This window comes from Chiloscyllium plagiosum, unplaced genomic scaffold (genome assembly GCF_037043375.1).
Source record: "Chiloscyllium plagiosum isolate Xiang-an unplaced genomic scaffold, Cpla_swu_hap1 HiC_scaffold_8, whole genome shotgun sequence".
NCBI lineage: Eukaryota > Metazoa > Chordata > Chondrichthyes > Orectolobiformes > Hemiscylliidae > Chiloscyllium > Chiloscyllium plagiosum.
In genome coordinates, this window is record NW_028270146.1 from 52,175,428 (window position 1) to 52,289,403 (window position 113,976).

The following is a 113,976-nucleotide window of genomic DNA, read 5'->3' on the forward strand; positions in this document are numbered from 1 at the left end:
TCTGATTCTCTCTCTACAGATACTGCCAGAGTGGCTGAATTTCTCCAGCATACTCTGTGTTAGTTTCAGATTTCCAGCATCCACAGTATTTTGCCATTATTCAAATGCTTAGCATTGGTCTGGTAACATTGCCAACATTAATTTATAGACCCAAATATATTGGTCTAGGTAGAAATGCAAATACTTTCAAAGATTCTTTTCTCTTCAGAAGAAATGCACACATATGCATACATAAAATGTAAGTATTTGAAGCAATAATACACCTGACATAATGTCTACCTCTCCACCCTTCAGGCACTCTGCCTGTATTCCTGATGAAGGGCTTTTGCCCGAACCATCGATTTTACTGCTCCTCGGATGCTGCCTGAATTGCTGTGCTTTTCCAGCACCACTAATCCAGAATATGGTATGCTATGTCCTGGCATAAGTTGCAAAGACCATTGAGATAGCTAAAGACAAGTTAATGTCCAAGTTACTTGTTATTTTCACCTGCATATCTCAGCAGGAAAATCTTAGGGAAAGAAAAGCACACAGGAAGACGGACAAACATTAAAGAACAGAGAAGGAGAATGTAGAAATTCATGCTATATTTTCTTTTGACTCTCTTTAACAAACATGTTCCAAGTTCTCAGTAGAGTACAATACAATTGAGTAATGACACATCTCATTTGGTGTGATAAACAGAGGAGATTAGCAAATAGATTTTATTTTATTCTTGGTTCCATTATCTCACAGACAATGCCACAAATTATGTTGTGCTAAAGTTGTAATGCTAATGACGTGGTGGACAATTTTTAAATGTAAGTGAGGATTTTAAAAATTTAGCATCCTATTGTACAAGTACATCTTTGCTACTCTGACCTTGCCTGTCCTTTTCAAAGTATTATTTTGCATTTAGATTAGATTCTCTACAGTGTGGGAACAGGCCCTTTGGCCCAATCAGTCCACACCGACCCTCCAAAGAGTAACCCACCCAGACCCATTTCCCTCCGATTTATGCATCTAACGCTATGGACAATTTAGCACGGCCAATTCATCTGACCCGCACATCTTTGGACTGTGGGAGGAAACCCACGCAGACACAGGGAGAATGTACAAGCTCCACACAGGCAGTCACCTGAGGCAGGAATTAAACCTGGGATCCTCATGCTGTGAGGCAGCAGTGCTAACCACTGAGCCACCGTTCCTGAATCATTAAAGGTTAATGTTTTATAAGGTTTATTATCTCCCTGTTTCTTCTCCACAACAGGAAACCATATTTTGGGCATGAGAACATATGATCCATCACTTTGTTTTTTTGTTGCACTAGATTGCTTTATGGCTGAGCAATGGCTGTGTGGATGAGCAATTCCAAGAACTGTCCTAGCCAGTTTGAGAGAGCAACTGAGCACCCAGCAGGCTGGCAGCCAAAGAAGAAGGCAGCACGATCATTTAACTCACAGCCAATGTTTCCAGCAGCAGCAACGGTTCTGTAACCTTAACTCACCCTGTGTCACCTAATAGAAATAGCCTTCCTGTTATAATTGATCAAAAATTACCAGAAGCTAAATGTGAGTCACCTCCCTTCTCTTCCCTCTCACACACTGCCTTGGAGTGTCATCAAATTACAGTAAGTGGTGCCTGTAAGTCTGTACCTGACTCTGCTAGCCACTTATTCTTTCACACCAAGCAAGATAAAATCCCAAATAATTCAACATCTCAACATAATACACTGAAATAATAGCTTTCAACGGTGTGATGTATCCCTCAAATCACTACTAAGGAATGATATCCAGAATAAATACCTATTAATAAGAGTAGATTGTTAATGTTAGAAACGAAAATCGCTTCTCAATAATCGCTCTAGACAAATTCAGGAAAACAAAGTTTTATTAACAAGTCAAGTCTGCAGAGTCGGGCACCCTTAAAGAAAAGGCGCGCAGAGGCTTACAAAGTTCTCGTTTAAATACAGTATAAGCTCCTCCCCTCTATAGCTCCAAAGAGCCACGAGGTTCACATTTTAAAAGAAATCATTATTTTAAAGTCTGTAACAAATGTCTTCAGAGTCTCTAGAGTTGTTGTTTTTCTCACCCCGTAGTCTCATTAGTCAAAGACCTATTCTTCTTTGTCTGTCTAGGGTCTTATCAGCAGATGTTTTCTGCATTAATTTGTAACTGATGTCTTCTCGAGTCGTTTCGCTATCCTCAGTCTTATCAGCCAAGGTCTCATTCTTCCCTGTCTGTGTTCATCAATCAATTGCAGCTTGAATTGTTAGACACTATTCTACTTTTAAATATATAAAATGTTAAAATGTTCTAAAGGAAACACAAGCTTTGTCTTTTCTGTGGTTTCTAAAGGAAACACAAGCTTTGTCTTTTCTGTGGTTCAGGCACATCTTAAAGTTCAAACCAAAATCACTTCTCACAATTCCACCCTTTTCTTTCTTTAAGATGTGCCTGACCAAGATAAACCCCCCTTTTCAAGGGCCCGGGAAATCCTATGTCTTTCGCAGTAACATCACTTTAAGTTCCCGCGTCCCATGTTGTGGAACCACCACTGCCTGGAGTCGGGAAATATTTTTCTGAATTAAAAACTGAATACAGGGAGTTAGGCAGGGTAATACGAGAAGAAGAATCATGCCTCCCCCAACCACCAGCAACGCCGTGCGCCACCAGCTACCACCTAGGAGACCATCCCACCATCCGATGCCACTAAGAGGACGCCAAGATTGTACTGGCACATGGGCCAATCTCCTGATTTCATCGGAAATTTTCAGAACCGCTTTACCATTATCGTCAATTTCTAGACAGCAGTTTGTCAGGTTAAATTTCCCGCACACACCCCCCACATACAGGAGTAAACTGATCAATATCCCCACCAATACAGTCCAAGTAGAGTTCATTATTACTGTCTTTTCAGTTTTACCGACAACGGCTTGTCCCCTTGCTCGCATGTCCAGGTGCTTTCTTCTTCAGGCGGAACAGGCCCCTTTATCCTTGATGCGTGGACCCACCCTTTTTCTTTCGTCCGAACAGCTGCTTCAGTTGTTAACAGAACCAGGAACGGTCCTTCCCACCGCGGCTGGAGCTTTTCGGCCTTCCAGGTCTTAACAAGTATCCAATCTCCGGGCTCCACCTTATGCAGGAGGAAGTCGAGCGGCGGAGTCTGAGCCAGGAGACCTTTCCTTCGGAGTTCTGCAAAAGAACGGGATAAGGCCAGTAAATAGGTTCGGATAAATACATCCCCCCCTTGTAGAGTGGGACATCCATCAACCTTACTCCAATACGGTAATCCGAAGAGCATTTCATAGGGGGAAACCCCGACATCTCGGCGAGGTGCCGTACGTATCCTCATTAGGGCAATGGGCAGACACTTTGGCCAGGGTAACTTAGTTTCTAGCATCAGCTTAGTCAATTGGGTCTTGAGCGTGCCATTCATTCTCTCAACTCGACCCGAACTCTGAGGATGCCAGGGTGTGTGGAATTTCCATTGGATGCCCAGGGCATTACAGATCAAATGGTGTAGCTTAGAAATAAAATGTGTCCCGCAATCGGAGTCAATAGATTCCATTATGCCATATCTCGGGATTATGTTCTCTAACAACAGTCGGGCCACGGTTGGTGCATCGTCTTTGGCAGTTGGGAAAGCCTCTACCCAGTGAGTGAAATGGTCTACTATTACTAGCAGATATTTCCATCTCTGTACTGGGGGTAATTCCGTAAAGTCAACTTGGATCCTCTGAAATGGCCTAATCGCTAGGGGCTGACCACCAGCTGGCATAGAACGCATGGTTTTCTGATTAATACGCCGGCCTGATATTCGTTCTGGCGTGATACGGCGGTGCCCCTTACTGACTTGATGGCCCAGATATCTTACTTCTCGCTCCACAAACTGGAGTTTTGTCCTGGAGACGCGTAGACCCTGTTTCCCCAGGAAGTTCAACAGGGCAACGGTGTCTGCTCGTACCTCCTCTTCTCTTGGTCCTGAGAGTAAGAGATCATCGACATATTGGAGCAATTGATTCTCCGCGTTACACTGAAATCCTTCTAAGATCTGCTCCAGTATTTGTCCAAACAAATTGGGTGACTCCGTGAATCCCTGTGGCAAGACCGTCCATCTTAACTGTCGCTTTCGTCCTGTGAAGGGATTCTCCCATTCAAAGGCAAAAAGGTTCCGACTTTCTTCGTCAAGGGGGCAACTCCAAAAAGCATCCTTCAGATCTATTACGCTGAACCATTCATGTTCGGGGGAATTTTACTCATTAACGTGTAGGGATTAGGTACCACCGGGTATCTAGCCTGGACTACTTCATTCAACCCCCGCAGGTCTTGCACCAGCCTATACGTCCCATCCGGCTTTCTCACAGGGAGTATTGGAGTATTGAAAGGGGACATACATTCCTCCAGTAGTCCATCTGTGATTAATCTTTCTATCACAGGTTGTAACCCCTCCCGTCCTTCCATAGCAATCGGGTATTGTTTCCTTCTTACCGGGCCTCTTCCTGGTAACATGGTGATTTGGAGAGGTTTGATGTTTAGACCCCCTCTGTTCCCCTCTCGGTACCATACTTCCGGGTCTATTTGTTGATCATCATCTTCGGTGAGGGCGAACAACCTTACCACCATTTCCCCGTTACTTGGTACCGTTCCGATCCCTAGTTTGACCTGCAAGTCTCTTCCTAACAAATTAAATCCCGCCGATGGCAGTAGAAGGAGGTCTCGTTTAGTAGTTCTGTTTTCATATCCAATTTCCACGTCCTCTACCACTGGGACTTGTAATTTCTGTCCTCCAATTCCAGATACCCCCATAACTTTTCCTCCTGCTCGGGTGCCGGGGGGTATTTGGATTATACTTGATCTTTCGGCTCCCTAGTCCACCATAAATGTGATCTCCGATCCTTGGGGCCCTACTTTCAAGTTTACCAGGGGTTCCTGTCGATAGTCCTTTTGCCCCAAGGGTAGGAACCCCCGACCTCCCTAATCTTCCTCCATCAGGGCGTACGACCTCACCTCCCGCTTGTAGCGGGAGCACTCTCGTTTAAAATGTCCCTCTTCATTACAATAGTAACATCTGAGTGTCCTCTTCGTTTCCCTGTCGCGGTCTCGCGTTCCTCCACTCTTCCTTTGTTCCGGCCATGGTTCTCTTTTCCTCTGCTCTTGCCACGACTCTCCCCTTTCCTGTTTCTGCCACGGCTCTCCCATTTCCTTTCTTCCAGCTGTCATTTGTTGCACCGTTTGCATCATTATCTTTGTCGCCTTCCTTTGCTTCTCATCGTCCCTTCTCACAAACACCTTTTGCGCCTCTCGTAGTAATTCACTTAAAGATTGACTATCCCAATCATCCATTTTCTCTAACTTCTTTCGTATGTCCGGCCAGGCCTTTGATACAAACTCTACCCGTATGAGTTGTTGCCCCACGTCCGTCTCAGGGTCCACCCCAGCAAACTGCTGCACATTCTTCCTAATCCTGTCTAGGAAGTCCGTAGGGGTTTCCTCCGGATTTTGATGATTACCAAAGGCCTTGGTAAAATTGTGCCCCTTTGGGGCTGCGTGTCTTATTCCTTTTATCCAATATTCCCGCATGTCTCTCATGTTGCGCCGTCCTCCCTCCGTGTTCTTATCCCACTCGGGGTCGGTGAGGGGAAACTTCTGCTCCCCTCCTTCTCCCCCCTCTCTCTCCCAGACCAAGAGCGCAGCTTGTCGTATCATCTGACGCTCCTGGCTAGAGAACAATGTTTTCATGATGGAACACATCTCTTCCCACGTGTAAGTATTCGGACCCAGGAACTGATCCAATTGTTCAGCAAGTCCCATGGGGTCCTCTAGTAGACCCTTCATCTCCCTCCTGAAATTCCGTACTTCAGTACTCGTCAAGGGGACGTTCACATATCCCGTCCTTCCTTCCTCGCCCCCCATGGGCACTTCCCGGAGTGGATTCATTCTTGCAATCGAGACAGGGTTTTGTCTGTGACCCTTTTCAGCTTGAGATCTGGTCTGTACCCCTGAGGTAGTTTGTGATTCCTCCCCATCTTCTTCCCCTTCCCCTGAATCGTCGTCACCCGAAGGAACATTCTGTGGGGCAGACGGGGTCACGTAGGGCGGCGGTAAGTGATCTAAAGGGTCCCATTCTTTCTGCCCTTTCGAGTCTTTATTAGTTACCTGCATTTGACAAGATATCGTAACCGGCAGCCAACAAAGGGCATAATCACTTTCTTCCAGATTAACATCAGGTTTTGAATTGACATATAAAATGAGGGCTTGCCGGACCCAGTCTTTGTCAGTACCGAATCTAGGCCACCACACTGAGTCGCCCTGAATAGGTTTCTGGGACCACTTTTGACAGTATTTTACCATCTTCCTTTAAGATTTTCCCTTTCTTCCAGCCTGATCCCAATTATTTAGCATTCTCCCTAACGGACTATCGTCAGGTACCCCGGGGTATGTGTTATTGTCCCTGTTTAAGCCTACCTTTCCCTTAATCACCTTAGATCCCTTATTTCCCATTTCCGAGGACTTCGTATTTTTCCCGTGATAATCTATCACAATGTAGCCAATTCCCGGACCTTCAGTCCCGTGATCGCCCAGGTTCCTTTGCAGGCACCCCCGGTCTTTGGATTCCTGTGTCCTACGTCTCTGTGACACAAATCACAGGCACCCCGTAGGTACACGTTCCTCCTCAAACACGGTCTCTGCAAAATCCCTCACAGGCGAGCCCCGGCCTCCAGATTCCTGAGTCCCACGTCTCTGTAGAAAAAAAATCCACAGGCACCCCGTAGGTACCCAGTCCTCCGGAAACACGGTCCCCGCAAGTTTTGTCTTACCTGGGTTCGGTGCACCGAAATTACTCGATCGTTAACCGTCCCCACTGCCTCGGGTACACCCCTCCTTTGTTTTCCTGAGCCTCCCGGATATCACTCGCTCAAGCCGCGCGGGGCGACAAGCAAGGAATCAGGGACTGCTGAACTCAGCAGGGTGCACCTTCTCCGATATCCTTCCTCAACTCCCCTTGCGGCCGGAGTGTTGATCCCGGACGAGCCCCCAAGTTGTTAGAAACGAAAATCGCTTCTCAATAATCGCTCTAGACAAATTCAGGAAAACAAAGTTTTATTAACAAGTCAAGTCTGCAGAGTCGGGCACCCTTAAAGAAAAGGCGCGCAGAGGCTTACAAAGTTCTCGTTTAAATACAGTATAAGCTCCTCCCCTCTATAGCTCCAAAGAGCCACGAGGTTCACATTTTAAAAGAAATCATTATTTTAAAGTCTGTAACAAATGTCTTCAGAGTCTCTAGAGTTGTTGTTTTTCTCACCCCGTAGTCTCATTAGTCAAAGACCTATTCTTCTTTGTCTGTCTAGGGTCTTATCAGCAGATGTTTTCTGCATTAATTTGTAACTGATGTCTTCTCGAGTCGTTTCGCTATCCTCAGTCTTATCAGCCAAGGTCTCATTCTTCCCTGTCTGTGTTCATCAATCAATTGCAGCTTGAATTGTTAGACACTATTCTACTTTTAAATATATAAAATGTTAAAATGTTCTAAAGGAAACACAAGCTTTGTCTTTTCTGTGGTTTCTAAAGGAAACACAAGCTTTGTCTTTTCTGTGGTTCAGGCACATCTTAAAGTTCAAACCAAAATCACTTCTCACAGTTAATACAATTTTCAGGCTGGAATTTTAAACTAGCGGTCTCTGGCCAAAAAGCATGATCATAAGTAGGTATGGAACTCATTGCAATCTCCAGCAAGATTTTGTCATGGGTCTTTAAATCAACATAGACATGCTTTTTACATTGATTTAGAGTTGGCAGATTCTGTGCTGTAAATGATAGCTATCCTTGGTTGATATGTGTTTGACTGTTCAACCCAAATAACTCCAATGTATTTCTTTGCAGCTACATCTATGTTGTTGACCAATCCAATCAACAGTCATATAAGTAAATGGTCAGAGTTTGTACCTTTGGCTTTTCAGGTCCCAAACTTTGGCAACTTACTCTTCCAGCATTGAAGGGGCTTGTAAAGTAAGTTCTCTATAGTCCTGCTCTCTCATTAGAGAGAGATAGATGATTGGTGATGGTTTAACCTTAGAGTCACCACGCCTCAGATGAGGGGAGAAGTTGACCACTGGACCCGCAGCTGGTATAGGGATTGAACCCATACTGTTGGCATTTACTCTGCATTGCATCTAGCCAATGGAGCTAACCAACTCCTGCAGTGGATGATTTACTGTAGGTCACACATCTCAATGACACAACTTCCTCTTTTAGAAGGTGTGATTCAGATCACTACTTCAAGAGGATTTTTAAAGAAACTTTCTTACTGGTTGGAAATGCTTGGCTGAATGGTGCCTTTCTGAAGTGGGAAATGTACAGTTAACCAGCTACCCAGCTCAGACTGATCAGCGATACTATAGACTGATAGTTTTATGGCAGCAGCTGCCGCAGAGAGAAAGCAATCTCTTTTCTATTTCATAAGGCATTCTGTGCCATCAGATTTACCACACCAAGGAGAAAAGTCCAGATGTTTACTGAACAAAAATTCTATTCTAGAACAGATTATTGAGAATGACAAAAAGACGAAGCTTACACCTCTCCATCTCATTGAGTATTTTGAGGGTTTGACAGCTGATTGGAAGTCACTTCGCTTTTCCAACATGTTAATTACCTTCAGCTGCACTTGCCAGCTGCCAGTCGCCACCATGACTGGTTGCAGCTTACACACCTCTACCTCACTGGTCTTAGCAATAACACTAACAGCATCAGAGACTGCCTTCTCCACAGCAGCAGAGAGAGGTCTAGCTCTAGGAAGTGTGATTCCTAACAGCAGGTCTGCAGAACTATTCGTTTCCCCAACCCCCAACGCCTCATCTTCACCATGGATATCCAATCCCTTTACACCTCCATCCACCATGACAAGGGCCTCTAAGCCCTCCGTTTCTTCCTCTCCCGACGTCCCCAACGTACCCTTCCACAGACACTCTCATTTGTTTGGCTGAACTGGGCCTCACCCTTAACACTTTCTCCTTCGAATCCTCCCACTTCCTCCAGATGAAAGGGGAGCCATGGGCACCCGTATGGGGTAAAAACAATGACTGCAGATGCTGGAAACCAGATTCTGGATTAGTGGTGCTGGAAGAGCACAGCAGTTCAGGCAGCATCCAAGGAGCAGTGAAATCAACATTTCGGGCTAAAGCCCTTCATCAGGGATAAAGGCAGAGAGCCTGAAGCGTGGAGAGATAAGCTAGAGGAGGGTGGGGGTGAGGAGAAAGTAGCATGGAGTACAATAGGTGAGTGGGGGAGGGGATGAAGGTGATAGGTCAGGGAGGAGAAGGTGGAGTGGATAGGTGGAAAAGGAGATAGGCAGGTAGACAAGTCCGGATAAGTCATGGGGACAGTGCTGAGCTGGAAGTTTGGAACTAGGGTGAGGTGGGGGAAGGGAAATGAGGAAACTGTTGAAGTAAGCAAATGTGGCTGTGGTAGCGAGTTTGTTTCACGATATGGTTGAAGAGCTTCAGGGTAGAGGAAATGACCTGGGAGTTGCAGTGGGAGAGGGACTCCCTGAGATTCTTGTAGAGAGAGGAGGAAAACTTCTTCAAGGCAGGCATCCTTGCAAGAGGATTCGCAGTAGGGTTAAAATCAACGAGGTAAAAACAATGACTGCAGATGCTGGAAACCAGATTCTGGATTAGTGGTGCTGGAAGAGCACAGCAGTTCAGGCAGCATCCGAGGAGCTTCGAAATCGACGTTTCGGGCAAAAGCCCTTCATCAGGAATAAAGGCAGAGAGCCTGAAGCGTGGAGAGATAAGCTAGAGGAGGGTGGGGATGGGGAGAAAGTAGCATGGAATACAATAGGTGAGTGGGGGAGGGGATGAAGGTGATAGGTCAGGGAGGAGAAGGTGGAGTGGATAGGTGGAAAAGGAGATAGGTAAGTAGGACTATGCCTGTCTCTTTGTTGGCTACGTAGAACAGTCCATCTTCCGTAGTTACACCGGCACCACTCCCCACCTCTTCCTCCGCTACATTGATGACTGCATTGGCGCCACCTCGGGCTCCCGCGAGGAGGTTGAGCAATTCATCAACTTCACCAACACATTCCACCCTGACCTTAAATTCACCTGGACCATCTCTGACACGTCCCTCCCCTTCCTGGACCTCTCCATCTCCATTAATGACGACCAACTTGACACTGACATTTTTTACAAACCCACCGACTCCCACAGCTACCTGGATTACACCTCTTCCCACCCTACCTCCTGCAAAAATGCCATCCCATATTCCCAATTCCTCCGCCTCCGCTGTATCTGCTGCCAGGAGGACCAATTCCACCACAGAACACACCAGATGGCCTCCTTCTTTAGAGACAGCAATTTCCCTTCCCATGTGGTTAAAGATGCCCACTAATGCATCTCGTCCACATCCCGCACCTCTGCCCTCAGACCCCACCCCTCCAACCGTAACAAGGACAGAACGCCCCTGGTGCTCACCTTCCACCCTACCAACCTTCGCATAAACCAAATCATTCCGCCGACATTTCCGCCACCTCCAAAAAGACCCTACCACTAGGGATATACTTCCCTCTCCACCCCTTTCCGCCTTCCGCAAAGACCTTTCCCTCCGTGACTACCTGGTCAGGTCCACTCCCCCCAAGAACCCACCCTCCCGTCCTGGCATCTTCCCCTGCCACCGCAGAATTGCAAAACCTGCGTCCACACCTCCTCCCTCACCTCCATCCAAGGCCCCAAAGGAGCCTTCCACGTCCATCAAAGTTTTACCTGCACATCCACCAACATCATTTATTGTATCTGTTGCTCCCAATGTGGCCTCCTCTACATTGAGGGGACTGGACGCCTCCCAGTAGAGTGCTTTAGGGAACATCTCTGGGACACCCGCACCAATCAACCATACTGTCCTGTGGCCCAACGTTTCAACTTCCCCTCCCACTCAGCCGAGGACATGGAGGTCCTGGGCCTCCTTCACCACCGCTCCCTCACCACCCGACGCCTGGAGGAAGAATGCCTCATCTTCCACCTCGGAACACTTCAACCCCAGGGCATCAATGTGGACTTCACCAGTTTCCTCATTTCCCCTTCCCCCCACCTCACCCCAGTTCCAAACTTCCAGCTCAGCACCGTCCCCATGACTTGTCCTACATGCCTATCTTCCTTTCCACCTATCCACTCCACCCTCCTCTCTGACCTATCACCTCCATCCCCACCCCCATTCACCTATTGTACTCTATGCTACTTTCTCCCCACCCCCACCCTCCTCTCATTTATCTCTCCACCCTGCAGGCACTCTGCCTCTATTCCTGATGAAGGGCTTTTGTCCGAAATGTCGATTTTCCTGCTCCTCGGAAGCTGCCTGACTTGCTGTGCTTTTCCAGTACCACTCTAATATTGAATCTGGTTTCCAGCATGTGCAGTCCTTGTTTTTACCTATTCTGAAGAAGGGTCACTGGACTGGAAATGTTAACTTTGTTTAGTCTCCACAGATCCTACCAGACCTGCTAAGTTTCTCCAGCAATTTCTGTTCTTGTGTTTTCAGAACTCCAGCATCCACAGTTCTTTATTACAGTTTACGCTTTTTATTAGTTTGCACCATTGCAAACATTCAATGTGAATGTCAGGAATACATAGATGTAAATATGTATTGCAGCACAACAAAGGTCCTGAATGATTGCACCGGGAACCTGCAAAGTGGAATCTGCCCTGTAACATGATTGCCTTTGGTCACCTGCAGCATTTGGCTTCAGTAAAGAACCTGAATGCTGCTGCTGGCTTAAGAACCACAGTCTAATCTGGTACCTTCCTAATCACAACCAAGAGGTTGTAGATGGTTTACAGTGTCAGTCTGTGATCCACATAGTATCATCATCTCTGTATCTACAGAAGAGCCAAAATCCTGTCATGATACGTTTATTCTGTTTCAATGATCCTTCCTTAACACATTCAGGCAGACAGCTGTCACAGGTTTGCCTGCTCGGTCAGTGAATCAGACATGAGCTGGGTTATTTCCAAGTGGCTGCATTTGTAAACTCCAAAATTACTTTTTCTTGGCTTTTTACACAAGTGATCATATAACTTTTCAATAACTTTGTTGGTGAAACTCTAATGGCGGTGAATGTCTCAAATTCAAGTCTGCTGTATTCACATTCTTGTGTTGAGAGTCACTGAAAGGGGTGTGAGCACCTTATTTTATGAGAACTGACTCAGACTGTCTTATAGCTGGTTGCACAATACTGTAATCTGGCAATTTAACTATAATACCTCTTTGTTATCTGTTGACATCCTCTGCCTTCAATCTTTCTGAAGGAGTCTGAGCACCACTTGGTGACATGATGGTAAAGGGCCTCTTCTACATTGCATGATTCTATGATTCTATGAGGTCAGGTTCAAGTGACTGAATGACTTAGTTTCATAGTGTGGTATACAAAGAGAACAATTGTAATACTTTAACTCATTTAATTCAATTAATTCAACTTATCTTTACATAATGTTACAGAATAAAGAACAAACCATATCATTTCATCAATTCATTTACTTAGTGAGACAAGATGATCAGTTATTCTGATTGCCAGAGAGAAACTGAAACAGCGTAGGCTCTAACTGTAACCTGGATGATGTGGAATCCCAGGAAATGGAAACAATACTCCTGCAAGTGGAACCTTCTGAAAAATCCCCATAAGAGTTGGAAACTTCAGTTAGACTTAATAGTAACCGAGGAAACATTTGAGTATTAATAACCTACTCTGAGTGCTGGGCAATTATTAAACTGAGCTCCTGACTCCAGCAACTACAGCTCCCCCAAACCCCTTACCACCCACTGAGGCCTAACAACAAACCTATGACCAGGTTTTTAATTGCCCCTTGACCCAACCCAACTCCCACTCCATGCTAGACCCAACACATCATCCACTACTACCAGGAGGAACCCACCCTGCACTGGCCTGAACATTTTGGAGTCAAATGTCTTATCCAACTGTCAAACCTGATGCTCCTCACCTCTAATGGGATTCAGACTAACCCAGGTCAAGTGGCCTATCCTGACGTTCCCTGTGACAGCCCCTGAACAAACTCCCCTACCCTGATCAGATTGATACATCACTGAACCCAAGACTCCAAATTCATCTTGAGACTAACATGTATGCCTATTATTTCAGATTTGCAGCATCTACATTGCCTTAATTTTATATGTACATCCACGTCCCTTATTTGCATTTCACATCTAGCAGGTATCCCTAAAAACAACACAGATTTCTTACACATGCTTTGCAGCAGATCAAAACAGTCCAAGGGAACTGCTTTAAAGGGCCTGTGGTCAGACTCCCTTCTCATTTCGTTTTGCCAAACAGCTATCTCAAGCAAAAACAATAGTCAGGTATTCTTTCTCAATCTGAGTGAAGAGTTGTTCAGTTTCGCTAAACACTGTTGGTTGTCCTTGCTCTGCATAAGAGTTGTTCCAAGACCTGTCTTTCATCTACTTGAAGGTGATATTCCTCAGGATAACTGAGACCAGTAACTATATCTTTATAATCTTTTAGGATCTGTTTGGCAGTAAATGGTTTAGTGGCTTATAAAACACTGCAAGCTCTAGACTTGCTTCAACTGAGATGGATGGATTATGCTTAATGTCTACTATATGTAAATCTAATGTCGAAGACAGTCCTATCTCTGATGAGATCATCTTTCAGCTTTGCAAACTCACAGATTCAGCCAGTTATATCACATATCCATCAACGGTCTCCGTCTCTCTATAAGCTCTCATGTTAAACATATGCTATTCATATGTAATATTAATTTGGAATTCAAATCATGTGTTCAAGACTTTCAAAATTTCTGCAGTCTATTTTTCTGCTCCTCAATGAGATTTCCAATACAATATTTGTGGCACCCTTTCATGAACATTGATATCTGGAACCTATATGATCAGGTTTTTAAATTAATTCTGCTGCTATTTTGTAGTTATGCCATTGAGAGTGGAAAAATTCAATTGTGTCTCATAATCTTCTTTCATTTCCACAACAGCTGGGAATGGAAACATGCAGCCAATTTGACTCACCCAATAATTCAAAGTTGCGGATTGTTTTCTTTTTATTTCTTCATTACTGTTTCTTTTAGTTCTGTAAATTCTGAAAATCTGATAATTTTCAGCTGCAGCATTCCTAACACCATGTTTCAACTGATGTGTGTAATAGGCTGCCACAAACTGCATAGACAGGCATTTACAAAAGAGGTAGAGATCACAGGTTCTGAGGAAGGGTCACCAGACCTGAAACATTAACTCTGGATTTCTCTCCACAGTTGCTGCCAAACCTGCTGAGCTTTTCCAGCAACTTCAGTTTTTGTTAGTGATCACAGCACAGCTACAGTCAGCCAGTACTCTCAGCAGAATTACATTTTTCCAACAGTGTCTAACTCCTCAGTATCTAATAGAATAGTGTTACTTACATGAGTCTGCTGCAGTATTATGAATACTTAGTCCACATTTCTGCCAGTGTCCACTCTCTGTGTTGCTGACTGATAGCGTCCTTCCGGTATTTGCTTTCTTAACCTTTTCAGTGCTAGATATTGCAATACAGCAAGGTACTGTTGACATAAACAAGGTGTTCAACTGCAGTGCATATGGTAGGTTATGTGTAATGCAACCTCCAGTCCTGGTGATGGAGGCCTGGATATTGAGTCAAGATTAATGAGTACATATCAAGCAAATTATTCTGATCTGAATGATATGTAATGACCAATCAAGGAACAACATGTACCTCAGTTTGTAATATGGACTCAACATTTGATCTTGGTAATAATTCAAAAACTTACAAACATCACTATTAAAATAAAACAAAAATTTGTACAAATGTTTTGATCCTAGATTTTAAATTGTGATATAATTACCACAGTTTGTTTTCAATAAGTCAAAATCAATGAGCTCCAATGCAATATAAGCTCATTCTCTCCTCTTCTGCATTTACAGCTTCACAATTTAGATTGGTTGCTATAGCTACTAGGTGGGGAAGCTAAGAATAAAAGTCTTATGACTGCAAGAGCTTATGCAATAAACTAGAAAATATTGCCATGTTTTTATGAGTATATCAGGACAGACCATCTTAAGTGGGTAACTCAAATGATTTATCATCATCTGCCTTTCTGCATGATGCTATTTGTTATACGATCACTGATAAAATTAACTTCTGCAATTTCTCATGATCACATATGATATTTTTGCAAGATTGGATTATGACTATTTAATTTAGTTCTCAGTTAAATATTTGTTCTAGTTGCACAGTATTTTCATGTGATTGGATCACTGAAGTACATTTCTTCTTCACCCTCACCCCCCAGGCAGTGAAATGAAAAGTAAGGAGTCCACTTGCCAATTGTGCACTCTGATCAGGCGCTGTCCCATTCTAGCAACACAGAGTAAAACCTATTTCATTTTGAACCATTTGAATTATTGTAATTTATTCTAAAAGTTAAACAAATTAATAATAAAAATTGTGTAACAGTTGAGGGGAAATGATTGATTAGTGGTATTGTCTCTGGACAAGAAATCCAGAGACTCAGATAATATAAACAATTTTTGAAAAGATTTGTAGCTCAGGTTGATGATAAATATGTAAGTTAGCTCACTGAGCTGGAAGGTTTGTTTTCAGACATTTCTTCACCATGACTAGGTAACACCATCAGTGAGAGTCTCCGGTGAAGCACTGGTGGTATGTCCCACTTCTAAGGGATGGTAGATAGAATCTAAATTGACGTGTTTATTGATGGAGCTCTGGTTAGAATGCCATGCCTCTAAGAATTCTCGTGTATGTCTTTGTATGCCTGTCCTAGGGTGTGTGTTGTCCTAGTCAAAGTGGTGTCCTTTTTTGTCTGAATGTATAGAAATTAGTGATACTGGGTCATGTCTTTTGGCGGCCAGTTGGTGATCATGTATCCTGGTGGCAAGTTTTCTGCTAGTTTGTCCAATGTAATTTTTTTTACAATTCTTGTATGATATCTTGTAAATGACGTTAGTTTTGCTGGTAGTATCTAATGGATCCTTTAGGTTCATTGGTCACTGTTTAAGTGTGTTGGTAGGTTTGTGGGCTACCATAATGCCAAGGGGTCTGAGTAGTCTGGAAGTCATTCCTGATATGTCTTTGATGTACGGTAATGTAGCTATAGGTTTTGGTTGCATTGTGTCTGCTTGTTTGAGGTTTTTTTCTAAGGAATTGGCAGATTGTGTTTATTGAGTACCCATTTTTCTTGAAAACATTGAATAGATATTTTTCTTCTGCTTTTTGTAGTTCTTGGGTATTGCAGTGTGATGTAGCTCAATGAAATAATGTCTTGATGCAGCTCTATTTGTTGGTGTTGAGATGATTGTTTCTGAAGTTAAGTTTTTGATCTGTGTTTATTGTTTTTCTGTAGGCGCTGGTTTGAAGCTTTCTGTTAACTGTATGTTCAACTGTCGCGTCTAGAAATCGGAGTTTGTTCTCGTTCTCCTCCTCTTTTGTGAATTTTATGCCTTTCAGGATATTGTTGATGGTGTTGTATGTTTCTTCTAACTTGTTCCATTTTGTGATGACAAAGGTGTCATCTACGTAGCGGACCAAAGATTTGGGTTGGATCAATAATATCCTGAGGACCTGGGTTCAAAACACACCACAGCAGATAGTGAAATTTGAATTCAATAAAAGTCTAGAATTAAAGGTCTAATGATGAGCAACTATCAAAAAATACCATTTGAATCACTAATATCCTTTTGAAAAGGAACCTCGCACCTTTACCTGGTCTTGCCTACATGTGATCCAAGAACCACAGCAGTGTGATTGACTCTCAACTGCCCTCTGAAATTGCCCAGTATGCCATTTAATTTATCAACCACTGAAAAGGAAAAAGGAAAGTAATCATATGTCATTGATTAAGATGAAATTGGCAATTGTGGCCCTGTCAGACCTGCAAAGTTCTCCTGACTGATATCTGGAAGCTAGGTCCAGAATTGGGGAAGCTATCTCACAGACTAGTCAAACAACAGCCTAACAGAGTCAAGGAATCATACTTTGTACACAATGTCCCAGATAACTCCATCTCCCTCCCTGAGTATGTCCTGTCCCACCAGCAAGACAGACCAAGCAGAGATGGTGGTACGGAGATATATAGTCACAAGGGATGTGCTATAGGTGTCTCACAGCATCAGGTCAAACATAAGCAAGAAAACCTGCTGCTAAGTATCATGTACTGCCTTCCTTCTGCTGACAAATCAATGCTCCTCTGCCAAACAGAAGGTGCTGGAGAAACTCAGCAAGTCTGGCAGCATCTGAGAAGAGAGAGAGAATTAACATTTCAAGTCCAATATGATTTCTTCAGAACTGAGAGTTTACTTCCTTGCCTTTCTCATCTTTCAGTTTGCAATTATACTTCTATCCTCTGCCACACATTGGCACTCATCATCTTCACCACCAGCTTACAAGTTTACACTGATGCTCAGCACTTGACCCCCCCCACCCCGCTCCACACCCCTAATCATAATGGTCATTCTCCTAAGTTGCCTCCTTGACATAGAACAAAATTAGGCAATTCAGCCCATCGTGCCTGGGTCAGCCCTCATAAAGAACAATCCGCTTCATCCCACTCCCAGATCTTTCCCCATAGCTCCATCAGTGCTCACGTTATGAGTACTTAACAATTCCCTTCAATGGCTGCTACTACATCTACTTCCATCACTCCCTTCAGGCTGTGCATTATAGTCTGTAAGTCTGCTTAATTTTCCCTCAAATGATGCCAATTATAATTTTAACAATTACTTTAAACTTATGTATTTTGGTTATATACCTTTTGCCACTGAAAATAGTTTCTCTTTATTTATTCCTCACAGTATTTCATGATTTTGAACTCATATATTAAAATTCCCTTTAAGGTTTCTGCTGTAAAGAGAACAGTTCCAGCTCTTTAATCTCTAAATATAACTAAAGTCCCACAACCGCCATGCCATTCTAATAAATGTTCTCAGCACCCTTTCCTAGGTCATGCTGTCTCTCCTCAAACTTGCTATCTTTTGTTATTGCATGCATTGCTTCTTTGTGCTATGATACAATGATCATATTTCTTCATTAATTAAAACTTATTGCTTTATTCTTTTGTGCCCCCCACCACTGTCCAACATTTCGTTGATAAGTATTCTATCATCAGTGCATTTGATCAAAGGGCATTTTGTTTAAGAAACAGCAATTAGCCTGATCTATTATTTATGAAAGAAACAGCAGACTCCTGCAGCAGCAACAGAAACCACTAAGAGGCACATTGTCCCAACCCTATACCGGAATAGAATTACCTCTCTTTTTGAATCCTGGTAGTGTAGTCTCACTGTTATTTATTTCCTATTAGATATTTAATAATTATAATTGCATGTTATAACATACATTGAATTTTAAAAATCGACATGGCATCAAAAATATTGCTAACAATATCTAACTTTTAAGTTTATAGGTTCCACATTCTCTATGTTTAATACTGACTCTTGGCAGCACATCAAGTATATGGCAACAGAGGTTGTGAGTGACACCCTTGTTAGTGAAAAACTTGTATTTTTCCTACTGTGCATAAGAACCTTCATTTCAACAAATTCATGCTCAGACAATGTGGCACCATCTACCTGAGGCATCAAGTACTTGGATGCCTCCACGTGTTCGGTCATCTTTTCAAATAAAGTGAAGATTTGAACAGGGACACAGCTGGAGTTACACAAAGCATTACCTTCAATTTAAGTTGCCATTGGAAAAATCAAACAATCCTATAGGAATAATCACAGACAGTGTGCTTTCTTTCATTTTTTTTATTGCGAAGTGCATCTGCTGGAATGCAGCAGCACCAAGTACTGATCCAAAACGTACAGTTCATCAGGTAATTGTTCCCAAAGGACTGTGTTTCCCGTCATGTTTATTTCATCCAACTGTGTTTTATTGAAGGGGAATAAAATGCAAGACAGGCTAGTCGACTCAATAAATGGAGTACAAGCCAAGCAATGTTCAATGATTCATGTAATGTAATCGTGCCAGGCTGTGCCAATAAAGTCAGTTGGATGGCTTCACTCCTGTCGGCTTAGGTGGCATCATTAAAATCAAATAAGAAATCTGAGACTGTTTAGGAGGAAGGGAAGTGCTGATAATAGTTAGCCCTTGCAGAAGGACAGGAGACTATCAACAACAAAATATAAATAACAAAATTATAAATTCCTTCAGTTCTAGATGTCATTTCAATAACAGTGACAATCACAGTGGTTCTTTGCAACATGATGTATTTGGCACATTTCTGAAAAAAATAGGTTGAGTTGGAGTGTATGTGTAAATTCTTTTCCTTTCCACTCTATCAACACAGTGGGTAGAATCTCCCCAGCTCCTGAACGATGTGGGAAATGATGCGTCAGTTAGAAAATTATGCTGAGATGGGAAAAATTTGATTCACAATGTTAAAAATCAAAGATCAGATTCTGCAACTAAATTTTGAACAGCAAGATTAAAATCTCATTAGTGAGGGGCAAGAGGCCTATTTGCATGCATTTCCATGCTATTATTACCTAATCCTGCCTCATTGATATGTAGCTTCCTATTCTCCCACTGTCCAGCTAGGAACTAGACAGTGGTAATCCCTTTCACGAGAGTCAGTGCAAGTCTGGCGACTCAAGCTTACCGCTTGCTTCCATGCATTATCATCTGGGTCACCAGTCACCAATGTCTCAGAGTACATTCCATGATCAGTGACCACCTGCTCCTTTCATCCCTGCAGGTTGGCATCGGATACATACTAGCCTAAACACAACGTCATGACCTATCACCAACCCACTGCACTACAGTTCTGCTCTTCAATGTTGCACTTTAGAGCACACCAGCACATATCAATGTTGCTGTATGAACACATTGTGTGCAGGGACAAGAACCCAACTTATGGACTCAACCAGGATGAATCTCAGAGCTCCTCATTTATTCTCTTACTGCTGATTCACTTTGTGTTTACTACCTCTGCCTAGCCTAGCCTTGCCAGCCAGCGCTTTAAGGTTCACAATATGTCTGTCTTGCCGGAACAGGCCTGTTAGACACAAAGCCAGGCAGCTTGTCAAGTTTGTCAGCAGTGATCAATCAACCTCAAACTTACACTATGTGCCAGTAGCCTACACATTATATGTAATTCAGTCAAACGGCCATATCTCAAGTCTAAGGGAAGGAGTGTTCAGTCACAACAAGGGAGACAGCCTTTCGTCAGGAAAGCATAGCACAGTAAGTCAAGACTATTGTCCATGATCAGTCCAAATTTGGATATTGTCAGTTGGCTGCTTGGTCAGGTCAAGAGATCTGAATGACTACAGTCTCAGGAGTGGGCCACCATCAGTCCAGTACATTCAGTGCATCCAGTCCAGGGATTCATGGGAGGTCAGAAGTCAGATGCAGACCTGCACAGAGATGAGTCAGGGGTCCAGTCACTCATCAGTCACAGATGTCTGCCTAAGTCAGTCAGAGGATGTTGGCCATGGTCAGTCCTGGTGTCACTGCACTGAAAGTCAAGGGGCTTAGATAACAGGAGTCACTGCTGTGGTAGGGAAGTTGGGGAAGTCAATTCTGGGGATTAGAGGCAACATGCTGGATACAGAAGGGACATTACATGTGAAGGGAGGAAACTCAACCCTTATCGGGGCAGGCAATAGTGCATTGGAAGACATGGGTTACTGTGGGAAGGGGATCATTGATGGTCATAACCACTCTTGCCTCAATAGAGGTTGGTGCAGCATGTTGGAATGACTAAGGACCAGAGCCAACATGGAGGTAACATTGGGAGCTGAAGTCATGATGTGGGCATATGTGGAAGCTCAGTGCTGATAAGACTGATAGGGAAAGCAAGGATGAAAGGAACATAAAGATGCATGGAGGTTGGATAGGGAGAAGTTCCATTGATTACCAGTGTGTATGACTCACTGTGACCTACATTGCCCTCCAAATATCACTGAATGATAAATGCACAATGGAAATGGAAAATGGTTATGACCGTACTTGGAGTGGGAGGATTGTTTGTTTTTCTGTCTGACCACATGTACTTGGGAGCAATGCGAGGCCCTTCAAGCAGCAATTGCATTAATCACGCACTTACACATTACAGGCATCTGTAATCATAGTACTCCATGTGTGAAAGTCATGCAACTATCCAACTGTGTGGGATAATCCTGGTCAAAAGCAATCTTGATTACATCATTGTTCATTATAGATTGAAGGTAGTTATCTCTGTGAAGTAGAGGTAATCACAGGGGACTTTAAAATTGACAGCTGTGGGCCACAATTCACAAAGACAATCCAAGATCTCATTGGCTGTACAGGCTGATTTCCTCTTGCCTTGAATAGAAAGCATTCACTAATATGCCTTTCTCGGGTGATGAGGAAGAAACATAGAGGAATCTCTATGGAGGAATGCAAATCACTAATCATAGAGCAGAGTCATTTAAATGTAATAAGTAAAATTATAGAAAATGAAGTAAGCAATACAAATTACCAGCTCTACGTTTTTTTTTAGTGGTTGGGCCTTCCTTTTTTTCCTTTCTATTTTAGGACTTCTGGTCAGGTCTGTGATTCTAATTTTAATATCTGGAGAACTGGGACAGATATGTCAACTTGTGCAGCACAAAGAATCAATGCTCACCCACCTGGCATTTCTTCCAATACTTGATCACCTCACATTGCTGTTGGTACAATGCAGTACACATAAGTCAGTATGATTCACAGTCAGTATAGGAGATGAACCTTGAGTTATTATTACACTTTACAGGGCGTGTAACCATTTTAACATAAAACATGATTCGACAATGATTTAAATGTTTCCATTTTAACTATAAAGCCAAAACTGCACACTTACATTCAGGAAATTGCTAAGAATAATTTTGAGAAAAACGATAGGAATTCCACTTCAGGTTCTGAACACAGGATGAAACAAGTCTTTTGGCAAAACCTTCATGGTCAGGTGACTTTAAAACCTGAAAGCATAGGAATGTTCCCTTTCTTTCTCAGTAAGGTCTGACCTTGGCTATTCATTGACCTTCTTCTCATTCCAACTTGTCTATTATGAGATAACTCATAATCATCTGCCATGACTGAGGCATATTTTACACGGATTGTCACCTTTCAGGTGAGACTTTAATCCCAAAGTAACATCATATAGGGGTCTGTGTGACTGGCTGGGTCAACACCTAGTGTGGGCAGATTGTCAGTTTGATGGTTGAGAGTGTGGGATCCACGTTTATGAGACAGTGGGATATTGAAGGAGCAAATACATAACGCAGTTGTTTTCACACCTCAAATATACTTAATTTTCAAGCATTTCATGGCCTATCTGTGACGTATGCAGAAAGAAGATGCTCAGAGGTCAGAAACTGGTTATAGATTAATTGCACCATGCCAATAGTGCTTGCAATTTGAGACTTGGCATCTCAATGATGTTGAAATTAGCAGTAATGACTTTAAAAGAAGCCAATGCTCACTAAAGGTTAACCAATATTCATACAGCTTCCAAGCATACAGTGGGAGAAGCACACCATTGCTTGATCATGTGTCACATGTCATTGTCTGTGAATGCAGTGAGAAGTTGATTGGTTGATGGTGCTCTGGAACATGAAGGGTTTAGACAAAATGTGCTAGTTACACAGCTGGCATGGTTCATTCACATGGCGCTCACATAGGGTGCAGCATGTCTCGATGTATGATCAAGTGTGCCTCAGCTCTCAAAAACAATAATCACCACTGACTCTTTTGAGATCTAAGAACCTCTTTCACTCCTTATGCTCCCCATGTAGGTCATTTCCATTGAGAACTCTGGGCCCAGCCACTGTTGGGATGTTGATTGCTGCGGCTGCCTGTCCAGGAAGGCAAAAGCAAATCCAGAAGGTCCAGGTGCCATGGTAAGCATGAGAGCAGCAGTAGGCTGGTGCAGAGCATGAGGAGTATCTGGCCTAGGGAGAGGTCATAGCTGCAGGGCTCTGAGAATGTGTGGGGCCTACAGGAGGCCAAGTGCTTTTCAGCCCTGACTCTATTTCCTGGCAGGAGCATGATGCATTGTCAACACAGGCTCTGAATGAACCAAGGGTGAATGATTTAATTATTGTCATTTGTATTTTATCATGAATAATACAGTAAATGCAGTGAAAAGTTTCAACAGTCACCACAATCTGGTGCCATTTTGAATAGTTTAAGAATAAAAAGGATAAAAGATAGAACTGATAGAGAGTCCTGAGTCGGCTCATTAATGACACTTGTGCTGTCACTCCTCCCTACCATCTCGCAGCCGCCTTCACCAGACCCACCAATGTAGGAGTCACCACTCTTTAGGCGCCATCGCTTCACCATTGGGCCCACCTCACCGAGATTGATGCCAGGTCCTGTGCAGAACTCACCCCACAACTGGTCCACAGCACCACTGCCACCTCAATGATGCCAGGTGTCCCAGCCCTGGGCATACCATGCTGCCGTTGCCTCACCAATGCCAGGAGTTCCTGCTCTGGGCCTACCACAACCAGGAGTCTCAGGCTCTGCCAGAAGATGAGGCCACTGCACTACTACATCAAGAGCCCCGCTATCTTGAGATGTCACCTTGTTGTCACTCCATTCTTGAAATATCTGCCGTTCCCGAGCGCTGGAGGAGCTTAGCTGCTGCTGCCACCGCCAGCCCCAAATGCCAGGAGGACATAGGATATAGAACAGTACACACTGTACAGGTCCTTCAGCCCGCGATGTTATGCTGACCTTTTATCCTACTCTAAGATCAAACTAACCTACATACCCTACATTTTACTATCTTCCATGTGCCTATCCAAGAGTCGCTTAAATATCCCTAATGTATCTGACTCTACTTCCACTGCCGGCAGTGCATTCCATGCAACCACCACTCTTTGTGTAAAGAACCTATCCCTGACATCTCCCCTAAACCTTCCTCCAATCATCTTAAAATTATGCCTCCTCATGATTGCCATTTCTGTCTCTGATCACCCACTCTATCTGTGCCTCTCATCATCTTGTACACCTTTATCAAGTCATCTCTCATCCTTCTGCACTCCAATGAGAAAAGCCCTAGCTTCCTCAACCTTACTTCATATGACATGCCCTCCGGTCCAGGCAGCATCCTGGTAATTCTCCTTTGCACCCTCTCTAAAGTTTCCACATCCTTCCTGAATTGAGACAACCAGAACTGAACACAATATCCCAAGTGTGGTCAAACCAGGGTTCTATGGAGCTGCAGCAAAACCTCACGGCTCTTAAACTCAATCCCTCTGCTAATGAAAGCCAACATATCATATGCCTTCTTAACAACTCTATCAGTTTGGGTGGCAACTTTCAGGGATCTAGGACATGGACCATAAGATCCCTCTGTTCCTCCAGACTACTAAAGAATCCTGTCTTTAACCCTGTAATCTGCCACCACCTTAGTTGCCATAAGGAGCTGTGTCTACTGTCGACTCTGATCAGTGGGGAGAGCCGCCATTCCAAGCACGGCCTGCTCTAGCAGCCACACTGATTTCGCTGACTAACCCACCGCAAAAGGCTCCCAAGGAAAGAAAACAAAATAAAAACTGAAAGATAAAGAGCAGAACTAAAAAGAAAGAAAGAAAGAGCCCGCATGCAGCCAAGCTACTCCACCGCCATCTTGAATCTGTATGTCCCAGGAGACTCTGACAGGGCTTTACCAGAATCTGAGAGGGACCTGAGGGCTGCAGGAGTAAGAGGCCATCATCTCCCGGTGCAGGTGAAGCTCACAGCTGCTTTGAACTTCTGTGCAACTAGCTTCTTCCCTCTGCCCTCAGCTTTGTCAGAGGGAGGTCAAGCCTAACAAATTTGATAGAATATTTTGAGGAGGAGTAAATGAGGGTGATGTGTAAATGAGGGTGATGCACTTGATGTAGTTGATATGGATTTCATTTAACAAGGTGCCATGTGGCACATTGATAAAGAAGATAAAAGCACATGGGATCCAGGATAACTGGGTAAGTTGGATCCAAAATTAGCTTAGTGGTAAGAGTCAGAGCAATGGTACAAAGCTGGTTATATGACTGGAAGCCACTGGTCAGAGGGATCAGAGCTCGGTTCCTTATTGTTTGATATTCATAAACGACATAGATGAGAAATGTGGGAGAAGTTGATAAGTAAGTTTGCAGATGACATGAGGATTAGTTGAATGATCAACAGTAAGGAAGAAGGTCCTATGTGGATATGGACTGTCTGGGCAGATGGGCAGATCAGCGGCAGATGGCATTTAACCCAGAAAAATTAGGTGATGAACTTTGGAAGAAGTAACAAGCCAAGGGAGCAGTTAATGAATGGCAATACACTAGGAAGCTCAGAGGAACAGAAGGATATTGGAATGCTTATCCACAGATCCCTGAAGAGAGGAGGACAGGTTAATAGGGTAGAGAGCAATGAGACACGTGCCTTTTTCATTCATGACATAGATTATAAGAGTAGGGAAGTTATGTTGGAGACTTTAGTTGAGTCACATTTAGAGTAAGTCGGTTCTCCTGTAACGCAAATTGGCTATAACACAATTGAATAATTCAGACCATTATTTGTAGAATGCAAACTTTCCTTACCTGTATTGGTTATAATGTGATTCCGGCCCAATTATTTTAAATGGTGCTGCTATTACGCGATTTTCTTATAACGCAGGGTCACATGTGAATGGAACGATCATGTTATATCAGTTCTGACTATACTGTTGGAGTGCAGTTCAGGTCTCCACATTATAGGAAAGATGTGATTGCACTGGAGGGGGTGCAGAGGAGATTTGCAGGTTGTTGCCTGGGATGGAGCAGTTTAGCTCTGAAGAGAAGCTGATAGGCTTGGTTGTTTTGTCTAGGTAGCAAAGGCTGAAAGAGACCTCATTGAGATGTATAAGAATTTCAGGGACATGAACAAGATGATAGGAATTGGCTACTCCTCTTAGTTGAAGGGTCTATAACAAGGATGCATAATTTTACGACGAAGGACAGAAGGTTTAGAAGGGATTTGAGGAAACCTTTTTTCACCCAGAAGCCAGCGGGGGTCTGGAATGTCTTGCAGAGGAGGGTTGTTGAAGCAGGAAACCTTACAACATTTAAAAAGTATTGGATGAGTACTTGAAATCTCATAACATTTAAGCTATGGTCCAAGTGCTGGAAAGTGGGATAAATGTAGATAGGTTTATGCAGATTCAACAGGCTGAATGGGCTCTTCTTCACTGTATGTGGAAACGAGAGGACCATATACCAATGCTGCATAATTCATCATCAGGAAGAGGTTTCATTTGGCTAATGTTTCAGTAAGTCTGTGATCATTGTTACAACTTCCTGGAGATGTGTGTCCACTACTCTGGCAGCTGCCACAACACCTACATCCTTGTGCATTCTCCTGTACCTGGTGTGTTTGGGGGTCCAGATGCCTTACAAGGCTGTATACTGAAGGATAAGGGCAACCCACTGTAACCATAGCTCATGACATCTTTACATACCTCCCCTGATATATGCTGACAATGTGACTCCTCTACTTGGATTGGACTAATCAGGAGGCCCAGTAATTCTTAAGTTAAAAACCACACAACACCAGGTTATAATCCAACAGGTTTAATTGGAAGCACTAGCATTCAGAGCACTGCAAAGTTCTGTAAAGCGCTGCAAAGTTCTTACCTACTTCTGTTATGAAGTTGAAGGCATAGGTACTGTATCTTTAAGAGAGAGTGAATGCTGTTTTGCACTGACACCTTGCAAGCACCTATCATAAGACTAGCTAGTAGTCTCAGATTGTATTGGAAAATTGAAAATATGTAACATTTGGCTGTGAAATAGATACCTGAGTTGGTTGCTGTTTTGACAACAATTCGAATTTAACCAGTTTAAATTATGCCCCAGGATACTAAAACCCAATCGAGTTTGAATTTATTGTTTTTGCCGACATTGAACCAATGAGACGATCTGATGTTCGTGGTATAACAAAATAGGCATTTTGAAAGTCAGACAGAGCAACTGTCATTGACAGAGAGTAACTGCCATCAAGAAAGACTACCATTCAAAAACACTCTTGATCAAAAGTATCCTTTTTATATGAAGCACCTTTGTAGTAAAAGACAGAAGACAACCTAGGCAGATCTTCAGCCAAAAGGAGGAGGACACCGGAGATGACAATCACTGTGTGGGGGTTTTGAAATTAAGTTGATGTAACTTTAATACGGGTTTTTATTGGAAAAGTATATTGTTATAGAGTTGGAGGCAGATAACAAGCAGTTAAGAGAAAGGGAGGCTTAGAATTGTGAATAGTTGTTGTTTAATGTTCACTTTTAGAGTTAAGATTAGATTAGATTACTTACAGGAAACAGGCCCTTCGGCCCAACAAGTCCACACCGACCCGCCGAAGTGCAACCCACCCATACCCCTACATTTACCCCTTTAACCTAACACTACGGGCAATTTAGCATGGCCAATTCACCTGACCTGCACATCTTTGGACTGTGGGAGGAAACACAGAATAAGGAATATATTGATATTATGTTTCTTTAAATAGTGGAATTTGTGAGTTCTCTGTCACTCACACCTTTAAGATTATGAGGTGAGGCGAGCTTTTCTGGGTGTTTGGTTTAATTAACAGAAAGGTTCACTGCCATGTCGTAACACTTCCTTTACACCCTAACATGGAAATCATCTGGTCCTGTGGACTTTTTAAAATGAAATTCCTAGGTTCAAAAGATCATTTCAAGTAAACAAAATGGTTGACGAGACTCAAGTTGAATATAAGTGTTACAACAAAGGTCAATGACTCGCTTCCAAATTATTCAGATTGCTACAGAAGAACTGAGACTATAACAAAAAATAATGAATGCACATTGTTATTTAGCATATCTGAAGCACACACCAGATTTCTCAAGCGTGGTGGATACAAGTTCTTAATAATTAGACATAAACTTCTCTTTAATTCCTGTTTCCATCTTTCTGAATATACAATTGGTGAAGTGGAGTAAACCCTGTCTCAGTTATCTTGTTTATCTCAATCATAAGTCTAAATTTATGAAGCACAGTTTCAGGAGCATGGGTCAGTCATTTTTGACTGCGATACCTCTTCATTCAGACCAGCATATTTTGACATTTTCTACCACAAAGGATTGTTGATGCTCAGTTATTGACAACATTGAAGAGTGAACTCAATAAATGATTGGATACTATGGGAATGAACGGATAATGGGATTGGATTAGAGAGCAGAGCTGAGGCCAAAGATTAACTATTACCTTATCAATGGTCAAAAAGTCTCAGGGACACAGATCTACTATTTACATTTCTTATGTTATGCAAACAGTTTCTGGTAATACAGTAACATTTGAACCACACATTACCAGTCAATGACTGTCCCCAACAAGGATGAATTAACCACCACTCTTCACTCCCCCACAACTCTCCAGTCCTCTGCTTCACCTTTTCTGTTTTGAGACACACATTAAAACCTATTTCTATAGCCTCCAGTTCGCCAATCCCAGTTGTGCCACAAGCCACTTTTGAGATTGCAATTAGTCCATGAAAGCGAGGAACGGAAGTGAAAGGCAATTAGAAATGTTATTGCCTGAGGCATGGCAACCCTGGCAAAGGGGCTGCTTCTGCAGAACTAGGAAATGAAAACCTGTGGGTTGGACAGTGGTTTGGGCCTCTCCTGCCACTGGTTAAATATCAGCTGGCAGACTGAGACTCTTAAATGAGCATTAATTGGCCTCAGTTCACTCATTGGCAGGTAGGCCATTCAATAGCCTGCCATTGGTAAAATTGCAGTGGTGACAGGGCCAGATCAGTAGATGGTGGGCACAGCAACTATGACATTTTATGCACATCTCCATCTACAAACCCACCGCAAGTGGTTATGAACACGAGTTCTTTGTTTCAAACTTAAATGCTTTAATATCTAAAAATTGATTCTCTTAAAGTGAAAGAGTGCTACATACGAAGGCATTGCATATGGACCCCAGTGAGGAAAGAATAGTGGATGGGAGGAGATTGCAGAAAGGATTGAGCTGTGGAGACTGAAATAATACAAAGAACTTCTCTATATCCTGTGACTATGCAGAAGGTCTTAATGTTAATATGGTTCTTTAGTGCAAATTTGCTCAGCTCTCATACCATCTTCTCACTTCACTGATTAAGATGTTAGTCACCCACCAGGAGCACATAGGGTTGCCAAAGTGACCATCTCCAATAAGAAACAAGCAAATCGCAATTTATTTTTGATCAAATTGCCTTTTTTGGTTTCTTCATTATACATTTTCCATTTGATAATAATACCTGTACATCCAAAAAATGAAAATCACATGATTTTTTTAAAGTTTCATTTCATGATGTAGGGAGGTGATGGTGCAGTGGGGATAACACTGGATTAGTGATTCAGAAACCAAAGCTAATGTTCTGGACTCATGGGTTTGAATCACACCATGGTAGATGGTAAAATTTAAATGCCTAAAATCTCGAAATGGTGTCGGATGCACACTTTTTGTTTTATTTTAAATGGCTGGAAGATACAGTGTGTTAACATTGGAAACATAGGAACATAAGATCACCAGTATTCTGTGTAGTCTGCCCATCGTTCAATATGATCACAACTGATAAAGCACCATTTTTATTTGCCTTTTACTCACTCTATCTCCATAAGCATGTATACCACTGGTAATCAGAAATCTCCCCATCTCTGCCTTAAACATACTCAAAGGCTGAGCTTTCACAGTCCTCTCTGTGATAGACAATTCCAAAGGTTCACAACCCTTTGAGTAGAGAAATTTCTGGTCATCTCAAACCTAAGTAACTTTTTAAATTGTGCTCTCTGGTTTTAGATTCCCCAATCAGGGGAAACAACTTATCTGGATCAACCCTGATTATCCCTTTAAGTATTTTAAGTATGTCTCAATGAGACCATTGGAGGAGGACACTTGCCCAGTGCAGGTACTGGCTGAGAATATAACACACTGTCTTCATTCCCACACATGCATTATTTAAAACTCAACCCTTATTCTCCTGCTCTCTGAGTTGCCCAACAAAACTCCAGCCCAAAACCCCTGGACTTACCTGGATTTGGATCCATGGACCCCTTTCCGGGATTGACCTGAAATCCCAGCAGCTCCCACTACTCTCTCTGGCTAATATTAAACAACAGCACCTACAGGCAGCACTTCCTCCCAGTGAAGCATTACAAGCCATCCACATCCCTCTAATTTTCCACCAGAGCTTTTACCTAGAGGTATTCAAAGTGCATGTACCAACAATGTCTTTCTGCACTCCTGTCTTGACAGCTAAACTGTAGATTTAGATGATTCTCACTGTTCTGAGAGTTTGGTGAAGAAACTAACAAATTGAGATGTCTGCTGGAAATGAAAATTAATTATGTTTCTTGCAATTATGTATTTCCACAAAAATAATTTAAGGCTACCTAAAAAGAAACAACTGCATGAGAATTCACACTCTCAGCAACAAATGCTACTATGCTTCTAAGGTAGGGTGTATCACTTCATGTCATGATTCCTTAGTAGCCTCTGTGAACACTCAGCCTTTTCATATATAAGTGGGTTTTGAAAGCTTGGCAAGACATGTAAAGTCTGTAAACTCTGTGGAATTGATTTCTACAGATAGTGTGCAACTGTTGTCAATCCCCTATTTCAATCTCTTCCAGATCCTTATCCTTGTCATAATACAGGAAAGGGAACATTCTTTCTAGCGTGGTTTTGAATTATTGCTTGGACCAGGTATTGGATTTAGCCAGCCCCACTGATCTTCCCTCACATGTAACAGAAAAGACTCACTGCAGATGTTACCACTCCTTTGCTAGCCAGAACAAATTTGTGGTTATCTTTTAAAGGAAAGATTGTCCAGGAGTGTCACACTACCCTGCTTCCTTTCACTAACTACAGAAAAACAATTTGAAAACATTATTTTTGCAGGAAAAATTTGTAAGGATCAGCATAGGGGGTTAACAATGGGGCCAGGATAATAAATCTTAATGCACCTCCAGGAGGGATCACTGAATATCAATCAAAAGTGGAAAACCTTCTATAAACGGGGACTGTTAAAACAGAGTACTTCTTAAACTTATTTTTAAAAGCAAATATTTCAAATCTATAGCATTTCCCTATGCAACATACATTCCCCACTGTAGTGCATACCCTCCCTTCCTAACAGCAGTTTTATATGTTTGCAGCCAAAGAATAACATTTCAAATCAAGTGGCTGTTATGGTAACCTTCACTATTTATCATTAGTGTTGAGAACACGCCTATCAATTGGAGGAAAACCCAGACTTTCTGGTCCTCTGACATTCAACACAACCTATTTTGTCTTGTTTCTAGGCTGCAGTAACAATCACCTATCTGATTCACAGTTACTCATCGGCAGCCTTGGCTCTCTTTAACAAGACCCACTTTCATAACATACTGAATGTTCTTCTCTTTTTCCTGTTTAGCAATCCCTTAGGGTCAAAGATGACTTGCTTTCACTCTTAGGGGATGGATTCTGCAAATATACCAACCCTGTAGCCACAGACTCTCCATGATTGAGGTAGTTAGAGTTTTTTGGGGTGGGGGTAAGTAGGATATTCTGAATTGTGCACACACTCTTTCTGATGCTTATATGTAACTCCATATGCTCCAAAGAGGATGACACCTGTGCGGACTTTTCTTCCCCAGGTTATGTGTTCCAGGGCAAGCAGATCCCATGTATTGGTGGGGATGTTGCTTTTGTTTGGGGAGGCAGTGATTGCTTACCATTATGGAGCCCAGAGTAGAGCACCTGTCTCAAGAGTCTTGTGTCAGATGTGTGGGCAAGGTAGCCCACCCATTGCAGCTGGTCATGCTGAGTAGTGGTGCTGTGGAAAACACAGCATACTGCAACAAGCCAGTAAATCATTCCATGAATGTACTGAATTACAAGTCTTAATGTACTCAAAGTACATTTTCAAAACATCCATCTATGTCCCATCATGAATCTCAATGCATTCCATTATAGCTGCACACATGAGCATTTTCAAATCAAAAAGAAAGGGATTAATGACAATTGATTAGATTTTATTGATGTGGAGGTGCCGGTATTGGACTGGGGTGGACAAAGTTAAAAATCACACAACACCAGGTTACAGTCCAACAAGTTTATTTGAAAGTACTAGCTTTCAGAGTGCTAGTGGGGCAGGATCACAAGACACAGAATTTATCACGAAAGATCACGGTGTCATGCAACTTAAATGATATATTGAACCATCCTAGATAGCTGTGAAGTCTTTCATCTTTTAGAATGGGTTACAGGTTTCGGTTCATTAATATGTAAATCCTAGAACTTCTTTTAAGCCACATTTTTGAGATAACAAGGTTTTATAAAATAAGATGACATCTCAGCTCAGACAATGTATTAAAGGTGTGAGGATTGAGTGAGTCTGTATCCCAATCTTGAGTCAGACTGGTTCTATTTCCAAAGTAGGAATTCATAAAATGTAGTACAGGAATTGACTGCTTGCATTGACTGCCTGCAGGTTGTGTGCTTTTTGAGCAAAAATAGAACATACCTGCAAATACAATTCTGCAAATGCAAATTCACCCCATAGTTATACGCAACTCGCATACACACACACACACGTGTTTTTTCAACCCCTAAGTGTAGGTCCCCTGAATATTAACAGTCCAGCAATAATACCGCTAGACCATCACCTCCCCACAACTCAGTGTCTGCTCAAACTATGACCAAAGGGGGGCATGTTCATTGGCTGTTTGACAGCCACTAACATTTGATAAGGCCTGTGAGCTGATCACGGTGCAGCCTTCATGTTAGGGATAAGTACACATCTGATGAGGTGAGAATGATGTAAGAGACAGGAACATTTATCAATTTTTAAAAATTATTTTAAATATACTATTTTTAAATTATTTAGCATTATGAAATTATATATTTACATTGTTCAGCTGTAGTGCAAAATGATCCTCTCATTATTTCTGAAAGATTAACAAGGAAATCAAATGAAAAATATAGCTGATTTCTCATGAGCCAAGCATGTCGCTACAGAATAAAAGTGCAACAATGAAGGAACCGTTCCCACCACTGCCAACCTCCAAGGAAGGAACCATTCCCATTCCTGCCAACCACCCAGGAAGGAACCATTCCCACTGTTGCCAACCTCCCATGAAGGAATCGTTCCCACCGCTGCCAAACCCCAGGAAGGAATTGTTCCCACCGCTGCCAAACCCACAGGAAGGAACCGTTCCCACTGCTGCCAAACCCCAGGAAGGAACCGTTCCCACTGCTGCCAAACCCCCAGGAAGGAACAGTTCCCACTACTGCCAAATCTCTAGGAAGGAACCGTTCCCATTGCTACCGACCATCCAGTAAGGAACCGTTCCCATCACCTCCGACTACCCCAGGAAGGAACTGTTCCCACTGCTGCCAAACCCCCAGGAAGGAACTGTTCCCACTACTGCCAAACACCGAGGAAGGAACCATTCCCACCGCTGCCAAACCCCCAGGAAGGAACCATTCCCATTGCTGCCGACCATCCAGGGCGGAACCGTTCCCATTGCTGCCGACCATTCAGGAAGGAACAGTTACCACCGCTGCCAAACCCCAGGAAGGAAATGTTCCCACTGCTGCTGACCATCCAGGAAGGGACCATTCCTGCCCCTGCCAACACTCTGGCGAGGGGACAGCTCCCACCCATAAAGGCAAAAAAAGAGCAAGTAAAAGTAAAAGAAAAAGAGAAAAAAGAAAGGTAGCAGACAAGCCCCTGGACACAAATGCTGCTATTCTGCCACAAATTGTGGAAACTCTTGTCATGTAGTGATAGTGTCCCTACCTCAGAGTCAGGAGGTCAGGTTCAAGTTCTATCTCTGACCAGGCTGATGAGGAAAATACCTAGAAACAAGGTTGCAATCTTACATTTGAGGAAACTTTGCCACAGAGCCACCAAGTTGACAGATACTGTAAATACACCATGAAAGTTAACAGCAAAATCAAATGAGAAATACTGACTTTACAATTTATAATGGCAAATATTGGCATTAAAGTAAGATGAAAAGTATCCGGAAAGTAAGCCTTGCAAATTGTCGTTTCACCAAACACATTTCGAAGTTCAACGTTGTCATATATACTGCATTTCCTCTGTCCATTTAGTTAAATAATTTCTTCAAAAAATTCAATTGCATGTTATATGCAAATTCACGTTCACTTAAATCATGATATAGTAGATTCACAGACTGGCACATGGATTTCAAAAATGCTTTACAGCTTTTAAAGGGAACATCACTCGCAAGCTGAAAAGACTTTTTTCTAAAAGCACCTTGCACATGTCGACAGTAAACTTGGCCATACCTCCTAAGTATTAGCATGAATGGTGGAGTCAGAAACAGGGTCAACACTTCAATCCCCCTGTGAATCACATTTCAATTCCTGCATGGTTCCAATGAAGCTTCAAGCATGATCCATCGCATTTTCCTCAACAATTCTATCCAAACGACAGCAAATGATGGAAAACGCAGCCAGTGAGAGCTGCTTCATATGGACCTCAGTCTCATGAAGTGCACACAACTAAAATGCTTATTGTACATTTTCTTTGTAGATGCAGGATGGTCTTCTGTGTACTGCCAACAATTTTGTTTTTTTAAATTCTGACATTTGTACAATTACTTTAGCAACCTGCTGTTATTTTTATCATTGCTATCAAGAACACGGTGTGCTTTCTGAACATGCCACCTCCTGGTAAAGAGAAAAATATCAGCTCCCAATCCATGTAAAGAAAAAAAAATAAACTTGTGTTCCTGGTCAGCTGCAACTTCTAATGACCTCAGAACATCCCAAAGCAAGTTAGAAACAACAGCTGACTTCTGAAATGCATACACAATTATGTAAACTAACAACTTACATCGATAGAGCAGTTTCACTGTAGAAAATATGTTTCTAGGTACTTCAGAAACAAATTCAAAACGTGTTTCTGAGCCTTAGTAGGAACAATTGGAAAGGTGACCAAAAGCTATGCTATAGAGGCTTTTGAAAGGAGCTTAAATGAGAGAGAGAGAGATCTGGAGAAGCAAAAGTTTAAGAAAAGAACTCCTGAGTATGAAACTTAGTCAGCTGATGATCTATCAGTCAACGGATGGGAAGTGGGTGGGAGTGCCTTACAGGCCTGGGTCAAAGCAAAAGAGTTCAGGTGGATGGAAGAAAGTTTAGCACTTGTGAAGATTAAAGGAAAAGAAAACTAGAGACAACTTTTACATAAATCAACCCACAACCAGCAGGAGTGATCATTTGTTTCATTTTGACTGACCAAAATTTGTTGACTGGGGCATTGGTAATCTTCACTGATTAGCATCATTGGATCTTTGATGTCTACTTGAAAAGGGATTTGGTTTAATGTCACAGCCGAAATATTGTATCTGAAATATTAATCAGGCCCTAGGCCTGCATCGAAGTATTATCCGAAGATGTGTGCTGCAGCCCTGCAATTGGCCTAGAATTCACAATCCTCTGAATGAAATGAGTGACACCAAATAAGCACAGCAGAAGGATCCTGAAGCAGCAGGGCCAAATGTTGCAAATACAATTGCCTCATTGTCCCCCATACTAACCCAAACCGCCATATCAATAGCAAGGTTCTATTTCAATTTCTTGAGAAGCTGACTCCACATATCAGCACAGTGCCAGCCTCACGCAAACACGTCAAAAGCCGAAGTTCCCTGAGGCTGAACCTTACTTTTTTTTTGGCTAAGTCCAACTTGTACTGAGTTTCTTAGAGAGATTGTCATCATGAGGTCTAGTGTCTTCACTCACTGTATCTTACCAGTCTCACCTCATTAATTACATTCCATACCCCTACAGGCATGAATCAAATCCGATTATCTCATCTTACTACACACTATTCTTGGAACAACTTGCCAGCAGCCATCAGAACTGACTGGCATCCCTCCCACCTGTACCATCATAGAAAGCCTGTTGTGCATCCAGACCCTTGGGTGACCATCTATTTGCACATTCTCCCCATATCTGCATGGGTTTCTTCTGGGTGCTCCAGTTTCCTCCCACAGTCCAAAGACATGCAGGTTAGGTGGATTGGCCATGCTGAATTGTCCATAGCAGGTTAGGAGGACTAGCCATGGGAAATGCAGGGTTACAGCGGGGGTCTGGGTGGGATGCTCTTTGGAGGGCTGCTCTGGACTTGACGGGCCAAATGGCCTGCTTCCACATTTGTAGTGATTCTATGGCAAGAAAGGGAGCCTCATTAAATGTGAAAGCATGTAAATTGTGCTGTTGTTTATGCACATCCTTTGAGATTTAAGATAAGTTTTAAAGTAACCTGACACATTGCTGTTCACATTCAGTACATTGTCCTTCCCTTTTGCTCTGTAATTTCAACATCCAAGATGGCAGAGCCGACAGAATAATGAAGACAATAGAGTTGTCATTGTGTGATTTTAAACTGCTCGTATTTTAGGTTGCGTTTTCTGACACCCAGAAGCATGTGAAGTAGCAGAGAAGTCCGTGAAATAAATTGAAATAGTGTGAATAAAAACTGATCAAACCCTGCAAAATAGCAAAAATAAAAACATATAGGTGAAGAGAAAAAAAAAGCTTCAAAGGTTTTTAATTTTTTAATGAAACGTAAATAAAAATTTATTAAATAAAAATTAAATGAGTTTGCCAGTTTTTAAAAATCAGAGGAGAGCATAAACAGTCAGAATTTATCATTGGGTGCTTGCTGTAAGCAGACACTTATTGCTATACAAGAAAATGGATGTGAAAAGGTTTAATCTATGACCTAAGATGAAGCTCCGCCCACTCAAAATGTAACACTGCCACTGGGTGGAGCAGTGAGATTGGTCTGGTTCAAGACAGAGATGTCTTTGAATTGTTTGGATAGTCAAACCCCAACGTTTGTTTGTTTCCTTGATATACTATTATACAGAACCAAACTGCATTGTGACTATGTATGTACGCAAAGACTTTTTTTATGAATAAAGTATAGGTTTGAAAAACAAGAAAGAGTTTTGGAAGGGCTGATGAGACAGACACAGTTGGAATCTGGTACAATCTCCTGTTAGAGTTACAAATGTCCTTACTATCTCTAGTGAGTAATAGTTAATGTGGTCTCAGAATTATTATAAACTGTATATAGTTACTGTTATGTTGTAAACCTTACCTCATCACCTCAAACAATAACCTCTTTCACTGAGACTTTTTTTGTGGTCCATCCTCCATCAGACTATTAAACTGCCTCTTAAACAAGCACAAGATGGAGGATTGGTGGCAGTTCTCTAACCCAAACACAGGCCACAGTGGTTGGTACCCAAACATCACATGATAACTTCTTTAAAGATCAATTATCATCTGCCCAAAGTGGGGAATATAAGAAATAGGAGCCATCTGACATGTCAAGCCTGCTCTGCAAGATCATGGCTGACCTTTACGTGGACTCAGCTCCATTTACCTGCCTGCTCACGATAACCCTTAACTGCTTTACTGTTCAAAAATCTATCTTTGCCTTGAATATGGAGGAAGAATAGGTATTAATCCTTCTCTCTCATTTTATTCCTAATATGTACTGGAAATAAATTTGTGATTTTTCCACAATTTTGTATGACTCCATCAGATGCAAGGTTCGTGCAAATAAATGTCCAGAACACACTAATCAAATACCTTTAGCAGCACAACATGTAGATCAGCAGTAATCTGTTCTCAAAATGGCTGATCTGTACTGATTCTGGCAGGTATTGCCAAGGTTAAAGAATGAACTTTATTTTTGAACTTCTAAATTACAAAAGAAATATATTAGTGCTGCTGTACTTGTTGCAGATCATTATTATTATAATACACTTGGTGATGGATGCCATTCTCAGGACTTAATAGTTGCCATTATACTGATTAGGGGTAGAGACAGGAAATAACCAGAAAGCCTCACTCAGCCAACATCCAATAACTGTTTCACTTAAACAGTGTGGGAATTCTCTGTTCCTCACAAGCATCAAACATTAAATGAGTATTAAAATGGTCTCACAAGCAAATCAGCACTCTCCTCCTATAGAAGCAAAATACTGCAGAAGCTGGAAATCGGAAACAAACACTGAGAATATTGGAGAAACTCTTTTCGGCGGCATCAATGGAGAGAGAAACAAAGTTAACTTTTTGAGTTCGGTATGAACTTTTCTTCAGATAGGTGGGAAAGAAGATGGACAGATGGGACGGGTCATGAGGGCAGTGCTGAGCTAGGAGTTTGGAGCTGGGATGAGGTGGGGGGAGGGAAAATGAAGAAACTGGTGAAGTCCACATTGATGCCATGGGGTTGGAGGGTCCCGAGACGGAAGATGAGGCGTTCTTCCTCCAGGTGTCGGGTGGTAAGGGAGTGGCGATGGAGGAGGCCCAGGACCTGCCTGTCTTCAGCAGAGTGGGAGGGGAAGTTAAAGTGTTCGCCCACAGAGCAGTGGGCTTCACTGGTGTGGGTGTCCCAGAGATGTTCTCTGAAGCACTCTGTGAGTAGGTGTCCTGTCTCCCCAATGTGTGGAGACCGCATTGGGAGCAATGGATACAGTAAATGACATGTGAGGAAGTGCAGGTGAAACTTTGATGGATGTGGAAGGCCTTTGGGGCCTTGGATGGAGTGGGGGGAGGGTGGGGGAGAAGGAGGTGGTGTGGGTGCAGGTTTTGTAATTCCTGCAGTTGCTGGGGAAGGTGCCAGGAAGGGAGGGTGGGTTGTTAGGGGGCATGGACCTGAGCAGGTAGTGGCGGAGGGAATGGTCTTTATGGAAAACAGATAGGGGAGGGGAGGGAAATATATCTCTCGTGGTAGGGTCCGTTTGTAGGTGGTTGAAACGGTAGAGGATGATGTGATGTATATGGAGGTTGGTGAGGTGGAAGGTGAGGAATGGAGGGGGTGGGAGTGGTCTGTCCTTGTTGCGGTGGAGGGGTGGGGTTCGAGGGCAGAGGTGCAGGAGTGGATGAGATGTGCTGGAGGGCATCATCAACCACGTGGGAGGGGAAATTGTGGTCTTTAAAGGAGGAGGCCATCTGGTCTGTTCTGTGGTGGAACTGGTCCTCCAGGGAACAGATGTAGCGGAGGCGGAGGAATTGGGAATACCCTCCAGTTTCATCATTTCCCGTCCCCCCACCTTACCCCAGTTCCAACCTTCCAGCTCAGCATCGTCCTCATGACCCGTCCCATCTGTCCATCTTCCTTCCCACCTATCTGCTCCACCCTCCTCTCCGACCTATCACCTTTACCCCCACCTCTGTCCACCTATTGCACTCTCAGCTACCTTTCCCACAGCCCCACCCCCTCCCATTTATCTCTCCACCCCCGAGGCTCACAGCCTCATTTCTGATGAAGGGCTTTTGCCCAAAACGTCAATTTTCCTGCCCCTCAGAAGCTGCCTGACCTGCTGTGCTTTTCCAGCACCACACTCTTGACTCTAACCTCCAGCATCTGCAGTCCTCACTTTCGCCTACTTAAAAATAAAGAGTCAGTTCTAATCACAAGATCATGATAAAATCAGAACCATAAGGCTGATTCTGCAGCCATGACCTCGAGAACATTTTGGCTACAGTTGACTGAATTGAGCAAGCTTACAAGGTACAGAATTCAGTGATTAAAAATTTGTTTGGATGATTTGAAGATGTCAATGCGTGGTGCTCACTTGATAGCTTAACTTAATTGCTGCACCAACCTGCAATAATTTTCAACTGAACAGTTTTTAATAAACATTCAAATTGAGAACATATGGAATGTGAAATAAAGACCTGGGGAGCAATGTTATGAAATTGGGTGCGAGTGTTCACTTCCTCGGAGTTCTCCACATTGATGTTTCCACCCCATGAGATTTTTTTTAAAACTTGCTGATCAACATCTATGCCCCGTTTCAGATGAATCCGATGTTGAATACCACTTGGAAAACAGTCAAGGGAAAGAAGAACATAGACTGTACACTTGACAGATGGTTTTAACATGCATCATCAGTACAGGGTCAATAGTACCACTGGGCGAAAGTGAGGACTGCAGATGCTGGAGATCAGAGTCAAGATTAGAGTGGTGCTGTAAAAGCACAGCAAGTCCGGCAGCATCCGAGGAGCAGGAAACTTGATGTTTCGGGCAAGAGCCCTTCATCAGGAATGAGGCCATTCTTGATAAAGGGCTCTTGCCCGAAACATCGATTTTCCTGCTCCTCCGATGCTGCCTGACCTGCTGTGCTTTTTCAGCACCACTTTAATCTTGACAATAGTACCACTGCCCTGAACTGGCCAAACCATGAAGGATATATCTGCCAGATAAGACCTGTGACAGATTATGTGGGAACTAAAATGAGTGAGTAGTTTACTTGAACTGTTTCACACAAAGCTTTCTGACCATTATAAATTAATAGATGTGACCATGGTGCAGTTCTGGTGAAGACAAAAATATCTTAATGACACTATAATTTCTCAGGATTTTACATTTCAAAATAGGTCCTACAGAAAGTTCTAAAGCAAACATTTGTAAAATTGAAGTCTCAGCACTAGGTGGCAATGTATTGTCACAAATGTATGTCTATCAGCTGAACAGTTAGAAATTCTGTAATAACGTGGAATAAAACACTTCTTTAAACTGACAACCTTTTCAGTTATATGTGATAACATCACTGGGCATATATATGAAATAGGAGTGGCAGAAGGAGTTTAATTTAGACAAATGTGCGGTGTTGCATTTTGTTAAGTCAAATCAGAGGAGTGCTCATACACTTAATGGTGGGGTCCTGGGGAGTGTTATTGAAGAAAGAGACCTTGGGGTGAAGGTTCATAGCTTCTTGGAGATGGAATCACAGGTAGATAGGGCAGTGAAGAAGACGCTTGGTACACTTGCCTTTACTGGTCAGTGCATTGAGTATAGGAGTTGGGATGTCATGTTTCAGCTGTACAGGACGTTGTTTAGGTCACTTTTGGAATACTGCATTAAATTCTGGTTTCCCTTGCCATAGAAAAGATGCTGTTAAACTTGAAAGGTCATAGAAAAGATTTACAAGGATATTGCCAGGATTGGAGGGTTTGAGGTGGAGGGAAGAGCTAAATAGACTGGGGCTATTTTCCCCAAAGCATCAGAGGCTGAGAGGTGGCCAAACTTGTTATGATATAGTGGTACAACTATCATCTAATTTTATGACGTGGAACTTTTAATGGACTAAAATAGTTTTATAAAATGGAAAAACACTGACTTGAAGTGGCCACAGTTGACATCTGACCAGATTGAGCTAAATTCATGAAACTATTAATAAAAACACCCAGTCCAAACAGAAATTATCGTATCATCACAATGCCTGAAACCAATCTCTCAAATCCATATCTCCTATTTTATGTATATCTTTATGAAAGTTTCACACATGTGGATATGAGTCACCTTCAAATTATCCACTTTGCAAAAAACAATGAGGCCAGACAGAGAACACACGAGGATCTATATTTCAGATGACAACTTTTGAACAGAGGGAGAAAGAGAAGAAAATGGATTTGTAACAACAGAACTGGCTTGCTTTCCCTTGCTCTCTTTTTCTTTAATTCTCTCAGTCTCTAGAAAAACAGTCCCAGTGATAAAGTAAGTTGGAGAAATATCCATACTCTGAAAACTCAAAGGTGATCTACAAATTAATAAAAGTAATAAACAAAGTAATAAAATCACTTCCTTTCACTCAAAAAAGAGTTATATGTGTCTCCTTAATTTTGACTAATACTTCAATAAAAATGAATTGTGATGGAACTGCACACTGTAAGGAATTAAAAATCTTTGTTGTAGCTAATGAATGGATAAAAGTTAGCTGACTCACATTGACTCATTTGGTCAATCTGCACTAACTTGTACATGATTGAGGGATTAGACTGGCCATTGGGGGGCTAGGCTTCGGGCCCTGTTTCCAACCCACTGCTCCTTCTCCTAGTGACCTCTAACCCCAAAGACCAACCCTCTCTCTCCACCAAACAAGGCCCTTTCTTGGTCCTCATAATAATGTTGGTTGTTATTCCATAGCCTTCTCAGTGCTGCTAAGTGTGAGTGCTTCCAGCCTCTGACTGACAGCTCTCAAATGAGTGGGACTTGCACCCCTGGGTACGTGATTTCAGTTAAAGGCCCACTGTGGCCCTCTGAACTGCCCGGTTGGAGGAAGATATGGCGATTCTTCCTCTGAAGAGTCAACTCAATCATCTCACCAAAATGTCCTCAAAGGACTAAGACAACTAACAACAATGGAAGCTTCTGCCCACTAACTGTTTCTCTCTTCACGGGTACTGCCAACTGCTGATAACTGCCAACATTTTCTGTTTGTATTCCAGATTTGCAAGATAATCAGCATTCTGCTTTTTTGATTCAGTAATGAATTCCAGTGCTACAGTATTGACAACTACAGACCTGGCGACTAAATGGTCAGAGAAATTCAAGTTGCAGATGATCAAGAGGCCAGGGTGAGAAGTGCGCAGAGATTTTGGCGGATTGTAGCCTTCAGAAGAGATCACAAAGACAGGAGGATACATAAGGATTTGAAATTAAGGATTTTCAAGGTTTTTAAGCTTAAAGAAATAAATATTAAAAATGATTAAGGAGTGAAAGTTCATCAGGAGCCACTGTGGATTATGAGCAGTGAAATGATAGATAAATAAGACATGGTGCAATATGAGCAGTAGAGTTCTAGATGACTTCAAGTTTATAGAGAATGGAACATGAGACACCAGCTTGGAGAGCATAGGAGTAGTCAAGTGTAAAAGCATCAAAGGCAGACAAAGAATTTCCATAGTTGAGAGTGTGTTGCCGGAAAAGTATACCAGGTCAGGCAGCATCCAAGGAGCAGGAAAATCGGCGTTTCGGGCCGGAGCCCTTCAACAGGAGTGAGGCTGAGAGCTCTCCACCCCCGAGGCTCCCAACCTCATTCCTGATGAAGAGCTCCGGTCTGAAACATGATTTTCCTGCTCCTCGGATGCTGCCTGACCTGCTGTGCTTTTCCAGCAACACACTCTCAACTCTGAACTCCAGCATCTGCAGACCTCACAGCCTCCTAAAGAAATTCCACAGCAGATGAGCTGAAGCAACAGCAAATGTGTGATTGGACGTCTAACTCAATATCAAATCTGACACTAAGGGTTAAGATGATTGGGCACGTTCTCAGGCAGTTAACAGGAAAAGGGCTGAGTTCATGACTAGGCAACAGAGTCTGTGATGGGCAGTGAAGACATTGGCTTCAGTCTTCCCAAGGTCTTTGGAAGAAACTCCTTCTCTTGGATGTTGAACAGGCATTGTAACATATAGAAGCATCAAGAGAGCGGATGATAGGACCTGGACTCATAGGCTGGGCCCAGGCTCCAAGCCCAGAGCTAGGCCCAGGTGGCTGAAGGAGTGGAGGCATTGGTGAAAGGGATGGATGGCGGGTCGATTGCAGCATCAGAAAAAGTGTCACATGGGGAACAAGAGGCTTCTTTCACTAGCCAATGAGGTAGCTTCCAGTGGTCCAGTATGGCAGTCTTGGCTCAGCATGGTAGTCTTCATCAGCAGAAACCTGTGGACCAGTATTCTAGTGGCCTCTCATGGTCTCATCCCGGAATGGCGGTCTAGTACCAGCTACATCTACAGGGTATTCCATCATTTCTTAATTAACTTCTGTCACTAACATAGGTTTTTTAAAAACTTTTAAAACTTTCCACTGTATTTTTCACTTAGAAGTACGCATGACAATAAATTTTGATTCTATTCTATTCAATTCTGGGTATTGTCAGTACAAAACCAATGCATTTTCTGCTGGTCGCTGAGGAGCAGCAATAAATGAAAATCACCTGAGAACTCCAGAGGTCATGGCGCAAGAACAGGAAGAGAAACCATTGCAGCTGATTCCCTGACTTTGACCAGACAGATTGGAATGGAATCAGTTGAATTACAGGTTGCAGCTGGATGACAGAGGAGGATGGCTTTGTACCAATTCTAAATATAAAATGTGAAATGAATGTTAAGGTCTAAACCAAAGTACAGCATTTCCAAAGAGTTTCACTCTAACCCTTGTGACAGATAATTTCAGACCCAAACTCCATTTATCCAATCACTGTTGGAACAAAGTTTAATGGCTTCACAGTGGCACTGCCATATAAATAAACCCCTGACCTTGCTTTGTGAAATGTGTACCAACAAAACATATTGTTATCAATTACATGGCTGTCTGATTTTGTTTCTCATTACATTACTGTGCCCAATTCTAGGAACTGCACTTAGGAAGAGTGTATAGGAGATTTGCAAGAATTATTGCAGGGTTGAAGAATTATACATGCATGGATAAACTGGAGAAACTGGATTTCTCTTTAGAATAAAGGTGACTAAGACAAGATTTTTATAGCGTTTTAATACTATGAATGGCTTAATAGACTAAATAAAAACTGTTTCCACTAGTTAATAACAAATGGGCAGAGTTAAGATTACACATGAAGAAGTAGATTTGACAGGGGAAGGACCTCTAATACAATGAAGGGCTTCGGACTCAGGCTCCATCACCTGATGGTCACAAGTTCAATTGCAGCGTTCAAAAGGAATCAGATACATACTTACTGGAATAAGAATTGGAATAATAAATGCCAAGTGCTGTTGCATGGAGCTATCTGGGTTGTAGTTCGAAACATCTAATGCCACCAAATGAGTAGAATGGTCTTCTTCTCCACTGTATTTTTATGATCATCAGGTCAGAATTCATGGCCAGTGGAGTGACAATCACAATAGAGTAACACCATTGCATCTCGTCATATTCTCAGTAAACCATGCAAATTAAGAGGATGTAATTAAATACTTAAATAAATCAAAACAGGTCAGAGAGAAATCATTTATCAGAGAAGTTATTCATCTCATAAAACCTAATGTGAAATAATCTCCAAAAGCTAGATGGAAACATGATGAAGGAATCAAACCAGGAGTTAGGTTCATGGATAAGCATTTTGTGTTGTGTCAATCTTATTGCATCTTCGTTCACCAATTATTCATCGAGTGAGCTCCTTTTGTATTTCTGAAAATAATGACAAACTCTCTATTGTATGTTTAAAGGTTATGTGGCGGACAATCCTAAACTCAGATCAATTGGGAAATGCTGCAGTGAGAGATTTCCTGTTTGTTCTCAACATTGGTGTGGTGCTTACAGATAAACTAATCAGATCTAATGAAAAATAGAAACAGGAACTTGAGAAATAAATTTCAATACTGCCAACTATCAATTTGAAGAACCCTGGTGGTAAGAAAACTTCAGCAAACTTCTTGAAAGGACAGAAACCATAAACTGCATATTATGCTTAAATTCACTGCAAACCTATTAAAATAATTTATTTGTGAATCACTCAGAAGCACGCTGTAAGGTTTCCTGAGCCTGCAGCAATTTTCCAGTTAAAAGTGGAGTAAATGTAACAGACATGTATGTACATATTTTCTCACATCAACATACTTAATTAATATCACAATCAATTGTCTGTTCGCATCTATAAACTAGATTGCATTTCAAATTATATATATTGTAGACTTTTCTTAAGAAATAAATGTCATAGAAATAAACCCAGAAGCACAATGCAATAGGGTTACAATTGCTTTGCTTTGATAGTCCTCAGTTATTTCTTTTTGTTCTGCATTAGGGCTTTGCATTGAAAAAGACAATATATATACGAATGCAATTTCCTTTAATATAACATCTCTAAAGTAGATATACATTCCAAGGCACTTCACAGGAATGGTATCAAATTTATTTGGACACATAAGGAAATGCTAAGACATGTCTTAAAGCTCGATCAATGAGGTAAGTTTTGAGTTGCGTTGTAAAAGGAGGAAAGTGAGGTGGAGGGTTCGGGAAGTTTAGCAATAGAGCTCCAGCAATAGCAATAGTGCTGGAGGCCTAGCCAGTTGAAGACATTTGGCTGAATTTTACCAGAAATGGGCTAAGTCGCAATTTTGTCAAGTATCTTGAAGGGGTTCTTTTTGTGAAGCCTAGCGAGATTTCCCATGCTAATTTATGAAACCCATCTCAATAACTATGTACCACGCCCCATGGCTCCTGACTCATCCTATATTCCCTCTCACTACAACTGGAAATGCTGGAAATAACCACCAACGACAGGACCACAATTAAAATGCAGTTGTCCACCAGGTCAAGTACTGTCAGTCCGGAGCTGCCTGTATAGTTCATGTCAGTTTGCCAGGACCTGGCAGACAAAGTAAAGTTGGTACCCTGCTTTACCAACAGCAACCAGGAGATTCTGGTGGGGTAAGTAGAACCAGACAAGGGCCTCTTTTCCCTCAGGACCTGAAGAGGCCACAACACCAGATCCTGACACCTTGGTCCAATGTTGCCACTCAGTTCAATGTTCCTTCCACAGTCCAGAGGAATGGCCGGAAGTGTAGGAGAAAAGTCAATGATCTTCACTGCTCTCTCTCAGTCAGTCTATCTCTTCTGCACACATCTCACACCAAGGCACATTGTCAATCTTTCTCACTATTGCTTGCAACAGCTTTCTCACTCGCTCCTACACTTTACAATTCCCCCAGACTGCGTGCTCTCTGTGCTGCCTACTCACTCAGTTGGGACAGCCCACCATCTTTTGCCTACCTGCAACAGCACACTGACACTGCACCCACTGACAGCTGCTGTGCTAACTACTTCCATATCACTCAATCCTTTGCTTTGTCACACCCGGAGAGAAAACAACCCTCAATAGGGGAGAGAGAGCCAAGATGAATGGAGGATGCCCAACATTCAGCTCCTCACCCTCCATGGAGAGAAGCTGCTGGCCTGTCCTGTGACATCTAGGATCCTTTTTTTAATAGAATTGCTAGAGTGTGGAAACAGGCCCTTCGGCCCAACAAGTTCACACCAACCCTCCGAAGATTACCCCACCCAAACCCATTTCCCTACCTAATCACTCAACATTTACCCCAGACTAATGCACCTAACCTACACATCCTTGAATACTATGGGCAACTTAGCATGGCCAATTCACCTAACCTGCACATCTTTTGGATTGTGGGAGGAAACCAAAGCACCCAGAGGAAACCCATGCAGACATGGAGGGAGTGTGCAGACTCCACACAGACAGTCACCCAAGGCCAGAATTGAACCTGGGTCACCAGTACTGTGAGGCATCAGTGCTAACTACAGTGCTACTACATGCCGCCCCCTGTGACCATTTCTGTGGTAATGCCTCAATGGCTCATAAATCAATTACAAATCATTGCCACTGCTATGCTGCTCTCCCATTTCTGCTCCTGTGAATGTACTCTTAACATGTCCAAATCTTTGCCCCATTTCTATGATACATTCTCTCTTGAATCTCATCCAGATATCCATGGTCAAGAGGGCAGCCTCATTAGGCAGCCCCTCCAACATCTCGGAGGAAGAACAGCATGCATGCCTTAGAGGAAATACCAGAAAATCTGTCTCATGCAATCTCTACCAGCTCAGATACTGACACCATGGTGGCTTCTTTGCTAGATTAGGGTTAGGAACATACAATATGCTCCGTCCAGCCAGCTGCAGAGCCAGGAGTTGGGCTGAGGCATAATGGGAGGGAGAAGAAGAAGAAGATCTTCTGAAGATACATAGGTGTCATGAATGATACTTCGTTGTAAATATGTTCTCACATTTGGAACTTAATATTCACTTTTCATCATCAGCTGTGTGTATAATCATTCTTCTAGCTGTAATTACAAAAATGACGATACAGAGGCTAGCTGTCCTTAGCACCACACGATGTCTTAGGATCCAAGGTGTAAAGTGAGCAGCTTCTGCACCATGTGATGGCTATGCAATTTTAGAAGGTGTTTGCTACTCTGACAATTAAAGAGGATCTTTCCAGCCTGCAGTACAGTGCTTGTGAATCCCCTCTGCATCCAAGCATGCTACCTTCAATTCCAACAATTGGGTTCCCCAGCTTCCCTTCTGCAGCAGTGGTCTCTGATCACACCCTCCTTTGACTTCTAGTGGTTCCAAACAGCCAAAGCTCCTGGACTAATACTGAAAATTGCCATTGACTTATTGCACTGGGAGACAATGACTAAAAGGTGTGTCTCTGAATTGACTGAGCACTTTAACCCTTAGAGTTTGAGATGTGGCCATTTGATGGATACACATACAATGTGTTTCCCTCATTTGCTGCTAGTACAGGATGTAGGTGTGAAATTGATGTAGCGCAGTGATGTACAGCAACATGTTTACCTTCCTGACTGGTCACTGTTGACAATCTCAACAAGTTGCCTGGATATGCGCCTGAACTAAAAGGCAAGTGAAGAAAGGAAACTGTGAATCATCAAGCTCTGACTGAGGGAGCAAAGTGTAAATGGCAAATAGGCAAGGTAAGATAAGGCAAGGGAGACAGGATATTGGCAGAGATGGTGTGAGAATTGAAGTAGGTGATACTAGTGAGCACTAACAAGTATCCCAAAGACACATCCTGATCCATGTTTGATGGGGATGCGGATGGTCCCTGCCCTAAGAGGTTGGTGACTTCTATCCAAGATGGAAAACTGGAGGAGCAAGTGGGGAGCTGGAGTCACCAGGTAGCTGCTTGGACTTTTACTTTGGGAACTGTCGCTATCTACTTTCTAGCTGGTGACTGGAAGGAGGGAAACTACACATCATGAAGGTGAGGTCAACTAATAATGTGATGTTAATGCATGTAAACGGATGTAAATAGGCTTCTGCTACTTAATAGCAAGAGTCACATCTCACTGTTCAACATTTGGTTGGAGAGTGGGACTTTTTGTTCTTGACATCGGGAATCTCATTACTGCCAATCTCACATGATTTTTTTCAACTTTTTCTATAATGCCCATGACATTCAGGGGATTGACAGATCTGCCGCTAACACCATCACCCACCCCAATCACCAAGGATGGTGCAATTGAAATTGAAGATGTTCAAGAGACCAGGATTGCATGTGTGGAGAGGTATTGGTGGGGGTTGGTAAAGCAGTTGTAAAACAGATCCATATTTACTACTGAAAGCTTGTGCGGATTTCTCATCTTTAACATTTTGCAACCCAGCTTGCTCTTCTAGTAAAGTCTTCTCTAACTTACATTTCATAAATCAGTACACATTACACTTTTATGTTAAAATATCCTTCTGCTTCATTATCTATTGTCTAATACACAATCGAGCTAATATCATTGTACTCATTTATGAAAAACCATTGTTGAGGTATTGAGAAATAACAACAGAAATGAGGTGCTTAATTTGCTCTTTAAATTAATGAAATAGGTCAATATCCTCTTGGGAAATGTTACAAAATGCCATTGTTTTCATAGTTTTCAAGAGCATAATGAGCTATCGTTGCATCACTGAGAACTTGAAGTGACAGCCAAGCAATCCCATTGTTAAAGCAAAGACTTTATGAGTAGGTGCAAGATTGATTTCAAAGAATTTACCTGGTTTTCACCTGTAATTTTCAAATTCACAAACAATTGACAAATATAATTCCCAGTGCAGGTTCTCCTGCATTGACAATAAAAAGGAAAAAATCTTGGTACACATACTTAAAATTGACATGAAATGAAGGGAAATCCACAGCTAAAAACTCATGATAATTCATCATTAGTATGTTATGGGTCATACTGAGGTTCAACATTGATATTGTATTGTATACTGTCAAAATGAATTTCATTAATACTAACACTTATAATTACAAATACATTTTTTGTGTAAGTGTTTTAAAGTCAAAAATAAAATTAGGGAAATCTTACTGTAACCATTAACATTAGTGAGACCACACCTGCAGTACTGTGTATAGTTTTGATCACCTTACTCATCAGACAGACAGAATTGGAAGCAATTCAGAAAGGTTCCCTTGAATTGGAGTTTAGTCTTATGTGGAGAGATTGAGCATTGGAATTTAGAAGAATAAGTGGCAATTCAAGAAACATATAAGACTCCAAAGGGTCTTGACAATGTCGATGTTGAGACAATGTTTCCCCTCATGGGGGAAAACCTGGGACTAGTGCTCAAAGTTTTAAGATAAGGAGTTTCACATTTAAGATAGAGTTGAAATTTCTTCTCTCAGAGGATCATCAGGGTTTGGAATTCTCTTCCCTGGCAAACAGGGAAGGCTTGATCATTGAATCACTTGAAGGATGCGTTAGGAAGATTTTTGATTAACAAGGGAATCAAATTTTAGAGGGAACAGGCAGAAAAGTGAAGATTAGATCACAATCGGATCACCATAACCTTATTGAATGAATGAGCAGGCCAAGGGGCCAAATAGCATATGTGCTCTTAATTTGAATGTTCCAAATTTCTAATTTCCAAAACGTGGTTACTAGTTTAACATTTAATGTATTAAAAGCAAACCTGCATAGGAATTTTAAAAAATGTGAGAACAACCAAACTATTTTCACCAAGTATTTCAATACAACCAAACTGGAAGTATCTCCAGTAGACAGCAGTTACTTATTAATTTAAACTACAATCTTAACTACCTGAAGCTAACAAGTTCAAAGGACAATTTTATACTTGACTCAGTTGATAAGCAATGCAAAATGACATTGAACTTTGAAGACACGCAATGGGAGCCTACAATCTGCTACATTGTTTTGAAATTTATGTGAATTCAATTATTGTTTCCAGTATATTATCCCAAAGTGAACAGCAAGAATTCCTAAGTACAAGATAACATGCCAGCAATGCAAAGCAACAAATTAATGAGCAAATAATTTCTGAAGAAGTTACTTCAGTGTCTAAGGTTACAAACAACGCCACAAACTGACGCAAATACATTAATGATCTTCAATATTTTGCTAGATAAAATGTTGCACACAATAGGAAAGGAGGTACACGTTAAATCAACTTGCCTAAATTAAAAAGGCAAATTTAACACAAGACTAAACAAAAACATAGCTACAATGGATTTTTTAATGTATTTGAACATCTTTTTATGAAATTCAGGATGCATGTTTGCACTGCCAGCATCTGTTGCCTGTACCTAAATGCCATTGAGAAAATGACGAGCTGCAGTTTTGAACTACTGCGGCCCATCTGATATAGACACATCCCACAGCTCTGTTAGGAATTGAGTGGTGACCTGCTTATGTGCACCTCAGGCAAGACAAGAATGAGACATGTTTAGTTTGGATGCATGATGTCATTGCTACCACTGGGATCTTTCGGTTAGGTTAGGCACAGGTCAATTAAACATCATCTTATTCAATCCAATATGCTGGAGGTAACTGATATCCTGAGAATGGGATTCTTGACTGACAGTAAAAGTGCCATGGTGGCTTCATGGTTAGCACTGCTGCTTCAAAATATCAGGGATCTGGGCCTGAGGAAGTTCCAAGCCCATTGCTCACAGACAGTAGACCAACGTTACAGTGGAGGTTAATGGTAATGTTGAAATTGGTAATTGAATAGCTGGTGTCAAGATTCTTCATTTTACAGATTCGTTGAGATTCTGCTGTTCTGATTCCTTTAGACTTGCTCACTGACACTCAGTTTTCATTCTGCCAGGCTATCCGGCTCCTGAACTCTTTACAACTTTGGTCCAAATATGGACGAAGAGCTGAATTCAAACGCAAATGTGAGAGTGACAGTCCTTGATACCAAGGCAGCATTTGACTGATGGTAGCATCATTTTTCCCCTGGCAAAACTACACTCAATGGAAAATAAGGGGGAAACTTTGCACTGGTTGAAGTCATATCTAGCAATACAAAATGGTTCTGGCTCTTGGAGCTCAATCACCTAAGCTCCAACCTATTATTACAGAAATCCTCAGTAGTGTTGCATTCTCAATCTTCTTTTCAATGACCTTCCTTCCATTTGCCATCCAATCATTTGTTAATGATTGCACACTGTTCAAAACAATTTATATTTCCTCAGATACTGAAGCAATCCACATCAATATGCAACAAGACCTGGGCAATATCCTGGCTTGGACTCATTTTCTGACACACAAGTGCCAGGCAATGACCATTTTCACTGAAAAAGAATCCAATCATCATCCCTTGACATTCAATGGTATTAACATTGTGCAGTCCACCCATTATCAACATCCCAAGGATTATCATGGACCAGAAACTGAACTAGCCCAGTCATATAATTCGGCGAAAGTGGAAACTGCAGATGCTGGAGATCTGAGTCAAAATTAGAGTGGTGCTGGAAACGCACAGCAGGTCAGGCAGCATCCAAGGAGCAGGAAAAGGATGCTGCCTGACCTGCTGTGCATTTCCAGCATCACACTCTTCAACTCCAGAATCTGCAGTCCTCACTTTCTGCTAGTCTTTCACTATCTACAAGGCACAACACTCTTACCTGGATGAGTGCAGCACCAACAGCACTCAAGAAGCTCAATACCACATAGGACAAAGCAGTCTGCTAAATTGACACCACATCCACCACTCATACCACCAGTGTGTACCATCAACAAGTCGTACTGCAATTCTTCACCAAGGCTCCTTAGACAGTAGCTTCCAAACATATGACGTCTACCATCTTGAAGGACAAGGGCAGCAGATACAAGGGAGCACCACCACCTGCAAACTCTGCTACAAGCTCTACACTACTCTGCCTTGGAAATCTATCCCAATATATCCCTGTTCTTTCTCCGTCGCCGAATCAAAATCCTGGATATTTTAATAGCACTGCTGGTGTCCATATATCCCAATGGCAGCTCACCCCTACCATTTCCAGGTTAATTAAAGATGGATAATAAATGTTGGCCCAGCCACCAAAGTCTACATATAATGAACAAATTTTTAAAAACTGGCCAGCACTGTGCAGAGAATATCCTCCATATTCACTGCCAGTATTGGACTAGGGTGGACAAAGTCAGAAGTCACACAACACCAAGTTATAGTCCAACAGATTTATCTAAAATTACAAGCTTTCGGAGCGCAGCTCCTTCATCGGGTGAAGCTCTACACTGTCAGCAATGGTACAGTCAGAAGAGTCTGATATAAACTACCTCTTGTCGTGAAACTACACGGATGTGTTTCAGGAATGTGGCTTCCAGGACACTGAACGCTGAGATAATTGCACTTATTGATAAGCATTCACTCCGTGTTACTTGCAATACAGAAATATGCGGCTTGAACCCTTTTGTATAATGAAGACCTGATAACTGTTTTGTAATCTGGTATGGAAATGTGTCATCCTACTTCTCCTTCAGAGACCTTCTTAGCTATGCTAATATTTTCACTCAATAGTCAGCCCTTTCTTCCAGCTAATATGTTTAATCGACAATGAACTCACTGTGCAAACTGAGCAGCTTGTTCACTCTGTGGCTTTATGATGCTCCAGTATTATTACATGAAGACAGACAGCTAAATCATATTAGCCATATTTGCAACACAGTAGAATGAAAATACATAATGACACTCAAAGTTGCCCCATTGGTCCTTTACCGATCTTGTTTGAATACCAGACTTTATGAATAACTGACACCAGCCGCCAAGTTCATAGCTTAGACAAAATAAAGGGTGCAACTCCATCAACACTCAAGAAGCTTGACATAATCCATGACAAAGCAGCCCACTTGATTAGTAACACATCCACTCCCTCAACCACTGATGCTCAGTAGCAGCATCTACAAATGCACCTTAGTCGCAATGGTAATGCATATTACATATTGCATATGATGTGTAAAATCATCATGTGTAAAATCATTTTCCCTTGATGCTTTTACATCACCCTTAGTTGTCATCAGCTGCATAACCTGTGCACGTAAGACATAGGCTGTTTGCCTTAACAGTTTTGAAGTGTAAATACACAAATGTATCTAAACTAGGTTTAATGAAGTCACAAGAAGTGCAGAGAGAATCATACTTTTGTAGTTATTTACATAACTATATAGTCTGGATTTTTAACTTTCACCTTTTTAACAATCAAATAGATACTTGTGGAAAAATAAATCAAAATGTAAATCCATTACAACACACTGGTGGGAAGCATCACACATTCACCTATATTCGTCTTTTCCTTCCGAGATGTAGACTAACCTGTTGTGTAGGTCCTACATTTAAGGTTCCGGCCTGACTGTTTTTGCAGGTTGGTAATATGAAGACACACAAGAGTCGAATTGCCCAATAGATCAGCTAGTGCTCACAAAGCTACGCCCTCTTCAGATGAGCAACAACCTCAGGGTGGGGCAGCCGCTGAACTTGTGTGCACTTTGATGCAACAAGTATCATTATGCAAAGTTGGAAATATGTAGCATTTCAGGCCGTACCCGTTAAACGTTAAACACACACTGTGCAGATTCGCGTTTTGACCTTGCACTTGTGATTCAATACGCACCCTCTTCAAAATCAGCAAAGCAAAACTCTGCGACAGCTGGAAATCAGAAACAGAAAATGGTGGAAACACTCGGAAAGTGTGTCAGCAATTGGGGTCAGCGAGCTGAAGGGATAACTACACTCTCTCTCTGACATTGCTTGCAGCTCAATGCTCAGGGAACAAGCAGCTTCAATGCCGCAATTCGCCGACAGGGGGAGGTGGGGACACCGCCGCTGATCCTGACGGGCGAAACAGAACCTGAAGTGTACGGCAAGAGGGAGGAGCTCCTACAGTCTGAGCCTGGTTACCGGCAATGTTAGCGTCAGTCTGACCTTGGTTACTGGGGCTCTGAGCTACAGTTGGACCCTGGTTACTGGGGCTCTGAGCTACAGTCGGAGCCTGGTTAATGGGGCTCTGAGCTACAGTTGGAGACTGGTTACCTGGATTCTGAGCTACAGTCTGACGCTGGTTACTGGGGCTCTGAGCTACAACGTGACCCTGGTTACTGGGGCTCTGAGCTACAGTCTGAGCCTGATTACTGGGGCTCTGAGCTACAGTCGGAGCCCGGTTACCTGGATTCTGAGCTACAGTCTGACCCTGGTTACTGTGGTTGTGAGCTACAACGTGACCCTGGTTACTGGGGCTCTGAACTACAGTCTGAGCCTGATTACCTGGGCTCAGAGTTACAGTCTGACCCTGATTACTAGTGCTCTGAGCTACAGTCTGAGCCAGATTACCTGGTTTGGAGCTACAGTCTGACCCTGGTTACTGGGGCAGTCAGCGTCAGTCTGACCCTGGTTACTGGGGCTCTGGGCTACAGTCTGACCCTGGTTACTGGGGCTCTGAGCTACAGTCTGACCCTGGTTACTGGGGCAGTCAGCGTCAGTTTGAGCCTGGTTACTGGGGCTCTAGGCTACAGTCTGAGCCTGGTTACTGGGGCTCTGGGTTACAGTCTGACCCTCGTTACTGGGGCAGTCAGCGTCAGTCTGAGCCTGGTTACTGGGGCTCTGGGCTACAGTCTGAGCCTGGTTACTGGGGCTCTGGGTTACAGTCTGACCCTCGTTACTGGGGCTCTGAGCTACAGTCTGACCCTGGTTACTGAGGCAGTCAGCGTCAGTCTGAGCCTGGTTACCGGGGCTGTCAGGAACGGTAGCCGCCAGGTCACAGGTACCAAGCAGCTGGATCGCAGCTTTCGGATTCCATTCTGCTGGTCTCTGGGGTTTGTAGCTCTTTCCACCCCCGCCGTTGAATGCCTTTTCGAGCTGACTGATCCACCGACTCCGCCCGTTCTCGGACGGCAGTTCCTGGGCTGGACTCTGATGAAATCGGGGACTGTGGTTGGATTGGACCTCTCTCTTGAGGTGTGTATTAACACTCTTGCTGGAGTTAAAAGAGCAGTTTGGAGAAGTGTTATAACTGGACGTGACATCGGCAAAGTCTCTCACTGATTTATATTAGGCAAACCCCCAGGTAAATATTTCTGAAGCGTGATTTCGTTTTATGTTTAAAACAACCATTTCCGCTTCAAGTGAGTGAGAATTTGCAGATCTGTTTTATTTGAGAGATTACTGGCTGAATCGTGTGCGAAATGGTGCTCGTTATAAATGTAACTTTAACATAAATAGGAATAAACTGAAAGCTTACAGCGTTTTTAAAGAAGAGAGGTTTGTCTTTGGGGAATTGCTAATCGAGGCTGTTGTTAGTCTGTCATCATTTCCATTCCTGTCGGTTATGAATATGTTTTTCTTTATTCTTTTTGTAAAATAATCCGACGACAGCCCATTGTGCAATTGCATTGATAATCGTTATCACTTCCGGGTGTGAAGTAATTTTAATATTGTGTGCGTTTTGTCTGATAAATAAATACATGTTTCATTTTGATTTGCACCGCTCTTAATAACAAGCCCAGTCTCAAGGTCTGAGTTTTAAGTTAGAGTCAATGAATTAAATATGTCACCATTACAGCAATGTTACTCGTAAATATACGATATTAAACTGTATGTAAACATAGTGCTAGAAACTAAAATAAACTGCATTATCAACTGAAAGGTTTTTCATGGTTTAAAACGAGGCGGATTTGAAGTGTGGAAATAGTGTTATTCAAATTATAAATCGAGAGACTAATGAAAAATCCAGCGAAGAAAAACTTTGCAAACTTACCCAGCTACTATATATCTGTCTTTTTTGTTACATTTGAAGTGCACAAGTTGGGGGCTGTTTGGTTCATGTTAAGGAACCAGAAAATGGTGAACGTTGTTTTATGTATCTGACATGTACATGCAGATAAATGTGGAACCAGATCATCAATAATGGCACAAGTTGGAAGTCAGTTGACTTTTATCAGAGGGGAGATTGTGGCGTTGAGATTTAAAAATCTGGGATTTCTGTGAATCTTAGCTAAACTGAAAATGAGGAATTTGAGAATTATCTGAGAGCGTTTGACCCAATTTACCCGCCGAGGGGTCTATAAAGAACTTTTTGTTCTTGTTTCTCATTACTGTATTCCGTCAGCTCTACATTCCAAAAATAAGAATTTTCATTAATACAATAGAAAACCGTGTTAATCAATGTTTGTGACCAGATTTAGCTGCTAGAACCAACTTCAACCAGAAAGCATAATTTCTAAAGTTACATGACAAATGATTCTTAGTGTCTTATATCTGGATAGAATACAATTGACAATAATAAGACGATTCATTCTTTACTGTGTAATTAAACACTTATGCATTATTCCCATGTCAATGCATTAAATTTCAATGCATTGTCAGTTGGAAACTTTCTTAAATATGCTTAATTTCTAAATTGGAAATAGGGTTTATGCTTAAAGCTAAAATATATTATTTGGAAATACTTCCAAAGTAAAAATTTTATTCTTTTAATGTAAAACAATCCTAACTTGAGGAAGGATGCAACAAAATATGTTTCAGAGAGAAAAGAAGTCAATGAAAACAAAAAGTTGGGTTTACTAAAGAGAACATGAAATAACATTTACTTTAAAGAAAAATTCTAAGGTGAACGTTTTAGACATGTCTAACTGAAGTTTCTGTACATTTGATACTTTACCATTGTACAGTGGCTCAGTGGTTAGCAGTGCTGCCTCAAAGTACCAGGGACCTGGGTTCGATTCCAGCCTTGAGTGACTGTCCATGTGATGTTTGAACATTCTTCTCATATCTGCGTGGGTTTCCTCTGACAGTCCAAAGATGTGCAGGTTAGGTGGATCGGCCATGCTAAATTGCCTTGTAGCATCCAGGAATATACAGGTTAGTTGAGTTAACCATGGTTTTAAAAAAAAACATGCAGGGTTACAGGGATAGAATGGGTCAGGGTGGATGCTCTTTGAAGATTGGTGCAGACCTGATGGGCCAAATGGCCTCTTTCTGAACTGTAGGAATTCTATGATTTACAGAACATTTACTAAATGAAGTTAAAAACCAGAGATATGTTTCTTTTATGGGAGTGATAGTTATGTTAGTTTGTATAATTTTCTGATTTCTGCAGTTTGGAAATTTGTTTCTTTAATCTTGTCAGTTAAGTTATTTGTTTTATTTGTGAATTTGTCCTGTGATATGCATTAGGTATTTTTAGCATCACTGCTTTTTAAAAAAAATTAGATTGGCTCAAACCTGGAATGAAGTGAAACATGCTAGTTGACGTTTCAGTACTTTACACAGTGAGTAATAATCTATAGACTGGGAGGTGGCATTTAATCATTTTATGTTAGAGTTTATCAAATTTTGGGATGAGCCAGATGAGCTACGGTACCTTCCAACCATTTATTTTTTCACAGGCTATGGTCATTATTTAATTGTATGGAAATATCACTTCATTTTCACTTTTTTAGGAAACTTTCTATTAATGTTCACATTCACGTGGCTAAGCACAGCCTTGCCTCGTAATGTTTATAGTACGTTTTAGTCATGAATAGATCATTGTCCTCTTGTCCTATAACCAATTGCACACAGATAATATGAATCCTCATTAATTACAATGTACATACCAATTGAAAATACCAATCCTCATAAATTATAGTGCAGCTGCCAATTGCAAATCTGTTCATTCATTGCTTTAGAATTTGGTAATCAATGTATTCTTTATTGAATTCATGAATCGTCTGGTTGTTCAGGTGGCAATGGATGGTGTGCCACTTGAAACCTTCCGTCTGTAACATAGTTTGAATCAGATTAACACATTTGTCTGTGACAAATTTTAGTAAAGCAAAATTGCATGTTTGCCAGCTAAAAAAGATTCTGCTGTCAACTCTATTTCTCTAAGAGCTGGTTACTGTAAAGATTAATTCACCAGTCAAAATTGTTCCTGTCATGCATCAAGGTTCCCAGAACTCAAGGCAATATGAGGCCAATGTTGAAGTGGTTGTTTTGGTCAACCCAAGATACTAAGGAGGCATAGATAAGCTACTATTCAAGTAGCCAGTTTAAAAATTTGTACATGAATTTTGGGGTTTCCTGTCATGTCTAATAGACTAGACAAAATGTAGCTTTAATTTTCACCCACATGCAAATGGTTTTTTGATATTTACATCTATTTCTTCCAAAATCAAAAATAATTAAGTTGTTTTTCAAATAACATATCAGTTTAATCCAGTGGTAGTACACTTTCTTCCAATCTAATGATCATGAATTTGAGCCTTGTTTCATATGCAGCGCAAAGGAAGTGCTGCATTTTCAGAGGTTCTGACTTTCAGATGAGAAGTTCAATTAAGATCTTGTTTTACTATACCACTGGATGTAAGAAATTTCATAACATTATTGTTAAAGTATAGAGTCATCCAGTGTCTGAATTAACATTCCTTCTTCAGCCAGTGCCACCAAAAGTAAATTATCTATTAATTTATTCAGCTGCTTTCCTATTATCAATGTAAGGAAGAAGAAAGTGGAAACTAACTCCTTCGTTCTAACATAGCAGGTCAGAACACATTTTGACCTGAAATACTTTGTGTTAAATCATTGACTTTTGCACTAGTAGTGGATTTATTACAAGTAATCTCTGTACCCAAAGACCAAGTTTGTATTCTTATTTTGTTGCGCAGTGCTCGCTACTGAAAATGTGTTCAGCCACTGAAAATGACTTTTGGTTTTACCACATTTTGATTCATCATCAGTAATGTAAACCGTGTAGGAGGCGAAGTCCTGTTAGCAAAATACAAATTCTTCATACAAATCCAATTTCTTTCAACCTTTACGTTTCTTAAAGCATTGATGTTTGAAATTGGTATTTTGTTACCCTTTCCTCCTTGTCCTCGAAAGATGAGGAGAGATGCCTTCTTGAACGGCTATAAGACGTGTCAAATAAGCCAGAATTTATGTTGGTCTGGGTATAATAGCTTTTTGTATGTTTGCATAATACCATGCCTAATCTAAAAAATATGCAAAGAATGCTTAACGTTTTTTTCATTTTTTCATAGATTTCATTTCTTTTTTCAGGCTGAAGGAGATAATGGGCACAAGTGTTGAAGGTCATCTGAAAGCAACACTAGTCTTGCTGGGAAAACAGCTTCATCTATAAAACCATAAACTGCAAAAAGATAGCAAGTATATGTTTACACTTTCATAAGCATAGTGTGCAAATTAATAGATCTTTGTATGCAAACTGCAACAGAGTACAGTAAACAAAAACTGGCTGGTGTGTTTCTTTTTCAAAGCCATTTCATCAGTAATGTTTTAAACTGAGACACACATACAAGCTTGAAACAGAAGTCATTAACGGAAGTAAATTTTCATTATTAATACCCAACAAGTCCCATTGGAGCTACAGGTATTCTGAATTTCTTTTGTATGAGAACTACTTACTAGTACAGTCATTAACTATGTGCTGTCAACATGATAACTGTTGTTATAGATTGTCAAGAAATATCAGCAGCTGTACATTTGCAACAGGATGAAGAAAGCGACAATACAAACAACTTTCTCCAGAACATGGCAGAATGCTTCATGGAACTAAATGGCAATATGGAAATCTCTGTTCCTTTTGATGATTGTGGATTAGGTGTCAGTAATTCTTCTCTGAGCCAAAATTGTATAGAGGAACAGGATCTTTGCAAAGTTCTTGAAAACCAAAGAGACACCACAACTGTACTGAGCACTGAAAAGGCTATCAGTTCAGAAGCGTTAGATCCCAATGCTTCAACTAATGACAGCACAACAGGCTGTATGGAGGATCCTGTTGGCAACATGAAACATATCTTAAATGGAGCTGATTTAATGGGGATGAGAAAGGATACATTGCTTAATGCCTCAACAAGTAAAACATTGTGCTCATCTAAAGGTGAAGAAAACAGTGAATTATGGAGTGACTTTGCAGGTTACTGTAAAACATCTGTTGTACAGCAGCAGTTATTTGGTACTTTTCATGAATTGTCTTTGAGGGAAAAAGATGATTCTGCTGAGAAGAGTTTTCAGCATTCCAAAATTCCTAATGGTTACTTCACAAATCATCATTTTCCAATCCATCATCACAATCCTACAAATAACAAATGTGATAATGAATTGCAAACCTCTGTCTCCACTATTAATGCTTGTGCTCCAATGTGCACGATGTTAAAATTAAATTCTTCTGTGAATACTGAGGAAGATTTACTTGGATGCAGCAATCCAGAACCACCTGCAGTTTTTGTTGATAACAATTTTGCAGATTCTGCAGTAAATAGGACATTTGGAAGTGATGGACAATTAGTCAATGACACAATTCAGATTATTAACTACAAGGAAACTGAATTTTCAGGCCTTGGCTCAGCTGGAGCATTGTGCCCTGTGAATCCTCCATTTTCAGAAAACCAGGCGATCCTATCTGCAAGTTCAGCTCTGAAGGTTAGTAGCCCAAGCTCTTTAGTAAGTAATTAAGTGGAGAAATGTCTCAATTTTAACTGTTCACTTAATTTACTGACTCATATTGTCTGACTCAAAATCTTTCAACCAGTGCTGATATCACTCGCACTTGCTGTTTTTAGTAAAGTTCAAAGAAAAATCTTTGAAAACGAATGAGTCAGTAAGGTTTTTCACACAATTTTAAAAGTGGTTTTGCAAGAGATGCTGATGGTGACATTCCTGCCTGAAACTTGCTGAACAAAACAATATAATGGAGTGAGTTGCAAGGCTGTAATCTCTAGTTTATCTGGAAAAAGCAAGTTGATTTACAAATTTGTATCTCTTTTAAATGATGATTTTCACAGTTGAGATCTTGTTTTGCTGATGATTTGGTTGTAATGTTGCCAAAAGATATGCAGTACTATGGGAGAATAAGTAGATTATTTCGTTATCTATATGGCTTTTTTGAGATAACAACTGAGTTTAGCACTTTGAGCCCAGCAGCTAACCATGACATAACTTGCACATTGAAAGAAGTATTGAAATGAGTAGTAGAAAATTGCATCAGAAATGATGAATAGCTCAACAGGTCAGGCTGCATCTTTTGAGGATGCAAATTGACAATTAGTACTGAATCCTTTTGCAAAAACATGAAAATAGCTAAAGGGAAAGTAAGAAAACATGGAAAAGTAACAGAGTCGATTTGCATGAATGGGAGTATGGTAAAAGTTGAAATCTGGAGTATACCAAAAATGTAAATCACCAGTGTAATGTTGAGAAGTTGGAGAGGATTCCTGTGTGGAGGCCAACCGTGATCTCTCCTCCTCTTCTTTCTCCCATGTGGAGTTCCTACTGTTTCTAATTTATATAAACCAGGACAAGATCTGAACTCAAGTTTTGAACAAGCTGTTTTTAAGGAGGTTTAAGGATAGAGGATTGACCAAGAAAGCTTTGTCATCTTTTGAACTATTACAACGCTGTGGTTAAGGATTTTTGCAACAGACTGGCAATATTTGAGATTTATTTGGGATTAAAAGCAGTTTGGGGTCAAGTTTAGCACCAACGTTGCAACCAGTCTGATTTAACCTGTGACATTGTCAGGGACAGGGATATATAAGGCTATAGGAGTCCAAGTCAGGTGATTTCTCCTGACAAAGGAGCATCGCTCCAAACGTTTGCAATTTCTAATAAACCTGTTGGGTTATAACCTGGTGTCATGTAACTTCTGACCATATGCCAAAATATGCTCAAGTCTGCTTCATGGACTTGAAGAAACCAAGCTGTACCATCTGGTTCATCTAAAGAGATTGGTTTATTCTCAATCACACACCAGCTTTGGAAATTGCAGCACCTGACACCATTTTTCTGCAACTCAACCTCTTTCCCAAGTATGAAAGCAATAGAAGGGCCAACATTTTCCTAATTTAACCGAATGCCCCAAACTTGGATTAGTCATCACATTGTAATTTTTCTCAGTGAAGATTTATTTGGGCCCACAATGCTCCATGAGATTTGCCATGGCATAAGCCATGTGGCAAGAGAATTGAGTTGTGATATCCTCTGATTATACTTAGACATTGTTAGCCAACTTTACTGTTTTAGATGTAGAATCTTCTCTAGTTGGATAGTTATTAATTGAAACAAAAGCAAAGTATTGTTGATGCTGTAGATTTTTAAAAATTCATTCACAGAGTGTGGATGTCACTGGCTAGGCCAGCATTTGTTGTCCATTACTACATACTTAGAGGGAAGTTAAGAATCACCCATGTTGCTGCGGGTCTGCAGCCATATGTAGGCTAGGCTGGGAAAATTGGTTATCATCTCTGAAGGACATTAATGAGCCAGATGGGTTTTTCCTGACAGTCAACACTGGTTTTGTGGTTGTCATTAGATTCTTAATTCCAGATACGTTTTTGTTTAAATTCCATTTATATTCCATTATCTGCCATTTCAAACCTGGATCCCCAGAACATGACCTGTGTCTCTGGATTAATGGTCCAGTGTTTAATACTACTCGGTCATCAGAATTAAAAACCAGAAAATGCTGGAAAAACTCAGCAGGTACGGCAGAATCTGCAGAGAGTGAGAGAGAGAGAGAGACGCAGAGTTAATATTTTGTTTCCAATATGATGACACTGGCAGTTCTTAAAAAGAGTTAAACTGGACTCAACTTTAACTCTGTCCACAGATATTGCCAGGTCTGAGTTTCCTCAGTATTTAGTTTTTATTGTAGCTATAAATTTGTTCAAATCTCACTTATTCCAGCGATGGAATTAAAGATGTCACTGAAAATCAAGTTACATAAATAATGTTGACCTTCTGCACTGGGCAAACTATCATTCTTCCAGAGACATTTCCTGATAATTATACAGAAGGAAATGCTTCTGATGTGGTTAACAGCAGTGCCTATACAAATAAAAAAAACTGCTAAAAGTCTTCTAATCTTCATAAATTGTTGGGTCAGAGTAACTTCTCCCTTGTAAATCTGTCAGCAGTCATGTTGAGGAAGTGTGTTCATTGCTAAAGTTCAGTTGGAATTGGCTACTGATGGTGGAAGATATTTTTGGTTGCATTGCCAAGTTCTTGGGTTAAAGATTGGAAAGTAATAAAGATAAGATGTAATTTGGCCTGAAAGCTGAAAGTATTATACCACTACAAAAGTAAATACCAGTTTGTAAGAGAATATGGAAAAGTTAGCAATGAAAAAAAACATGAGATAATTGTTTAAAAACACTGTACCTCTCATTGTTTCCATTAAAAGCACAGGACTGTGTGTGTGTGTGTCTTATGAGTGTGCACGCATGAGAGCAGAGCCACAATTTAGGCAGCTCAGTGGTTAGCACTGCTGCCTCTCAGCACCAGGTTCCAGGGTTCGATCAGAGTCTCCCGTGACTGTCGTCTGTGTTCAGTTTGCACGTTCTTCCCATATTTGCATGGGATTCCTTCAGGTGCTCCGGTTTCCTCCCCCAGTCCAAAGATGCCCAGTTTATGTGGATTGGCCATTCGAAATTGCCCATAGTGTCCAGGGATATGCAGGCTAGGTATGTTAGCTATGAGGAATGTAAGTTTATAGCGATAGGGTAGAGGGGTGAGTTTGATTGGGATGCTGTTCGGGAAGGTCGATGTGGACTTGATGGGCTAAATGGCTCACTTTCACACTAGGGATTTTATGCATTCTCCTAATTGTTTTTAGAAACAATTTGCAGCAAGTAGCTGTGTCCAACTGATCAATGATTTATATAAGGTGAAAGCCTTCATTTCGTTTAAGTGTCACATTTCTGGACTTTAGTTCAAGATGTTTTGGGCCACACCTGTAGGCAGATCTTGTATTCCCTGTAATTGGGAATATGCCCATACATGCCTCATGTCTAGGTCATTGTTCCTTGAATATTCAAATCATAATACTGAATTCTTGTCATACCAACTATTGGATTCTCCTCTTCACACCACCTAGGCTGAATATACACTTGTTACTAAGACTGAACTCCAGCTGTGACAGAAGAGAATTTTCTGCACTTAAAGTAGTACCAATTATTTACCAGTCCCAGAAATAATCTCTATGACATAAACAATCTACTTGCATTGTAGAACAGATTGCCACTTAGAGTATTGGATTGGTTAACACCAGTTGACAAAGTAATTTTCTTTCAAAAGCTCTTGTTGAGAAAGAAAACCCTGCCTGGGTGACACATATTCTGTGCATTTCATTGCGAGATGCTGATGCCTCTTGCTGTCTCTCTTTCTGTTTTTTTTTAATTATTCAGGGATGTTGGCTTCACTGGCTGGGCTAGTAGTTTTTTCACATCCCTAATTATCCTCGAGGAGATGGTGATGAGTTGCCTTCTTTAACTTCTGCAGTCCATTTACTGTATTCATACTTCCTGTGTTGCTGAGTGAGAGTTTCAGGATTTTGACGGAATGGGATCTCGTTCCAAGCTGAGACAGTGAGTAGCTTGGAGTGCAATGTGCCTTGTAGGTTACAGAAGATTAGCATTAACCATCAAGGCAAAGATAGTCCTTGGTCACTTTGCGCTGCAGAGGGTGATGCCAACAGCATGAATTCAGTTGCACACCAGTTGAGGTTACTATGAGGGGCTCTCCTTCTCAGCCTCTCCCCTCACCTAAGGCATGGTCACCCACAAGTTAAACCACCACCGGCTGGGTCTGTTGAATGAGAATGCATCTATTCTAATCTGTTGTTACTATGGCAATTTTACCTTTTAATAAGGTAAACTGATATTAATTATTAGCATTAACCATCAAAGCGCTGCTTCTGCCATGATCATGAGTGGGGAGAGAGAACATATTCTTTTCAATTTGAAACACGTATAGTGTTCTCTCTTTCCAAGATTGTCAGGAAAGTACCTTATTTGTAAATAAGTTGTAAATATTATAATAGGATTTTCAATCCTGCTGGCTGCAATTATTTTACACCGATTCTTGCTATCAGTTTCATTCAATTTGCATAGCAATTTGATATGCCACTTTGAAATGAAAAGGTTACCGCTGACAGCAATCATACCCCTGCAATGAAACATTTACAGATCTGTACTTCACGGGAAATTCTGAGAAAATTGTGAGTAGAAACTTACATTCTTCATAAATTTAAATATTTATTCTCTCTTTACTTGCACTGTCATGGGAGGAATAGCGTTTGGTTTCTGATGGTAAATTTGTCTTCTGCAACCTACATGCTCGAGCAAGAGACCGAAGAGAGAGAGAGAGCCAACAGCAACTCGCAACGAAACAAACACATGCACTAACAAACAGCCCAGACTTGGAGAGGGAGGGGGAAGGGCAATTTAATATTAACATGCAGATGCTGTTCAACCTTCCACCTGCCTGGTTGTGAGAGAGCAACGAATCCCAGTGAGACTGTAGTATTTTGAACTGAATATGAAACACAAGGTGTAACTGGCACAAGTTTGAAACTGGAGGAGAAAGTGAGGTCTGCAGACGCTGGAGATCAAAGCTGAAACTTTATTGCTGGAACAGCACAGCAGGTCAGGCAGCATCTAGGGAACAGAAGATTCGACGTTTCGGGCACATGCCCTTCTTCAGGAATGAGCAGAGAGTGTTCAGCAGGAGAAGATAAAAGGTAGGGAGGAGGGACTTGGAGGAGGGGCGTTGGAAATGTGATAGGTGGAAAGAGGTCAAGGTGAGGGTGATAGGTCGGAGTAGGGTGGAGGCGGAGAGGTCAAGAAGAAGACTGCAGGTCAGGAAGGCGGTGCCGGGCTGGAGGGATTCGGCTGAGACAAGGTGGGGGGAGGGGGGATGAAGAAACTGGTGAAGTCCAAGTTCATCCCCTGTGGTTGGAGGGTTCCCAGTCGGAAGATAAGACGCTCCTCCTCCGACCGTCGCGTTGTTGTGGTTTGGCGGTGGATGAGTCCAATGACCTGCATATCCTCGGTGGAGTGGGAGGGGGAGTTGAAATGCTGTGCTACAGGGTGATTGGGTTGGTTCGTCCGGGTGGCCCAGAGGTGCTCTCTGAATCGCTCCGCAAGTAGGCGGCCTGTCTCCCCAATATAGAGGAGGCCACACCGGCTGCAGCGGATGCAGTAGATAATGTGGGTGGAGGTGCAGGTGAATCTGTGGCGGATATGGAAGTTTCCTTTGGGGCCTTGGAGAGAAGTGAGGGGGGAGGTGTGGGCGCAAGTGTTGCACCTCCTGCGGTTGCAAGGGAAGGTGCCGGGAGTGGAGGTTGGGTTGGTGGGGGGTATGGATCTGACAAGGGAGTCGCGGAGGGAGTGGTCTCTACGGAAAGCTGATAGAGGAGGGGAGGGAAATATATCTCTACGGAAAGCTGATAGAGGAGGGGAGGGAAATATATTTGAAACTGCCATTCAACGTCCCAGCATTGGTTCAACGGTTCCAAGAATCTTGAGAAAAATTACAGCACAAAGAAGCTATTCAGACTGTCATGTCTGCGCCGGCTGAGTAAACTAGCCATCCATTCTAAACGAACTTTGTTGCACCCAACCTTGCAGGTTTTAGCAGTTCAGGTGCAAATGAGGTGAGAATTTCTATCTCAAACATCAAACTGGGCAGTGAATTTCAGACACTCAACCATCCCTGGGTGAAAGCAACTTTTTTCATGATACCTCTAAACTGTCCATTAATTGCCTTAAATCTGTTCCCCCTAGTGACTGACCTCTCCACTAGCGAAAATAAGTCTTCTTTGTCCACTCAATCCAAACCTGTCACTATTTTGAGCACTTCACTTAAGTGTCCTTCAGCTTACACTTGTCCTGGAGAAAACAACCACAACAATCAAATCTTTCCTCATATCTTTAATTTTCAATCCTGGCAAAATGTTTATAAGTCCCTTCTGTACTGTCTCATGCAGTTATATCATCCTTGTAAGGTGGTGATAAGGACTGTGCATAACATTGTACCTGTGACCTAAGCAGTGTCTTGTATAGTTACAACATTTAGCCAGGCTTTTGTATTTAATACCTTGCCTAACGAAGTGAAGTATTCCATATGCCACCTTTGCTACCTTTTATCTATCTGTTCTGCTACCTACAGGGATCTCTGGTCATCCACTCAAATGTCTCAATTTCCTTTATCCCCTTAATACCCTTCCACTTATTCTCTGCTCCCTTGCTTGGTTTGCCGTTCCCAAATATATAACTTCTCACTTCTCATGATTAAATTCAATTTGTCATTTCCTGCCCACTCAATCCAACTATTAATGATATTTTGGGTTCAGCAGCCATCCTCTTCACTATCAACGACACAGCATGCTATACGGTTTCCATATCCCAGGTGGGGAGTCTGAGTCTGTACCCAGCTAAAAACAAAATAGTTAGGGCAACTGATGTTTCTGAATTTCTGAGTTAGAGTCCTCCGGTTACTCTGTATGTATGGAGGCAACCTTTCTTTGAGATTATTTAGAGTAATGAGTCCTAGAGATATACATCAGGGAAACAGATCTTCAGTCCAACTTATCCATGCTGACCAGATATCCTGAATAAATCTAGTCCTGTTTGCCAGCATTTGACCCATATCCCTCTAAATCCTTCCAATTCACATACCCATCCAGATGCCTTTTAAATGTTGCAGTTGTACCAGTCTCCACCATTTCCTCTGGCAGCTCATTCCATACTCTTTTTGCCCCTTTTAAATCTTTCCCCTCTCACCTTAAACCTATGCCTTGTAGTTTTGGACTGTCCCACCTCAAGGAAAAGTCCTTTATCTTTTTATCCTATCCATGTCCCTCATGATTTTATAAACCTCTGTACAGTCACCCCTCAGACTCCAAAGCATCAGGGAAAATAGCCACAGCTTATTCAGCCTCTCCCTATAGCTCAAATTCTCCAACTTGGTGACATCCTTGTAAACCTTTTCTGAATGCTTTCAAGTTGTACAAGTCCTTCTTATAGCAGGGAGACCAGAATTACATGCAGTATTCCAAAAGTGGACTACCCAATGTTCTGTACAGCCACAACATGACCTCCCAACTCCTATACCCAGTGCACTGACCAATAAAGGAAAGCATACCAAACACCGCCTTCACTATCCTATCTACCTGCGACTCCACTTTCAAGGAGATATTAACTTGCACTCTAAGGTGTCTTTGTTCCGCAACACTCCCCAGGACCTTGCCACTAAATGTATAAGTCCTGCCTCCATATATTTTTCCAAACTGCAGCACCTCAATTATCTAAATTAAGCTCCATTTACCACCTCTCAACTCATTGGCCCATCTGATCAAGATCCCATTATACTCTGAGGTAACCTTCTTTGCTGTCCACTACACCTCTAATGTTGCTGTCATCTGCAAACTTACTAGCCATACCTCCTATGTTCACATCCAAATCATTTATACAAATGATGACCAGTAGTGAACCCAGCACTGATCCTTGTGGCACACCTGTGGTCACAGGCCTCCAGACTGAAAAGCAACACTCCATCACCACCCTCTGTCTTCTACCCTTAAGCCAGTTTTGTGTCCAAATGGCTAGTGTTCTCTCTATTCCATGTGATCTAATCTTGTTAATCAGTCTACCATGACGAACCTTGTCAAACGCCTTACTGAAGTCCATATAGATCTGCCTTCATCAGTTCCACTTAATACTACTTCAAAACACTCAGTCAAGTTCATGATATTATTTCATGAAGTAATCTACTGCAAATGTTTGCCCTACCTTTGATTTTTCATAGCCTGTTTGTAAAGTTTTGACAGCAGTTTTGCCTGCCCCTCTGTTACACAAAAGCTTTTCTCCTAAAAGATACCTGTAAACATGTAGAAAGCTAACTGATATGAATACATTTCTCAGTATTGGGGATACGTAGCCATCCATCAATATTGAAAGCTTTTAGTAATACGTTTGCTGTTGAATGTGAAAGATGTAATTCATCAATGCCAAAGACTTCCTATTCGTGTTGTGTGATTGATTCACCAAATAAGGCACTTGGTGAGGGGTTGGTGGGAGGGATAGATAATGAAGCTTGGATGTAAAGTTGTGAAATAGAAATTGAGAATCATTTAAAGTGTATATGCAAAGGTGAGGGTAGTGAGTAGAGCAAATAAGACTTGCAATGGAGGAGATGGAGAAATCCTGAGAGACATGAACAAAGTTAAAGTTAATGAGAAGTATGTACAGATGTGAAACAAGATAAATCTACAATAAAATATGAATGCAAAAAGCAACACATGCCAAAACTGGAGGTTGTAGTGGTAAAAATGAATGGCAATGGATTGCAAATGTCATAACTCTATATTCTAGAAAGTGGAAATGAATTTCATATTCGACATAATTTTTAAATTCATTTTCTGGATCAGGTGCTACGAGTAAAGCAAGCACTTCATTATCCCCTGAAAACATGTTGAGAAGAGCTAATAATGAACGATTATGGACAATGTCACAAAGTTGAACAGAACTGTTAGGTTGAGAGTTTCAGGATTTTGACCCAATGGTCCTGAGAGTCTGACCAGGTGTCTGCTATTGTGGGTATTGTACTTAACAATCAGCGTAGGTCGGCGAAGGATGGAGTGGATGATTAAGCATATGATGTGGTGTCAGGCTGTGGATAGTGTAGAGCATCTCATGCTGCAGTACCCAACCAGAAAAGTGAAGAGTGTCCCATAACACTTTTAATGTATAGAGGATGGTCCTTGCTGAGTACCTATGTGCCATAAATGTAATTTAACACTCACCACACCTCGCCTGAACATTATCCAAGTCTTTCTGCACATAGGGATGCCTCATTACTGAATGAACTGAGAATGGAATTGAGTATTTGAGTACAATCATGAGTAAACATTCCCACTACAGGCCTTCGGATGGAGGAGGATAATTTGATGAGACAGTTAAAGAGAATTTAGTGTGAACAAATACTGCAGCAATATCCATGGGTTGAGTTGATTAACTTTCAAGAATCAGAATTATACTATAGTTGGGGCTACAATCTATCTAATGTTACTTTGTTGTCAAGGACAGTCATTTCCCCAATACCACTGAAAAATCAAGTCTTATGTCTATGTTCGGATCAAAGCTGTCGTTCCACGGGATCCTTACAAACCCAAAGTGGTATTGCCAAATGCTACTTGCTAATATTATTGATGACTTATCCCATCATCTTACTGATGATTAAGAGAATCAAATCCTACAGCACAAAAATTAGGCCATTTGGCTCCTCTTGTTTTATGGTGGCTTTTTGTAAGAGCTGTCCACTTAAAAGTATCAGATATTAGATAATGACTTTCTATTATTGGCAATAATGGTAAGTGACTTTTATGCCTGGTTTAATAATGATCTAATTGATCTAACAACTCAGCCATAGAGCCCGGGTGTCCTTGGAGAAGGAGCACGCGGTGTCCACCAACACCCTGGAGTTGTTCAGGGAGAGGTGGGTGCCGCAGGGAGTGGAGTGCATTATTTCCCCCTCCAACTCTATTTTGATTTAGTCCCTGCCCTCCCCTTCACTGTTTGATCACACAGCATTGCCCTTTGATGTGAAGGGCACTGCTTGTCACTGGCCACTGGGGTATTTTCCTATCTTCCTGGTGATGGAAATTTGAATAAAGATTCATACACCTTGTGTCTCTCACTGTGTCTCATACCTGCACAAAAACAAATTTTAAAAAATAAAAAAAAACGACCAACTCAGCCATACAGCTGTGAGGAAAGTTCTAATTGATCACAGGCCATTTCGCTTATTGAACCTGTCCATTGGTCAAGAAGATGATTATTCTTCTCAGTTCCACCTTCCCACATTATAATCATTTACCTCATTATTTAAAAGTCTGTTGGTCTCTGACTTGACTACCACTGAGCATCCACAGGTCCTGGCAATGGACAGTGTGAAATTTTGGAATTCAGAGAAATAAAAATCTAAACCTTTTTTTCCTAAATAGCTGACTGCTTAGCCTAAGGCTATGGGCCCTAGGTTTAGAATTCCTGATTGGGGAAGCCTTTTAACATCTGTCCTGGGAAGCACTTTTACAAAAATGTTTCAATAAGATGTGTCATTCTTCTCAGCTCAATAGGAGTATGGATACCTGGTTTACTCAGTCTCTCCTCTTAGGACAGTCGCATCTTTCACCAATCTGTCCATTTGAGGCTCTTTGCCACTAATCTCCCTTCAACTGGAGATCTACACTTCCAGTATTTATCATTGCCGAGTCCTTTCAATGGAAAGATTGCCAGAAATCATGACACGTGACTGAACCAACTTGTTGAATTTTAATTTGACGATGCTCCTGTAAAGTGATATGGGACATTTTTACTAAAAAAAAGGCACTAAATAAATGCAGTATTTTCTTTGTATGTGGCACAATGAGCACAGAAAAACATTTCAAAGTACTTAAGTGGCTGAGCCAAAAATGAAATTTTAGTTCCGTAACCTTGGGTGAAAGAAATGGGTTTTAAGGAGGACATTTCGGAGGAATAGGAGGCAAAAAAGGTAAAGGAGAATTATTAGAGGCAGTGGAAGAGTTGGGAATCATCGTAGCTCAGCAAGGGCCAGGATGTGTCCAATGAGGCGTGCTGAAGGACAGACCATTTGCATCATAGTTTCAGATAAGCTGAGGTTTAAGGGAAATGGCACATTTCGGTGAGAATTGAAATATTTGAGTTTAGAGACAGCGGACACGTGAATGGTAGTGTCAGTTAATGGACTTGGAGATATGAATGAATGCAGAAAATAATATGGAATGGAATCTGAAGTTCGGCATGAATTTGTTTTTAACCAAAGTAATTTATACAATCTGGTTCAGCTTGATGGTGGGTAAGAGAGAAACCCTCCAAATGCTCATTTGGAAGATACTGTAGCTTATTGAAGATGGAATGTCAGATAAGCTGATTTAATTACATAGAGGAAGTTGAAAAGGTCAGGGAAGTTGACAGGAAGGGAGAGCTAAGCTTCATCAGCGTACATCTAGAGGTTGATGGAAAGCAATTAAAATGAGCTTTTCTAATCCATAATTATCTTGAAATCTTGTAAAGTGAAACTTCAAAGAATATTTCATCTGCACTGTCTTAATTCTTTAGGCTGATACAAGGAGTCTCTTGGAAAACATTCTTCAGAATTCCTTCCCGTCTGAACCCATTAAATGTTCCTTTGAAGACATCCCAACACTTGAGAAGGTTCTCAAGATAAATGGAGAAGAAAGTGATGCTTATAAAGCAAACACATTAACCAGGTAATGGATAATATTACAGCAAATGTGTTATATTAAAGCAACTGTGAAGCAAAATTTTGTAGCTTCAGCATCTCCGAAATAGATAGTACACTTTTATATAAACTTGGCTTAATTTTAGCAGGTACACTAACCACTGAAAATCTTGTTTTATCAACTACGTAGTTTAGGTGATAACTCTGGCACAAACTGATATCTCATCAAGTGACCGTAAAAAGTAAGCGACAGGAATTACTATCCAAAGATGGTAAAGCCTGGTGTGAACAAGTCTCACAGAAACAAAATTCATAACTGAATGGGAAGCTCAATGGGTAAATGTCTCCTTCTGTGCTGTGCTGTACTGTTCTGTTGCTCTTTCTGGGTCATAAAAAATATTCTAATTTGGATTTTTTTTCTGTAACTGAAGCCAACTTCTTGGCTACTTCGAAAGTTTTCTGGATAGGAAAAATTGTACTACAGGAGTCTGCTATATTTGCCAATCAATCTGTTCAGAGATGTTGTTAGGCACATCTCTAGAGCAGAAATGACTTGAGTCTGGAACTCCTGCTTCAGAGATAGGGACATTACCACTGCACCACAGAAGCCTTTTAGTACAGAAGTGCTGACATATATTTACGATCTGGGGTCATTTGCCTAACTGAGATATTTTCCACTCATTATTATGCACCCCTCTGGAGCAGGTCAGATTTGCACACAAGCTTCCTAGTTCAGAGGTAGGGACACTGCTGCTGCATACCAAGAGCTTTTAATAGCTTTAATCACTTTCCGTAATCATTTTGAATCAACCAGTTCAGATATGGAATAAGGCATTGCCAGTGCAGTTGAGATTCTAACCGAGCTTTTTAATTGATTGATTTATTGTCATGTGTACTGAAGTACAGTGAAAAGCTATGTTTACGAGCAGTACAGGCAGATCATAGTAAGTAAGGATGTACAGCTCAAAAAGACTTAGACAGTGGTGTACAGGTTACATTGCATGGGGTGTGGGCTCGGCAAGCTCAGCATTATTTGAGGCTAGACAGTCCATTCATCAGCCGAATAACAGCCGAGAATAAGCTGTTCTTGGACCTGCTGGTGCATGTGTTCAGGCTTCTGTCTCTTCTGCTTGCTGGAAGTAGTTGTACGAGAGCATTGCTGAGATGCGAAAGGTCTTTGATGTTGGCAGCCTTTCTGCAGCACTGAGCCCTATAAATGGAGTCCACGGATGGAAAATTGGCTTCCATGATTGCTATACAGTTACGCACCCAGACAATATGCCCTCCATGCTGCATCTGTAGGAGTTGGTGAGGATCCTTATGGACATGCCAAATTTCCTGAGCTACCCGAGGAAGAAGAGGCCTTGTTGTGCCTTTTTGACTGTTGCATCTACATGGAAATTCCAGGACAGGTTGTCAGTTATCATCATTCCAAGGAACTTAATGTTCTCCACCCTCTCAACCTCAGTTCCATTGATGTAGATGGGGTGTGTTCGCCTCCTTTCTTTCTGAAGTCAATGATCAGTTCTTCAGTGTTGTTGACATTGAGAGAGAGGTTGTTCTCATTGCATTACATCACCAAGCCCTCTATCTCCCTTCTGTATTCTGACTCGTCATTGTTAGATATTCGTCCCACCATGGTGGTATTGTTAGCAAACTTGTAGATGGCATTCATCTGGAATTTGGCAACACATCATGGGTGTACAGAGAGTACAGTTGGGGGAGGGGGGGCTGAGGATGCACCTTTTGAGGATCTCCAGTATTGAGTATTATTGTGGAGGAGGTGCTGTTGTCTATCTTCATTGATTGCAGTATGTGGGTCAGGCAGCTGAGGATCCAGTTGCAGAGGATGGAGCCAAAACCAAGGTCACAGAGTTTTGAGCTCAGTTTGGAGAGGATAATGGTGTTGAAGGCAGAGCTGTAGTCAATGAGCAGGAGCCTGATGTAGGTGTCCTTGTTGTCCAGATGTTCCAGGAATGAGTGCGGGGCTAGGGATTTGGCACATTGTGGACCTGTTACATCGGTCGGCAAATTTTAGGGGATTGAAGCAGGCTAGAGTTGATGTGGGCCCTGACCAGCTTCTCTAAGCACTTCGTGATTATTGAGGCCAGAGCTGCTGGGTGATAGTCATTAAGGCACATTGCAGATGCTTTCTTAACTCCAGGAGTGATCAGACAGGGAGACTACCACGGTACCACCTTTTTAATACAGGAGTCCTAACATATATTCGTAATCCGAGCTAACATTTATCCAATTGATGAGCGTGATGTTTATGCAGAGCTGCTTGTGTGGTCTGTTAAACTGGAGCATTTAACTATCTATTTAACGATAGCCTACTCTTAGCAAAGGAGCATTCATTTCAAACAGAGATACTATAGAGGTATCATCCTTGTCAAATAATACTCTTGAGTTTACAGATCTGGAAGTCTGCAAACTTTCATGATTTGGTCCATAAAGCCTATTGGTAAGTAATAATTGTTTATGTGAGGAGGCTGCAAGGATTACTGAGACATGTGGGTGTTGCAAAGTGTAATACCAAGCTAATATTTGGATCACACTCATCCATTCTATTTCAAAATAAAATTGATCTCCTCCTCTGCATTATGTCTTTATGGGTTTTTTTTTAAAGTAACTAAAATAGAAGTGTTTGATTTTAAAAATGAATTGGCTAACATCACTAATCCCCTCCCACAATGACCTAGAAAAGGAAACCGATTTTGAGCAGAACAGACACATGCATGTGTGCTTTTGCACTCCGTAGATTACTTTTAAGCAGGAAGGGAATGTTGGTCAGGAAAGATACAGAAGTAAAACTTGAGATTTTCCATTGAGACTATTTTATGTAAGTGGGGGAGGAGGACAAAGATACGTGAAAAATTATTTAGCGATTGGTGAAATGAAATTTAAGGGAAGGGGCAATGAATTCTGAGATAAAAGCAATTTGACCATTAGTCAGTGAGATGTCTTAGCTTTAGGGCAACAAAGGGAAAGTAAAAGTCTTGGGTTTTGCTACTCTGTTTAAATCAGGCAAAGTCTAACAGTTCAGGTACTCTCTCCACTGTACAGTTATTAGGTAATACGTATGTTGTGACAAGTATTATCTCCTCCAAAGTCATTTTTAATTATCATTTTGAAGGTTGTTGAGTTTTTTTTCCCAACATACATTTCACAAGCATCGTTACAAAGAGACTGTTGAATAGCACCACCAACTTCCAGACACATCCTGATAGAACAATGGAGTTGATGGAGGCCAGGAGAAATACCAAGCTGAAGTAAGGGGTAGAATCAGGAACTGGAGAGAAAGTAAGAGAAGTGAAGGTTAGAAATAATGATACAATGAGATGAAAGTATATGTAAGAGCTGTGAGTACAGGGACAAGGCTAAACACAAGTTTAGTGGAAACATCGAGAAGTCCATGGAGGAAAGAGCACATGTGCTGAACCCTGTGAGAGAAAATGTAAAATGTGAGCGATCATGTTGGACGATGAGCAACAGTGTTGAGCAAGGAAAAATAAACGAGTAAAGGAACAGGAAAGAAGACAAAGTGAAGAGCAAGTTTCAGGTGAAACGGAATGGTAAACTAAAGAGGCAGGCAGATTTTTTTCAAACATTACACTTTCAGAATCCTTACTGAAAGGAGCACAATACAATGTTTTAAGCAGAGGCACAAGCTGATGATGCAAGTTGAAAGTTAATGCTAACTTCAAAAGCAACAATGTGTCTAGAGAATGTATAAATGGGAAACTAAAGTCACCACCAACAGTTACCAATCAAAACCAAAAAAAAACACACAAAGAGAATATATGAAGGCAGAAGTTTTGATTTGAAATCATTGAACTCCATGTTGAGTCCATGACCTGAGGGCATAAAAGATGCTGTAGAAATTATCGGCTTTTTAATGATAATTATTTAAATTTCCTCATTTGATCATATGGGGGGAATGAGGGAAAATCGATATATTAGAAACTCTGGTGCTAATTGCACTCAGTACAAAAATGTGTTGTGTTTTAAAGTAATACATTTCACTTTAGAATTCTAGGCAGTAAGCTTTCAGTTACTTTTGAGACATTAACTTCTGTAATATAGAACTTAAGTATTGCTGAAGAAAGAAACGTGCTGTTAAAGCTTTTCATCTTGCACTCATCAGGCCAGACAGATGGCCAGATTTCAATGGGACCAGCAATTTAAATGTATGAGAAAAGGTGCTGATTGGTTAGTAAATTGAAGGGTTAGCATGGAGAATTATTGTTTGCCACAGTTTTATTGAATTCAAAGAAAAGTGCAATGACTAAATATGTTCCATTTTCCTGTGGAAAGTAGGTCCATTTGTCTGAATATATGTAGTTTCTCACTAATACAAGTGAGCCACACTGCAAGGCCTTCGAGCACTCTGAAGGTAGAGGGTGAACAGTCACCTTCTGGATTAGTGGTGCTGGAAGAGCACAGCAGTTCAGGCAGCATCCGAGGAGCAATAAAATTGACATTTCGGGCAAAAGCCCTTCATCAGGTGAACAGTCACCTGACAAGCCAACGCATTTATCCTTTGGCTAGCAAACAGAAAAAAAAGACAATCATTTATTCATGCAAATATGTTACGCCCAATACTTATGCACTTGCATTTTATGTAGCAATCTCCTAATGTGCCTTTTAGAAATCCAAGTATACCATATCTTGATCAATTTTATACACCTTGCACCTTGCTTCCATGAGTAACTCTAACGAATTTGTTAAACACAATTTCTCTTTCACAAAACCATGCCTAATTACTTTATGATTTTCTAAGTAATCAACGTTTTTCCTGAGAAAAGGATTCTAGCGTAAGAATGATGTGAAATTATAATGGGGGTAATTATTCTAATATAGATTGGATTAGCATACACCGTGGCTCTGTGGTTAGCACTACTGCCTCAGTGCCAGAGACCCAGGTTCAATTCCAGCTTCTGGCGACTGTCTGAGTAGAATTTGCACATTCTCCCCGTGTCTGTGTGGGTTTCCTCCGGGTGCTCCGGTTTCCTCCCACAAAGATGTGCAGATTAGGTGAATTGGTCATGCTAAATTGCCCATAGAGTTCAGAGATGTGTAAATTAGGTGCATTAGTCAGGAATAATGTAGGGGAATGGGTCTGGGTGGGTTACTCTTTGGAGGGTCAATGTGGACTTGCTTGGCTGAAGGGCCTGTTTCCATGCTGTAGGGAACCTAATCTAATCTAATTGTAGTGTGAAGGACAGAAATGCACAGGAACCTCTGGAGAATGTTCAGGATAATTTTCTGTATCAATATGCTTTTAGTTTAATGAGGAATGTGGCTTGCTGGATCTGGTTCTGGAAAGTGAAGTGGAGCAGGTGCCAATTGGGGACCATTGAACACAAGGATCACAGCCACATAAGGTTTGATTTAGATATGACAAATGACGAGAAAAAATAGAGTATTTTGGCAAGGACCAACACAAATGATGAGAACAGATTTCATATAGATAAATTAGATTCAAAGAATTGTAAACAAAACAAATGTTGCAACATACTTGTTGCCTTTGAAGAGGCGATGGTTTCTGTGCAGTCAGGAGGAGCAAAGATAGACCAAAAATGTTGATGACAAAAGAGGCAGATAAACATATGAAAAATGCATGTGATAATTGTCAAGTAGATGGTGCAATTGAGAACCAGGCTCAATAAACCAGATTTAGAGGGGAAGTGAAAAAAGAAAGAACAAAGACAGAATGCAAATAGAGTGCCAACTAATAGGAGAATCCAAAAATACTGCGTCTTTTAGATTAGATTGGATTAGATTCCCTACAGTATGGAAACGAACCCTTCAGCCCAACAAGTCCACACCAACCTTCTGAAGAGTAGCCCACCCAGACCCATTCCCCTACCCTGTATTCACCCCTGACTAATGCACCTAACACTATGGGCAATTTAGCATGGCCAATCACCTGACCTACACATCTTTTGGACTGTGGGAAGAAACCGGAACACCAGGAGGAAACCCATGCAGACCCGGGGAGAATGTGGAAATTCCACACAGACAGTCACCCGAGACGCGAATCGAACTCTGGTTCCTGACGCCTCTTTTTACGGCGGCTCAGTGGGTAACATTGCTGCTTCATAGCACCAGGGACCTGGGTTTGATTCCAGCCTCGGGCAACTGTCTGTGTAGAGTTTTCACATTCTCCCTGTGTCTGAGTGTTTTTACCGGGTGCTCTGGTTTCCTCCCACGATCCAAAGATGTTAGGTTAAGTAAATCGGCCATGCTAAATTGCCCATAATGTTCAGGGATATGTAGGTTAGGTGCATTAGTTAGGGGTAAATGTAAATTATAGAATCGGGAAATGGGTTACTCTTTGAAGGGTCGGTGTGGACTTGTTGGGCCAAATGGCCTGTTTCCACACTGTAGGGATGCTATGATGTGTTGGCCTACTGCATCCAACACAGTACAATCAAATTAGTGCTTTTTTTGAAGTCATAGAATTCTTCAAGCACAAAAAGAGGCCTATTGCTCATCATGTCCATGTCAGACATCAAACGTTCATTCAACATTCTAACACATAGCCCATAGTTTTGCATGTCATGGTGTTTCGAGTGCTCATCTAAAAAGTTCATAAATGTCTTGAGGGTTCCTACCTCTACCACCCTTTCAGGCAGTGCGGTCTAGATACCCAAAATCCTTGAAGTGAAAGTATTATTCCTCCTTTAATTGTAAACCTTCTGCTGCTTACCTTTAATATCCCCTGTTTATTGACCCTTAAACAGAGAGAGATTTCTCCCTTTCTACCCTGCCTATTCCCCTCAGAACATTGTATACCTCCAATAGATGTCCCCCTCAACCTCCTCTACTCGAAAGCAGGGGTTGTTATCCTATCTAGTCTACCTTCACAACTGAATTGCTCCAGCTCAGTCAACATCCTGGTGAATCTCTTCTGCACCCTCTTTAGTGCGTTGTATCCTTCCTATACTGTGGTAACAAGAACTGCACACAGTACTCCAGCTGTAGTTTAACTAACATTACAGCTCCATCATAACCTCCCTGCTCTTGTATTCAGTGCCTTGATTAATAAAGGCAAGTAGGTAAAAACAATGACTGCAGATGCTGGAAACCAGATTCTGGAGTAGAGTGGTGCTGGAAAAGCACAGCAGTTCAGGCAACCTCCGAGGAGCACGAAATTCCGACGTTTCGGGCAAAAGCCCTTCATCAGGAATACAGGCAAGTATCCCAAATGCCACTTTAACCACCTTATCTACCTGAACTGCTTCCTTCAAGATTTGGAGGTACCTGTGTTGGACTGAGGTGGACATAGTTAAAAATCACAACACCAGGATATAGTCCAACAGGTTTATTTGGAAGCACTAGCTTTTGAAGCGCTGCTTCTTCATCAGGTGGTTGTGGAGCAGAATCATAAGACACAGACTTTACAGGAACAGGATTGCAGTGTCATGGAATATAATATTGAACAAATTTAGCTGAAGTCGTTCATCGTTCAGAATGACCATGTTAGTTTCGGTTCCTTCATATGTGAATCCCAGAACTTTTTTAAAGTTACATTCTCAAGATAGCTTTTAACAATAGGTGTCTTCTCAGCTCAGATAATGCATTGAAGGTGTGAAGTTAAAGTCTGTCTGTGTCCCAATGTTAGGTCAGACTGATTCTATTTCTAAAGTGGGATTTCAAATTTTACATGGATTTATGCAGTTTTTGCAAAAATAAAATGTAATTCTGCAAATACAAATTCACCCCACAAACTTGTGTGTGCAGAGGAGACTGAGTGAGTGTGTTCATGTGGGGGTGTGAGTGTCTGTGAGAGAGTGTGTGTCTGTGTGAGTGTAATGAGATATAAGTCTGTGAGAGGGTGTGGGTGAGTGTGGGGGTGAGCATATGAGAGCTTGTGTATCAGAGAGAGTCTGTGAGAGTGTGTGGGTCATAGAGTCATAGAGATGTACGCTGAAACTTTATTGCTGGAACAGCACAGCAGGTCAGGCAGCATCTAGGGAACAGAAGATTCGACGTTTCGGGCACATGCCCTTCTTCCTTCTTCCTGAAGAAGGGCATGTGCCCGAAACGTCGAATCTTCTGTTCCCTAGATGCTGCCTGACCTGCTGTGCTGTTCCAGCAATAACGTTTCAGCTTTGATCTCCAGCGTCTGCAGACCTCACTTTCTCCTCATAGAGATGTACAGCATGGAAACAGACCCTTCGGTCCAACCCGTTCATGCCGACCAGATATCCCAACCCAATCTAGTCCCACCTGCCAGCACCCGGCCCATATCCCTCCAAACCCTTCCTATTCATATACCCATCCAAATGCCTCTTAAATGTTGCAATTGCACCAGCCTCCACCACATCCTCTGGCAGCTCATTCCATACACGTACCATCCTCTGCGTGAAAAGGTTGTCCCTTAGGTCTCTTTTATATCTTTCCCCTCTCACTCTAAACCTATGCCCTCTAGTTCTGGACTCCCCGAGCCCAGGGAAAAGACTTTGTCTATTTACCCTATCTATGCCCCTCATCATTTTGTAAACTTCTATAAGGTCACCCCTCAGCTTCCGACACTCCAGGGAAAACAGCCCCAGCCTATTCAGCCTCTCCCTGTAGCTCAGATCCTCCAACTCTGGCAACATCCTTGTAAATCTTTTCTGAACCCTTTCAAGTTTCACAACATCTTTCCGAGAGGAAGGAGACCAGAATTGCACGCAATATTCCAACAGTGGCCTAACCAATGTCCTGTACAGGTACAACATGACCTCCCAACTCCCTGTACTCAATACTCTGACCAATAAAGGAAAGCATAACGAACGCCTTCTTCACTATCCTATCTACCTGCGACTCCATTTTCAAGGAGCTATGAACCTGCACTCCAAGGTCTTTTTGTTTAGCAACACTCCCTAGGACCTTACCATTAAGTGTATAAGTCCTGCTAGGATTTGCTTTCCCAAAATGCAGCACCTCGCATTTATCTGAATTAAACTCCATCTGCCACTTCTCAGCCCATTGGCCCATCTGGTCCAGATCCTTTTGTAATCTGAGGTAACCCTCTTTGCTGTCCACTACACCTCCAATTTTGGTGTCATCTGCAAACTTACTGACTGTACCTCTTGTGCTCACATCCAAATAATTTATGTAAATGACAAAAAGTAGCGGGCCCAGCACCGATCCTTGTGGCACTCCACTGGTCACAGGCCTCCAGTCTGAAAAACAACCCTCCACCACCATCCTCTGTCTTCTACCTTTGAGCCAGTTCTGTATCCAAATGGCTAGTTCTCCCTGTATTCCATGAGATCTAACCTTGTTAACCAGTCTCCCATGGGGAACCTTTACAAACGCCTTACTGAAGTCCATATAGATCACATCTACTGCTCTGCCCTCATCAATCCTCTTTGTTACTTCTTCAAAAAACTCAATCGAGTTTGTGAGACATGATTTCCCACGCACAAAGCCATGTTGACTATCCCGAGAGTCTGGAGGATTGTGTGTTTGTTTATGTTAGTGAGTGTGTATAGTGTAATGGGGTCACCTGTAGTGTGACATGAGCTCAAGGACCTGGTTGAGACCATCCTCATGGGTACCCAACCTGGCTATCAGCCTCTGCTCGGCCACTTTGCGTTGTTGCCTGTCCCAAAGTCTGCCTTGGAAGATGGTCATCCAAATGACAGAGGCTAAATGTCCCAGACCGCTGAAGAGTTCCCCGACTGGGAGGGAACACTGCTGGCTGATGTTTGTTGTGCGGTGTCCATTCATCCATTGCTGCAGCCTCAGCTCTGTCTCGCCAATGTACCATGCCTCAGGGCATCCTTGCCTGCAGCGTATGAGAGAGACAATGTTGGCCAAGTCACGTGAGTACCTGCCGCATACATGGTGGTGTTCCCACATGTAATGGTGGTATCTGTGTCGACACTCTGACACGTCTTGCAGAATCTGCCATGACAGGGTTATATGCGGTTGTTCTGAAGTGTGTTGTTGCCTCTCCCAAAATCCACACATGCACACAAGCATGTGTACGCACACGCACGCACACACACACACAATCCTCCAGACTCACACACTCTCGTAGACTCTCTCTCTCTCTCTCACACACACAAGCTCTCATATGCACACATACACACACCCCCATACTCTCACCCACACACGCACCCTCTCACAGACCTATACCCCATTACACTCTCACACAGACACATATTCTCTCACAGACACTCACACCCCCACAGGAACACACTCAGTCAGTCTCCTCTGCACACACGCACACACAAGTTTGTGGGGTGAATTTGTACTTGCAGAAGTACATTTCATTTTACTCAATTGCATAAATCCATGTCAAATTCTGTAATTCCTACTTTAGAAATACAATCAGTCTGACCTAACATTGAAACACAGACAGACTTTAACTTCACACCTTCAATGCATTATCTGAGCTGAGATGACACCTATTGTAAAGCTACCTTGAGAATGTAACTTTAAAAAGTTTTACATATGAAGGAACCAAAACTAACATGGTCATTCTAAAAGATGAAAGACTTAAGCTAAGTTTGTCCAATATTGGATTCCATGACATTGCAATCCTGTTGCTATGAAGTCTGTGTCATATGATTCTGCTCCACAACCACCTGATGAAGGAGCCGCGCTCCGAAAGCTAGTGCTTCCAAATAAACCTGTTGGACTATATGCTGGTGTTGTGTGACTTTTAACTGCTTCCTTCAAGGATCCACAGGCATGAACACCAAGGTCGTTCTGTACTTCCTAATGTCCTACCATTCAACATGTACTCCCTTGCCTTGTTAGTCCTTCCAAAGTACATCACCTCACATTTTTCAAGATTACTTTCCATTTGCAGTGTTCAGCCCACCTCACCTGACCATCTATATTGTCCAGTAGTCTAAGGCTTTCCTCCCTATTTACCTCACCGCCAGTTCTCATGTTATCTGTGAATTAACTACTCATACCTCCTACAGTCATGTCTAGATCATTAGTGTACACTAAAAACAGCAAGGAACCCAGCACCAAAATGTGTGGTATGCTAGTGGACGCAGGCTTCCAGTCACACAAACACCCTTTGGCCATCACTCTCTGCTTCCTACCACAAAGCCAATTTTTGGATACAATTTTCTAAATTGCCCTAATGCCAAGAGCTTTTGACTTTGTGACAAGGTCTCAAGTGATAGACTCATTTAAAAACATTTTGTGTGGACTGCACTACCCATATCTACACACCTAGACCCCTTCCCCTTGAAAAATGCAATCAAATTTATCTTGTTCTCCCCTTACAAAGCTATATTGACTATCCTAAATTACTCCTTGCCTCTCTGAGTTATAATTTTATTTACAAAATTTACCTACCACTGATGTTAGACGAACTGGCCTATAGCTTCTGGCTTTTACCTACCACCCTTCTTGAGTAATGGTACCACATCAGCTGCCTTTGGTTCTCTGGGACTCCTCTTGTGGCCAGGGAAGATTAAAAGATTAATGTCTGAACCTCTATAGTCTCCTCCTTTGTCTCCCAGAGCAGCCTTGGGATATATTTCATATAGGCCTGGGGATTCATCCACATTCCAACCTGCTAAAGCCATTAATACAATCTCTCTCTCAATGCCAATCCTTTCAAGTCTTTCAACAAACCCTTTTCTATAATTTCTATACCTCCATCATCTTACTCTACAGTGAATACAGATGCAAAGCATTCAATTTAAAACCACAGTCATGCCTTCCAGCTCCTAACGTTTCTACTTTGATGCCCATTGGGTGCCTCTTTTCCTGTTTATTCTCTTGTCCCTAGTGTAGACACAAAAGCCACTGGATTTTCCTTAATGCTACCTGCCACTGTGTTTTCGTATCCCCTCTTCACTCATTCATTTTTTTAAGAAACACCCTGCATTGTTGACACTCCTTTAGGATACCCATTGTTTTGTGCCTTCAGTATCTACTACAGGTTTCCCTTCTTTTTAGTCAGAGAATCATAGAGATGTACAGCACAGAAACAGACCCTTTGGTCCAACCAGTCCATGCAGACCAGATATCCCAACCCAATCTAGTCCCACCTGCCAGCACCCAACCCATATCCCTCCAAACCCTTCCTATTCATATACCCATCCAAATGCCTCTTAAATATTGTAATTGTACCAGCCTCCACCACATCCTCTGGCAGCTCATTCCATACATGAACTACCCTCTGTGTGAAAAAGTTGCCCCTGAGATCTCTTGTTTATCATTCTACCTAAACCTATGCCCTCCAGTTCTGGACTCCCCCACCCTAGGAAAAGACTTTGTCTATTTATCCTATCCATGCCCCTCATGATTTTTGAACCTCTATAAGGTCACCCCTCAGCCTCCAACATTCCGGGGAAAACAGTCCCTTATTCAACCTCTCCCTATGGCTCAAATCCTCCAACCCTGGCAACATCCTTGTAAATCTTTTCTGAACCCTTTCAAGTTGCACACCATCCTGCTTATAGCAGGGAGACCAGAATTGCACGCAATATTCCAGAAGTGGCCGAACCAACGTTCCGTACAGTCGTAACATGACCTCCCAACTGCTGTACTCAATACTCTGACCAATAAAGGAAAGCATACCAAATGCCTTCTTCACTATCCTATCTACCTGTGACTCCATTTTCAAGGAGCTATGAACCTGCACTCCAAGGTCTCTTTGTTCATCATCATTCCCTAGGACCTTATCATCAAGTGTATAAGTCCTGCTAAGATTTGCTTTCCCAAAATGCAGCACCTTGCATTTATCTGAATTAAACTCCATCTGCCACTTCTCAGCGCATTGACCCATCTGGTCAAGATCCTGCTGTAATCTTCTTCGCTGTCCACTACATTTCCAATTTTGTTGTCATCTGCAAGCTTACTAACTGTACCTCTTATGCTCGCATCCAAATCATTTATGTAAATGACAACAAGTAGAGAACCCAGCACTGATCCTTGCGGCACTCCACTGATCACAGGCCTCCAGTCTGAAAAACAACCCTCCACCACCACCCTCTGTCTTCTATCATTGAGCCAGTTCTGTATCCAAATGGCTAGTTCTCCCTGTATTCCATGAGATCTAACCTTGTTAACCAGTCTACCATGGGGAACCTTTACGAATGCCTTACTGAAGTCCATATAGATCACATCTACCGCTCTGCCCTCATCAATCCTCTTTGTTACTTCTTCACAAAACTCAATCAAGTTTGTGGGACATGATTTCACATGCTCAAAGCTATGTTGACTATCCCTAATCAGTCCTTGCCTTTCCAAATACATGTACATCCTGTCCCTCAGGATTCCCTCCAACAACTGGGCGGCACGGTGGCACTGTGGTTAGCACTGTTGCCTCACAGCGCCAGAGACCCGGGTTCAATTCCCGCCTCAGGCGACCGACTGTGTGGAGTTTGCACATTCTCCCCGTGTCTGCGTGGGTTTCCTCCGGGTGCTCCGGTTTCCTCCCACAGTCCAAAGACGTGCAGGTCAGGTGAATTGGCCATGCTAAATTGCCCGTAGTGTTAGGTAAGGGGTAGATGTAGGGGTATGGGTGGGTTGCGCTTCGGCGGGGCAGTGTGGACTTGTTGGGCCGAAGGGCCTGTTTCCACACTGTAAGTAATCTAATCTAAACTTGCCCACCACTGACGTCAGGTTCACTGGTCTATAGTTCCCTGGCTTGTCCTTACCACCCTTCTTAAACAGTGGCACCATGTTAGCCAACCTCCAGTCTTCCAGTACCTCACCTGTGACTATCAATGATACAAGTATCTCAGCAAGAGGACCAGCAATCACTTCTCTAGCTTTCCACAGAGGTCTAGGGTACACCTGATCAGGTCCTGGAGATTTATCCACCTTTAACCATTTCAAGACATCCAGCACTTCCTCCTCTGTAATCTGGACATTTTGCAAGATATCACCATCTATTTCCCTCCAGTCTATATCCTTTTCCACAGTAAATACTGATGCAAAATACCCGTTTAGTATCTCCCCCATTTTCTGCGGCTCCACACAAAGGCCGCCTTGCTGATCCACTTAATGGAGAAAGTGAGGTCTGCAGATGCTGGAGATCAGAGCTGAAAATGTGTTGCTGGTAAAGCACAGCAAGTCAGGCAGCATCCAAGGAACAGGAGAATCGACGTTTCGGGCATAAGCCCTTCATCAGGAATGAGGAATGAAGGGCTTATGCCCGAAACGTCGATTCTCCTGTTCCTTGGATGCTGCCTGACCTGCTGTGCTTTACCAGCAACACATTTTCAGCTCTGATCCACTTAATGGTAAAGTCCGAGGGAGTGTTGCTGAACAAAGAGACCTTGGAGTGCAGGTTCATAGCTCCTTGAAAGTGGAGTTGCAGGTAGATAGAATAGTGAAAAAGGTGTTTGGTATGCTTTTCTTTATTGGTCAGAATATTGAATACAGGAGTTGGGAGCTGAAAATGTGTTGCTGGAAAAGCGCAGCAGGTCAGGCAGCATCCAAGCAACAGGAGAATCGACGTTTCGGGCATAAGCCCTTCTTCAGGAATCCTGAATGATTCCTGAAGAAAGGTTTTTGCCCGAAACGTCGATTCTCCTGTTCCTTGGAGTTTCCTGAAGAAGGGCTTATGCCCGAAATGTCGATTCTCCTGTTCCTTGGATGCTGCCTGACCTGCTGCGCTTTTCCAGCAACACATTTTCAGCTCTGATCTCAAGCATCTGCAGTCCTCACTTTCTCCTACAGGAGTTGGGAGGTCATGTTGTGGCTGTACAGGACATTGGTCAGGCCACTTGAATATGTTCAATAACCTAGCTTCCACTGTCCTCTGGGGAAGAGGATTCCAGAGACTAACAGCCCTCTGAAAAGATAAATTCTTCCCCATCGCCATTTTAAATGGGAGATGCCTTTACTTTTAAACTGTGCCCTTCATTCTGGATTCCTTTTTCTGAAGTCTGATGAGTATTGACGCAACTTGCAACCTTTCCTTGTTAAACAACGTCTTCAGCCTAGGAACCAACCTAGTGAATCATCTCTGGACTACTTTCAATGCATGTATATCTATCATTAAATAAGGAGACAAAAACAGTATGCAGTACTCCAAGTGTGGTCTCACCAAAGCCTGACACAACTCTTGCAAGGCTTCCCTACTTTTATACTCCATTCCTCTTGAATAAAGGCTAATGGTTCTTAAATACTAGTTTTACCATGTTAACTGTGTATAATTAATGATTTAGGGCACACAGATCCTTCAATCTCTCTTTGTTTATGTGTTATTCTGTTTTTCTACTCTGCCTGCTAAATTGTACAGCTTCACATTCTCCCACATTATTCTCCATCTACCAAATACCTACTCACTCATTTAATATATATATATAAAATATATTAGACAGATTCCCTACAGTGTGGAAACAGACCCTTCAGCCCAACCAATCCACACCGACCCTCCGAAGAGTAACCCACCCAGACACATTTCCCCCTGACTAATGCACCTAACACTGGGCAATTTAGCATAGCCAATTCACCTGACCTACACATCTTTGGACTGCGGGAAGAAACCAGAGCACCCGGAGGAAACCCACGCAGACATGGAGAATGTCTGTGTGGAGTTTGCACAGTCACCCGAGGCTGGAATCGAACCTGGGACCCTGCTGCTGTGAGGCAGCAGTGCTAACCACTGAGCCACCATGCCACCCACCTATATCCTTTGCAACTATTTGTATCCTCCTTACAATTTGCTATTCTACCTATCTTTGTTATATTTGTCTAAATATAGTCTATTTGTTCATCTAAGTCAATGATATAAACTGTACATAGTTGAGGCCTCAGTTCTGAATCCTGGAAAACTCCATTTTGACCCATTTCTCCTGATTCTTCCATTTCCTGTTTAGCCTGTAAAGCAGGTTGACTAATAATTTGTCACTGCAAACACCATATGGTCTTGTACTGTAAGCTTTTATATGGCATCTTTTATCGAATGCTTTTTGGAAATCCATATATACTACAGCTACTGGTTCCCTTTCATCCATCCTGCATGCCAAATCCCTCAAAGAACTCTAACAATTTGTCAAACATTATTTTTCTATCCATAAAACCATGTTAACTCCACATGGCTGTAGAATGATTTTTCTAAACATCCTGGTATTACTTCCATGGGTTTTAGTATTTTCACACTGAAAGATGCTGGGCTAACTGACCAGTTGTTTCCTGCTTGCTCTCTTCCCAATTCCTTCACTATTTTCTCGAACAGTGGTGCTACATTTAGAGCTTTCTAATTGTGATTTAAGGTATGATATATACATGTTTTAATATCTTAAAATAATTTTTATTGAAGTTTAGATTTTGATATAGTGACATGACAGCTTTGGTCTGAGAGCATGATGGAATTTAATGATCGACTTCTCAGTACGTCTGGAGCTTTTTTAAAACTTAATGTAAAAGAGGCAGTCCCTAGGATGAAGAAATTTGCCTGCATTGGGACAGGTTTGAGCAGACAGAGTAAACATTGAGGCACATGAGCTTGTTTTATTTTGCTTGGAGGAAAGCCTGCAGCTTAGTAAGGGTTGGGTATTTCTTTTGCAGGAGACCTGATTGGAGTTAGGTCTTTGGAACAGTTCATCCTAGAGAAAGGAGTTTATTCAAAAAAGCTGAGAATGAGGTTACCTAAGTGTATGGATTTTACATGAAAACTCCAGACCAGAAAATATTTGGTTAGAACCCTGAGGGAATATGAAGTGGAGAAAGTTTAAGTCAATTGTGTAACTCAAGGAAGAGGCTACCAGCCTCTCGAGGTAGAGAATTGAAAGAAACAGTAAAGTTAAATCTACAGATAGTGAACTCTCTCTGGTGTTTGAGTACAGTAAAGTGATTATGTTGGGATAGATAGGATTGTATTTTTATTCTGTTTCAGAAACTTTTAAATATTATTATATGTAACAGCTTGGCTTATTCTATTTTGTCTTTCATGTAAATGCTTCTATTTCTATTGATAAGAACAAATCTGTATGTGTACTTACATTTCAGTGAAAGATCACCTCATTAGATCTTTTTTTTTTTTTGTTTTATTTATTAAGTCGGATTTCAGTCTAGGATCTGAGTTGTCCAGTAATTACATCAGTTGGGGTCATAACACAATCAGGGGGATCTTTCCAAATTCTAGAGTTATCATGTATCCACTACCACTGCAGCAATATCTTTTAAGGTACATCCTGAGTGCATGCCATCAAGGCCTATAATCCTTTCTATCCCATTAGCTTTCCTACTAATTTTGTTTTGGTGTTGTGATTTGCTTTCAGTTCCCCCACCCCCCCCCACCCCCCCCGCCCCCCCCTCCTTGATAAAACCATAAAGTTACAACATAAAAAGATACCAATCAGCCCACCCTGGCCACTGTAGCTGAATAAACTAGCTGTCCATTTTAATCCTATTTACCAGCATCTGGTCTGATAACTTGCAGGTTACTTCAGGTGCGGATCCAGGTTCCTTTCAAATGAGTTGAGGGTTTTTGTCTCAACCACCAAATTAGGCAGGGAATTCCAGTCACCTGACTACCCTGTGAGGTAAAGGCCTTTTTCTTATGTCCCCTATAATCCTTCTATCAATCAGCTTAAATTTGTGTCCCCCGATAATTGACCTGTCCACTAGTGTGAACAGATCTTCATCCACTCTGTCCAAATGCCTCATTGTTTTACACCTCCAACTAAGTCACCCCTCAGCCTCTTCTGCTTTAGAGAAAACAATCCTAACCTATTCAATCTTTCCTCATTGTTGTAATTTTCAAGTACTGGCAACATTTTTGTGAATTTCCTCTAATACTCTCTCAACAGCATTTACATCCTTTCTGTAACGTGGTGACTAAAACTGTACACAACTCCAAGAGTGTCCTAACCAGTGTCACGCATATTTCCAATATTTCATCCCTGCTCTCGTATTCGATATCCCACCCAACAAAGGAAAACATCCCATGTGCCTTCTTTACCATCTTATCTACTTTATACTGTTGCCGTCAGAAGCCTTTGGATTTGCACTCCACGATCTCTCATTTCCTCTCCCCTTGTCAGTACACTCCAGTTTATTGTGTATTCCTTTGCTTTGTCTTCTCTCCCCAAAAGCATCTAGATTGAATTCCATTTGCCACTCTTCTGGCTATTCAAGTAAACCATCTGTTATCCTACAATCAACAACCACCCTCTTCACAACCTGTTCTATTTTAGCATCATATGCAGGTTTCTCATCATGACTCCCACATTTCAGTCAAAATCATTTAATATAATCCACAAATGGCAAGGAAGTAAAAGAGAGTCCATTGGAATACCACTCGTAATCACTTTCCATTCGTAAAATCATTCCTGGAACAAAATTACCCTTTTGCCTCCAGGAACTGATTTTGGAACCAACTCATCACATTCCTCTGTATCCCCTGAGTTTTAATTTTCTTATCAGACTGCCATGTAGGACCATGTCATATTCCTTCCTAAAATCCACAGAGACAACATCTAATGCATGACCCTCATCAATCCTCCTTGTTATTCTTCAAACTTCAATAAAGTTAGAGTGAGACAACCTTTCCTTAACAAAACCACGCTGACTTTATTTGGTGAGGCTTCGATTAATCAAGCAACAGTTAATCCTATCTCTCGACTTTGTTTTTAGTAACTTGTCCAGTAATGACTCCATGCTGACTGCCCTACAATTATTTGGCGCCTCCATCACACTTCTTCTGAGTAATGGTACACCATTTGCAAACCTCCAATCCTCTGGAGCCTCACCTGTGGAGGCAACGGCCCAGCGGTATTAACCTAGATTATTAGTCCAAAAGTTGAGCTAATTTTCTAGGGACCTGGATTCAAATCCTGCCATGGCAGATCATGAAATTTGAATTCATTTTTTAAAAAATGTTTGGAATTAAGAATCTTCTGATGACTGCAACAATTGTCGATTGTCAGAGCAACTTATCTGGCTCACCAATGTCCTTCAGGGAAGGAAATCTGCCATCCTTACCTTGTCTGACCTACATTCTGACTCCAGACTCTCAGCAATGTGGTTGACTCTCAACTGGCTTCTGAAATGACCAAGCAAGCCACTCCATTGTATCAATCAATATGAAGTCTCAACAAAGAAACAAAACCAGACTGACCACCTAGCATCGACGTAGGCTTCGCAAAGACAAAGGCAGAAAAAGCCCTGTCAACCCTGCAGAGCCCTCCTTACCAACATCTGGAGGCTGGTGTCAAAATTGGGAGAACTGTCTCACAGACCAGTCAAACGTAAACTCTGGGGACATTTCGCTGAGCATCTCAGCCGGGCCCGCAGGGGCCTACCTGACCTCCCAGTCACCACCCATTTTAATTCCCCTTCCCACTCCCTCTCTGACATGACCATCCTCGGCCAGCGAATCAGACTGCAAATTGGAGGAACAGCACTTCATTTTCTGCCTGGGCAGCCTGCAACCCAGAGGACTCAACATTAGGTTCTCCAATTTTAAATAACCTCATTTCCTCAACCCCTGACTCCCTTTTCAGCCCCTCCCCCTCCCTTCCATTCCTCCGATCGACCCTTCCTTCCAGCTATCAACCGGATTCATTCCTCCCGGCGACCGACCAAGTCGTACCTTCTACCTGTGCTCACCTATCTCAACCTCACCACCCCACCTCTCTCCCTATCCAAAACCCTCCCCCACCCCCCTTTATCCGCAGCTCCACTTACATCCATCCCCAGTCCTGAAGAAGAGTTACATGTAAAACATTGACATCTCCACCTCCTGATGCTGCCTGGCTTGCTGTGTTCTTCCAGCCTCCTACCAGTCTACCTTGGATTCCAGCATCTGCAGTTTTTTTGTATCTCACAGATAGTCAAGCAACATCCTGACATAGTCATCATCATGGAATCATAACCAATAGATAACATCCCAGACAACACCACCACCATCCCTAGGTATGTCCTGTCCCACTGGCAGGATAGACCCAATAGAGGGAGCAGTACAGTGGTTTACAGTCAGGAGGGGGTTACCTTGGGAGTTCAGGTTAAACATGCGCAAGGAAACCTTCCGCTGATTACCACTTACCATCCTCCCTTGGCTAATGAATCAGTGCTCCTCCATGTTTAACAATACTTTGAGGAAACGCTGAGGGTAGCAAGTGCACACAATATACTCTGGGTGGAAGATTTCAATGTCCTCCACCAAAAGTGGTTTATTAGTAGCACTACTATAGCCCTGTCCTGTTTCTGTTCCTGCCCATGGATCAAATCTGAGGGAATGGCCTGATGCTTCCTGAAACAAACTTCCCTCCCCTAGATTATAACTTACTGTGGAGCTGAAAAATTTTTTTAAATGGTGTTCCTGTCCAAAAGTGCATCAAGAAAAGGTAATTATCTGACTCTTAAACTCATGTACGTTGACTTCCATGTCCCTGAACAATTTGGTTAAATGTAGCTTTACTGTAGCTAAAGCAAACTGGAAGTTTCCCTCTCCTCACTTGATTCCTAGTTTTAAGGCAAAAACTGTGGGCCCCTAATGTGGTTAGCAGCCAAACTTTGGGATTGTGAGTTCTGATGTAGCAATGACTCCTATGGAGCTCTGACAAAGCTCTAACAGCTGCCAACTCCTTTTAAATCATCACATTATTTAAAAAAAACGAGTAGATGCATCTTGCTTAACCCAGTGCATGAAACAGCTTTCCCTCCTGCCATTCTCACAGGTTCCACCTCTTCACCTGGCTGATCTTAGCAGCTCCTGTGCATAATATACCTTTTTTTTTCTTTTAAAATCTTTTGTTAATATGATTATGGATGATGCTGATTATTTCCTATCCCTGAGCTGTGATAGTAGACCTTCTACATGAATTGCTGCATTTCTTGATAGCATCAAAAATGATGTTAGAGGTAGGGAATTCTAGAGTTTTTGAGCCAGTGTTGATGACTTCAGTTAATCATGAATTCGATTCCTGTAAAACGTCTTAAAACATGAAGTTCCCCATCTAGCTCCTAATCTTTTCTTTCATTTTGTTTGTGCCTGTTTTCTATGGCCTTCTCTGTCTGCCTGAGCCCTTTTGCAGTCTCTGCAGCTCCTACTCTTGTTGAATGAAAATCTCACACGTATTTCTGACTCTGGCTATCACAAATTGTAGGTTTTTACAGAAACACGTTAGTAATTATCACATCAATCTGTGTAATTTTCATTCAACCCTATTCAAAAGGAGTCTTCAGTTAAACCCATTAAGGATGATGGACTGTATAACCCATTCATCCATTTAAGGATTGCACAGCTTCCAACTCTCCAAGCCATTGGGAGCCAGACGACATCAAGATTTATTCTTGACATTGCAAAACAAGGTAAGGAGCTGCAAAGAAACAGAAGGGGACAACACAGACACAGACAGAGACATACAAAACAGGCATTGACAGTACAAGAGAAAAGATTCTTGAACTGGAAACAAACAGGGTGAAATTCAAGGAGCTACGGATAACTTTGTGCACCAAGAGTTTTAAAAAGAATTTAATTCACTATTAGCTGAAGTCAGTGTTGTCAGATAAGTGTTTGAACTCCCAATCTTAAAACTATTTGTGTGTGTATATATTTTTTATATGTGTGTATATATATCACTCCTTTATCAGCACTGGATTGGAATTCCATACGATGTTCCCATGCAGGGTCCCATTCTATTGATATTTGTTCAAATTTAATTCGGGAGGACTGTTTGAACAAGCTATTTCCAAATCCCAAGTTTGCCAACCCAACACTTAACCCAATTCACTCACTTTATAGGCTGAATATTAAACTACTAATATACACTTAATTTGTGTATTTCTTAGTATTTTTGTTCTATTTCAGTCTTGAATTTCCAAGGATGTGGGAAGATGTTCAAGATTTAAATAGTTTGTCCTTAAGGTTTTGTTGGAATGTATCTCACAGTCGAGAGAAGCTCCTGTCTACACTTGAAATTGACCAAAATCAAAAGGTAAGAAACTCGATGTATTCCATCAATATATTGTATCAATACTCAACTTCACATTTATTTCAGCTTGCTCCTATTTTAAATATCTTCACTGAATTATCATTGCTAAGAGACATGCCATCAAAGCTCTTCAGCTTGCACTCAACAGATATAAGAATACACATTTCAAAGGGAACAGCAATTTATACAGCATAGGAAAAGAATGCTGATTAGTTGGCATTGGTCAAGGTATTGTTGTGGTGAATACAATACATGTTTAATTTTTTACAAAAGGCATAACGCCTCAGCGTGTTCATTTTCTTCCTGCAGAGGCCAGGTCCCAGTGTAGGAATCTATGTAGCTTCTAGCAAGTATAAGTAAGCTAAATTGTGAGCTCAATTGATAACCAGAAATTGGTTGTTAGTTTAATTCTTAGCACATTGCAAATTGTTCAAGTGTTGCCCAAATGTGAAATCATATCTAATATTGGATATTATGTTCAGAGTCTTGCAAACATAGGATTGTTGAATACAGTAGGTGCTATGCCTATTCGATCACAGGGCTGTCCTGTTTGATATGATCTACCACTTGTTGATATGTATGGCCTATGTAGTTGACATTGCATTGGTGTTTATGTAAACAATTTGGATGGGAATGTAGGAAGTGTTTTAATAAGTTTGTGGATGACACCAAAATTGGTGGTATAGTGGACAGTGAAGAAGATTATTGAAGAGTACAAGGATATTTTGATCAGCTGGGCCAATGGATTGAGGAGTGGAAGATGGAATTTAATTTAGATAAGTGCGAGATGTTGCATTTTGGTAAGATACATTTAATGGTTGGGCTCTGAGGAATGTTGTGAAACAGACACCAAGGGGTTCAGGTATATAGTTCCTTGGAAGTGGTGCCACAGCTGTACAGGGTGGTGAAGAAGACATTTGACACACTTGCCTTCATTGGTCAGGATGTGGAGGTGCTGGTATTGGACTGGGGTGGACAAAGATAAAAATCACAAGATTTTTTAAATCAAAAAGACAAAAATGGAAGCTTGTACTTCCAAATAAACCTGTTGGACTATAACCTGGTATTGTGTGATTTTTAACTTCATTGGTCAGACCATTGAGTATAGGAGTTGGGACTTCATGTTGTAGCTGTACAGGACATTGGTGAGACTGTTTTTAGAATACTGCACACAATTCTGGTCGCTGTACTATTGAAACATAGTCATTAAACTAGAATGGGTGCAGAAAAGATTTACAAGGATGTTGCCAGGACTGGAGGGTTTTGAGTTATAATGAGAAGCTGGATAGGCCGGGACTTTTCTCTCTAGAGTGTTAGGAAGCGAAGGGATGACCTTATAGAGCATATAAAATCATGAGAGACATAGATAAAGTGAATAGCAAAGGTCTTTTCCTCCAGAGTAGGTGAATCCAAAACCAGAGGTTGTAAGTTTAATGTGAGAGGGGCAAGATTTAAATGGGACCTGAGGGACAACTTCTTCACAAAAACAGTGGTGACTATATGGATTGAGCTGCCAGAGGAAGTGGACGAAAGTGGGTACTGCAGATGCTGAAGCTTAGAGTCAAGATTAGAATAGTGCTGGAAAAGCACACCAGGTCAGGCAGCATTCGAGCAGCAAGAAAATCGACGTTTCGGGCAGAAGCCCTTCATTCATTCCTGATGAAGGGCTTTTGCCTGAAGCATTGATATTCCTGCTCCTCGAATGCTGCCTGACTTGTTGTGTTTTTCCAGCGAGAGGAAGTAGTATAGGCGATTACAATTTTAACATATAAAAAACATTTGGACAGGTACACGGATAGGAAAGGTTAAGAGGGTCATAGATTAGAGTAGCTTTTATTTGTCATTTCTACCGTACAACTGGTACAGTAAAAACGAGAGAGTGTTCCTCCAGGACCGAGGGTGCTACATGGATAGCACAAACTATACAATCGTCCACGGCATAAAGTGCATAACAGGTGCAAAACACGCAAGTTACAGTGTAATAGAAAAATTATAAAAAATATTTTTCTACCAGCAATTCGATGTCATGCAAAGAATTTCAGATGGGAAAGATACTGATTGCACTATGTTAAGGAGCCTGATAGCTTGGGGAAGAAACTGTTGCATGATCTGGCCCTGAGAGACCGAATGCTCCGGTATCTTCTGCCAGATGGCAGGAGGGAGAAGAGTTTGAGTGAGGGGTGTGTAGGGTCTTCCACAATTCTCTTAGCCTTTCAGATGCAGCTTATGGTGTAAATGTGCTAATGGAGGGGAGAGAGATCCCGATGATCTTCTCAGCTGTCCTCACTATCCGTTTTAGGGTCTTATGATCCGAGACGGTGCAATTCCCCAATCAGGCAGTGATGCAGAAGCTCAGGGTACTCTCGATGAACCCTTTGTAGAATGTGGTGAGGATGGGGTTGGGAGGTTTCCATTTAGGAAACCTGGTCAACATGGACAGGTTGGACCGAAGGGTCTGTTTCCGTGATATATGACTCACTGATTACCAGCATGTCTTTTTAGCTTGGCAGCAGTATTCGTCAGGTGGAAAATGCCATTTGTGTTGCTACTGCATTGTAGCAAGGTGATATTATTAACTTGGCCTGTTGCCCCAAATTTTGGGATACCTTGCCCTTCTGAGCACTTTTAGGTTTAAAAGTAAGGATAATCAGTTGTTAGAAGTAAATGGTCGTTCAAAAAGTAAGAACTCCTATGTCATGGCATGGAACTGTTTTTTCTATAACCAGGTTCTTGATTTAATGTCTCATGCATTTGTGACAGTGCAGGTTATATGTTCTGGAGTGGAGCTTGAACACCCAATCTTATGACTCTAAAGTAAACGTACTGCCATTGATTCAAAGTCCACATGAATGGAAAAAAAATAACTTCACACTTTATTTAATTCATAAAGATGATGATTATTGTGCATTTGACACCTCATTTATGAAACTACAACATTGTACTGTTTAACATTTACTAATAAATGAGGACATACACACACTGGTACGGTCCAGTTCTGCCAGATCCAAAATAAATCCAGTTACGTGGAAGAGATTAAAAAGTTTACCAGGAGGTCAAAGCTAACATATAGTGCCAGCGATAAGCTTTCTTATAGATCTAAATGCCACATCTAGGAAGGAGGTACAATCTAAAGTTGGTTTTCTCTGTATTGACACCTTAGGTAAATGCAGACTGTTTGAATAGGTTTTGAGATTTAACAGGGAATGTTAATTTATTTTAAGAAAGTGCCATCTTCAATGCCATTATTGTTTTTCTCCAGGAATATCCTGGAGATTAATCTTTAAATCCTGGCAATTGCAAGAAAATCCTGGGATCTAGCAACCATCAGTGAAACATTATAAGGCCTGTCTCCCACACCAATGGTTGGTCAGTATGGCAGATGCATCAATTTTGTGTATTGTGGACAAGACTCAGCACAAACTATGCCGTTAGATAGTTATGATATGACTACAAGTGACCAGTGTTGGAGTAAAATGAGAGTGGAGAGAGCAAAATGGAGAAATAGTGAGATTGTAAGGCTCAGGAAGTTTGGAGGTTGGGAAGAATAATGCCAAGAAGCAATTCAAATACATGAATTGTTCATTTTAATGGTTGTATCTGTGAGAGAATATAGAGAAAGTAGCAAGGTAAGAATGTTGTCCAAAAACACACAAGCTCTCTGTGAATTCAATTTGGATAACATTGAGTTAAAAGTGCATAGCTGTCTGAATGAAAAGTAAATTTCATTAAATTTTATCCAACTGAATTACAGTTTTACAATTAACTAGTGCACCTTTCTTAATGTACAGGTGTTCACTGAGTTCTATTTAGAAACATCTCTGGTTTGTTCCTTTAAAAATGTATGTGGCACAGTGGCTCAGTGGTTAGCACTGCTGCCTCACAGCTCCAGGGACTGGGGTTCAGTTCCACCCTGGGGTGACAGTCTGTGTGGAGTTTACACATTCCCTGTGTCTGTATGGGTTTCCTCTGGGTGCTCCAGTTTCCTCTTGCATTTCAAAGCTGTGCAGGTTAGGTGGAATGGCCATGCTGAATTGCCCATGGTGTCCAGCTGTCTACAGTCTAGGTGGGTTAGCTATAAGAAATGTAGGATGGCAAGTTAGGGGGTGGGTCTGGGTAGGATGCTCTTCAGAGGATCAGTGTAGACTCGGGTGGAACGGCCTGCTTCTACGTTGTAAGGATTCTATGATTCCATGCTTTGATTTATAATTACCATAATTTTAATAAACAATAAAGTCCTGATGTTTGCATTCCCCAAACCTGGTAAAACAGTGATTTTCACACTTGGTGAACTGTATGCAGTTTCTACTCGAGAAAGGAAGTTTTATTTTAATCATTTTTCTTTAAAGCTGAAGATAAGCAAAGGTCAGACTTGCAATGGACAAAGAGGTGCACAGGACGTTTTGTGTGGATAAGCAAATTTGTGAAAGGCAAAAACGTGAAGGGCAGGGCTTTATGGCATGATTCCAAACCAAACCAGACTGGCTGTAATCCACTCATTACCACTAGGTGGTGCTCTTTGGCACTATAGCCAGAGATTGTCATCTGAGATCAACCAAGACGTAATTTTAAACATTTCTATAATTATTTAATTTGCATTGTTGACTGTTAAGAGTTACACAAAACCAGGCAGATCTACAAATACTGCAGGGATTTAAATATAAAGGATCGTATTGTTAAAACTATTTAATGCGATATGATGGACCACACAGTCTTAAGGTTGGATTTAATGAGAGGCCTAACTGCACAGTAATTGTGAAATAGTTCCTTTACTTTTTTTTAACAAATTAGGGTCAAAGGATATCTGTTGCATAATACAAACAATTTTATTTTTAGATTATGTTTCACTTTTAGTCAAAATTTTCTTGAGACCACCAGAACACATTCCTGACATTAACAGATCGTTGACTTTTACTTTGGTCAGTGGGATATTAAAAAGCCAGAGCTAAATGCTAAAAAGAGGGTAACAAATCAAGCAACTTCTCATAAAGCTTTTCTGGGCATACTGAGAACAGAAGAGTAATTTCAAACTTTATGCCTCACTCTAAATACAAGTCCTGTCATGTAAGTGATTTGTACAATATCCTGGTTCTCTTGGCTCGAGCCAACAAACTGTAGGTGTCCCAACCTCAAAGTCCCAGGACCTGATCAAAACTTTAATCGCCATGCTCATTTCTTTCCTGATGAAACTGATCCAGTCTTGTGACAAATGCCTCTTCTGAAGCCATCCAGGCAATTGCACTAATATCTAATAAAGTAAGACCCCAACTAACGTTTGTCATACATACCAAGATCAGGCCTTCATGTAGACTGCAAGTCATTGGCCATGATTCAGACTTCCAGGTTGATACACGTAAATCATAAAGGGCTAATAGATCATAGATTACAGGACGGGGAGGCCACAGTTGTGTCTGTGTCATCTGCTGCCTTGTCCTACAGCCCTGCAAACCTGTTAATTTTAGATGTTGGTCAAGTTCACTTCATGCCTTGATTGAACCTGCCTCCTTCACACACTCAGGCAGAGCATTTCAGATTCTGATCAGTTTCTGCGTGAACATGGTTTTCCTTTGATAACTGTTGCTTCTTTTACCAATGTCTGAGAGGCCCTGGTGCAGCCCAAACTGAGCACCACTATTCTTTTGTGAATGCTGCTTGATAGGACTGTGGATTACACCTTCCATCACTATGCCGAAGATCAAAAATAGATTGAGGAAATAATTGGCTTGGTGGATTTGACCTGCTTTTTGTGTACGGGATATAATGGAACTGCTTGGCTAGTAGTCTTTACTATGAATGCTGGAATGTTGTCAGGGCCAGTAGCCTCTGCATTACTCATCATGTTCAGCCATTTCTTCATGTCATGTGGAATTATTTGAGTTGGTTGAAAACTACCATGTGTTATGCAAGACACCTCAGGAAAAGGCTGAGATGAGTCATCTACTCTATGCCTCTGGCTGAATATGGATGCAAATGGTTCAGCTTTATCTTTTATACTGATAAGTTGGGATCCCCCATCATTGAGATAGCGGATATTTGTAGAGGGTAGACAATTACCCTCTAATTGTCCATCATCATTCATGACTGGACTTGGGAGAACTGCAGAGCTTTGACTTGATCTGTTCGTTTTGGGTTCATTTAACCAAATAAAGGCATGCTGCTGCTACTGTTTAGCATGTAAGTAATCCTACATTGTAGTTTCACCAGATTGATACCTCCAAGATGATGTGACACTGACATCAAGACTGCATTTGACCAAGTGTGGCATCAAGGAGCCCTAGCAAAACTGGAGTCAATCAGAATTGGGGTGGGAGGAAGCTGTCTGCTGGTTACAATCCTATGTAGCACAAAGGAAGATGGTTGTGGTTGTTGGAGATCAATCATCTCTGCACCAGAACATTGCTGCAGGAGTTCCTCAGAGTAGTGTCCTAGGCCAAACTTCAGCTGCTTCATCAATAACCAGCCATCCAAAATAAGGTCAGAATTAGGATGTCCATTGATGATTTCACAATGTTCACCATTTGTAATTCCTGAGATACTTAAGCCATCCATATTCAAATGCAACATAACATAGGCTGAAAAAAGGCAAATAACATTTGCTCCACCTAAGTGCTAGGCAATGACTATCTACAATAAGGGAGAATCTAAGCATTGCCTCCTGACATTCAAAAACATTACCATTGCTGAAATCTCCATTTTTGACGTCCCGGTGGTTACCATTGACCAGAAGCTGAATTGGACAAGCCGTATAGAGACTGTGGCTGCAAAATCAGGTCAGAGGCTAGGAATTTCACAATGGGCAACTCACTTTCTGTCTCCTCAATGCTTATCCACAAGCACAAGTCAGGAATTTGTTGGAATACTCTTCTTTGAATTAGTGCAGTCCTGCAAACACTGAAGGCATTCAAAACAATCTGGAACTTGGCAGACCATCCACTACTTTCAACATTCACTTCTCCATCTCTGCACAGTGGCAGCAATGTGCATTGTCTACAAGATGCACTGCAGTAAATTACCAAGACTCCTTTGACAGCACATTCTGAACTCATGACCTCAACCAGCTGGAAAGACAAAAGCATGGAACGCCACCACCTGTAGGTTCCCCTTCATGCCACATACCAGTGTGATCTGGAGTTATATCATCATTCTTTCACTGTCACTGGATCAAATTCCCGAAACTATACAGGCCACCTGCACCAGATGGGTGACAGCAATTTACAAAGGCCATTCCCCATTATTTTCTCTCAGGAAATTAGAATGGGCATCAAATGTTGGCCTTGCCAGAGACATTCACATTTTGTAAAAAAATACCCTCAACATCATTTCCATGGCAAAGCCTGATTCTTTGTATTAAAATCAACTGTCTCGCAATCCCAAATAACAAGTTAGTGTAAAAGTAAAAGCAAATGGTCTAGTTTTTAACTCACTGTTTGTGGGACCTTTGGCATGAGGGAAGAATGTGGAATGAGTTCTCTACTTTTCTTTTCCACTTTAGGATGTCAACTTTGTTACAATATGCACAGAAACTTTAAAACCATTTCAGGATCACATAAAAAGTTAAAACTCCAATGTATTTGAGGAAATCCTGCAATAGGGGCATTCCCTCTGATCTGAATGTTTTAATATATCAGATTTATTCATATTCTGATAGATAGTGGGTAATTCATTGCAGACAGTAATATTGCATCAAAATGTGGATGTCCAGATTTGTTCTGATAAGTTCTACCTTGGACTCTATAATCAAAGAATGAGCAAACCAGGTGGCTTTTTGATGGAGGACAATTGATATGAACTTGGAACTGAGACATTGAAGTGTCAAGATAGGATTTTAATTTATCTCTCCAATATAAAAACCCATTTTCTTGTGTGCCCTCATCCTTCAGGTGCCCTTGTCCTCCTAGGTAGGAGAGGTTTCAGGTTTGGAAGGTGCTGTCAAGGGATATTTAGTGAGTTGCTGCAGTATATCTTCCAGATGATATACGCTGCTGGGGAGGTAAATGGGGAGTATTCCATCACACTTCGAACTTGTGCTTTGTTCAGACCATTCTGCTCTAATTCAACAGTTGTGTTCCTCTGCAACCTTGCTCAGTAGAAAATTGCACTATGGAAAACCACCATAGAAAAGTGCACTGTAGAAGATCGCTAAAGAAAATCACTATACTTGTTCAGCAAAAAGTTTGCGTTTTCCAAACAGCATCCACAATTTGTAATAGACCATTCATGTTGACAAAACGCGCATTACACCAGAACAACCTGTAGATCTTCTTTCACTGTAGCTGGGTCCAAATCCTCGAACTTCCTCTTTGGATGTGCCTACACTGCAGAAGGCAACTCACTTTCACCTTCTCGTTGCCAATGAATGTTGGCAGTGATGCCCACATTGTGTGATTGAATTTAAATGTCAAATTATGAACAGGGCTTTGAGGTGTCAGGTGACTTATTCACTGTAGAATTCCCAGCCTCTGACCTGTTCATATAGCCATAATATTTATATGGTGGGTCTCATTTCTTTTCAAGTCAGTGGTAATAAATACCAGGATATTGATGTTGGGGATATCAGAAATTATGCTGCTGTAGACTGTAAAGGGAGGAGTATTGGACTCTCTCTTGTTGGAAATGCTTATTGCCTGGCATTCATGTTATTTGCCACTTACCAACCTAAACTTAAATGTTATCTTGAGTCTTGCCAAATGCAAGCACAGAATGCTTATGTATCAGTGGAGTTGTGAATGGTACCGATCATTGCTGTTGTCAATGAGCAACTTATGACCTAGTGATGGTGGGAAAATTATTGATGCAGCTAAGATTTTTGCTATAACATTGTTCTGAGAAACACGTGCAGTAGTCTTGAGGCTTTAATAATTATCCTCCAACAGGCGCAACCATCATTCTTTGTGCTAGAGATGGTTCCTTGATGCCACACTCAGGAAAATTCTGTCTTGATGTCAAGGGTGGACCCTCTCTCCTTTTAGAGTTCATCTCTTCTGTCCACTTCTATCCTAAATGAGGTGTGGTACCAAATGTCTATAGGCAAAACTGTAACTGAGAATAGGTGAGCAGCTTGTCGCTGAGTAAATGCCATTTGATAGCACTGCCTGGGAAACCTTCCATCACTTTGATTGAAAGTAAACTGATGGGAGATGATGACTCCTATTTGATTTGTCCTGCTTTTTGTGGACAGAACATGCCTGGGCAACCCTTCACATTACATGATGGACGCCAATATTCTATCTGTACTGGAACAGCTCACTAAGTGCATGGTTAGTTCTAGAGCACAAGTCTTCACTATCACAACCAGGATGGTTTCAAAGCCCATAGCTGTGTTGCAGACTCGGATCAAATGTATTCCTAGAGGTCTCAGCACCTGATTTGCCCCATGTGGCGCATGGCTTTCCTATGCCAATTGGAAAGTGAAAAGCTTCAGCATCACTACCCAACTGGATGATGCTTGACTAATCGTCAAACAGGCAGATCTTTTTGGTCACATTTTCAATATTTTTTTACCTGTTCCAACAAAACAACATGCACTCAGTAGTGTCCTGGAGATGAATCTCCAATTCCTGGAGACTCCATGACATTCCTGGTGAGTTTGAAAACCTATCCCCCACACTTGGCTGCTTTTATAAACTTACACTATTTCCTGATATCACGTGTATTCAATTGCCTGAAAATTGCCTTCTAGAAATGACCTTTGGATGAGGCTGAGATGGATGTTCTCCACAGCACTTCTGACGAAGGTTGGTTGCATATGTTCCAGTCTTGTCTCTCGCACTTACATACTAGGTTCTGCCATCATTAAGGATCAGCAAGCTTTGGAGTCTCTTTCTCAGATTAGCTTGATTGTTTTCATTATTATGCACAAATTGGACAGGGACATTAGGTAATTATTGCTAAATTTAAAACTTCTGAAGTTGCTACGTACAATGCAATCCCTCACCTTAAGCTGTGCAAAACCTCACTGGCTCCCCATTCAGATATGTTGAATGGTATATTGTTCATGCAGTGACTTTGAAGATATTGTCTACGCTTACTGTAAAATAAAAGTTAGGGCTTGACAATTCGAGTTATTAGCAGTGTGGTATGTTTTAATTACTTCCAAACAACCCCTCTGTCCTAGAAAATGAAGGAGTACAAGTATGACATTTCATTCCTTCAGTTTTTAATTAATGTTTACTTTGCCTCTCAGTGTTTCTCAATCCAAACTACTTTTGTCACCATCCCCTCTCTTTTGTTTTCTGTACCCAATTTGATACTTCACAATTCTAACTGACACACTCCGTGCTGCTAATGAACAATTCTTCAATCTCGTTGTATGTGTGCCTGTTCACATATGTCTACAATGTGCTGCAACATTCAAATGTCCCACTGACAGCAATGTCCTGTGGAAAACACAATAAAAACACTAAGCGCTCAGGCCAATCTTTCCCTCCATGCTGCAAAATCTAATGCAATAAAGTTTATTGTTTCTTTATTTGACCTTTTAGTTTCCTGTAACCAAATGGGTAGCACTATGAATCTTGAACTCAATAATGTCTAGCACTTAAAGTGAATGGTCACAATTAAATATTGATATTGTTCATTCATTATTAATAGCTAATCATTTACCAAAATCCTTATTATTAACAACTAGCATTAATAGACCTGTATTCAAAATATACAATGCATTATACATATTTGTTGTTAGTACTATACAAGCTGAGACTTCACAGAATTAACCAGTTAACATCAAATTTGCCTATATTACTGCACAATATACTTTTCACTGAGAACGCACAACAATCTTGCTTTGAAATTTTGTTATTGAAAGGATGGCATTTAAAATGATTGGTTAATGTAAATATTTTAGTTTTGAATTGACAATTGAAGAAAGATAACATAAACAAACAAGTCAAATTTTAAAGAAGGTCCAGGAACAGAGACCCCATGGGTTTACAACCATAAATCTTTGAAGATGCAGATGGGTTAGTTAGGCTGTTTTTGTTTCTAAAAGGTATATGGCTTCTTGTCTCTATACAGGATACTAAAGCAAAGTGATTTATAAACCACTGGCTCAGCCTCAGGTACAATATTGTGTCCAAATCGGGGCATCACACTTTAGGACTGATGACAAGACTTTGGATGGAGTGCTGAGGAGATTTCCTCGGAAAATATCAGAGATGAAGGATTTCAGGTGTATGGCAAAACTGGAGAAGGCTGAGGAGAGATTTAGTAACAACACTATGGCTGTCTCTACATCGAGGGATTGTAGTGGTTCATGGTGCCAACAAATTATCATCATCTCCTGGGCAATTAGGAATGGCAATAAATGTGAGCTAGCTAGCAATGCCCAAATCCCATGAACAAATAAAATGAAATAATACTAAAGTAAAATGGAGGGGTTTCAATAGTGTAAATCCACTGGCAGCATGGTCAGTAACCAGAGGGCACAGATTTAATTGGCAGAATAACCGCGGTGTAATACTTTTTACATAACAAATGATTATGATCTGAAATGCAGTGCTTAGAAGGGATAGTGGAAGCAGATGCTATAATAATTTGCAAAGGAAAATGGATAAATACATTAATGGGGAAAATAGCAGAGCTATTGGAAAGGAGCAGCGGTTTGAGCATTAGCTCTTTCAAACACCAACCCTGACATAATGAACCAAATGGCTTCCTACTGTACTGTATGATTGCATCTTCCTATTGCATTTTGATTATTATCAGATTAATTAAACAATCTGTTTAGCAGTAAATTAAGTTTGTTCAAGATCTGTTCATTCCCAGTTTAGTTTTAACTTGGAAATGCTGTCCTAGAAGAATTTATTTTAATTTGTGAAAATGAATTCTCTTTGACCAGTAAAATGACGAAGTATTTTTTGTGCAAAGTTTTCAAATTTATTTTGCATTCCACAATATTTATCTCAACATTATACTTAGCTTTACAGCTAAGGAATTTGATGATTGCTTTTTTCCCAAAGTTGTGCATTTGTTGCAAGAAGTCTTTATTTAATGATGTAACTCAATAGGTAAATTACTACCCATAGAATCATAACCATGGATCTAATTTGTTATCCCACAACTAGTATGGATTATCAATATTTTGCGTATTTTTGTTCAGATTGACTTACACTTTATGCTCCCCTCTCCCTTTGTGTCTGTTTTTATAGGACATTGGACAAAGTGACCTCCAGTTTCTGGAGGATACAATGGCCTGCAGTTCAGACCTGGAGAAGACTGGTGAATTACCAGAAGTTACTACAGTTTCTGAAAACGGCACCAAAGCACTAATCCAAACCAGGGTAAAAGAAAAATATGTACATAGTTACTAAATTTGAATTGCTGTTCCTTCTTATAAAATGGGTACTAATTTTAAAATGTCTGTACTCCGTAATGTTTGTTTTGTTTGTGAGGAGATTTGTTGTTTGCCACTATTGCAGAAAATTTTAGAAACATTTTATTTTACTTGTAGTCGTGAACTAAGATGTCAGAATCTTACCATCTGGGTGAAGAGGGAGAACTCGGTGGCTGTCCGGGTGCTTCTCTACATAATCACATGAATTCAGCAATGAAGAAGGGTTTGATTCATGAAGGCACCTGCTGGGGTCAACAGTCCTCTGTCATTACTAAACCCTCTCCTTCCTCAGCATCTCGGGTCTTTTTGCATGTTGCCTTTGTTATTGGAATATTCTGGTTAAATTTACCTATAATAGATCAAACCAAGCACATAAAGATGGCTGGCTTCACTCTTTACCACTGTTCTCACTTCACTTTTTTACATAACAGTTGATAACCAATGCTGTTCTACTCAATCAAGGGAATTTTCCATAATCAGGTGGGATGTATGAATTATACAACATTGCTTCACCCATATTGAAAGGAAAATTAATCAGCCACACATAACAAATGTTAAAGGCACAGAGTTTGAGGTGAAGATATGGACTGTTTTGGGCACACCTGAGGAAAGATCCTTACCCAGTTCAGCTCATCCTCAAACCTGGAGTGTCTCAGTTCTGGTGTCATCTTTGTAAATCTTTTTTACACTTTATCCAGTGTTTCTATGTCCTGTTGTACGTTGGAGACAAGAACCAGAACAGGATGCCAAGTAAGTGAGCAGCCTGGTTCGTGTGATACTGGCCAGGAAGGGGAATGGAATCACTTGCTTCAGGATCCAAGAAATTGCAAGAAGTGCTGGAAATTGTGCAGTTATCAATGAGGGTTTCCATTTCTTACATTTTATAATGGAGGAAAAGTCAGTGATGAAGCAGCTGAAGATAGTTGCTCCTTGGATACTACCCTGAGGAACTCCTGTAGCAATATCCTGTCACCTCACCGCAAACATCTTCCTTTCTGTTAGGTATGATTCCTAACAAGGTACAGTATTCCCCTGTTTCCCATTGACTCCAGTTTTCCAGGGTTCTTGATTCCATACGTTTGCCAAAAGCTGCCTTAATGTCAAGGACAGTCACTCTCGCTTCAGCCCTCACTTGGGAGCTATTGGGCCCGGTGATCAAAGCTTGGACAAGGAACTAGGTTTTAAAAACCATCTTAAATGAAGGAGGGAGGGAGGGAAGCAGGCAGGCAGAGTTGTTTATCAGGGAGGATTTCCAAACCTTATCACTTTGGTGATTGTAAGCATGTCAGCAGTGGCACAATGATTACAATGAAACATGTCCAAGAGGCTGGAATTAGCTGAGTGCAGATATCTAATGGATGAGAGGCTAGAGGCAATTAGAGGAGGGAGAGACAAAGTTAGGAGGGACAGTCAATGTGGAACTCACTAGTTATGTAAACTTACAGATAACTTCAGATATTCTAACTACAGAAAACATCAGGTAGTATCTTCATAGATTTTATTTGACTCTGTAATAATGTATGGATGATTGCATACCCAATTTAAAGTGACTTGTTCAATAAATGTGCATCAAAAGCATGCTAACTTTTCCGGAAATTAAGATATTCAATTTTGATGGAAATAGTTTTGGCAAGAATGATCTAGATGTTGCTTAAATGTCAGTACTTCCACAGAGATCATTTTTCATTTGATTACCAAAGGATGGTTTTATCCCAGCCTTCAATGGTGTTTGTTCTGATCATTTATTACCTTCAGGACAGCTCTTTACTCTTGACTTCAGCCACCTTTTACTTTTAACCATTACAGAGAAGATTGTTTTGCTCTCATTCCGCCAGCTTAAGTTTTCAACACTTTCATCAGGATGGCCCACAAACGTAGGTGCAGCCTCTTATCCTGCGGAGTCTGTTTCCTTTCATTTGAAATTAATTGTTCCCTCTTCATTTGTATTTATTGTACCTTCATAGGAAAACCATGAATGTGCATCAATAAATATTAAACAGTCTAGGCTGTTTAAAATCCTATATTTATTAAGAATATGCACTACAGTGCTATACAATCAAGTGATTACATTCAAAATTATATTGAAAATTCTGGCTCGAAACACCAAATTGTTCACATTTGTTAAAGGTGATTTATATTGCTCTATATTGGGTTGGTTGGTAGTAGCTATTGTATCATAAGTTCAGTCTCCAATCTAGAGAGTTACCAAGCTCAACATTATTGAACATAACTAAAGGAGCCTTGAACATGACCTGTCAAGTAAGGAGGAGTGGGGAAATTTCTCATCTCCATATTGGTTCATTCCACATCATAAGCAACATTGGACAATTTTTCCAGCGATTTGGCAGTACATTTCATTACATGCATAAGTAGGCAAAGAACAGAATCTGAAGTTTCATACTTTTTGCATAGAGGAAGAGTAAGGCTCTGCCCCCTTTTGTTTGGCTTTCTCATTTTCTGATTGAAACCTCTCCATTGTATTGAGTGCACAAATGTCACTGCTATGTTGAACATTCCAATCTACATCCATTTCTAATAAATTAAAATGATCCAGAAATTGCAGTCATAGAGTCATAGAGATGTACAGCATGGAAACAGACCATTCAGTCCAACCTGTCCAGTCCTACAACATTAACCATGCCAACTTTTTAAAAATTTATTTCCTGTGCATCAATGCAGTAATTTAACCAGCATGCTTTCCCCAAGTGTTCAATTCCTGATTTTGTTCCTGTTGCGTTAATCAGATTAGGAATCTCCCTGGAGCAAGGGAAGAAATTCCTGAATGGAGAAATCAATAGCAATTACTTCACAACAAAGTGAAAGAAGGAATTCTTTCAATGTACAATTTGTTTTGGAAAATGAACGACCATATCTAAAAGGTTAGATATAGCACTGGCTGTAAATGTTAACATTTCAGGGCTGTACATTGTAAAGCTCTTGCTGAATTGTATTCATGATCTTTAATTTGTTTGATTACAGATCCCTGTAAGCGCTTTTCCAAGAACCGGCCGAAGTTTGACTCATCGACTTGAGAGTGTAGTTATCCAGTGGTTACATTTAAATGGAAATAGAGTCCGAGAGGTGCCAAGGATCAAGAAAAGTTAATTATTTCTGTAATACAAAATTTAAAATGTTAACATTTTGTACTTTACCTCTTTTTCCCTAACACCAATTTATTTCAAACTGTCCATCCAAATTTTTAACTTTTATGTTATGGTCATTTTAGAATATTTAGCATTTCAAAATGTATTGCAATTTGGTTACAGCATGAGTATTAAAGCAAATATAATTTAACAGTTTGACTAAAGGTATATTTAATTATAGAGTCATAGAGATGTACAGCACGGTCCAACTCATCCATGCCAACTAGATAACCTAATCTAGTCCCATTTACCAGCACTTGACTCATATCCCTCTGAACCCTTCATATTAATATACCCATCCAGATGCCTTTTAAATGCTGTAATCGTACTAGCCTCCAAAACTTCCTCTGGCAGCTCATTTCATGCACACACTATCCTCTGTGTGAAAAGATTGCCCCTTAGATCCCTTTTATATCTTTCCCCTCACACTCTGAACCTGTGCCCTCTACTTCTGGACTTCCCCACCCCAGGGAAAAGACCTTGTCTCTTTTTGTTCTATCCATGTCCATCATGGTTTTTATAAACCTCTTTAAGGTCACTCCTTATGATTTTATAAACCTCTATAAGGTCATCCTTCAGCCTCCAACGTTCCAGGGAAAACAGCCCCAACTCATTCAGCCTCTCCCTTTAAGCTCCCCCAACCCTGGCAACATCCTTGTACATCTTTTCTGAACCCTTTCAAGTTTCACAACATCCTTCCAATAGGAAGGAGACCGGAACTGCACGCAATATTCCAAAAGTGGCCTAATCAATGTCCTGTACACCCAAATGTGACCTCCCAACCCCTGTACTCAAGGCTCTGACCAATAAAGAAAAGCATACCAAATATCTTCACTATCCTATCGACCTGCAACTCTACTTTCAAGGAACTATGAATCTGCACTCCAAGGTCTCTTTGTTCAACAACACTCCATAGGACCTTTCCATTAAATGTATGAGTCCTGTTTTGATTTGATTTTTCAAAATGCAGCACCTCGCATTTATCTATATTAAACTCCATCTGCCACTCCTCAGCCCATTGACCCATCTGATCAAGATCCCATTGTAATCTGAGGTAACCTCCTTCGCTGTCCACTACACCTCCAATTTTGGTGTCATCTGCAAACATACTAACTATACATCTTATGTTCGCATCCAAATCCTCTGTATAAATGACAAAAAGCAGTGGGCCCAGCACCAATACTTATGGCACTCCACTGGTTACAGGACTCCAGTCTGAAAAACAACCCTCCACCAACACCTTCTGTCTTCTACCTTTGGGCCAGTTCTGTATCCAAATGGCCAGTTCTCCCTTTATTCCATGAGATCTGATCTTGCTAACCGGTCTCCCATGAGAAACTTTGTTGCATGCCTTACTGAAGTCCATATAGATCACGTCCACTGCTCTGCCCTCATCGATCCTCTTTGTTACTTCTTAAAAAAACTCTGTCAAGTTTGTGAGACATGATTTCCCATGCACAAAGCCATGTTGACTATCCCTAATCAATCCTCGCCTTTCCAAATGCATGTAAATTCTGTCCTTCAGGATTCCCTCTGACAACTTGCTCACTGGTCTATTGTTCCCTGGCTTGTCCTTACCACCTTTCTTAAACAGTGGCACCACGTTAGCCAACCTCCAGTCTTCTGGCACCTCACCTGTGACTATCGATGATACAAATATCTCAACAAGAGGCCCAGCAATCACTTCTCTAGCTTCCCATAGAGATCTAGGGTACAGCTGATCAGGTCCTGGGGATTTACCCACTTTTATGTATTTCAAGACATCCAGCACTTCCTCCTTTGTACTATGGACATTTTGCAAGATGTCACCATCTATTTCCCCACTTTCTATATCTTCCATGTTCTTTTCCACAGTAAACATTGATACAAAATACTCATTTAGTATCTCCCCCATTTCCTATGGCTCCACACATAGGCTGCCTTGCTGATCTTTGAGGGGCTGTATTCTCTCCCCAGTTACTCTTTTGTTCTTTAGGTGTTTATAAAATCCCTTTCGATTCACCTTAACTCTGTTCGCCAAAGCTATCTCATGTCCCCTTTTTGCCCTCCTGATTTCCCTCTTAAGTATACTCCTACTGCCTTTACACTCTTCTAAGGATTCACTCAATCTTTCCTCTCCATACCTGACATATGCTTCCTTCTTTTTCTTAACCAAAACCTCAGTTGCTCTAGCCATCCAGCTTTCCCTATACGTATCAGCCTTTCCTTTCACCCCAGCAGGAATATGCTGTCTCTGGAGTCGTGTTATCTCATTTCTGAAGACTTCCCATTTTCCAGCCATCCCTTTACCTGCGAACATCTGCCTTCAATCAGCTTTTGAAAGTTCTTGCCTAATTGTTTAAAGAAGTTTTCGTTCTTGGGATGTGGATGTCATTTGAATAGCTGCTGGTAATCATCCATCCCTGGTTAGAGATTTTTTTTTAAAACCTGCAGGTGCTGGAACCCAAGGTAGACAAGCAGGAGGCTGGGAGAACATAGCAAGCCAAGCAGCATCAGGAGGTGGAGAAGTCAACATTTCTGGTGTGCCTGCAGTTCAGGACTGGGGGTGGGTAGTAGGGGAACTGCAGTTAAAGCTGGTGGGGGGCAGGGTGGTGAGGTGGGGCTAGGTGAGGACAGGTAGAGGGTATGACCTGGTTGGTCAATGGGAAGGATGCATCCAGTTGGTAGGTGGAGGATCACCTCACCAACCTGCTCCGCTATCCCCTTTAACTGCAGCTCCCCTTACCACCCCCCCCCCCCACCCCACCCCTACCCCCTGAAGAAGGGTTACACCCAAAACTTTGACTTGTCCACCTCCTAATGCTGCTGGCTTGCTGTGTTCTTCCAGCCTCCTGCTAACCATCCATCCTTAGCTGCTCTGAGAAGGTGGTAGACCTTTTGTATGAACCACAGGAGCAGTTTTATGCTACTGACCAATTGACAAGGCAGCTACTTGTCAACATTAATGTTTGGCTGGAGTTACGTAAAAGTAAGTTTTCCTTCCCTAAAGGATATAGGTGAACTTACTAAAAAATCAGTCAACGGAATGGTTGCTTTATTGATATTTATTTCCAAATATTTAAAAACTGTATTTGAATTCTCAGCTGCAGTGGCAGGATATGAACTCCTGTTTGCTGAGTTGATACTATAGTTTCTGTACTGTAGTTTAATAATAGCCAATACACTACTGTAACCCCATGATATTTTGGGGGGTTCATTTAATTTGTGTCTAGTTCTTTACAATGTTAATGTGAATATTGTATGTGTTATATTGATACTTTGTCAATGCAGAATTATTTAAGGTGCATATCAGTGCAAAATTAGAAATCTAACTCAGGAGAATACCCAGCACAATGAAGCTGTGAGGTATGAGGCCCCTCTAAGGAGGGTGACTCTTCAAGGGTTTGAGCTTTGCAGTTTGTGATGTAACTGCAGCCTTAATGGACCAAACTACAGTTACATTCTTTTATCAGTGTCAACTTAATTAGCTACATCAAAATATAGGAACGTCAAGCAGTGAGTACTTGCAGGTATTTCCTAGATTTTGTTTGTTATTGCTGTACTAATAAAAAAAAGTTTGTAATCAAATTAATTGCCATGTAAAGTCACTTGGTGCAACAGAAATAAAATCAGAAGTAGTAATCTAGACTTCACTGTGTCATGAATCATAGCTATTGTTGTATCACACAGTATAAATAGATATAATCATCTTGGGCACACATTCCAGGTAATACTACAGTTCACTCAAATATGAATGGACTGGAACCCCTTCCTATTGATGAATTCCACAGTGTTATGATATAGCCTTTTCAGAACCACAAATGTGCAGTTCATGGCAAACTGCACCAAACTATGTCTCCAAATCTTAGTGCTCAGGCTGCAGCGCTGACCTGGTCCCTTTGCATATAAAATGCCTTGGTGTGACCTTGCAGAGGTGGTGTTGGTTATTGTCCTGATGCATTTGTGGGTACATGACTGAGGGATGCTACACAGACCCCTACAAGATTCTGTCCCTCA

At 41.5% G+C, this 113,976-nt stretch overlaps 1 protein-coding gene across 2 annotated transcripts; it reads left to right on the forward strand.

The window, feature by feature from the left end:
- The first annotated feature begins 55,152 nt into the window (after positions 1-55,152).
- Positions 55,153-113,601, forward strand: LOC122553575 (uncharacterized). Of its 2 annotated transcripts, none has more exons than XM_087989842.1 (6): positions 55,153-55,661; positions 59,636-61,018; positions 72,514-72,665; positions 94,386-94,512; positions 104,186-104,240; positions 106,653-106,767. In XM_087989842.1, the coding sequence occupies exons 2-5, from the start codon at positions 60,032-60,034 to the stop codon at positions 104,189-104,191; spliced, it is 1,272 nt and encodes a 423-aa protein (XP_087845968.1). In that variant the 5' UTR covers positions 55,153-55,661; positions 59,636-60,031; the 3' UTR covers positions 104,192-104,240; positions 106,653-106,767. The 2 variants fall into 2 exon arrangements, with proteins under 2 accessions (XP_087845968.1, XP_043553526.2); XM_043697591.2 differs by lacking the exon at positions 104,186-104,240 and adding an exon at positions 109,817-113,601 and having other exon boundaries at positions 55,157-55,661; positions 106,653-106,784.
- The last annotated feature ends 375 nt before the right edge of the window (positions 113,602-113,976 follow it).

What these genes read in the sequence shown, in the direction of transcription:
- LOC122553575 (XM_043697591.2), top strand. Translation starts at nt 60,032, where the DNA reads ATGATAACTGTTGTTATAGATTGTCAAGAAATATCAGCAGCTGTACAT. An exon ending in AAATTGACCAAAATCAAAAG is followed by an intron (nt 94,513 to 106,652) that starts GTAAGAAACTCG and finishes CTGTTTTTATAG; the next exon opens with GACATTGGACAAAGTGACCT. An exon ending in AAGCACTAATCCAAACCAGG is followed by an intron (nt 106,785 to 109,816) that starts GTAAAAGAAAAA and finishes GTTTGATTACAG; the next exon opens with ATCCCTGTAAGCGCTTTTCC.